Below are 109,986 nucleotides of genomic sequence, written 5' to 3'. Positions count from 1 at the left end.
CAAGAAATATGATTTTCAGCGACAAACCTAGTCGCTACAAAAAGTAGGGTTTTTGCGGCGACTTAAAACAGTTGCCACAAAAAAAAAGTATACTTCTAGTGGCAACCCTAATAAGCATCCTCCTTTTATTTAGGTTTGGGACAAAAAAAAAGCAATTTTTTTTTTTTACATTTTGATTAAATAATAATTCCATAGGCATTCCTATAATCTCGAGTTCATTTTCTTCGAATTTCATGAAAATTTTTGTAAGAAATACACGTGTTTCTAAAAGTTATGGATAAACCTTAACAAGCTTATAAGAAATATACCTTCATTCCAAAACAATCTTTTTCTACCTAGCTGTATTCATATATAAAAAAGAGTGGATCAAACTACACCAAAACAAGATTGGAATAAAAGGTTCATTCAAGTTGAGGATGAAAGTAACTCTAGTTTCTATTCCTATCCTATACACAATGTGGTCCTTATTCCAAAGAAAAAAATGGACATTTGATGAAGGTAATTGAAAATGTAATGAGACCAACAAACTATTAGATTCCATAAAATTGCCAATAAGAAGCTTTGCAAATGGTACAAAGATTGTCCTAGAAGGACAAGGCATAAAAAAATGATTTGCTATGATTAGTTTTGTTTTTTTTTTTTTTTTTTTTTGTAATTTCACATTTAATGTCTAGTACAGGTCAAGCGCTTTTGACAAAGAATGACTTTATTTTTAGAACTCAAACTCAAAATATATAATTAATAATAAAAGGGTACTTACCATCTCATTGTAACCATGGTGGTGACATAAAATGGACATGATATAAATTTTTATGATTAGAGTTTTTTTTGTTTTCCCATCGGTGGCACTCAATTTTGAACTCGACTAATTAGAATTCACGTTGAAAAATTTACTTTGGAGATGAAGCATGTTCATACAAAAGCAACTTCACTTTCCAAGAGCCTGTTTGGATGGGCTTTTAAGCTGGTTAAACTGGCTTAAAAGTCAATTTTTGACCTATTAGAGTGTTTGACAATTATCAAAATGACTTATTTTAAGCCAAAAGCTAAAAGCTAGGTGAGGGGAGCTTTTTTTTTTTTAAACTTAAAAGCCCTTTTATGTTGTATATTACCTTTTTGCCCTTAATTCTTTTATACAATTTCCAAATTGCCCATATTGAATTATTATTATTATTTTATTTTTTTAATTATTATTATATTATTATTTTATTTTAATTTTTTTTATTATTATTATTATATTTTTTTTTTATCATTATTATTTTATTATTATTATTATTATATTATTATTAATATTTTATTATTATTATATTATTATTATTATTGTGTTATTATCATTATTATTTTATTATTATTATATTATTATTATTATTTTATTATTATCATTATTATTATTATTATTATATTATATTATGTTATTAGTATTATTATTTTATTATTATTATTCCTCTTATAAATAATTTGTGGTGGTAAAGAAATATGTGAATGATAGGAAAATATTATTATTATTATTATTTTATCATTATCATTATTATTTTATTATTATTATTATTATTATTATGTTATTATTATTATTATATTATTATTATTTTATTATTATCATTTTTGTTATTATTATTATTATTATTTTATTATATTATTATTATTGTTATTATTATTATTATTATTATTATTATTATTCCTCTTATAAATAATTTGTGGTGGTAAAGAAATATCTGAATGATAGGAAAATATTATTACTTATGGATGTAAAATACAAATTAATTTTGTTTTAATTTTTTTTAAAGTATAAAAACCTTAAATTAATCAACTTTTCATCATGTTAACAACTTTAAGGGTATTTCAGACATTTTGATAAAAAAAAAGTGTTTACCAGCACTTATTTGCCAAACACATCAACAATTTTTTTTTTCAACTGCAACACTTTTATCCAAACACATAACTACTTATTTTAAAAATAAGTTCCAGCACTTTAAAAAATTATTTTTTTTAAGTCAATCCAAACGAGCTCTAAGTCTTGAATACAAGATCTCTTATTAAAAACAGAACGATATACTTACCATAACACCATAACCACTAATGGTATTATGATTACGTTTAAAAATGTGACATAATTCAAAGCAAGAGTGTATATATACATTGCCGCAAGCGGTGTCATGGGACACCACTTTATCATTTTTTTTTGTAATTAGTTATGTATATATATATAGTATGGATAATAAACAAAATGTAAATATCGAGTATCAATATAAAGAGAATGATACCACTAGTTATTATAATGTTTTATTAATTTGTTCACTTTTTTTTTTCTCTTGGATCTTAAGGTGATACGTATGTACTTGAAATTATTACAACGAATAAATTAGCCACTTTTTTTTATTATACATCTAAACTGGATAGTAGAATTCATATAGAAATATTCAACCAATTAATCAAACATTTTAAAATTCATATATAATATAATGAATGTGCCTTTTCTACATTAATTTAGGGATGTAGAATATAGGACCGGGTGAAATGGGGTAATTCTTGACATACTAAGATTTTGACCTTTTCCACCTTGTCCCGTTTAGTATTTTTTTTCCAAAATTTCCATGGGGTAATTTCATAGTTCATACGGATTACGGAGAATGAGATCGGTCCATGAATGTTCCTTCCTTTCTTTCTGTCTACTTGTCCCGCTCTACTTCGTTTATATTTTTTTTTAAACAAAAAATTATTCATGTGGGAGGGAGAAGGGGGGGGGGGGTCCTTTTACACAAAGATTCTAAAAGGTTTTTTTTTTTAGCTCCTATAAATACCCTTTGACACCCTCATTGTAATTGTCATCTAAGTATCAACCCAAACAAAAAAAAAACACATCAAATCTTCATAATTTCCTCCATATATTTCCCTTTCCTTAATTTTTCCTCTATTAGCTTGCAACTCTCTCCACTTTTGGATATTGTGGTTTTTGCTTAAGGTAACTTTTGATTTCATTTTCTTGAAATTTTAGTAAGGGATTGCTAAACATAGTTTATAATAAAAGGTTGAAATTTTATTTTTTGTAAGTTTGTTGTATTTGTGGCTGATTTTTCTTCTTCTTCTTCTTAATTTTCAGAGGGAAAATCAATATTTTGCATTTGATATTCTTCAAGATGTCAACATATTGTGTAAGCATGATCAAGAACTCCAACTTGTTTTTAAAGATAAAAGAAGAAGAGGCAATGGTTTCAATTCTTCATAATGTTGATTCCACTTTTTCAAAAGGAGAAGAAGATCATCATGAGCAAGTGATCAAAGATCAACCAATTAAAATATTTGATTGGAGTTCAATTTTATCTCCTTCAAAGAATGAAGATTCATCTAATAAGCTAATTCCAACTAATCCTTACGTCCATCCTCTTGACAAAAGATCAACAAATTCTTTGAGTGAAAAAAGTCTTGAAATTTGTACTGAGAGTCTTGGATCAGAGACTGGCTCTGGCTTTGATTGTATTCCCTCTTCACCTACTTCTGAGCACGAAGGCTCAGATGATGACAAAAACAATCATCATTACCACCATCACCATCAACAACAATATTTTGTTGTCTCAGAATCCTCCGAGGATTTTCATGTTTATAATCATAGCAAGAGATTGATATCTTCTTGTAGATCTTTTCCTCCTTCTCTTCCTTCTGTTCACATGCAATCACATAGACAAAATGGTAGATTGATTCTAGAAGCTGCTTCTGTTTCACCTAACAATAGTCTCCATTCCCAACGCCTTGACGGCCACCTTCTTCTCACCTTCATCAATCAAAATAATTCCGAACTAGAAATAGAGAAATGTGAGGATGAAGTTGAAGAGTTTGAGCAAGTATTTGGCGATATACAAGAAGTTGAAGGTAATGAAGAAGAAGAGGAAGAGGAAGAGGAAGAGGATGAGGGCTCTATGATGGAACAAAGTCCAAGATTGTCAAGTGAGGTGACAAATGTCAACAAAGCTTCCATGATGATCCTAGAGAAAAAGAATCAACTAACATGGTCTAAATATACTGTCAGTTTCAACATGACATCTGGTTATTTCGATTTCAAAAGTAGATTCAACAACTCAGTAAACTTGTTGACACAAGAGGAGAGGAATACTAATAACCTTAGAGAATGTTACACTTATCCTTCATCCATTTCACAGTCACTTCCTCAATCACCATCACCATCACCATCACCGGCGGCTACAACCTCATTAAATGCCTATGAATACTTTTGGAGGAAGAAACCAACAATGGCAAACATTGTCAATAATTCCACTATTACCAAGTACTACTACTACAACAATAAGCAAGTTGGTGTAGTAACAACAACTAATGGTATTGATACCACAACCACAAGTACCGCAAAGATATCAACATGTACACAAGACTTGATGCTAATTAAAGAGAATAAGGCATCAATTATGAACAACAAGTTGGGGCCTCTATTGAGAAGTTGCAAAGAGCCAAGGAGATCTCTACTAATTTGGGAGCCTTATTGCATTCCCACCTCCTAATGGTGATCATCATTAATCCAAATTATTAATCAAATTATATATATATATATATATATGAATATGTAGTTAGTCATTGCACATATGATTTTCCTCTCTTAGTTTTTACTCTTTTTGTCAAAAAAAAAGAGTTTGTATAGCCAAATAAAAAGAAGAGAGAGATCAAAAGAAAGATTTTAATGGAGGTCAATACAATCATTTCATCTTATTTATGAGCCTTTTAATTATTGTTCTGTATTTCAATTTATGTGATTTTTTTAAATACGTTTTTAAAAAATATATCACGTAGCTTTCTATATATATATATATATATATAATAATAATAATAACTCTTTAATTTCAATATCTACCTGACATGTTTTATAATCCCAACAAAATTCAAAAAACACTTTGATACTTTATGCTAGTAATTAAAAGGAGGATTTTCGACGTCAGAAATATTGAATTTCTGATGGAAAGTATATCTGAAATTGATGCTATAAATGAACTAATTTCTCTAACGGTTTCCCTTGGACATTTTTCCACCAAAAATTAGCAGGTTTTAGTAGTATACCATCTCTAATTTAAAATCACAAGATTCATTTTTTAAAACAATAAAAAATAAAATTTATGCTCAATTAAAATATAAACTAAAAAAATATAAAATAAAAATGGAGGAAGTATCTTTTCTTCTATTGAGTTGATGATGATGTGACTAAAGCTAAGTGTATAGTTAGGCAGACAAATCTTATTAGCCAACTTTGATCTATTGTGTCATGTCTGTCCCAGCATCATTTGGACAATTGACACAAGATCAAAGTTAGGCTAACAAGATTTATCTGCCTAAATCCACCCCCCCCCCCCACCCACCCCCCAAAATCCCTCCAATGAATTGAAGGTATCTCAAATCTGCAAATCAATACAGGTGAGTAGAGGGAACACGTTTGTTCCTGCCAAGGCTGAGTGGCATTGCTTTATCGGTAGAAAAGGGGATCTATGTTCCATTTTTGAGAAGTTTTTATGAACATATATGCATTAATATATGTAATCTTAAATAGGCGTTTGGATATTATTTTGGTTGAAGTTTTTTTTTATACATAAAAAAACACTATTATCAATTGTCTCATTAAAATTACATACAATAATATTGTACATGAGATTTAGATAATTTAAAGCAAAATTTGAGTTATCTTTCAAAGGAGATCAATAATATACATTTGCATTATATACGCACGAAAAAAACTTGTCTTTTATCCTAGTTAATTTTTCGACGAACTAAATTCAATTGAAACCTTCAGGACCATATATAAAATGACTACTAATTTCATGTTCAATTTTTTATTTAATCTTCAACAACTAATTGTTGTTTAAATAATTTTTATTTACTTTGATGTTTGTAGTTAGACATATTTCAAAATTTATATGCCAAAATTTGATAATGTCATAAGTATTTAATTATTTATACTTGTTCCAGCCAATAATTATTGGAATCACATGCCCAAAGAATGAGCTGAAAATTGATAGTGCTCAGAACCATATGCTCTTTATCCAAAAACCTCTATATATGGTGTCATTTGTTTCATTATGATTCTTTGTTAATGGAAAAAAATATAAATCATCACTTACAATATGTATTGTATTCACATATATTAAATGATGATTGAAGGTTCCTATTTAACGGACGGTGTTCACGAGAGCATCATATTTGTCAAAAGTCTCACCATCTAAACTCAGGTCAAATAATAATGTTTCCAAACATAATTATTCATTTTTTTTTTCAAAAATAAATATAGGTAATGGAACTTCCAAAAAGGAAAAATATATCTTGAAAACTTCAATTACAAGTCGGCCATATTTATGTTCTTTCCAAGAAAAGAATATTATATTTATATATTCAAAAGATAATTTAGTTTTAAAATTTTTATTTTATTCTTAATTAGACGATTTATAATCTTAACAATATCTAAGACTTTTTTTTATCACAAGTTTCAATGCTCATTATTTTTGGAAAAAAACTTTACATCAATATCTTATAAATTAGGACAAAAATAGATATATTTACAAAGTCATTTAATATTCACTATACTTCAAATTAATAAGACCTTTATTGTCAAACAAATCCACTAAGTAAGCATTTACACATGAATTATGAGATACAAACTATTATTATAAATTAAAGTTGAAAAATGACATTACAAAGTTAAAATTATGTTTAAATATGTATTTTATTATTTTTTAAATCAAAATTGTAAGTGGTAAAATAAATTCAGTTGAAAAAATATCTCAAAAACTAACCAAAAGATTATTCTAATATATAAATTTTAACCAAAATATGTTTTGAAAATATTTTTTTCGAAAAAGTCAAATCAAATCAGATTTCTCAAATTCTTTAATTCATAATAAAATAGCTCATTTTACTCTTTAAGAGTAGGTAACATATTTTTTTTGTCTTTGTCTCTACTGCATTCTATCTCATTATATATCACATTATATTAACATGATTAAAAATTAAATCACTATCAATACCTTGATCTAGCCAATTATATATTTGTAAAACATAGAAAAATGAAATGTCCATAATGTATACATATCAAATGATGTATACCTATCAAATGAATTAACTTTTTTGTTATGCTACTAATAATTGCTCTCGAAAAATAAAAATAAAAATAAAAATAAGAGGGGGAAATTAATTGTCTTGGTTAAAAGATGTACAATCACTACAACCAAAGGTACCATTGATATGCATTTATTGGTATCTTTCAAACCCTTTCCCCCCTACACTTTGGTGGCACCAGAATTATCGACAAAATTCTGAAAGAAGAAAAAAATGAGACGTCCCGGCGGCGGACATTCCGGCGGTGGACATTACGGTGGTGCTGATTCCGGCGCCGATGCTACGTACAACTCCGGCCACCAAACGATGCAACATCAGCATCAACAGCAACAACAGCAGCAGATAAAGTCGGAACATCATCAACAATGGAGATGGGAACGAGAGAGCCCGAAATTACCCACAAATTCTATGTCTCCCAACATGTATCCTGAAGGTAATTTTCTCTCTAAGTCTTTGACCTTTTCGCCTTTTTTTGTTGAATTTTCTAGTGTTTTTGTTTATTATTACTTGGTGTTTTGTAGATAAATTTATTAAAAGTTTCATTTTTCAGATACAATTTACAGATTTTCCCTGAAAATTAGGGTTTTTTTTTTGTTCTGTTTAGTTTCCTTTTGGTTGTGCTTGCTTACATTGCCGGTGCCAAGTCCGGATAGTAGTTAGTTACTAAGATCTGATTATGAGTTATTGAATGGTAAGATGAATAAAGTGTGTTTGCTCAGTTTAAAAAAAAAAGATGAATACAAATTTTCAATTGAAGGATGAAGGTCGTGATAGGCTGGTAGCTAGCGTAAACTTGCCAATTTATGATGAATCCAACATGTTTGGGATTGAGGATTAGCAATAGTAGTAGTAGTTGTTGGTGTGGTAGTAGTAGTTTCTGATTCTTTGCTAGGCAATATTTTGTTTTGGAAATAATAGTTGCAACAATTATGACCACAAAAGCTACTTTTTTTCCCATAATTGTGGTGTCTGGGCTAACTTGTGCACATCCTAATTAATTCCATGTGGTACCTGCTATTTCTTATCAATAGAAGTATCTTGTAACTGTGTCCACCAAGGCTCGTACAAATGGGAAGAAATGAGTGATGTTTTTGCCTCCTTTGGAATTTGAACTTGAAAGCTCATGGTTTTCAATCCACTTTATTGATCACTAGGCCACACCCGTAGGCCTGTTTTGTAGATAAATTTAATTAAAACTTCCATTTTTGTGGAAACCTTACTTCCTCTTGGCAAAAGATCCACAAAAGTGGGGCACCTATTCGAGATTAAGGTTTAGTTATTGTTTTAACACTTATATTAAGGTCGGTAATCTTCAGGAGTTTTTTTAAATTTGGTTAAAGATTTATGTGCTAGTTTGCAGATGATGTGAGATTTTGGAAACATTTTGTTTTAAAGGTCCAAATTTGCCTTAAAAAGACTAGTTTTTGATGTTGTAACTGAAGCAGTGTACTCGTGGATCAATATAAGAATTTGTATGGGACTGCACCCATTACTTCTGGCAGCTCAACTCTAATAAAGCTTATGCAATGACCACTCTAGGCAGACATTTGAGATGCTTCGACTACAAGCCAATAACATGAATATAAGAGTTTAACATTTGTCAGATGTACCTTTATTTTTCAGTTGCATCAAGCATTTTAATTCATACAGTTGCAACAAAATTCATAGGGTCTAATTTATAGAGGGACACTAAGACAATAAGAACCTTTGAAATAAAGGAATATGTAACTTCAACTAGAAAATGAAGATCACTTCAAACTATCTGATAATTTTTCAGTTGCATCAAGCATTTTAATTCATACAGTTGCAACAAAATACATAGGGTCTAATTTATAGAGGGACACTAAGACAATAAGAACCTTTGAAATAAAGGAATATGTAACTTCAACTAGAAAATGAAGATCAGTTCGAACTATCTGATAATTTTTTTCATTTAAAATAATGGTGGTGTCGGGGCCATCTTGCGTAATTCAACTATTCAGTTGGTTACCTGCTACCTCTCATCAACGATACTGGAGTAACTTTGTCCACCAAGGCTTAGGCAGATGGGAAGAAATCAACTAGTGCCTATTATCTCTACTGAGATTTAAATCTGTCTGTAAGGTTTGCACACACTTTGACCACTAGGCAGTACCCTTGGGTGCTAGTTGAATTTTTATCTCCTAAGGAATTAGATTAGACAAAATCTAATTTAAAGCATGAAGTCAAAGTACTCCTACTGCCTAAAAGTCAAAGTGTACAAATTGAATTTCAATGGAAGGGAACAATTGCATTCCTCTTATTAGACAATCTGTGGCATCCATAGCTACAGTTCCTACTTGATTATTGGTTAAGTTTTCAATGCAAAAAGGCTCCACAGATCTGTCATATGTGGGTACTATGAGGTCCAGAACCTTCTTGATCGCTCCCAGCAACTACCACTGAAGTCATGGAACGGATATATTCAAAAGCTTTATAATGCAGCCTTGTAGTTGTTTCGGACTATTGCTGCCTTTCATAAAACGGGTTTACTTCTTTCTTACCTTCCTATTTTGTTAATAATGCTGACTTATGAATGTTAGAATGTGTTTGGAAGTATTGAATTTGCTCATTCTGATTAAAGGCACTATACTGTCCTAGTGATACATAGGTAACTTTTATAAGGTGGTATCAGCATTTTTTTATTTTTGGAAAGTAGTGCTTGTCTTTCTATGTTTCAACTCATTCAACAGTGCCTTTCCTATAGGCCAGGGGAGTGAAGCATCTAGATCCTACTACCAGGGCCAGAGGTCTGATCCAAGGTTGGCATTAGAGAATCAAGGTGGCAAGGATCCCAGAGCACAGCCTCGTGAAGAAGACATGGATATTGGTTATGAAGATAAGCCTGTACAGCAGACTTTGGAAGGTCTTGAAAAGAAATTCCTTGATGATATAATGAAACTGACCAAGGAGCAAAATGATGCAGAGGATGCCGAAAATTCTAGGCATAGGGAGGTTAGTTCAGTTTACTTAAGTGCTCCAATAACATAGTGAATTCTTCATTAATGTCAAGTTCTAAAGAGGTGCATTTAAAAGGGTAATGCCACACTATGCATTATCTACATCTTTTTTAGGATATACTAATGCTTACATACATGGAGAGACTCCCTTCCCTTCCGAGTTCTTCTGCCCAGCTTTTGATTTCTACAAATATCCATAGCTGTCAACCCCGTGCAATTGCATGATTCCAACTGAGAGACGCAAATATTCCCTTAACATCTTAGTTCTTATCAATAAAGAGCATTCTTGCAATTCCTCACAACTTATCTTCTCTTCAAGTTTCTTGGAACAGAAAATCAATACCTTACCTTAATATTTTGTCCAACCATCTTTAGATTAATGAGCACTATCTGCTACAGGTAAACAGATCAAAGTATGACGTAAAAATATATCAGATCAAAGCCTAGTAAACCTGTTAAAGTGCCATATCCAAGGGCCTGTAGCCTAAAATACTTTGGAAACTGTGCTTGTCTGTGCCTGATAAAGCTTTACTCCTTACCTCATATTATATTTGATTCAGTTTGCTTGGTTGTGGAGTTTGGATGCTTAGTTCACTTGGATAATCTTATTCTTGGTCAATTAGTTGTACATCAAGTTTGGAGCTTGTATGAAGTTTGTGACAGTGTTGACAATATATCACAACTCCATCAAAATATATCGTAACTTTTAGTCGTGTTTGCTTAATGATCTCATCATCTCAGTCATTGTGATTCATATGATTTGTATAAATATTTTATCTATCACTGGGTAAACAGTTCAGAGCTAGGAAAGGCTGGTGTTAGCAGCTGCATACAAAACACAGCATTAGGGCTGTTTGATGTTGCTATTACTCATAAAGACAGATCGTTAATGGCAATGGTTAGAGCATCTTCAGATGAGTGAACAATAAATGTTGTACCTGTAGATGAGTGAACGTTTCCTATGGACATCGTTACTGGAGTTGTCTTCCCTCAATGAGTTTGAGCAATGTCTCTGTGCCCTCTTCCAATATTTTAATCAACTTTATTAAGCTGAGTGGACTTGATAGGAGACTTGTAGTAGCTACAAACTTTTGGAGGTGGCCAACATGCCCTTAATGCCGAAGAATACAATCTTACCAGTTATAAAAAAATAATATTTAATGTACCAAGTAGTCTGCAATATATGAATAGGATCAAAGGTTAAGCTTGTACTTCCAAGTTTCAAAAAAATGTTTATGTTGAACGTCTAATTTAGGTAGGTTAGACTGTTTCAATGTTCCTTCTATAATCTGTTCCCCTTCTTGCATATATAGTAGGTACTGAAACTTTTATCCATATTCCTTGGCTGCTTTCTAGTGCCCACCCTGCGTGGGTAGAACAGCAGTGAATAGTTATGACTAGAGGAAAAATTATCATACCTACTTTCTTCAGTAAGATACAAATGAATTTTCTTAGATATAATACTGGTTTCACAGAATCGAAATCTGCAACTTCCTTGTTACACAGTGTCTGTCTTATCAAGAGAACTTGTATACCCAAACTAAGTTTGTGGCTATAAGTTATTACATGGTGTGAAAGAAGGATATTAGCTGCTGAGTCTAGAACTTTTCTGAGGCTTTTATCTTCACATTTTCTACTTCCTAAATATATGTATGTAACTGATGAAGCTTGGGGGACTGGGGAGGTTGAATAAAAATGTTTGTGATAGATTTGCTGATGTTTTATGCATTTTCAGCTATTTTGCTAATTAGTGTGGAACCTTCTTTTCTCTTCATATGTTGCATTAAAATTTTTGAGCCTTTCTTCTCAGTGGAAATACATAATCCTTGTACTTCCTCCCTGTTTCTGGTGCAAAATTTTAATGTTTCATCCAGTATTTTGTACCAGTTAAGATCTAAGTTCAAATCAACTTAGGATTAGGACATACGTACTTACTGGTCAAGCTTTAGCATAATTGTGAACCAGATCTAAGTTCTGCTATTCAAAAGCATAAGTTCTGCTAAATACAAATTAAAGTATTTATGCCAAAAATTATCAACAAGCTTATATCCGTGCTCGTTTACAAGACTAGAATATCATTCTCTACTTATTTAAAGCAAAGGGAAAAAATTAACAAGTATGTGCTACTATGCATGTCTTGACAGGGATGGTGACTAAAAGCGTAGATAGATTTTTTCTTGAGTTCATTATGTCTCTTTAAACTTCCTCCATCAGAATTTCTATAGCAGCAACCTAGTATGTATACACATTGAAGAGCAAGCAGTCACCTTACTAGATGGTATGTGACCTCAATTGAGGTTGGCTTCATTCTCTTCAAGTTTGTCAAACAGGATTTAGCTGATGTAGAAACATTAACTTAGAAATACTTAGAAAAGAGGCAAAAAAAATATGGGTCGTTATCTTCTTTTCCTGTCAGTATAAGTTAAATGGTTATGATTTAGGTGAGTTATAGAGCACCTAAAGGTGTGGTCCAGTGGTCACTAAAGTGAGTTGAGAACCACAAGGTCTCAAGTTCAAATTCTAGTGGAGGCAACAACACTGATTTCATCCCATCTGTTCAAGCATTGGCGTATACCTCTACTAGTGGGAGGTAGCAGGTATTCCATGAAATTAATTCAGGTATGCAGAATCTGACTCGGACAGCATTGTATAAAGAAAATGAACTAGGTGAATTACGGGCTTCCTCATAAGTCATCACTCATCACCATGAATGGCATTCCTTCTAAACCCTGGCTAGACATTTGTCTCCTTCGGGGATTCTCAGTTTTGCGACGTTGTTCTACTTGGGATGTGGAGTTAAGTTACAGTTTTATGTTCAATTAAGTTCAAACTGTTAACAAACTTTGATGTGGGAATAATTGCATGCAAAAACATTTTTCTTCTGTAATAAATATTCTTTTCCCTAGAGCCACATTTAAAATGAGGGGATACTTTTTCTGGTGAAAAGTAAACTCAAATGGAGAACCTGATACTTTTTCTTGTGAAAAGTATACTCAAATAGAGAACCAAAACATCACGAGAAGTAGATAGATAAAAGTACAGAAAATCTTTCCAGACATGAAACTGAAAATCAGCATGGCACTCACAACATCTATGGCTTATATAAGGATGGTAAGATTCCAAGTTTATGATGTTACTCCTTCTTTACTTTGTATTCATGTCATGTAACTATGTTATGTTATTGTATAGAATTTTGATATTGAAATATTAAGTAATATAATTAAGGCAGTCGCACTTATATGGACAATACACTGCAAAATCTTGCAGGATTTTCATCCTAGTATTGCTTTTAGATCAGTTATGGTTTACAACTAAGCATTGAGGGTAGAGGTGCTCGATGTTTCTGTATGTGACATTGTATGTTAAGCTTTTATTGGTATAGAAATGTTGTTTTAATGAGAGTAACATTTTTGGCTTATATTTCAGCGGATAAATGCAATCAACACACAATATCAAGAACAGCTAGTTGCCCTTCGCGCCCGGCAAGCTAATCACAGAGATGAAGTCCTTCGAAGGGAGTCTCATGCCAGAAAACAACAGTATGAGCAAGTTGCTTTGGAAAAACTATCGACACAGCAACATGAGCGCTAACAATGCTCGTGGATATGTGGCAAACTCTCCAGCAGGGGAACGACAAGTTGCCTATAACTCTCCAGCAGGAGAACGGCAAGCAGCCTATAATGCTGATAGTTATGACTCTTACAGGGAGAATGCTCGATATCTTGGCAACAGTGGAAGGGATCACGGATATGAACCTAGAGTACAATACCCAGGAGGTCGCGTCTATGAAACTGGTTCACGCTATTATTGAATAACTGCTTAGAATAGTATTCAATCTTTCTTTTAGTTTGCTTGGACTAGGTGGTCGCGTCTACAACACTGGTTCACGCTACTCGTCTTTATAGCTTTTATCAGATTGGATAAAAGAGTCACATATGTATTTTACTTTTTCTGAATGATTCATGATTTTGGCATGGACTGGTGAAGAAGTTTGATCTGTTACTGTTCCTAAAATTCTTGAATGATTTTATATTCGTTCGTCACACTACTGAATACCAAATGGCACTTGTTAATTAGGCTAATAGTTCATTCATCAACGTGTATGAAACACTCTCTAAAAAGGTAAGGTTTGTGTATACTCTACCTTCTCTAGATACTATTTTGTGGGTCTATATTGAATATGTTGTTATACTCTCAAGTACATATTTCCTAAAGGTCTAATGAGAGTTTATCCCTTCTAAAGGTTGTACTGACTTTAGAATAACCAAAATAAATTTCATTTGACACTATTTTTGCAAGAATACCTTCTGGATATTTATTTATCTCGTCATAAAAATAGGTATGATTGCCATAATTACATAGATAAGCAGCAATTACCAAATGGCTTCAATGAAACATAGATTGACGGGAAGGGAATTTGTAGAATATTTTATAATGTTCTTCAAGTTTTTTGCAAGGATGGCCTCTATTTCGGGGTGGTCTTTAATTTTTGGCTTTGTTTCTCATTACATAATGAAATTTCATGAGTTAAAGTACCCTTAACTTTTGCCTTGTCCGGCATAAGTTGCAGAACATCTAATTCACAAGATATAAATGTTAGGCATAACTTTGTGAATTCTAAAACTGAACTTTTGCCTATTTATGTCGTGGGTTATGTACTGAACTTATGCCTCTAACAACATAACTTCTATTAGAATTACGTGACATAACTTGTGTTGCCTTGTAAGCATAACTTATGTTATATCATGACACAAAAATATAATCTTTATCCTTTAGGGTGGCCCAGTGGTTTGGGCTTGGGACTTCCATGTTGAAGGTCTCAAGTTTGAAACCCCTTGCCAGCCAAAGCAAGGGGTTTGCCTTCTGGGTCGAGCTCGTCACACCGGGCTTGCCTAGTGCGGGTTACCTCATTTGCGAGCTATTGCATAGGAGCGGAGGTTTTATCCTATGCGCCAAAGGGTAGCGGATGCGGGTTTTCCTTGTCATAAAAAAAATATATATAATCTTTTGCCTCGCGATTTTTTTCTTTCGGATGTCGGGTAATTTTCTGCCACTTTTTTGTTACTTAAAAGTGCTGAAAGCCAAAAATGAAAACATCAACACTACTTCAGTCTCTTCCAGGCTTTCAAAGGTTTATAACCGGCATTCAAGAATATAGATACAGATGCCACTTTGCATTGCAGAAAGAAATTTACATTTCTCTGGGAACAGAGGCTTCACCTTGGAAAGGGTTGCCACATCAAGTTTTCAACAATGAAGAGGTATTATAATACATACTGAATGATCTCAAAGTCAAAAATACGCATCTTGTTTCCTTGGATTGGAGGTTTGAATGATACAACAAAATCTGGGATCATCTTTTCTTGTATGTCATGTTCCTGATATAAGAGCTTCAATATGTGTGTCAAAACCAAAACTTATCAGTGCCTTGCAAATCACATGCGCGCTGCTCACAGTCAAGCTTGCCCCACCGAGCATCAACCCGGTCACATGGAAATTTAGGCTTGCTCAAACTGTATAAAATTGTTGAAATTTGCTTCAGACATACAGTAATAAGATTATGTATCGGTTTTTAAAAGAGACAGAAGAACTAATCTGATAAAGATAAGTTTTTAAAGACCCATTAAAGAAAAAATTGGGAAGCTGATGAGAATGTCCCATATTGGACAGGAATAAGATCCTGGGACTCCTTTTTGGATTGGGCAAACCTCCTCCCTTTGAGATAACTATTGGGGTTGAATTAGACCCAAGATTCATTTAACATGGTATCAGAGTCGGGCCATTGGGTCTGATGTGGGGACCCTGGACCATGCGGCGATCATGAATATACCCCCAGTTCATGATTGTGAACGCTCCAGTCCGGTCTGTGTCTGGCGTGGGGGGGGGGGGTGATGTGCATGTCCCACATCAGCCAGGACAAGATCCCACATGATTTTATATGGCGTGGAGCGTTTGGGGTTGAGTCATGCAAGGTCCATTTAACAGTAGCAATTAACTAAAGTAGTTCTGTCACCGGATGAATACTCAACTCCAGAGAATCTTTCTATAATGAACATAAAGGGGATTAGACAAGTTCATTTATCAGCAGAGAGAAGTAAAGGTTATGATTGGTCGGGTTAAAAAAGGGGAAGTCGCAGTACCTTCTATTGACAACATTGTGCACGTGACATAACCATTGTGAAAATTCAGCTTGAGATCCAGCTTGTACAGGATTTGCTCTGTAAAGAACATGAGCAACAAAGTTCATCAACATACAGGAAGAAACTCATTAAGCTTTTTGAGCATTTTTATGGCAGCAGACTAATTGGTTTTTGCCCTTTAATGTCCACCATTGACTCAGTCGCTTGCAACTCATCTCTTTTTTCACTTGACTCTTTCGATTTATGTACACAGCCACCACCACCACCAGCATACCCAGTGTAATCTCACAACGTGGGGTATGTGGAGGGTAGAATGTAAGCAGACCTGACAGGTACAGTTTCCGAAAGACTTCCAACACAGGTAACAGATACCACAGAACATACAAAAGAAAACAAACATAACAAGTACTAGAGGAAGCATCACATATCGTATAGAAAAAGGAGACAGTAAACATCAAAGTAAAACGATAACCAAAACACACGACACAATTGGTAGCCACATAAATCACAGGTGAAAACTGCTAATACTGCTGGTACTAAGGGAGAAACAGGTAGGGCGCCAAACTACCCCAAGCCTAACCCGTAGGACAGCGAAAGGTAAAGAAAATGATGGAAAAGGAATTTGTCACGTGTCAGCAAGAACTACGTTTTGGGAGTAAAAGGATAGTTTAATGGTATGATTTTTGTGGAGACAACAATAAAGAATACAATGGAAGTCAATCACCAAGTGGGCCATCACAAAAAATAATAATTTATAACTAAGTGGCAAATTGTCCATCACAGACTAGGACATATAAAGTTAGGCCGTCGTGCACCTCAGTGTTAGGCGCAAGACACCCACGTGTGTGCATCGGTGTTCGCAAGCAGTAAACTCTGTAGTGCACTCGAAGGTGCTTTGCTTTGCCTTGCCTCACCCCAAAGCACCCTTGAGACGCGCCCCAATCACATTTTAAAAAATGCACCTAGCAAAGTCTACCACATGGGAATGTTAAGCCAATCCCATACCAAATAAGTTGAACAGTTTTAGAATTGGAAAAAGAACTGGACAATTCTGTAAAAAGAAAATATACCCCATCGCTATTGCTCTCGAGAAAGCTCATAAACTAGGTACCTTAGAACTTCTTTGAAGTGATCTGCACATTCGTTGCAAGGGTACATGCGAGATAATATTGCCATCTGCAGGCAAACAACAAAAGCAATCCTTTAGTTTCTAAAAAACCTCCATATTTTCTCCAAACCTACGAGCAGAATCCTTATGTGATACGGACCTCAAGGTCATGAAGTATATAATGGAAGAACTTGCAATAAAATGGACGCATCGATGTGTAACACTTCCCATACTGACAGTCACCTTAATTTTGTCTCATTGCTTATGAAAAGCTCAAGAAGAGAACGGAATTTTGTTCCATATGAACTAGGGACAAGGGAAAACTATTCTACCCCTAGATAATCACTATTAGCAGATTTAGCCCTCAACTTTCTAAAGTAGCTCCGTTGACCTAATGTAATATCATCTTTCAAACACAATTTTGAGATCAAGAAAAACAGTCATTTAGGGTGACTGAGCACCATACCAGTTCTTTCACATCCTTCCTTTGTTGTCTGGTTGGCTTGTCTGGATACTGGAAAAAAGGAACAAGTGAGCTCATGATCATAAAGGTCAACAGGTAAGAAATTTCAATGAGAAAAAAGTATTACTTTTGAGCACAAAAAGAAAAGAGAACTATGCGGATAAGGATTACCCTGAGGACCATTATTGTATAATTACACTTCCAAAATACATTTTCTACAACCATGGTGTCCGTGCTTAATAGACATTTTTATTAACCATCAAGAGTATCAGGTAGACTAAATATATAACAACACTGTAGGATAAAATAAAAACCAGACCATTAATTGTCAAAATAGAAGAATTAATGATCATGATCAAACAATTAGAGGGGTAACAAGTGGTTTCACTTCTCTTAACTATGGTATTGATAAAATTAATGAACATGTTTTATATCTAAATACTGTTCAACTGAAATCCCTTAACAACTTGGGCTAAAATTTCTCATTGCAAGGTTTTTAAAGCTAAGTAGAAAGAGAACTGCTGCTATAGAAAAGATGGATACTTGACCTGAGCTCCAAGTGTGTGAAGAAAAGTCCAAGTAGCTCTTCCAAGCTCTTCTTTAGTCACTGGGCTAGAACTTTTCTCCTGAGAAAGAAAGTTGGTTGATTAACAATTATGTTCACTAACTATATGTTGAGATTTTCCGTTTTAATTAAAAGGAGTGACACAAATATTATATCTTACTACATTAAAAAAATATGTGGTGTGAAAAACAAATGATTAACAACTGAAAACCAAGATATGCTGGGTTACATTATCCTGGTGAACAATGAGCACCTAACGTCTCGATCTTCCAGAACAGTTGCATACCAAAGATCTAGATGGATAAGAGATCTAGAGCAAATACCTAAGACTAATATTATTTGATGCATCAACTCCCATTTATACAATCTAAGATCAATTGTTGAACAAGATATTCCCAGTTTAAAACAACACCTCTCAACAAAAAAATCAACCGCTGCTAAACATAAATACTCCCCCTGCAGCACCAATGAAGTTGTTACAAATGAAAGAAGTAATAGCTCAAAGTAACCCAATTGCGACAATATATTCACTCCCCCTCTTATACCAAGACTTCTTTAAGAAAGCAATTTAATCACTATGTAGTCTTTTCTTTGTTGGTGGTAATTGCAAAATCCTCCTGCATTGATATTATCAACTACGTCTCAATTCCCGAACATAGTTCAGACCAACTATATAAATTCTCTATATCCGTTCCGCTATATTCAAGCCAACTCCACTTCGACAATGTAGCACACATCCAAGTAGCATGTTGCAACAAATAGTATCCAGAGCAGAGGATAAATCACAGTTAGCTATTTTTATGCTTGCATCTACATACTGTGACACTGCTTTTTTATCCGGCCTTGGAACTGGCTATGCTCTTCATATAGGTAGAGTTCGAAACCCTTCATACATTTGATTCAAAACAACAACAACATACCCATTGTAATCCCACAAGTGGGGTATAGGGATGGTAGTATGTACGCAGAACTTACCTCTACCTTTGACACAAAAGAAACATTTTTTTTCTTTTTCCTTAGTACTATCTGGTAAACACTAAGCCTCATCTAGCATATACTACTAGAGAGAACACTGACCCATAAGCAGGGGAGGGTCCGAACTCCGAACCCCCTACAGTGCCAAGTTACACTGTTCATACATGGTTAAAATCCTATTTTTTATGTATATATTAGAAATTGAACCGCTTTTGGCTTCTTTGTATGTTTACTTCTTTCATATTTTGAACCATCTTTTTGAAAATACTAACTCCTCCACTTCAAGGCACCATTGTCAATTCAGTTAAAATAGATCAAAACCCATTTCAGCAATCAAACATTTTTGAACAGTACAATTAAAAAGACACTCATATTCTCTATGAGAACTTTCATCAAACACTTGTTGTGCATTATCTGCATACCTCCACAATAACACTAAAACCACAATACCAAACTACAAAAATTATAAAATAAAATTGAAGACCCTTAAAAATACCTTCTTGGGTGATTCAGAATGTTGAAGCAGCATAGTTGAAGCAAGTTGATTCTTGGAAGAAGATGAAGAAGAGAGCAAAGACAAGGAGTGGTGATCATTATCATTATTATGAGATGATGGAACATTTGGGATTACACCTATGAATTGAGCAAGTTGGGTTTGTATAGAGTTTGATACTTTTTCGTATGTCTTGAACAGAAGCTGTAATGGATTTTCAGACATGGAGGAATTCTTTAACAAGAAAGACAATGTTCTCCACAAGTGTTTCACCTCTGTTTTTTTTTTGTTTTATCCAATTCTTTCTAGAATTTGTGAAAATAAACCAAAAGTAAGAATTATCAAAATATTTGCTCTTTCGAAAACAACTTCTCTATCTTCACGAGATAATTGTAAGATTTTTATACTTCTATCTCTCAACCCCACGTGTGAGATTTTACGAAATATGTTATTATTGTTGACTTGTTGTAAATATAAAAAAATATCAGTGAACTTTGTGAGAATGATCAAATATATCTTGTAACTTTTATTTTAATAAGAACTCTAAAAAATAAATTTAAAATCGAATTTTCACTTCCCGTCGGCCATTTGTGTATGGCAATTAATAGATCATTCTTTTAAGGATGGATATATCAAATCTAAAAGCAAGTTGATGGATATATTTGGCTCTTTTCACCTAAAATAAAAAACATGTATTCATATGAACTTTTGCTAGATTAGAAAAGTTAGTTAGTCAAATGAGAATCGTATCTTTGGGGTCAAGTGCCCGGGGAAGGGCCGCACCTCTAGGAGGTTCAATGTAAGCCACTTATCCTAACGTAATCATTATTGTCTGATTACACGACTCGATCTCATAACCTATATAGGTCAGATAATTTTACAGTTGTTCTGGGAACCTCTTTAGTAGAGCAAATTGTGAATAGCTCGACATTCTGCTAAGTTGTACTGTTGGAATAGGGAACCACTTTAGTAGGGCATTTTTGGAGGATCCAACACATATGCAACAGTATTTTAAAAAAATTCGAGCTACATTGCCTTGAAACATAGTACCCAATTCTTCATGAAGCAAAAGTTTCTTCAAGGTAAGTTGGCATGGAAAATGTGTAATTTTGCCAACCATATATTCCTATTTCTTATCAAATCAAGAACATTATCAATCAGATCCTGAGCAGAAGAAGGAAATCAATCTCTAAAACAGAATCAACAACTCGTTTAGCATCGTGAAACTATTGATCAACACAGTCATCTATTTATCGTTCTCAATTATGAACGATACATATATGTAATACATTAGAACTAATTGACTCCAAAGTTTATGCATTGGAAAAACAGCAGAGTACAACATATCAAAATCGCGATAACAGTAAGCAAAAGGTAATGTAAGGAGGCATTGTTACATTTTGCGGAATAAAAAATCGTTCAAATCTGTGTGCTCTCTATTTACAGTTACTGGAAAGAAAAAATTGCTAAAATACTAAAGGGCAAAAGGATAGTCAAAGAACCTATTTAACTGTTTCCTTTGGAGAACTCAATTGGAAGTTGAAGAGTAGAGAAACACTAGTGAAATGGATCATGAATTTCTTGCAGAATCATCGAGCATCATTCCTTTCAGACTCTTAGCCAGCCAGATAGCTGTCTCCCTTGGCGACACCTTGTCCTTACCGAATGGTTTAAGAACAACAGAGAGCTCTTCTAATCTGTTATTCTCCAGCAAGTCAGCCGATAATTCCAACAGCCCTTCAAGTGCCTCTGCTCTCTGTCTAAAAGATTTGACATCTAATATTTCCTTTACTGGTCGTTCGTCCTCCACAAGTGTTGCATTGGTCTTTGTTGTTTCCGAAGAATCTAATCTTGGACGTGAAGAGGTGGGACTGCCCTGGTTTCTTACATCCATTTCCTTATTATGGACACAATCGGATATATTGGATATAACACCCACCGATCCAGAAGTAGACGATTTGGGAGCAATAGGAGAAGCTAGATTTCTATCAAGCTCATCTCTTACCACATTCATACGTTTTCCAACATCAACATTTCTCTCCACAGTGTCAATCACTGGTTGCTCAATACCCACTCGGAAACTACTGTGCCTTATGACATGTATGATATCGTCAAAAGCTGGTTTGAGCTGAGAAGAAGCCGCTTTTTCAAGAATCACATTCTGTGGAACACTTACCTTGTCTGCCAAAAAATTATTTTGGCTGGCTGAAATAGGAGGGGTGGAAGGGGAGGCACTTTCAGTTGTCGAGGGAAAGAGTTCCTTGGTCAAGAACTTGTCATCACCATTGGCTTTTGAAGTAAGGTTAGAGTGGAGCAGATTGCTTTGGCTTGAGGAAACGAGTGGATTAGTGGGAGAGACACTTGTTGTGGAGGATGACAACTTTGCCAAAGACTTGTCAATACCGCAGGATGCTAAACTGGGGTTAGTCAGATGCAAAATATCAGTGGTAGAATCAGGCTTGCTTGTTGTGGAATCACCCTCACAAATAGCAATCTCTATCAAGTGTGGAGACGCAGTATCCGTAGCTACGTACGAATTTGATCTCTCATTGCAAGTACCAACGTCCAAACTTTGATGATTCTCCTCAAGCTTTTCAATGGAGCCTGCTTCAGATATCTGGTTATCTTCATGGTTTCCCCTAGAACAATAAGCATTATCTGAGTGTGATGATGAAGTAACTGAACACAAAGGTCTTGACCCTATGGTTTCAGTTTCACTAGCTTGTTCATGACTTCCAACCATTTGTTCGGCCAAGTTAGAAAAATGATTTGTTGAATCATCACAAAGTTCAAATCCTTGGATCGACACTGAAGAAGAAGCAGAATTGCTGCTCTCTGTTTGCATTCCTTTAGAAGCTCCTGATGAAACCTTTCGAGAATGCAGCATGCTGTTCTTTGTGGCATGTATTTGACAACCACCAGGAGAAGAACCAGGGATCCTTTCGGGGCCTTTCTTTGTGGCATGTATATGATAGCCATCAGGAAAAGTATTAAGAATCCTTTCGGGGTCATGCGACTTGTCATTTGGACCACACTCTACATCATCGTTCGCAGAATTCAAGGCATCATGACACACTGGCTGTAGCCTTCCAGTAAACGACGGTTGCTTTGTAAATTTAGGTGGTGTTCTCTGTCTGGGCCTTGTAGGTGATCTATCAGGCACGACTTGTCTTATAGTGCCAGAGGGAGAGATTCCCCCGTTTCTTGGTTTATTCTTCGGGGTGGACTCAGTGGTAGGAAACTGCAAGGAAAAGGTAATTAAAATATAGATATTATCAAACTAATAGTCAAGCGCTAGTCAAGATAAGAGGACTAGGGACTTGATACCTGATTCTTCAAAGTAGGTGGTGTATGTGCATTAGATTTCGAGGTAGGAGTAGGTGAACCTGGTTTTAGGACTTTCGGTGATGCTTCAATGTTAGCTTTGCTTGCACCAGTACCACTGACCTTTGTCTTGCCACCTCTCATGGGAGAACTATGTTCCCTCGTTTTTCCCTCTTTCAAAGCCAACATAATATTTTTTATAGTTGTGGGTTGCTTTGCTTCTGCATCACATTTTTTCTCGTCATGCAAAATGTTCCTAGAGTCATAGTCCTCTGCGTCGGCCCCATGATGTTCCTCACTAGAATAATGTTGCTCAAAGTCTTCGTGATCATCAAAGGCAACATTTGTGTTAGTGCCTTTATGGTCATCATTGCAAGTCATTTCCTGCAAGTTCTCGCTCGACTTTAAACTATCTTTATCACTGCATGAACTGGTACTACTTTGGCTGTCTGCCATATTCTTTCCGGAGTCACGACCAGCAGTGAGAGGTTTTTCAGGAGAACTTAATGGAGGAGGACTAAAGGATGGTCGATACTGATCCACATAAGGCTGCAAATATGGGTGCTTCAGGAGTTCCGATGCCTGAAAATATTGAGGTCAGACAATGGACATGACATTCCGACACAAAAATTTAATTGCAAGAATGGTAAGCTTACAGTAGGTCGATGCTCGGGGCTCTTCCTCAGCATTCCTCTAATAACTGTTTTTCTGTGAAAACAATATCCAAATGAAATATAATGACAAACAAATGCACCATCTCAAATAAGCATGTAACAGAAGAATAGAGCATTCACAATGTCAAGATTGAGGCTCGAATTTGTTGTCTGTTGAAAGTTGATAACTTGAACATGTAACATCTTCCAGAAGGATTATGAGTGCACATGATTTCAAATTCTGGTATTTCGAAGTGTTTACATTTGCTTCAAAATAAAGAAATTGTCATGTGCCACGAGGAAGGAGAAGATAGACCATTAAGAACAACTTCTTTTTGATAACCAAGAAATCCTCGAGGCTAGTGGTGTACGGTTCAGAATTCGGTGGATAATGGGGCCATTGCAGAACATTAACAGTTACAAGAAAGGAAAGAAGAAAAATTATCTTCTAAAACATGACTAAATATTCACACACAAATTATCAATTAAACACCTATGAGTAGAAGCTTTAGCACAAAGACAAATTATGCTCGCAAAACAAAGGCCTGACTTACAAGGACGGAGAATAACAAGGTGGCAATGGGCCAATGCATGATCTGTTTATTTTGCTTATCAGTCCTGCCATGTCCTGGATCATTATAAAGTGTATTATGAAGTGTCAAATTTAGTATAAGTAGCAAAAGGTTCTCATTTTGAGGAAACAAACATACAATAAGTTGCATATATATAATGAAATTACACTTATTTGCTCCCACAACCAAGATTCACAGCATCATTCAGCAACAACTATTTTCAAGATTATGCCACACTAAATTATTGATCAATCACACTGATAGCTTCAATAGTTCACTGAATTTTGTCTAGTTCGGTGTTTCACCGGTTACTAATTCAATTTATTTGTAGTAGGCCTCCTTCACCACAACATTAGTGTTCTCAATTTTTGGGCGCACTCCCGCTTTAAGTAGCTAAAACCTCTAATATTTTATCCTTTATCATCATGAATTATTCTTTTATTGCTATCACTTCAGTTTGATTTTATCTTAATGTTTTTGTTAGAGATAAGGGCTTAACTTATTAGGAGTCTAAACTGAGTTCTCTATACAAGTAAGACATTTTGTACTTTGATTTGACATCTACTCCCTCTATCCCTATTTATGTTGCACCGTTTGACTTGGCACAAAGTTCAAGAAAGAAAGCAAGACTTTTTGAAATTTGTTGTCTAAAATAAACCTTAGACATTTGTGCGGCGATAAATCATTTCATTAAGGGTAAAAGGAGAATTTTGAAGTTAAAATTGATTTTAATTATAGAAAGACGACATTCTTTTCGGGACAGACTTGAAAGGAAGAACATCTCTTCAACAATATAATTGGAATTTGGATTTACTTGTCACTTGAATTCACTAACTTACAAAGGAAACCCCCCATCCCAAGGTCTCTATATATGCAGAGCAAGTCATTTAAGCTTCTATTCATAAATTAATCAATAGAGATAAAATATAAGGTCAGTTTCCCATTTCACTATGTATCCGAGGAATTGAAATGGAGATAATAGAAACGAATTCAAGAAGCCTTACAAATGCTTTAAATGCAGGGCGGTGAGCAGCCATTTCATACATACAGCAGCCTGGTCAAGAAATGAATGGATTTAAGACACAGAAGAAGCCCACAATGACATGTATATATCAAATAAACACGAGATTATTGCTACAACAAACCAGTGTCCTCAGAGTTGGGAAAGAAGATAACCTTATGAAATGAAAGGTGTGGTAACAGATGACATACATAGGTGAGAGGTTCATATCTTCCAAAAATTATTGGAAATGAATGTCTACAGAGAACTCCAATACAATTTGGCACCACATTCTAAGTAAGATATAAATGCACTTGAACCAGAATGGAGTAAAGGAGTTACATACCTAAGGACCAAATATCTGATTTAAAACCGTATGGAATATCCGTAAGAAGTTCCGGGCACATGTAATTGGGAGTTCCAACTACCTGGAATATAAAATAACACTATTAGCTTACTGAAACATCTCTTCCACTAAAGTTTTAGCTTATTTAGTTCCATTAAGTGATATCTTCCATTATTTCTAGTTATTTTTTCTTTAGCCTAGCGGGTGGGGACGGGGGAGGGGATGTAGGCTAGGTCATCCCGAATGTAACACTCCTGAGTGTTCGCATCCTTGGTTCCTGTTTTCTCTATGGCTTTGCTAAGTAGGAAAATATTTAGAAACTAAATGTCAGGGTTTATTTAGGCAAAATATAGTTCAGATTGTGCTTAATCATCATGCAAGTTCGTACTGTTGCCCATATCTGATCCAAAATGACACATGTTGGACACAGAGCACATCATCAATAAAATGGATCAGGGTGGAGTAATTCAAAAGAGGTAGAAATAAGATACTGAAGTATGATTTCTGAAATGTATCTACGCCAGTAATAAACAATATAAGACATATGAACCGATGCATGTCTCTAGGTCTGCCTTCTGTTAGACTAACTTTTACAATGTAAATAATTAACCAAATGAATTAAACACCAACTTGATTTACCCGTGCCATGCTGTATCCTACATTTCATTTTAAGAATGTCGAAACTAATTTGAGCTACATAGGTTAGGTGAAAATAACAAATAAAAGCATCGGGTATCAGATACATACTGAAGAAGCCAAGTCATCAGCCGTCAGCGTTTTAGCAAGGCCAAAATCCCCTGGAGAAAAAAGTAAAAGGGAAAAAAAAATGTAGGCCTACATCAGAAAAATCGACCGTATCCATCTTCACTTCAATAAAAGAACAAAAGCATTGGTAGTTACTAGTTACCAAGGCGAACGTTGTGTTCCTTGGTCAGAAAGATGTTTGAGCACTGCCACAGAAAGGTGCAGAAATCACCTCAGAAAATAGATTGGAGAGAAAAAAAAAAATTTAAAACGATATTAACAGATAATAAGATACGCACTTTAAGGTCCCGGTGTAGTACAAAGTTTGAATGCAGATATTCCACTGCCAACAAAATTTGAGTGAACCACTTCAGAAGTTTCTGCATTATGAACATCTCTTGAAGGATTAGACACCCGAAAATGGCAACTAACTGAAGTTTATACTAGAGCAATAATACATTACCCCAACCGATTGAACAAATTAACTCGTAAATTAGCTATAAACTTGTTTTCCTGTGTCCGTAGTCTACAATCTAGATGTACAATTAACATGTCCCAGCAAAATGATAAACTAAAATACATTGTCAACATACCTCTTCTGGAAAATATTGCCCATTTGCTTTTTTCATCAGTTCAGCCCTATCAAAATATGCATTGTTAAACTTAAGTTTAACAGTTAAATTAATGAAAAATGAAAAGTTATATAGAGACTTACATATCACCACCTTCGCAATAGCCGTAACAATGCAAACATAGCAGCCCTACAGTACGATTGACATGAGAGTAAAATAATCACCAATTTCAAGGATATTATACTCAACTCAGCACTTGAAAACAAAATCAGGCTTCTCACCTTCTCTACCCATGCTTCCTTGAACTCGACAATATATGGATGTTGAAGACGAGCAATCAGTGCCATCTGCACATCCAAGTTGCAAGAAAATACATGTCAAGAATTTTGAATAGCTATGCATTTACATAAATTTACATAGAGAAGAGAGTCTCATGCACCAAATAAACAATGAGAACCAAGATGAGAGCATATTGAGATGAAAATTGTACATGATAGAGACAAAATGGAGCACAACTAGAAAACATAAGAATTTAGCCACATTTATTTCTTGAAGTTTCACTTATATAAGTTCCCAGTATAGAGTGAATCAAAGATGTATAATCTTTATCAAGTGATATGAAAACACTCTCAAGGGACAACAAGAGCTAGTCAAGAAATCGGGTAAAATCAGAATCGGCAAAAAGATAAAATTCAATTTTGAAATCAAAAGAAACTAGATAAAGGGATTCCAAGAGCATCCCTGGTCCCAAATAGAAGTGAACTTCAAACTCAATAGTTGATGAACATAAGCTATTCACGACAAAAAAGCCATCATATTCAAACTTTTAAGCTAAAGAAAATATTTTTATTTCCAGTACACTCTGCCTGAAATATACTATTCAGGAGAAAAAGCCATCACACTCAATGATTTAAGCTAAAGACAATCTTCTCTTCTTCCGGCACCAAAATTTCTGTATCCTTATTTAATGGCCTGTTTGGTTCCAAAATCTGCTTATTTTGAAATGTGTCTTTTGTCAGAGGTGCTTTCCAAAAAATAACATCGGAGAGTAGTAATTTGTATTTGGCTAATCCATTTGTAAAACACTTTGCTAATATTAGAGCAACAATTTGTGCTTGGCCAAGGTCAAAGAAGTGCTTCTGGAGCAAAACTACTTTCTTCAGTTCTGAAATGCAGCTCTTGCTACTACTCAAAAATACTTACTTTTTTCCTAAAAGCTCAGCCAAACAGCTCAACTCTATAAAATAAACACTTTTGACTTCCTCAAAAACTTGGCGAAACAGGCTATTAGTAACTCTTGATGCACAAAATGCAAAAACCATAACCAAATAAAATTGAGAAACAACACAATGTACTACCTCTTGATGAGCAGATCTCCTGCAACGTTCAGTTTGTCGAGCTAATCGAATCTTCTTGAGCACATACCTATAAATTCAAGATACCCCACAAAGAAACAAAATCAATAATACATCAAATTCAAATCTTATAAGCATTTTCAAGAAAAAACCAATCTTTTTAATTACTTCTTTCTTTCTTGCTTGTGATTAACTAAAATAGCAGCACCAAATGCTCCACGCCCAATCTGTTCCATTACCTCATAATGTTCCATTCTTGACTCCATTACTAAAAATCCTAAACTAAACACTTCAAAGAAATCCAAAAAAACAAAAAAATATGCCAAGAACTCTCAAAAATCAGTCACACCATTTTCTTCATCAGTCAAAAAAACTGAAAATTCAATCTTTACAGATCAATCCCAAAGAAAAGAAGAAAACTTTGATACCCTTTAACACAAAACACATAAAGATTGCATTTTTATTCAAGACTTTGATACCCATAAACACAAAACACATAAAAATTGCATTTTTGTTCAAGAATGATAAGTTTGGACTCAAAATAGGCTTTTGGGTATTTGAGAAATCAAATGTAGAACACTTTTCTAGGTGAAAAAAGAAAAAGGGGTGGATCTTCTTAGAGTGAGTGATGTATTGCTCCTCTTTTCTTAAAAAAATAATAATTAAAAATCTATATTATTATTATTAGTATAAGTACTATAGTATTTTGCTTCTTTATTTTGTTGAAGAAAAGGGGTTGATCTGAAGAAACAGCTGTCACAGTTCTCAGCTCTGATGAATGCATATGTGGAGTGGAAGAGCATCTATGAATTATTTTTTAATTGATAATTGATAGTCAAGCAATTCCAAATTTTCAATAATATGTGATTCACTATGTTCTATTTTAATTTATATCAGAAAGAATAATAATTTTTTATTTAGAAATAATTTAATTTTAAACTTATTATTTTATAAGATAGTTATTACAATTCTTGCCATTTCATAATATTGTGCTATATTATGTTATAGTATTTTATTTAGTATAATATTTAGTTAGATTGTATCGGATCTCATTATTTCATAATATCCTACATTAATAATCTCAAAAATAATTTTTGTAGTATTTTTTTTTTATAAAATAAAAAAAAAATGTAGATAAATAAATTAAGGATGTTCAAAGAATTAAATATTATAATTAATAAAATTAAATAACAATCAAAGCAAATACTATATAAAAATAATAATAATAATAATAATAATAATAATAACAACAACAACAACAACTATCCAAAATGCAAACAAGTTGTTAATGATCTAATTTATAATGACATAAATAATCATAAATTATTTTAAACTAGGTAAATTTTCCGCGCTTCGCGCGGTGGTGAACTACGTCAATAAATTACTTCTGAATATTTGATAATATGAGTATTTTTGAGTGGGTACAACTAGGGGTGTTCACGGGTTGGTTTGGATCGGTTATTGGTCAAAACCAAAACCAAACCAACTTAATCGGTTTTAGAATTATCAAAACGAAACCAAACCAAATATAATATACATTTACCGGTTTGGTGGTTATCGGTTTTGGTTTGGTTTGGTTCAGTTATTCGGTTATTAACCATACACATAAATAAAAGAAACAATTCATTCAATATGTGAAAAAAAGTGACAACAATCCATTCAAAACAAAAAATAGTTAGAATGACTTAAATTATCAAACTTTCGATCACTGAATTTACTATCAATAAAACTTTAAAATTCACTATATTGGCCAAGAAGGAAGAGACAATAACATTTTCAGTCCCACAAAGAATTGTCATAGACACTCATATTACATGAAATCAATAAGATAAATGTTTTCGCCTTGAGAATTCTGGCTTTCAATAAGTAAAGTATAAAGAAATTTTAATGAAAACATATATAAGATCTTTAAAATTGTTTATAAAAAAATATATTAAGTATATTCATAAAATATATGTATATAATTCATCAGTTTGGTTCGGTTATTTCTTCAGTTTTTTCAAATAAAACCATAACCAAACCAAATACTACCGGTTTTCAAATATCTAAAACCAAACCAAACCAAATCCAAATAAAATCGGTTTTATTTTATTGGTTTGGTTTGATTTTTCGGTTTGGATCGATTTTTATCCAAACCGTGAACACCCCAAGGTACAACCCTACGATAAATTGTTAAGAATATTTTTTATTCCAAGTGTTAATGCATTTTGTAATTAATTCATCACCAAAGTCTTTAGAAAAGATGTGTAATTGTTTAATTGTTTATATTTGTATTTTCAAAAGGTGGTACAAACATTTTATTCATCAATTGCGAGAGTTTTCTACTATTCAAGACCTCTACATACACAATCTAAATATTATACATCTTATATATTTAGTTGTTCACTTGATAAGTTAATTAAAATTTAAAAACACATCTCTTGGAGTTCAATGGAATAACGTATGTCGCTCAAATAATTTGGATTAAATGATGTCTTGGCAAGTCCCTTATTCAAAATCATTCGCAGTCGATGACACTACATTGATAGCCAAAAGACTATTTTGTTGTTTATGTTTCAATAAATATGGTTAAAACTTTATTTTTTTTTTGCGACTTTTAATCTAATGTTTATAAGGAGATAATTATTTCTTTAATATTTGATTAATATAGATTCATCCTTCTTTGAGGGGTAATTAATTGACTCTAATCCAACATTTGAACCCCAAACTTTTGATTAAGGTTGAGTACAATACTTACAAGCCCACTAAATTCCATTATATTTTTTATGTCACTAATCGATTGAATGCCTCGATAAGATAGAAAGTTGAATAGCTAAAACTCCAAGGTAGTGTGGAACCAACATAACTTTTGAACACTCAAAAGTCCCTTCTTGGACATCCCAAAAATCTTTTAGCCACTAAAAACTCTATAAAGATCAAAGTCATTTATTTTACAAGTTTAAGAATTATAATCTACATGATACCAATAGTCTAATGATTACATCAAACTCTTGATTAACATATCTACATAATGATCAAAAGCATAACTAAGGCTGGCAAACGGACCGGTTTTTGTCCGGTCCGATTCCCGTACCGGTAAGACCGGTACCGGTTGAACCGGTAAGGAACCGGTCTTATAGGTACCGGAACCGGTACCGAAACGGAACCCGGATTTTTATCCGGTTGATCCGGTCCGGTAAGAACCGGTTCCGGTCCGGTTCAACGGTCAATTTAATTTTATTTTTTAAAAAAAAATAAAATGTGAAAGTTAAGGAGCCGTTGGACCCTTTTAGCCGTTGGGCTGGGGCCCAAAACGGCTCCAAACAGCCCCCCCACCCCTCTCTACCCCTTAACACTATAAATATACTCATATTTTTTCATTTAAATCACAAATTCACAAACTATTTCATTAATATCTTATAAAATCTCTTAATTTTCAATCTCTCATAGATTCATAATTATTATTTTATGATATTGACTTGGAGTTTGAATTTCGGAGATTTATTTGAAGTAAATCGGAAGCTTCAATTGGCATCTCTCAATTCCAGCTTTGGTTATACGTCTACTTTTACGTAGACGTTCGGTACATTCGTTCCAACTTTAATTATTTATTTATTTATTAATTAAGTTATTTTATTTTTTTGTTATATTATCTTTGCTTGTTTTTCATAATATTAATTATTTTAAACTTGAACATGAATTTTGAAAAATATAGTGGTAAAAGACCAATGTCGGAAAGAAAAAATAATAGGGGAGGAGGAAGTAGTTCTAATTCTAAAAATTTGCCACCTCCTAGATTTAGAATTAATACTAATGATTATACTCATGTTGATGAAACTTCTTTTACACGAGACTCACGACCTATTGAATTTAATTCCGAAAATGAAGTAGATCATGAAACTTTAAATAGATGTTTTACTAATTTTGAGGAAGAATTAGATGAGGAAGTAGAAATAAATGAGGAAGATGATGAGACCCCTACCCCTACTAGTCCGGCTACCGAATTACCGGAACAAGATGAAGTCCCCTCTTTACCTACTTTTTCAAAGACCGTTGTACGTGTTAAAAGATCTTTAGTATGGAAATTTTTGGTACAAAATGAGGAAAAAACTACTGTTACTTGCACGAAATGTAAATTGATCATGAAACATGTAACTACGGGTACACAAGGGGGAACGGGACGACTAAGAACACATTTAAGAAAGTGTAATAAAGAATTTGCTCGCCTAGATGATATAGAAAGGGCTAATAGAAATGGGATACCTCAACCTGAAAATTCTATGGGAGCTGGAGGTTCTAATATGGTTCAAAGTGTATTAAATATGACTAACCCGGTTAGCCGAAGTACACACCGCACATATAGTAAAGAAAAAGATCGTAGAGAATTAGCTAAAATGGTTGCTGTTTGTGGTTTGCCTTTTTCATTTCCTTCACATCCTGGTTTTATTCAGTATATTCGGGAATTGTATAACTCAGATTATGAAGGTATTCCAAGAAGTACAATTAAAAGTGATCTTTTTAAATATCAAAAGAATATTGTCATTTTCTTCGTTGTTTATTTGTTTATTATGATGGTAGATTATCTATTACTTCTGATATGGGACGCAGTCCTACTGGTAATGATTATTTTACAATTACTGTCCATTGGATTGACCATGAATGGAACATGCAAAAACGAATATTAGGATATAAATATGTTGAAGAAACTAAAACCGGTGCTTATATAGCAACAAAAATAGGCCTTGTTTTACAATTTTATGGAATATGTGATAAAATAATGAGTGTCACTTTAGATAATGCTTCTAATAATTTGAAAGCAATTGATTATTTAAAATGTAGACTTTGTCCAATTGATAATGATTCTTTTCATATTAAGTGTGCCGCACATGTGTATAATTTGATAGTAAAAGATGGTGTTTCTCAATTTGGAATTTTTTGTGAAAAAATTAGACTTGCTTGTAATTGGATTTTTAAAGCTAAAATAAAAGCTAGAATTACAGAATTTAAAAATCGTTGTAAAGAATGTGGACTTGAATATAGAAAAGTTCCAAAAGAAGTATGCACTAGATGGAATTCTTTATTTGAAATGCTTCAAGTTGCTTATATTTATCAAGAGCCGGTACAATTAGTTTTTAATGCTCATAATGCGGACCCGAATTAGAGAATTGGCTATGAAGATTGGGAAAATACAAAAGAACTTATTGAATTTTTAAGTGTTTTTTATAAAGCAACAAATGCTGCTTCTGGTCAATATTATCCAACTATTTCTTCTGTTTTAGTAAATATTTGTGCTATTTCATCTGAATTTGCAAAATATAAAGGAAAAGATCGATTTGAAAATTCCCTTGCTTTTATGATTGAAAAATTCAAAAAATATTTTTCCCCTCTTCCTCAAATCTATTTGACTGCTACTACTTTCAACCCAAATTACAAATTAAAAGGTGTTGAAAGAATGGTTGAAAAGATTTGAGCAAATTTAGAAATTAGAGATGATGAAACTCCTAGTGTTGAAGATTGTAAAAGTAGCATATATATAAAAGCTAGAGAGTTATATAATACATATAAATCTATGGAAAAAAATATTCCAATAGTTGAACCTTCATCTTGTAAACCTAGAAGCGATGATACGGATGATTGGATGGATGATTATCTTGAGCTTGAATCATCTACTAATAATGATTTTGATTTATCTTTCAATCAGGCACGGGAAAAGATTAGGCATGAAGAAGGACAACTTCAAGCTCCAATATTAGTATGGTGGAAGAATCGTGAAAATCAATTTCCGACCCTTGCTAGGATTGTTCGAGATGTGCTAGCGATTCAAGCATCATCGGTCGCTTCGGAGCAAGCCTTTAGTGCGGCGAGATTTATGATTGGAGATCATCGATATTCATTAGCAAAGGATAGTTTGGAAATATCGGTGTTGTTTCGAGATTGGGTCAATGCCGAAAGAAGAAATACCGGACTACCACAATTTAATAGCCAAATAGAAGACGAAATAGATGAAATATTTGGTGATAATAGTGATGATGGTATGGAAGCAATGGAAGAAGAACGACAAATACAAGTTCCAAAAAATGTTTCTTTTGAAATGATACAAAAGTTACGAAAAGATTTTAAAAAGAGTTTCAATTGTTAGTAGTTAGTACAATAATTAATATTCAATACCTAGATTATGTACTCTTTGTCTCTTTCTAATATTTGTATTGTACAATTTCTTTATTTGAATAAATATACGGCTTTTCGCCTTGATTTTCTTTTAAAATAGTCTTTTATATTTAATCCAAGTCATTTTAGAAATTTAATTTTCAACTATTTTAATATTAGTTTAAACTTTAAAGTTTAAACTTTAATATAAAATTGAATTTTAAGATTTAAACTTTAAATTCAATATAAACTTTAAACTTTAAACTTTAAAGTCAATTTTAAACTTTAAATTCAATATAAAGTTATAAACTTTAAAATTTAAAGTCAATTTTAAACTTTAAACTTTAAAGTTTAAACTTAAATTCAATTGAAACTTTAAAGTTTAAAGTTTAAAGTAACTTTAAAGTTTAAAGTTTTAAATTGAAGTTTTTTAATAATATAATTTTATTAATTAATAATATAATATTATATAATAATTAAAGTTAATAAAAAAAAAAAAAATTACCGATACAAAATGATCCGGTGAGAACCGGTTCTGGTCCGGTCCAAACCGGTTCCAATCCGGTAACTAAGGGACCGGACGGAACCTTTGGATATTTCCGGTAAGACCCGGTTCCGGTAACGAAATCCGGTAACGAGGACTGGTTCCGATAAAACCGGTCCTGTTGATCCGGTCCTGTCCGTTTGCCAGCCTTAAGCATAACCATAAACAACAAAGTTTAAAACATGTACTAAAAATAATAATTAATAACATAAGCATAAATTAATTACCGTAAAAAACATACCAGGATCTATAACAATAGAATGAAACAGAAAGGAAAAAATCGAGTCCACTGAATACACATTGTCCCCTTAAGGAAATTATTCCCCTCTAGTACCTAAGGTTTAAAAGAATAGATTCGGTCAGGATAGAATGATTCTATTCACCAGTATATTGATACAAAAATAATGGTTTCATTGAACAACTCAACAACAACAAAGTACACAAATGTTTAATTGTGCAGAAGAAGAAAAAGTAGTTCAAAATTTTCGTTGTTTTAAAATGAGAGGAAATCTCTTTATTTATAGATAACGAAGGGTAGTGTTAATAAATGCTTATTGTACATTATCGGAAAGGTCACAACTCTTTGGAAAAGTCACAACCTTTCATAAAAGTTACAACTTTTCATAAAAATCGAAACTTTTCATAAATGTCTCAACTCTTCATAAAAGTCGCAACTCTTCGTAAAAGTAGCAACTTTTCATTAAAGTCACAACTTTTCATAAAAGTCATAACTTTTCATGGAAGGGAAGACTAATTTTGGAAATAAATAAATTAAAATGGAAACTTGGTTTGTGGTGGCCTCACGTAGGCGGGCCTAGGATTCTCTTTTATATATATATATGATTACATTTCTTTTTAAAAAATCTTTTTTTTAAAACTCAACTCGGAATTCAATTAAATACATTGCATAAATTGAGACAAAGAAAATAATAGTAGTAAAGTAAATTTTTAAGTAATAATTAAAGTTTTTGAAAGATATCATTTATTAGTTTAATCATTGATTAGGGTGGTAGGTTTAGTTGCAAATAAACCAGTACAACTTCCAACTAATTTTTTTCTCTCTACTTTCTCTCTCACACATACACATAGTTAAACTATTTGTGTCAAAATAAAAAAAAATTGTTATTTTTGCAACTTATAAATTTGTATCCGGTGATTAATAATGAAAAAACTGTTATACAGTGATTAATAATTAGTAATTTGAGTTTTGAATTTTAAGAGCATTTTGTCCTTTCTAACTTGAGATTGTTTAGTTCGAATTTAGATCAATTATTCGAGCTAAAAACTGATTAATGAACACTAAATAAAATATATTTTAAAAAATATTTTTCTCTTTTTTTATATATATATATATATATATATATCACTAATATACATATTATTATTCTACGTTATATCTCATATGTAAAATGAAAAATAAATTTTGCTAACTTAATGTGAATATTATATAAGGTACATAAAAAAAAAACCTTTAAGTTTAAAACGTAAACTATTTTAAATTGATATTCTAATAATTTTTTTAACGTATTTTTTTTATTTGAAAACAGTTTTTCTATTTCTAGAAGGTAGGAATATGATCTGAATCAGTGGCAAAGTCCAAAGTTTGATGAAATGTACACAATTTTTATTGTCAATAGTATTAGGACTTAAAAGTGTGCAAAATTAAATATACACTCTTAAAAGCTAACATTCTACTCCATACACTATATAATTTTTTGATAAAAAATATATGCATCAGACCATCCTACGTTTAAGACGACTCCCTTCGTGATCTATATATAATTTATCTTTCTCAAATTTTATTTATAAAATTATACTAAATTTATTATTGTTATAATACATCTTTTGAAATTGAAGCATTCATTAACTTATTGAGTACAACTATAGTTGACTAATAAACTGAATTACTCAAATTATTATTATTATTAAACAAAAAATAAAAAAGTATAGAGTTATGCTTTTATGAAATTTGTGTATAACGAGGTGAGTTGGTCAGAACCATGTGGTTTATGCTCTCTTAAATGCATCACCATGTGCTCATTCACAAACTCTTGTTTTTTTTTTGTTTTAATTTGATATCTAAAATACCTTCAAAATTTGATTAATTTGAATTTGTATTTAAAAAATTGTACTTTAAAATAACATGTGTTTATCAAATGTTATTTCAATTTCATGAGTAAAAAAATGAATAAGTACTTATTTAAAGGTGGAGCCAAAATTTAAAACGGGTAAGTTCTAAATTTTCCATAGCTCCTTTTAATTAGTACAATATTTAGTGAATTCATTAATATAAATATGTAATCAAAGTAGTAGTTATTAAGTTCATTCAAATCTATACATAGTATTGTAGCTCTACTCCTATATTTACATTATAAAAAAAAATAACAACAATAAATATGCATATTTATAAAAAGTATTAAAACATTTATCGATATTGTTACAAATCCACTTAATTGTGTGGATGTTTCTCTTAATTCATCTCTTACGTAATATATGTATTTATTGTATTTATTATAGTTGTACTAACGTATTTGGTTAAAGGATGAAAACATGTGTTTTCTAAATCCTATAAAAGGGTAGTCTTTTCACCCTTGTGAGAACACACTTGAAGAGTTTTAAATAATATTCTCCACTCTATACTTCTCATCACACTTTGCCTTACTTTCTTGTTTAAGTATTCTTGCATTTTCCTCTTGTTTTACAACACGTTATCAACACGAGTTTCTAACCAATTAAGACCTACTTAATTCGGAATTATCTTTTTCCCTAAAAGTTAATCAATTTTCTTTCCGAGTCAGGTATACATTTATATGTTTATAACATATATAATAGGACTTACATAAGTCTTTGATCAACGATTTAATTACTGCATATATAACTTGCTTTAGGTATTTGTATGATACTTTACTAGGCATAATAATCAATACGTTTCAGGTTTATATTTTTATGTTGTTTAAATGCTAGTAACTTATAACTCTAAATTAAATACTAGGATATATGGTAACATGCTAGTTAGAATAATCGTAAGTATTTTAATTTCTTGTCATAAATTTTTGATAAATACTGGTGTGTCATAAAGAATAATAGTATTATATTAAATATGACTTAAAAATCTTACGAAACTTTGGCGTTAATAACTATTGAACTAGTAATAAATATTGTAAAATAATTAGAATATATATTAAATTTACCGTTTCAGACTTTATGAGTTTACATGCTTTTGTAACATCCCATGTTCATGCATATGATATATTTTATACTAATTCTTAATCATTTTAAATATTAATTTATCTTTCATTATAAAGAAATCAAAATCATGTTATTAACTCAACTATTTTATGATAGTTTTCATCATGTCGAATTTATCAAAGTTTGAATTTGTGGCACTTGACATTTCTGGAAAGAACTATTTGTCATGGGTACTTGATGCTGAAATTCACCTTACCGCTAAAGGACTTGGTGATTGTATAATCGAAGGAAATAAGGCATCAAGTCAGGATAAAGCGAAAGCTATGATTTTCCTTTGTCATTATCTTGATGAAAGCCTGAAGGTTGAATACTTAACAGTGAAAGATCCACTTGAATTGTGGATAGGTTTGAAAGGGAGGTATGACAACCTCAAGGCAACGGTATTGCCAAGGGCTCGTTATGAGTGGATGCACTTACGGTTTCAAGATTATAAAACCGTAATTGAGTATAACTCTGCTGTATTTAGAATAACTTCCCAACTGAAATTATGTGGGGAAATTATAAAAGATGAGGACATGTTGAAAAAAACACTAACTACTTTTCATGCCTCCAATATGATATTACAGCAGCAATATTGTGAAAAAGGTTTTAAAAAATACTCTGAATTAATCTCATGCCTTTTGGTGGCTGAGCAACATAATGACCTTTTAATGAAAAACCATGTAGCCCGTCCCACTGGAAGTGCTCCATTACAGGAGGCACACGGGGTAGAAATACATGGCCAGTCTGAAATAAGACAAAATAATCGGGGCCATGATAATGTGTGCGGGCGTGGCAAAGGCAAAAAACGATATAATAATCGTCGAGGTGGTGGTCATAACAAAAGGGAGAACAATATGGGTTCTCAAAATAATCCTTCAAAAGGCAAGGGCGATCACTGTCATCGTTGTGGCCTTAAAGGTCACTAGAAAAATGAATGTCGGGCACCTGAGCATTTTGTCAGGCTGTATCAACATTCCTTCAAAAGGAAAGGGAATAAAGGCGGTACCTCCTCTTCTAATGCTCGAGTAGAGTCACATTTGACTCTCAAAGATGATGTTAAGGCAGGATCTTCTCAAAAATATGATGAGAATGTTTAGGCAAATTTAGCATTGAAAGATGATGCTTTTGATGGGCTCGATGATATTACTCATCTAGAAGCTGAGGACTTCTTTGGAGATCGCAACTAAAGATTGATAATTGAACTGGGAAGTGAATAATGTTTTTATGTATTTTTAATGTCTTAATTAAAATTTATGTATTAAGATTTCTTTTGTTAAGTTTTGTACTTCTTATTATGTATTTTTATTTTTATGAAGATAAGTAAAATTTTCCAGTCTTCAGTTGGATCCAAGATGAGTAATGGAGATATGTGCCTTCTGGACAGTGCCACAACTCATACAATACTAAGAAAAAAGAAGTATTTCTCTCATTTGGTAATGAAAAAGGCATATGTTAATACAATATCCGGTAGTACAAAATTGATTGAGGGCTCTGGAAGAGCGGCCTTATTACTACCTGGAGGAACATTATTGGTAATTGATAATGCATTGTATTATAGTAAGTCTCAAAGAAACTTGTTAAGTTTCAAGGTTATTCTCCAAAATAGCTATCATGTTGAGACTGCGAATGAAGGAAATGTTGATTACCTTTATATTACTACAATAAATGCAGAGAAGAAAATTGTGCATGAAAAATTGTCTGCACTTTCTTCTGGGTTGTACCATACAAATATTGGTACAGTTGAATAACATGCCGTGGTAAACAAAAGGTTTACTGGTTCTAATGATTTTATCATTTGGCATGACCGGTTAGGCCATCCCGGTTATAATATGATGCGCAGAATAATTGAGAATTCACATGGGCATACTTTGAAGAACCAAAATGTTCTTCAATCAAAGAAATTCTCTTGTGCTGCTTGTTCACAAGGAAAGTTGGTTATCAAACCATCAGTGGATAAGGTTGGGGTGGAATCCCTTCCATTTCTGGGACGGATACAGGGTGATATATGTGGACCTATTCACCCTGCATGTGGACCATTTAAATATTATATAGTCTTGACAGATGCATCTACAAGATGGTCTCATGTGTGCTTATTATCAACTCACAATATGGCTTTTGCGAGGTTGTTGGCTCAAATAATAAGGTTAAAAGCACAATTTTCAGATTATGCAATAAAAACAATTCGTCTTGATAATGCTGATGAGTTTACATCTCAGGCATTTAATGATTATTGTTTGTCCACTGGAATAACAGTTGAATATCCTGTTGCATATGTTCATACTCAAAATGGTTTAGCAGAGTCATTGATTAAATGTCTTCAATTGATAGCTAGACCATTGTTGATGAGAACAAAGTTGCCTGTTTCGGTTTAGTGGCATGCTATTTTGCATGCAGCGGCACTTGTGCGCATAAGGCCAACCAGTTATCATGACATCTCCCCATTACAATTGGTTTTGGTCAGGAGCCAAACCTTTCCCACCTTAGAATCTTTGATTGTGCGGTATATGTTCCAATTGCTCCACCACAACGCACAAAGATGGGTCCCTAAAGAAGGTTGGGGATATATGTTGGGTATGAATCTCGTTCTATTATAAAATATTTGGAACCTAGAACTGGAGATTTACTTACAACAAGGTTTGCTGATTGTCATTTTGATGAATCAATATACCCAACATTAGGGGGAGAACAAAAGTAGTTGGAAAATGAGATATATTGGAATTCACTTTCACTGTCTCATTTAGACCCTCGAACAAATCAATGTGGGCAAGAAGTTCAAAAAATAATTTATTTGCAGAATATTGCAAATCAACTGCCGGATACATTTACTAACCTTTCACGGGTTACTAAATCATATATCCCAGCTGCTAATGCTCAAGTTCGAGTTAATGTCCCGATAGGACAAAATGTTAAGGCAAAAGAGTCTGGACAACGCTTAAAACATGGTAGACCAATTGGTTCCAAGGATAAAAATCTTCGGAAAAGGAAAGGAATAAATGATCAAGATGATCATAATATGGAGGCAATTGCTCATGAAGAGCTCCGAGACATAATAAATGATGACACTAAAGAAGAGGTCCATGTACCTGAAAATAATAAGAACGAGAAAATCTCTATAAATTATGTCTCGATGAGAAAAAGGTGAAGTCGAAATAATATTGTGGTGGATAATATTTTTGCCTATAATGTTGCAGTTGAAATAATGCAACAAGATGAGGATTTAGAACCACGATCTGTCAATGAATGTAGATAGAGAAATGATTGGTCAAAATGGAAGGAAGCAATTCAAACAGAATTGGCTTCATTTGAAAAACGTGAAGTTTTTGGACCAAGAGTCCGAACCCCTGAAGGTCTCAAGCCAGTTGGGTACAAGTGGGTTTTTATGCAAAAACACAATGAAAATGGTAAAGTCGTAAGATATAAAACACGACTTGTGGCACAAGGATTTTCGCAAAGACCTGACATTGATTATGAGGAGACATATTCTCTTGTGGTAGATGCAATTACCTTCAGGTATCTAATAAATATGACATTTCATGAAAAGTTTGAAGTGCATCTAATGGACGTTGTCACAACCTATTTATATGGCTCACTAGACCACAATATTTTTATGAAAATCCCTGAAGCACTCAAAGTGCCTGAAGCATATGAAAATTCAAAAGAAAGTTGTTCAATAAAGCTTCAGAAATCCTTATATGGATTGAAATAATCAGGGCGAATGTGGTATAATCATCTTAGCGAATATTTGCTAAAAGAAAGGTATAAGAATGACCCTATTTGTCCTTGTATTTTTATACGAAGGTCAAAATCTGAATTTGTAATAATATCTGTTTATGTTGATGAGTTGAATATTATTGGAACTCCTACAGAGCTTTCAAAAACCGTTGAGTGCTTGAAGAAATAATTTGAAATGAAAGATCTTGGTAAGACAAAATTTTGTCTTGGCCTTCAGATTGAACATTTGGCAAATGGAATATTTATCCGTCAATCAATATATACTGAAAAGGTTTTAAAGCAATTTTACATGGATAAATCACACCCATTGAGTACCCTGATGATTGTGAGATCTCTCGATATAAATAAAGATCCATTCCGACCCCAAGAAAAGGATGAAGAGATTCTTGGTGATGAAACACCATATCTCAGTGCTATTGGGGCACTAATGTACCTTGCCAACAATACCCAACCAGATATTTGCTTCACAGTAAGTTTATTGGCGAGATTCAACTCATGTCCAACAAGAAGACATTGGAAAGGTGTTAAGCATATATTCAGATATCTTCAAGGAACAATTGATATGGGGTTGTTGTATTCTAATTCATCCAAGTCAGAATTGATCAGTTATGCAGATGCGGGATATTTGTCTGACCCACATAAAGCTAGATCTCAGACAAACTATTTATTCACATATGGAGGTACAACTGTATCATGGCGTTCGATGAAGCAAACAATAGTTGCTACTTCTTCAAATCATGCAGAGATAATAGCCATTCATGAAGCCAGTCGAGAGTGTGTATGGCTGAGATCAATGACTAAACACATTTTGCAATTATGTGGTCTTTTTGTGCAAACGAAGATTCCAACAATATTGTATGAAGATAATGCTGCTTGCATAGCTCAATTAAAGGGAGGATATATCAAAGGAGACCGAACAAAGCATATTTCACCTAAGTTCTTTTTCACACATGATCTTCAACAAAATGGTGAGATAAATGTTCAACAGATTCGTTCGAGTGATAATCTTGCAGATTTATTCACTAAGGCATTGCCAACATCAACATTTGAGAAGCTAAGATACAAGATTGGAATGCGTCGTCTCCAAGATCTCAAATAAATTTTTTATCAGGGGGAGTAAAATACACGTTGTACTCTTTTTCCCTTAGCCAAGGTTTTGTCCCACTAGGTTTTCCTGGTAAGGTTTTTAATTAGGCAACACTCAAGGCGTATTACAAGATGTGTGTACCCTTTTTCCTTCAATAGGGTTTTTCCCACTGGGTTTTCTCTAGTAAGGTTTTAACGAGGCACATTATTTATAAACATCCAAGGGGGAGTGTTACAAATCCACTTAATTGTGTGGATGTTTCTCTTAATTCGTCTGTTACGCAATGTATGTATTTATCGTATTTATTATAGTTGTACTAACGTATTTGGTTAAAGGATGAAAACATGTGTTTTCTAAATCCTATAAAAGGGTAGTCTTTTCACCCTTGTGAGAACACACTTGAAGAGTTTTAAATAATATTCTCCACTCTATACTTCTCATCACACTTTGTCTTACTTTCGTGTTTAAGTATTCTTGCATTTTCCTCTTGTTTTACAACAACTATGAGTTAATTATTATTGGATCAAATGTTGCTATATGTTTTAGAAATATTTACAAAGAATGTCAATTGCCTCTAAAATTATATATTTAGCGGCAATTAAGTTACTATAGTTAATTAATTATCGTTAAGATCATTTTTGATATATTGTTACTGTAGAAAGCATGAGATGTCATTACTTGCTGATGTAATAATGAAATTACTTAAAGTGGACATGCATAATTTTATTGATTTATGAAGCAATGATATTCATATTAAACATTCCTAATTTAAAAAAAGAAGAAGAAAATCAACCTTTTATTACACTAATTACTTCTTGGAAATCAACTAATTCATTTTTTTTAAAAAATGATGTGACTTCCATATCTACTTACAACAAATAATAAAAGAAAGTTAATTTTGGTTGCTTCCATGTCAACATAATTAAGGCATATTAAGAGGGACCAGAAAATTTTATTAGAGAAACATGAATTTATATGGTGCCCTTTTTTTATTTAAAAATATAAAAAATATTATTATCGCGTGTCTCATAATTTAATTACTAAATTTGAAAAATTCCATGTAATTATAAGATTTATGTATTTTGTACCATTTTTGATAAATATTTGACATAGGCAAAGTAATTAGTCATTATTTATGAAATTATTAAATCTTTTAACTAAAATCATTCTTACTTTAGCAAAGCCTTTAATTTCTCCAAAGCACTAGGATATAATTGCCTAATGTAACCGCATATGACATATGGTCCTAAAACCCCCGATTAAAATTAAATTGAATTTAAGTGGATCAAGTTAATTTAGTTAATAAATAGGTATATTATTGATATTGCCTAAAAGTTTGGTTCAAATGGGCAAACAAGTGGATCAAAACTCAATCAGCTCAAATTTTAATTACTTTATTTATTAATTTTTATAATTTTATCATCTGATAAATTATTACTTTTTATTTGTTATTATTGTATATAACATATCAAACAATAATATGTTTTTAAAAAAAAATAAAAAAATTGACAAGATTTACCATCAATCAATTTGTTAAATATCAAATTCTAAAAAATAACCAATCTTAATTATTTAGTGTTCAGATCTAGAAGTAGTATTTGAATCATATTCAAACGTATTAATCTTAATGAAAACAAACCTGGCTTAAAAGTAGAAGTAGAGAAAAAGCTTCCTACTAAGAAGTTTTCCTTTTAATGCTCGAACTCGAAACCTTTAATTTAAAAAAATGAAAGGATTTTTTAAATCAATTTCTTTTTATTCCCTCGAATTAAGAATAGAAATCCAAATCATTCCATTGGCAACTTAGTGGTCTATATAAGTGCTAATTAAGCACCCCACATGCTCTGATCTCTAATTACAAGCATATATATGATAATCACTAATTGTTTATTAGTTTTATCATTTGTTTTGTATTAATCTTCAAAACAATATATGTCATGTAGATAAGTTTGTCTCCTTTTTTCAGTTTAATATGGACTAAACTACAAATATAAATTAAACTTATACTAACAACATGGCAAAAAATAAGGTCTTTATTGTACTTAATTACATGTCCTATATATGCAGTTATTTACATTAAAAAAAAATGTTTAATGCAAGATACCACATGATTATGGTTCTTGATCTATTTCAAATCAAACAAGATACGATACTAAAATATTAACTAATGTGATTATTTAAAAAAAAGTTTGAACCATCTTATTATATAGGCATTTGTTAAGCTTTTCGATCTACTTGCTATACTTTAGATTTTGTTTAATTAGTTAACCATAATTACGTGAAAGAAGTATATACACAAACACATATTATGTATATATTGATTTAATATAAGCATCTGATACAAATAAAAAACACTTGAATGAAAATGACGACTAAGATTTTTATGTATCACTCTAGTAAGTCAAGCCTTTTTCATGTTTCCGATCCAGTATTCACATTGGAGTCCAGCTAAATCCGGATTCGCACTGGGAAGTCCCACATTGAGGGGTAAAATGCTCTCTAACAAAGGCAACTTCGTACTTAAGAGGACTCAAAACCGAGACCTTTGATTAAGTATCCACTACAAAAGGAACCCCAATTACCAATAAAAAAATTCGTTGGTAAATTGATCAAATTGGTTGGCAAATTGAGTTACCAACCAAATGCCAACTTATATTAATCTGTTGCTAAAAGGCTTGTCGGTAAATATTACCAACCGATTTTAATTTGTTGGTAAACTTACCAACCGATTTACCAATCAAAAATCGGTTGGTAAACACCCAAAGATGTTGTTACAAAATTTTGAAACATGGCCTTGAAATTTCAGTTGGTAAATTCACCAACTAATTGTTGGTTAGTATATCGTTAGTACCTTTACTAACGAATTGAAAAGGAATTAGTAAATTTTTTTCTTCATTATTCGATTCCGTTGGTAATACATTGGTAATTATAGTAAATTTTTGTTGGTAATTTACCAATAAATTTTAAATACTTTATTTTTTTTGGTTTTCCATCCGGTGTGCTCCCTAACAAAGGCGACTCTGTACCCGAGGGGAATCGAACCTAAGACCTCTAGGTTAAGGATGATGCAGTACTTACCACTCCACCACAACCCTTGTTGGTAATAAATTTCAAATACGTTAGTATGATTATTTGTTTTTCTAGTAAATCTACTAATTGATTGTTAGTTTGTTGGTAATATATCATTCAAGGCGACTCCATATCCAGGGGAATCGAACCTGAGACCTCTTGGTTAAGGATGTAGGAGTACTTACCACTGCACCACAACCCTTGTTGGTAATAAATTTTAAATATGTTAGTATGATTATTTGTTTTTCTAATAAATTTACTCACTAATTGTTAGTTTGTTGGTAATATATCATTCAAGTTCAATGTTAGGTTATCAATTGATTGACAATATGTTCAAAATATTATTAATTGAATGATTATCCAATAGTAAAATATTTATTAATTTATTGCATTTAAAAATCTAAGAGCACGTATATAAATCCAAAAATATTAATATCAATTTTATAAATCATATTTGAATGAAACAATGCAAAATATATGACAACAAGTTAAATTAATCTCAATATGACACATCATTATATCAAAAATTTTAATTAGAGCACGTTTACCAAAAATATTGGCCAAATCTAAATTTTGGCCAAAATTTAAAAGTTAAAACGCCTAACAGCACAAACTGAAAATGAAAGCCTCAAAACCTGAACCAACGTAACCATCCTATTAGATATAAAAATGACCTTCCAAAGCTAATCGCGCTGACAGAATTCTCATCAGAGCACGTTTAAAAAAAATGTTAAGCAAAGTCAAATTTTGGCCAAAAGTTAAAAGTTAAAACGCCTAACGGTACAAACTGAATATGAAAACCTCAAAATCCAAATCAACCATCCTATAAGATGAAAAATGACCTTCTAGAGCTAACCGCGCTGACGAAATTCAAATTTGAGCATGTTTCCCAAAAAAAATTGACCTAGTTCAATTTTTTGCCAAAAGTTAAAAGTTAAAACGCTTAATGACACAAACTGAAAATAAAAGTCTCAAAACCCGAACCAACCATCCTATGAGACCAAAACTGAACTTATATGGCTAACCGTGGTGACAAAATTTCAATTCGAGCACGATTACCAAAAATATTGACTAAAGTGAAATTTTGGCCAAAACTTAAAAGTTAAAATACCTAATGACACAAACTAAAAATGGAAGCCTCAAAACCCGAACCCTCTATCTTATTACATAAAAAATGACCTTCCGCATCTATCTGCATTGACGAAATTCTCATCTGAGCACGTTTATCTAATAAATTGACCGAAGTTAAATTTTGGCTAAAATTTATAAGTTAAAACACCTAACGGCACACACTAAAATGAAAGCCTCAAAACCCGAACCAACCATCCTATTAGATAAAAAATGACCTTTGGAGTTAATTACTCTAACGGAATTCTCATTTGAGCACGTTCACAAAAATATTGACCAAAGTCAAATTTTGGCCAAAACATAAGATTTAAAACACCTAACGGCACAAACAAAAAACGGAAGCCTCAAAACTTGAACCAACCTTCCTGTTAGATAAAAAATGACCTTTCGAAGCTAATGACATTGATAGAGTTCTAATCTGAGCACGTTTACCAAAAATATCGACCAAAGTCAAGTTTTGGCTAAAATTTAAAAGTTAAAACGCCTAACAACACAAACTGAATAAGAAAGCCTCAACACTAGACGCTGATTTACCAAAAAGTTTAACTTCAATTGATAAATTTACCAACTATTCAAATATAAGTTAGTAATTAATAATTTACCAATAAATAATTAATATGTTGGTAAATTTTACCAAAATGATCGGTTGGTATATTACCAACTATTTTAATGATGTTAGTAATTTACTAACTACAATCTTTATTCGTCGGCAAAATTTTCAACTAATTGGATATTGGTTGGCAAGTTTACCAACAAATTACATTTCGTTACTAATTTACCAACACATTTATATTTGGTTGGTAAATTTAGTAACACAATCTTGCCGTTGGTAAATGTTTGGTTAGTAATTCATTGGTAATATGTTAATAAATTATATAAACATTTTTTTGTCATATTTACCAACCGATATATACTTCGTTGGTAATATTACCAACAAAAGGTGTGCGTTAGTAATATTTCAGTTGGAAATCCATTGATAAAATGTTGCTAAATTTGGCTCCATTTTTTCCCGCCGTATTTACCAACTAAAATACTTAGTTAGTAAGATTTTGGTTGGTAATCTGTTAGAATTTCGTTGTTAAGTTTTAAAATATAATTCAGTTAGAAATATGTTGGTAATTTGTTAGTAGAATACTAACCAACTTAAGTTGTTAGTAAAATTTGTTGGCAATTTAGGTTTTTTTTGTAGTGATCGATGATCAATGAGTATTTACCACTACACCACAGTCCTTGTTGGTAAGTCAAGCCTTATAGGGACGGGAAGCCCATGGGAGAAGTGGCCAAAGTGCGGAGATACCCAATTTTAGTATCACCATTTGTGTTATACTTGCAGCGTGTAAAATTTATAAGTAACATCTGAATAAATTCAGACGAAGAATATCTGAAGTTAGACTTGTCAAAATTATACGTGTCTGAACTTTAAGTCATAAGTGGTTGAAGTTCAACCCTTTTTACCCGATCCTAGTTTAGACAAATTTTCTTGAAGTTCATACACATATAATTGAAATTTAATAATTTTTACGTAACTCCAAACATTTTTATCTAAAATTATGCTGAAATAAATAGATACATTAAAAAAATAATTAAAATTTGAGTACAACTTAAATAATATGGCCTAGTATGAAATGGTGTGATATTTACCCCAACTCATATGAGTAATGCTGATATGAAACAAGAAGATGGGAACAAGAATATTCAATAGTTAGCCTGGCCCATAAAGGAATGATGTAATGTTCAATAGTTAGGATATTTATGAAAAATGAAAGTGAACTAATAATTAAATATTATATTCAGAGAAAATTCAGAATTGCAAAAACAAATAACAAAAAATGGTTAGTTTAGTAAAATACATTAGTAAAGACGTGTGAGATATTGGCCAATGATAATTGTGGTTGGCGGAGGCAATTGATGATCGATGGTTAATTGGTTATGATACTTGACGATAGAGGTGATTGATTGGAAAAGATGAAGGCTATAAAGGTAATTAGTGGTTGTGACTAATAATGGAGATTGGTGATGAAGAAATTGAAGGTGGTCGGTGCATAACAGTGATGAAGTCAGTATTTTTCACTAAGATGATTAAAAAATGAAGAAAAAGCAAACATGTGAAAAAGTTGATGAGAGTTCAATATCTACTATATATACATAAAAAAATAATTTCTAATTGTATATAAATTAACAATAATTTAATTTTCCGTCGAAAAAATTTCAAATAAACTCTATCGACTGTACCTAGCTCCGCTCCTTAGTGGCGGTGGAGTCTAAAATGAGTAACAACAAGTGGCCTCTTGATATTTATTCAACTGTATACATGATGAGACATGATATAAAATGACATATCCTAGGTACACCAATTCAAGAAAATTAAATTATATTAATATCTTTTTTATCGTATCAAATTATGGGATTATATTAATATCTTTTTTTTTTCTTATCAATTTATGGGATGTATTTTAATTAAATACTGACATTTTCTTATGGTATGACTTAGAAGTTTTATCATAAAAATGACAAATACTTACACGTCTATAAAAAAAATTTATTAAGAAAAGATGAACATGTTGAAATTTATTTTTAAATATAAAAATTAATATTTTTTGAATATATTAATAAAAATAATAATATCATATAAAATGAAATACACGTACTAGAAAGTTTGAAGGTTTCTTCGATAATACTATATTGAATTTCCTTTCCTTTAATTGGAATCATTCTATGCTGGCACTTCTCTAATTTGGATGGTACAACTACAGCCTATTATTTTACCATAATATATCGTATTATATTATTTTGTATTAAAATATAAATATAATATTTAAATTGATTGTATATTTTTTATTGTTATATAATTTTTGATACTAACAATTTAAAGAATCAACCTAAAGTACGATGTAGATCTGTCGTAAAAGGATATATTAAGTGATAAAATATGATTATTATCATCTCAATTTATGTGATACTTTCTATAATCGAGTTTAAAATGAATCTTTCTTTTTTATCGTAATTTTTTCATATATTTTGAATTGTCAATTATTGTAACTTATGGGAGTAATACTTTATACGTAGTTTCCAAATAAGTAAATTTTATTTCAAAAGAATTTCTACCCAGATTCAAGATCTTTGACTCTCGAATTTCAAATAATTATTACGTTTCAAACAATTTGCTGCAATTTATGTATAAATATATATAAATATTATATTTAAACTAACGATACAACGTAATAATAATAATACAATACCAATCATTCAAACAAGATGTTATTTTCTTTGTCCTTTTCATCATGACTTGGTCATTAAAAATATTAATTTAAACAGCTGTTACTCCCGCGTAGTTGACAATTTCCATATTTTTTCTTCTTCTTTATTTATTTTGTCAATTCTTGAATTGCCTTTCTTTTCTCTATTAATTTCTGCACAATTTTATTTTTTTTTGTGAAGAAAATAATTGTGAGTATAATGGAGAATCCACCGGAGTGGGGCGATGGCGGAAGAGGGAGGAGAGTGGTGGTGATCGGTGGCGGAGTTGCTGGTTCCCTTATTGCTAAGTCTCTTCAATTTGATGCAGATTTAACTCTTATTGATCCGTAAGTTCAATAAGTTTTGCTAATTATTATTATTATTATTTTGATAATCGTGATGTCTGAGTTAGCTTGTCTACACCTCAACTGATTTCACAAGGTACTTCCACTAGTACAAGTATGGTAAACTTTGTCCATCAAGCTTGGATTCTTCAAAATAGAACAAATTGAAAAAAAGGCCTCCATTGTTACTATCTTAGAATGTCAATGTGTCTTAATTATTAGTTGAGTGATCATCTGAGAAATCAATCATTGTGGTGTACTTCAATGTGTCTTAATTAGTAAAAAACTGTTAACAGGAAGGACTATTTCGAGATACCATGGGCGAGCTTAAGAGCAACGGTAGAGCCTTCATTCGCGGAGAGATCATTGATCCACCACAAAGATTACCTCGCCAATGGGCGTCTTATAGTGTCTGAAGTCACTAATATCACCAATAAAGAAGTCTTGACTGCAGATGGACATCAAGTTACCTATGACTATCTTGTGGTAGCCACCGGTCACTACGATCCCCTGCCTGTAACGAGAACAGAAAGATTGGAAGAATATCAAACAGGTATATATACATATTACATAGCATCAAAGACTTCTTTAAGATATCATTCATGTGCTTTATTCGTTTGATTTTCCATCTTGTCTGCATTCCAACGAGCAAATTACTTGTACGTATAATCATATGAAATGTTTATGCTCGCTAAGTTTATCAACTTTTTTGGAAAATGATAAAAAGAAGCTAAAGCATTTGTGTTTTGTATCAGTTGAGCAAAGATTCTTTATTTCTAAATCGGCTCCTCTGGCAAGTTTAATTTCACGAGGTTCAGCCAATTGTCTTGATCGTGACTGCTTTACTCTCTTACGAGATGTACTAGTGATTAAATCTTTTCTTTTGTGAGCGTCCTGTTAACGTTGTAGATTACTAGTTGATATTACTAGTCAAAATGGCGCAAGGGTCGGCTGTTTTTGGTGTCCTTTTTGGAAAATGATAAAACAAAGCTAAAGCATGGGTGTTTTGTATACGTTGAGCGGTTCCTCTAGCAAGTTTTCACGGGATTCAGTCAATTGTCTTGTCGTGAATGTTGAGATGTACTAGTGAGGATATTACTAGTCAATATGTTGTGACGTTTGACTAATTTTTGCATCGTTAATCTTCTTGTTGCAGAGAATGAAAAGATAAAAGCAGCTGATTCTATATTGATTGTTGGTGGTGGTCCTACTGGTGTTGAACTTGCTGCAGAAATTGCTGTCGATTTTCCTCAGAAGAAGGTAACTTTGGTTCACGACGGATCTAGACTACTAGAGTTCATCGGACCTAAAGCGTCTGACAAGACTTTAGAATGGTTAAAGAACAAGAATGTGGAAGTGAAATTGATGCAATCCGTTGATATGAGTAATAACACGAACAACTCGGGTGGAAACATAACATATTTCACTTCTTCTGGGGAAGCTATCAGAGCAGATTGCCAGTTCCTTTGCACGGGAAAGCCACCGGGTTCAGAGTGGTTAAGGGAGACGTATTTGAAGGATCGAATCGATAATTTTGGAAGATTGAAGGTTGATGAAAATCTTAGAATCAAGGGTCACAGAAACATATTTGCTGTTGGTGATATAACTGATATTAAGGTAAGCACTAAACTGCATATCTCTTATTTCTTGAAAATGTTTCAATTGAATTCTGATGCTTCTTTGCTATCAGGAACTTAAACAAGGATATTCGGCTCAAAAACATGCTCTAGTGGCCGCGAAGAACTTGAAACTTTTGATGAGCGGAGGAAAAGAAAGCAAACTTGCAATATACGAGCCTCGACCATCGCCTAAGATCATCATTTCATTAGGAAGGCAAGATGCAGTGGCTCAATTTTCGTTCACATCGATCATTGGATTAGTCCCTGGGATGATCAAGTCTAAGGATTTATACGTTGGGAAAACGAGGAAGAAAATGGGGCTTCAACCTAAATAATATATATTGTTTCATTCATGAAATTTAAGAACATTTTGAGTGTGAGAAAATGGTGTCATTTCATGGCCAAAATTTGAAGTTCTTCTACTTATGTTTTGCAGTAGAATGTGCATAGGAGTTCAATGGCTATAAATATTTTTTTAGCTGTCGTAGTTAAATGTTAATGAATGTAGGATTTAGTATTCTTTCTTTATTTTGGCTTGTTATTTGGGTTTTTTCAAAAATATTTGCACCTACATAGTTATATTTCTTAGTTTACCCTTGTATACCCAATATAACTGATCTAAGTTGTGGTGAGATAGTTGAAATTTTTCAATCCTTAATTAGAATTTAGGAGCACGAGCCGTAGAATGGAAAAAATCATGTCAAGAACGCCGCCCTTGAAATGCGCAAATTCAAATTTAGTCGGACTCCAATGTGGATATGAAGCACCGAATGAGAAAACAATATATCCACTATAAAAATATATCAGTACTTCTTCGAGCTTATTCAACCATCCCGAGTTATCTTTCTAATTTGATTTTCTGTACACAAATCTTATAAAAACAGTACTCTAACCACTAGTTGAGTCCCAAACATATTTACAAATCGAGTTTGTCAACTTACAAAAGAGGCTTGCACTGGAAACATGAAATAGTATCAGTGGTACAATGTTTTTGATCGCCCTTCTTTGATAGCCCCATCTCAAAGACTTGCCTATAACAACAGATCTGAGTTCACTGTGGACGACATTATAGCTTTAGCAGGAAGAACAAAAAAATAAAAAAGAACTTGCGAACAGATGTAAAAATAGCAGCAGAACCTTAGAAGCACTTCCTGTGGACAATGGATGGACCAGACTAGTCGTACTCATCCTTCAAAATCCACATCTGACTAAGCACAGAACATGTTTAAGTTAGCAACAACACAGTTCAAAATGTAGCTTAAAATTGCAAAAGTATATGCAAGAGAAGATTTAAAAAAATAAAGGCTTGCCTGCTGGAAGGTGCTAAGTGATGCGAGGATGGATCCTCCAATCACTGTCTGCTGGGAGCGAAGACAGTGATTTTCTTACTCATACGATAAACACCCTGCAAATGTATATCTGAAGCCCTTATATCAAGCATTACCCTGTGTAGTTGCTTGGGAGCTATACGGAAGAAAAAAGATGTTTAGCTTTTTTGTCTGCCTCCTTTACCTATCAAAGATTCTGTTAACATTGCAGATGGAACTTGGCCATATCTGGTGTCTAAAAAATATGCAATTATATAACGCACAACAGGTAGCTGCAAGTCTGTGAAATCAAATTGACTCGGACACACTTTATCCCTGTTATAAGATAAAATTTTAAAAATATGTAAATGAAGCATCACAATTAGGAGCTACATGAAACATATCTAAAGAGGGAAAATAGAATTTAATACCTCAGGCAAAGTTCTCAACGGTGATCCATATCAAAATTAATACCATCTAAATTTTCTACCTTTATCGCGACTTTGTATTCTTAAAAAAGAAAATATCTATATCATTCAACGTTTTTCCTTTTCGACGTTAGATCAAACATATGCATAAACTTGGGTCAGAAAATTAATTCAGTGGAATCTGAATTAGGCGACAGCAACTTAGCAAACACTTCGTCAAGGCATTTTATGATTTCTCATCTTCTATAGAGGCGAGTATAGAGGCGAGACATGCATTATAACTCAATCAGAAGACTTGTAAAACTAAAGATAGAAGAAGATAAGCAGAGAAATAGAATTTTTGAATCAAAAGATGCCCAATCGTAGAACAACTTTCGAACAATGAAAACGATATTTTCAAAAGCAATTTCCCACTTTAATTAACTGAAACACGAGTAAATCATTATTTTGTTATCTAACCTTGACTTCATCCCAAGCAGGATATACTTTCTTGACTTTCCGCTAGCTCTGAGGTGTTACTCAAGGTTGAGTAATAGACATAATTTGAAGGAAACTTCATAATCTCCAACGTTCTCTGAATATCAAAACCAAAAACCTGATGTAACATTAATTGCTATTGAGATCTAAAATTAAAATCATTCTAATCTGAAGATGATTTATCAGTTTCAGAGTGGCAATAGACGCTCCATACTGTGCAACAAGAATGTAATAAAGAAAAAGAATTAACATAAAAGCAAAGGGAAGTTAAAAAAATAATAGAAGGCTTATGAGGAAAAAGAAAAGCTTACATTTGTGAGAGCACCATTCGTTTTAATCATCACATGAATTCCCCATCGATCTTTATGGTGGGAAATTGAGCAATATTTGGCCAGTATTCCCCCTTGTCAAATTCTAGTAGTGGTTTGAGCAATGGGCATATGTAAATTGCTAGTTTAGAGAGGGAAGAGGGCATCCCTTGTACTGGAAGAGATTGGAGATTAGGGCAAAGGGAGATCTCCAGCTCAGAGAGGGAGGAGGGCAGTGCTGATTCAGGAAGTGAATGGAGATTATGGAAACTCCCGATGAGTAGACTTTGAAGCGAAGTGAGGTGCGAAAACTGAATTTGAGGTAAATTACCCATAATAGATAGAGATTGAAGAGAGGTGAGGCTTTTGAGATGTTGGCTGCTTAATGTTTTCAGATTCTCTATGGTAAGTCTTTGAATAGAGGAAGGCAACTCCCAATCCTCACCACCAACAATCTCTTCGTCACTCCCATCATGACAGATCGCTAAAAAGTTGAGACAGGGGAGTCTCTGTAAACACCACTCCTTTTGGCCGTTCACCAGTTTCTTGCAATAAATGATCACAAGGAGTTGTAAATTGAAGGGCAATCCTCCTTCAGGAAAGGACTCTATTTCTGGACAATCAATCAGTTGCAGTACCTTAAGAGATGGAAGGAGTTCCTGCATACGTTCTGGCAGCCACTTCAGCTTCTTACAATCCAAAATAGTCAGTGACGTCATCTGGGTCCCCCCACATGCCACCGAAAGTATTTCAACATTATCACAATTCCAAATAGAGAGACTTTCAGTGGCAGTAGGAATCAAAAACCTAGTAAGGTTGTGGCAATTAGATACAGTCAATTTGCGTGCTGTTGGGAGCAACTCAGGTGATATATCATCTATACAATCACATTCTTGCAGACTCAAAACCTCCAGAAACATCTCACCAACTGGCACCTCCAATTTCAATTTCTGGCAACCAAATATCGTTATTGTCTTCAAGGTAGTGGGCAGTATGCTAAAAGGAAAGGAGGTAACAGAGTTACAATCACAAATATTTAATTCCTCAATCTGCTTCATTCCCTCAAGTTGGGATTTAAACAGCTCAGCATCATCAAAAACAACTCCAACCTTTGGAGAACCTATAACTTCAAACCTTTTTAAACTTGAAAGTTGGATGGGTGTCTCCAAACTGAGTTCAGGGCAATTTTTAATTGAAAGCTTCTCAAGTGTAGGGAACTCTCCACTTCCTAGTACATGCCATTGCTTCCACTCCGCCATATCTTCAAATTCAAGCTTCTCAAGAGCGTTAAAAGGATTTTTGGAGGACAAACTGCCATAGAATTCTTCTGTCACCTTTGTTATTCCATGCATCCCTTTAACGGAAAGGATTTTCAAAGAAGGGAGTTGTCCTAGTGCTGGCAAGGAAAAACAATTCTTGCAGTTATCAATAGACAACTGTTCTAGCTTAAGAAACAAAGGATCAGCTAGCCAATTCGGAAATGTTGTCCCTCTGTATCCGATGATTTTGACTTCTTTTATGTTTTTATGTGGGCGTAGCTCATCAAGTATGTCTCTTTCAGTTTGTGAATTGTCGGCACTACTACTTTCACTCCACTCCAATGATAACTTGTCAACATGATTCTTCTCCCTCATCTTTGCCTTCACAGCTTCTCTTCTATCAACCACATTTTGCAACTCTACAACTGATAGAGATCCATACAAGTTTTGTGCTTCACCCAAATCTTCCATACTCAAACCACCAAGAAGAAATTTGGCTCCCAATAGCACTTGGAGGCTTTTCAACTTGCTCAGATGTAGCGGCATCTTCAAGAGACGAGTGTTGCTTATGTCAAGATGACGCAAGTTAATCAACTTCTCCATCTGCAGCGGTAGCTCCTCAAGACAATAACAAGATGACAGGAGAAGTGTCTCTAAGTTATACAACACACAAATGGAATCTGGCAACCTTTTAATCTTTGTCTGAGAAATATCCAAATATCTGAGGAGCTTTAATTTGATAAACAAGTCATTTGGCAACTCCTTAATCTTGTAATGAGACAATGATAGAACCCTCAAGGATCTTAGACTTGGCAGTATGTTATGCTGCACCCTCTTGCTTAGACGGTAATTACATTTCACATCAATAAATGTCGGAAGCAATGTCCTCAGCTGCTCCAATTTGTAGAGGGGTGTCAATTTCTCAAACTCACCACTATATCCCATTGAATAAGATAAGTGCCGACTTTTTTCCAACATATGAGATCCTTGGCTCTCTTCCAACCTGATACAAAGTTTTGAAGATGCAATTTGGGCTAAATCATTGACAAGGTCATGCATTAAGAATAAATTCTCTATGTTCCCTTCAGAAGGATTTGAGACCCTTTCGAATAATGATCTTGACCTCAACTCGAGAAAGTATTGGTTGCCTGAATCTTCAATTATTTCATCTTCCTGAGGTACGAGACCATTGGCAATCCACAGATGAATGACTTGTTCTTTCCTAAATGGATAATCTTTAGGAAATATTGCACAATAGGAAAAACATCGCTTTAAATGTGCAGGAAGATCTTTGTAGCTCAACATCAACGCTGGTAATATGTCATTGTGTGGCAGCTCCCATATTTCACTTCTCAAAATACGTTTCCACTCTTCAACCTCTGATTTAGAGCGTAACATGCCAGCGACCGTCTTCAGAGCTAAGGGCAGTCCTTTGCACTTAGCTGCAATTTGTTTTCCGACCTCTTCAAGTTCCGGATGTCCCATAGGATCCATGTTTTCAAATGCATGTCTTTTAAATAAAGACCAAGAGTCTTCAGTAGACAAATTGTCCATGATAATTTTCTCATTTGCCATCATCAAGGCAACACTCTCTTTACGTGTTGTCACAATGATCTTACTTCCCATACGTCCTTCTACAAAAAGATTTCTTAAGTCATCCCACTCATTGTAGTTGTCATTCCAGACATCATCCAGAACAATAAGAAACTTCTTTCCCTTTAAGCTTTCCTTCAATTTGACTTGAAGCTGATTAAGATTGTTGTCATCCTTCGAGTCAAATGAGCCAATTTCTTGAAGTAACCCTTTTGTTATTCTCAAAGCATCATATGCCTCAGAAACACAATACCAAGCTTTCAAACCAAAATGGTCCGCTTTATATGCCTCAGAAACCTTTGCATCATTGTAAACCGCTTTAGCAAGTGTCGTCTTACCCAGACCGCCCATTCCAACAATAGGAACTACAGTCAGCTTTTTTCCACTTGCATCTTCAGACAACAATAGGTCAATCAAATTCTCTATTTCATTCTGCCTTCCAAAGATATCAGAATCATCAACCACAGAAGTTGAAGGTGTTCTAGTTTCTTGTTTAGTTGAACCAAAATGATCCTTTAAGCCAAGCCGACCAATTTGCTTTTCCAACACCTCCAATGTTTCAATGGTTTCTTCCAACTTTTCCTTTATGTTAAGGAAAAAATCATCAGTCAAGCACAGGTTGAGGTCACTTACTTGTTTGTTGCTTGTTTCTGCAAGATTTTGATGCTGGCCTTCCACCTTAAGCCTCAAAGCTTCATAATTGACTTCTTCTATCAAATTTTCAGCGCCATCCACAGCACTCTGGAGCTTATTAAGCCATTGGCTCACATGTCGATTTGATTCTTGCTTATTCTCTGCATCACTTAGCACAATCTGAAGCCCAAGCAAAATGTCCTCCAGCTTCTTTAAGAGCTTAACATGATCCTTACGCTTCCGAAACATGTTGAGCAGATCACCGTGAGGAGCAAGCCTATCAAAGAGAACATTCAAAGCTGAAGAGAGAAATGCACCACCAACTGTTAAGCCAATCTCCATTTCTGAAATCTGCAAGCAAAACAAGGAAACACAAAATGATTTTAAGAAGATAAATGTTCAAACTTCAATTACTAACAACTTTATTTTACCTGTTGAATGCTAAGAGCTAAGAGTGATATGTAATCAAGAATGATTTCTCTCCGTCTCTTTTGCTTGTAATTGGTATAACTATGTTTTATCTACAGTCTGCAGCTCACAGCCACAGAAAAAAAAGAGTAGCAAAAAATTATGGAGTCTGCCAGTCTGGAATTCAATAATTGAAGCAAGAGAGGAAAGGTACTTAGGGTGGGGCACTCCAAAGAATATTGTGGTGTTCTATCACAAGGTTTTCTAAAGAAATATCATATAAAATGGAACAATTTTTGTTTTGAAATTTTAATCTATGTTTGTTGATAATTTACAGTTTACTTATAGAGTGTAAATGAATTATGGATATAATACCAAAGCTAAATCGATTCTTCAAAAAATAGAAAACATTAGGAAAAACGCCTTCATAGTAAAAGTTACCTATGTTGCTTGAATTCTTTAAAAACATCTTTGGGTATGTATCTTATACTCCAAAAGCTTTGCATTTTTTAAAGATCCAACACGAATCCGGTCCTTTGAAGGGTCTTAGCAACATAGGTGACAACTTTGGAAAAATTTACTATAATACACTATATATGTAATGTTAGAAGGATTATAACTATACCTTGCATTGTCAAAAGAAAATATATTTCCTATGTGCACTCAACTAATAGTTGTTACCTCAGAAAGTCACTTTCTTTGTCTAAAGAAAAAAGTATTTCGATTATTTTTTATAAATATCAAATACCATACCGAATACCAAACTTGAAAAGCGTAATAACTACGAGATAAGTCTCTAAAATTGTGATGACATAAAAAGTTGAGGTAACGAAATGGTCATTACAAAGCAAACTGATTATAAGCTGAAGTGAAATCCTACAAACTAGTCCAGCACTGAGGCAAATGATTCTGTTTGCTCTGTTCCATTTGAGTCGTTATGCACGAGAGACATTGCATAAAAATCTACTGTAAACTGAAGAAGCACTCTTGTGTATCGAGAAAATTCTCAAAAAATGAATATGTTTTCTGAGCCTGATTTCAATCTCCAATCTGAAAGCAGATGGACAAGAAGAGTCGATTTTTCGTCCTTTGAGGATCAGATGTTTGTATCTCAGTGTATAATACTCAGTTAAGGGAATAAATCTTGAATGTCAAGGATATCAGCTAGGACACCAGCTGCTGTGGTATCATTTCCTGCTCCAGCACCTTGGATAACCAAAGGTTGTTTCTCATAACAACGGCTGTATATCTCCACCTGCAGACAAACAAATTGCAGGCGTTCAATCATCATAGTCATTCTTCGACAAAAGCAAATCATTCATGTTACTTTTTTATAACCTCATAAGTACAAGGGAAACATTTTACGATTAAGGTAGAATCGAAGACCTTAACTACATAAAGTTTTGCAGGGCGACGCCAGATGATGCGTAAAGAGTAAAGACAAAGTAAGGTGTTCGCCTAGGCATAGGTAAGGGTGTACAACAGATGTATTCATATTCTAAGAGATGAAAATTAAGTGATATCTGCATCTTCTAAGTGAGAAAAATAAGCAATTCTTTGAAATCACAGCATGATGATTTACATCACTACACTAAATGACATCACAAAAAGGCATTAAACAATTAAAAATGTTTTACCTTGATAATCTAATAACGATGCGTATGATATGGTTGAACCTCCATAGCAGTTAAAAGAAAATTCCCAACGGAAAACAAAGTAAAGGAACAAGAAGAAGAGGGACCAAAGAAACAGTAAAATGGGAGGTGAAAGTGAAGAATGCATACCACATTATCACTTCCTCTTAATCTTCCCAATGCAGAATCGTTTGGAACTTGTTGGATGCCAACTTCACATCTGAAAATGTGAGATGTTAATGTCATGTACACAAAAGTGTTTTCAATAATAAATTTTTCCCCATCTATGCAATTACAAATTTATACTTCTATCTCATTCTTTAATTGGTTACGGATACAAGAGGTGAACAGCTGATCAGATGACTAACATAAAACAGATGAACTTACAACTGGTTTGCAGATAGCTCTCAAACTTATATGTCTAAGTGGGTGAATGCTGTCATAATTTTCTAAAGCATTTGTTAAGAGGAATTGAGACTATCTTCTAAGATAAACTTGTCTTAATTAGTAGTAATTGTTATGCTCATCACTCATCAGTACCTTAACTTGCCATAACACTCCCATCAGTGAGCAAGCTTTGCTTTAAGCGTCTAGAGGTACAGTGACTTGCAGAACATGATAAGAATAAAAGATCCAGTTGCCATTATCCATTGAGCAAACTAAAAATGAAATGAAAGAATTACCTCGCATCATCAATCAAGCAAACATAACGCAGAACATTCCCATTTGCAGAAGCTTGTTTAATCCTATCTTCAATTTTCTGATCAAGTAAGGGAAGGCCATTCACTAGAAAGTCTTCCAGAGGCATCACATCGGGTCCCATTTCTTCAGGATACAAGCTTTCAATCTGAAAAGGGAATTGCAAATGCATCAAGGTTTCTGAAGCTAATTGAATTGGTAACAAAACAAAGAGACATTGTGACATGTATCCTAACCTTCATATTATCTAGGTTTAAACGCCGTCCAAGGAGCCGAGCAAGAATGAGAGCCTGTTATGAAGACATCTGTTAGAATAGGAATAGGTTTATACAATCCTATTAGAATAGGAATAGGTTTACACAATCCTTTTAGAATAGGAATAGGTTTACACAATCCTATTAGAATAGGAATAGGTTTATACAATCCTATTTAGAATAGGGATAGGAATACAAATAGAAATAGGAATAGTAAATAGTATCCTACTTGGTAAAGGATTGTATTCTAGTGTCTACAAATATCTACAACAACAATTCAATAAAAAAAAATTCCTATATTCTCACAACATCAAAACAAAATGTTGTCATGAGGGATGTTCAACTTCTCAAAATTTTACAGAACCAATTAGAACTATGAACATTTCGTGAAAGGTACCGAAAAACCAAGTATTAACTATATCAAGTTGGATAAGATATGCTTCCCATCACAATCTGCGAAAATGATTCTGCCTAAATCACTGCTTTTCTGCTCCCCAAAGGCACCATCATCCCAAGCACCAAATAAGGAAAAATTATAACAAAGACATCCATTCAGCTAAAATTCCCATACTCATAAATGGACAACATTCAGCATAAGAATATCACAGAAAAAATATACTTCCTGGAAACACTTTCTACAGTGAGTGTGAGTATATAGCAGATGAAACATTATGTCTTAATTATGCATACTGTAAGACTGCAGGTAAGTTCAGATAAAAAAGAAAGATAATGCTTTAATCAGCATAATAGTTTGGCAATATAAATGGATTGAAATCTTGGACACTGTAAGTTTAATCAGAAGAAAGATGTTTCCTAACCTTTCTTGCTACATCCATGCCGCCTAGATCATCCCGAGGATCTGCAGATAAGTATAAATACATAAGAATAACTTCATACTTCAACTATCCTAATGAGAATTGAAATGAAGTGTAGTGTCAGCGATTTTTTTCTTCCATAATGATATTTGGGATGGATGTACGATTCGTGTTAATTGCTGCTAGAAAGTAGACTGCTTCTTGACAATGCATTGAAGACATTGTTATTTCTTTATTAGAAAAGGAACTAGAATTTCCTTAGAAGTTTTGGATGGCTCCAAATTTCTTATATAATCCTGCTGGAAACAGAATTATGATCTCCTTGGATAAAGCACTCTCCTTAAAAGTTTACTTGCCACAAACAACATCTTATGTACTTAGAAGACATGTATGATGGAATGTGAACTTATTGATACTTCAATGAATTTATATGGTAAACCTCCACTAGGTTAGTAGGACCCTCTTAGTGCTTCTTAGTAATCTCAAGAGAGAGATATATAAGGTTAGTTTTACACTATCTTATAGGTGACTAGACCTGATGGTGCCATTCCAACTGTTATTATGAATCAATTTTTGTATTCGCCATGTCGTATTCACTAGAATGCAATGATTTGCATCTTTTACGGTAGGAAGCCTGCTCTTGGAAAGGATTATCAACAAAAGTCAAAGACAATCACGATGCAAAATGGACAGTGATACCTTCTTTATATACGTTCTACTTCTAAATACTATAATACTTTCAGGCAATTGGCCAATATAGAAGAAAGAGAATATTGGGTCATGACTATGGTAACGATGAGCACATAGATAAACAACCACCAAAAGGATCGAAAACGGTTGCTGTTAGTTTACCACATTGGTTAAATGTACCCTTATATGATCTTGGATTAGCTTCTTGGACTGGGTTAGGCACAAAGTCCATTTACTTAATGATATCTCACTCAAGCTCATCCCTAATGTTTAGTTACCCAATGTTTAGCCCCTATGTTATTTTATACATACTCCATATGGTCCGCCCTGTGCAAGCAATAAGATGTTAGTCTCACTTCATTTGAGGATGTATTGTTGTAATCTCTTTATGTGGTCTTCGGCAATCCTCATGTCATGAGGTAACTTTTAGGCGTAGTTAAACCCGAAATAGATTTTTCTATAACAATTGAAATTGATCATAACAAAACTTGAGTGCGATAATCAAGTTATACTTGTATCCCATTGTATGCAGCATCTGACAAGAGGACCAAGCATATAGAAACTGACTGTCCCTTCCCAAAAAACTGTTTTCACGACACTGTTTTAAAGTTTGGAAAGTCAACTGATACATATTCACCAAATCCTATACAGGTTTACATGTATGCACCAGCTAGAGGGGAGAATCAGATAGATAAATGTAAATAACAAGAGATAAGTGTAAAATAGAGTTGTATGTGCATGTTCACCACATTGGGTAAATGTAACAATATGCCCTGTAAAGTAAGCATATAAAAAAAGAATTCACGTGTAAGACATTTGTATCACACATTCTCTTAATCGCTTCTCAAATTTCTCTGATTTCTCTCACATTCGAATTGGTGCTAGACAAACTTCCTAAGCAGAAGGCCAAAAAATATTGTTGTACAAGAGGAACACTTGCCTGACAGGAAAACGAGTAGAATTACTCAGACAGAGGAACATATAAACAATAAAGTAAGACTACACTTACTTAAGAATAGATAATTATCATATTTTCGACAACCACTTTTCTGTTTTTGTAAGTCATATCTTCAATACTCATATGGGATTTTACAACATTAATAGGGCAGTTGTAACTTATCACCTGGTTCAGTGTAGCCAAGGCTTTTAGCAGCATTAACGACTTGGCTGAATAGTTTTCCATCCTCAACCTCACTCATTACATACCCCAAGGTACCTGTTAGATACCAAGATATATGGCATCTTACCATCAAATGCTCTTAATATTTATAACAAGCAAGATAACCACTAAGGATAATCATTTACTATTGCATATATAGCCAAAATGATAAATGGTCATAAAATATTACCACTCAAACTCCCAATAATACGGTAGACAGGGTCTCCTGATGAAATTATGCGATTTAAGGATGCTATGACAGGAAGGCCAGCACCAACCTACCACACATATAGCAATTTCAGACAACTTTGCTAAGCCAAGTATAAACTGAACTAGGACAACACTATCCTTCGTATACCACAGAAGCTAAATTAATCACTTAAACAAACACAATGCGCTACAAATCCCATATCATTGTTTGGGAAGTCAAACAAGAAAAGCTTTTAAAGCAGGAGAGGAAGGTTTAACTTGTATGAGACATTTAAGAATCTCAAATACAAGTGAAGCTAATTTTTAATCAACTAGTGCTAATATCAGATAAACCAAATGATACCCATCACTATCCATATGATCAGTTAATCTTTCTATCTTCAAATGTATATTTCCAGATAGATGCCTAATTACATCCTTCTTTCAGCGAACAGTGGCAGGAAATCTGACACAGGAAAATTGGAACTTTCACAGTTGGAGAGAGTAGGATGGAGGGACTCCAACCATCCTACCACACCCCTTGGTGATAAAGGGATTGGATATACTTGTGTTTAAATTGACAAGAGAAGAAGCTACAAAACGGAACTGGTCACCACTGCAAAATGTTGATATCAAAAAGACAGGACAACCAAGGTTTCAGCCAGCTTTCTGGTCTTACTCAATCAAACACAATTCAACTTTTTCTACCTAGAGACCCATACACCAGTATAACCCCATAACATGACACTCTAAAATCTCCTTTGTCTCCAACATTTCAGTGCACAAAAGATTTTTACACGCAATAGAAACAAGAGAACATACAGTTGACTCGTGTCTAAGGCGACGGGGCTGTGACACCAACTTATCATAATCCTCCTGCAAACAAGGCAAAAATAATCAATACACTAAACATAATAGTTGCCATTTGAGAGGAAACCCTTTTACATATTAAGAGAGGATGAAAGGTGACAAGGGCTGAAAGGTGATTGACCTGTAATTCTGAATGTTCACAAGTTATGCAGTGACCGTAGCAAACGTAATAAGTAAACAAGAGACAATCAAAGGAAAGAATTGAAACTGACGTTGACTTTAGCTATGTTGAATAGTGTGATCATCTCATCCAAAAAATTAAGTTGAGTGCACCTTTATTTATTTAACTCGCTCGCGTGTGGAACTGATTCTTTTCTATGGGCCAACTGGCCAAGCACGTGGAACTTTTTTATCATTCTAATGAAGGGTGATGGTGAACCTAAACCCAAACCTCTGTCTTCTCAGCTACCATAAATTATTAGTCACCTCATTCAAAAGTTTAAACTATTAGATATATCACATGTGTTCAGTTAAATATATCTTCAGCGAACTTTATATTCATGTTATAGCATTTGACTCGCTTTTTGTTCTTGTCTCGTTTAGCATCTTTTGTTAGTTTTCAAGATTAAACACGGTTGAATGGATCATTAACTGCATTTCTGCACGTAAGCATGCATATGGTTGCTAAAAGAAAAAAAGAAAATGAAAATCATGGACATTATCTGCTACATTTTATTCTTCTACTGCTAGTGGCATATTCAATGGTTGAACCATGTCTAGAACACTGTTCCTATGCTACAACAACTACCTGCTTTTAAGCTACACATTCAAAGAAATTAACGACAATAAAAAGGATCGGTTACCATTGGCACAGTAAGAGGCTTCTTGTTAGCCAGCACCACACAACAACCAAAATCTACAACCTGGTTTAGCACTCCAATAGTCTCAGCACTAGCTGAACAATCAACAAATGCTAAACCTGCCACAGTTTGAATTTCAATCAAAAGGAATCTGATTGTGAAACAACTCCCCAAAAGCTAACACCTTGATACCAGCATTATCTTATGCCTTCACGTACAAAGAATTTAAGCAAGTGTAAGAAATGTATAAGCAAGAATAAGATGTTTTTCGAACTCATTCCCTCCCGATAAACAAAAGAATTCCTTCCATACAGCAAAATAGACTAACAACTCCGACGGACTGCAAAAACAAAGCTAATTTACTCACTGCACCTCATACATTTGAGCCTAGATTGGACTGAACAGTCAAAGTAAATAAGCAAGGTCCAGAATCATGGAGCAGCTGAAGTCAACTACTATACTCGTCAAAGCATTTAAAAGTCATGGGGAAGATTTAACAGTAGGAGCTAATGTACATAGCATTTAACCCATACAGCTTAAAGTTAACAGCTACTCGTTGTTACTAATCAAACTTCTCAAGTAGATTAGTCCTCCACCAGTAAAGAATAGACGACACTATAAGCAGGTATACGACCAACCACAACAATCCCAAAATACATATCTTGGACATGACACAAACCTGTTGATTTTCCAAGAAGTCCAATATCAATTACTTTTCGTATAACTTCTGGACCAGAAAACACTTGACATACACCTACTGGAACAAAAAAAAAGAATTCACCTTTTTGTCATTCTACAAATAAGCACACTAAATGACTTAAACAACAAAACCATAAAAAGGGTGAACTGCTACCAGAATTTGCAAGAGTCTGCAATGAAGAGCCATTGGATTTGACACGACAAACTTCAAGAAGAAATGAATCATCGAATTCTGAAGTAAGAACATCAGCTACAACCACCAAAGATTTGCTATCACACACACCCACAACTCGCAAATGCAACCCCTGTAAGTTTTTAGTATTACCCACAAAAACCCAACAAAAATAAACACTAATAACAATCAAAATTGACGATGAGTTTCTCAAATTGATAAAAAGACAACACTTTTCATTACCTGTTTAGCGTGAAGAGATCGACAAGAAACAATGTGTTGAAGCAATTGACGGCCAACTCCTCCACAACCCATCAAAAACACCGGTAAATTCTTCATCTTTTTGCTTTAACTTTTGGATTCTTCAACTTCCTTATGCCACTCTTCTTCGATTTCTCTCTCAAAGAATCTTGAAATGTCTCCATTAATGGAGGATTTTGGGTTTAAGAGGAAAGTCTTCTGTGTGTACACTTGGGTTCTTAATGTTTCGAATGTGACACATCAGTCCAATTATTTTTCCGCACGTTCGATTAGTTGGCGATGAACAAGTAAGAATTGCCTCAACCAAAATTGATGGAATTGGCCCTAAAAAATCCATTCAGGCTCATTATTGATTAGGTATCAGTGGAAACATAAAGATAAAAGAATTAACTAAGTATCAAATCGATCAAATTGAACAAATGATAGTTTCTTTCTTAAGAGATGGAGTAATCGTCACTCAATTGAATCTGATCGGTACAATCCGCGTGCTGACCTACTTATCTTTCATTGATAGTGGAATTAGTTACACTTTGTCTCGATATTTATTACTTATGATTTGAAATAATGTATTGCATCGTACAATATTTATTTGATGAATATAATTTTAGAACTGATTGTATCGTTTTAAATTGTTATATCATATCACACATAATTGATATGAAGAATAAACTTATAAGAAAAGTAGAGTACGGATAGAGTAACCATAAAAAAGTAGAGTAAAAGATAAAATAGAATTATTAAATAATAAGTAATGATAAAATGAGATAAAAAATAATATGTTATCAAACTAAATCGATTGTTACTTAAAATAAGACACATTACGTAATTTAGGTAACAAGCATGATATTTAATAACTAGTAAAACAATACAATACAATAAAATAGATAAAAATCTTCCAAATAAGCTGTTCGTATTTACTTTTCTTGGCTTGTATATGTGGATTATTGATGGTAAAATACTCATTATAATATGAATTATACAAAATATTATATATTTATTAAATGGTTGGTGAGAGATTATTTAGGTTGATTACTTTTTTCTTAACAAAAGTTTTGAGTTTTGACACAAATAAGTGTTTCCAAAATGAATTATTAGTTAAATTATGGAATTTTTACACAATTTTCATAGTGTTAAGAGCTAATTATATTTTATCCTTGCTCTTTTCTATATTACAAAAATCTCTTAAATTTGTTGGAATCCGGATGCATTCCAAAACGTTCCGATATATCGCGTCTTGGTTTCGAGTACAACATTCATCGTCCCGATACATATCCGACTAATGCATCACGTAAAGTGATGTATAGAGAATAAGAGAGAGTAGGATTTTGTAATTTTTTTCGAATGGTAGGAAATTTTAGAAAATATGGTAAAATAAGTTGTATATTTAGATGATTTTCTCTTAAATTATTATTTTTTCAAATCAGTATGTTCCTTTAACTATTATAATGGGCTGGTTTTTGTCAACCATTGAATTCAAAGCCCAGCCCAATTTGATGGGCCTTCAACATGCTAATCCATTCCATCTGAATTTCCATTTGCACGTATTAGAGTAACTACATTACATACTTAGGCCCAAATGAAGTTTTAATTAACTTTTTTTTTTGTCAATATTATTATCACTGTCATATATGTATGAGAAAATAATATACAAATTAGATCATATGCTAATAGGCATTATGTGCATATTCTCATCTAATTAAATTTAGATTCGAAGACCAAACAATTAACGAAATATGAAATAATTAAAAGAAATCATCTTGTTGATCGATTACGTAGAAGAAATATAGAAAAAAGTACTAATTGTAATTTGATGAAATTATAATACTCTATACTAAACATCTAGGTCAACAAAATGCTCATCATCAGCAAATATTCATCCATGGCGGATTGTGATTTTTATTAATATTATACTAGAAAGCAATTGTCCGTGCCAGCACGGGCCCAATATTATTAAGTATTATTTCTTTTTGGGAAAATTGTATATAATAGCAAACTATTAATTCAAATTAAATGTTATAAATATAGTTTGATTTAATTGTACCCCATAACAAACTATTGTTATTTAACCTCTCTCCTGGTGAATCTCGCTCGCCACTCTCGTTCTCTCCCTCGCCTCTCTCGTTTTTTATACAAACGCAAGTGTATAAAGTGCGTTTGTGTTTATATAAAGCGAGAGAAAATTGTATAAATACATATATTTTCGTTCCCCTCTCTCCCCTCTCCTAGATCTCGCTCTCTCACTCGCCTTTCTCACTTTATACAAAAACCGCAAATTGTATAAAATGCGTTTGTGTTTGTATAAAGCGAGAGAAAATTGTATATATACATATATTTTCGTTCCCCTCTCTCCCCTCTCCTAGATCTCACTCGCCACTCTCCCAGATCTCGCTCTCTCACTTCCCTCTCTCACTTTATACAAAAATGCAAATGTATAAAATGCGTGAAAATTGTATATATACATATATTTTCGTTCTCCTCTCTCCCCTCTCCCAGATCTTACTCGCCACTCTCCCAGATCTCACTCGCCACTCTCCCATATCTCGCTCGCTCACTCGCCTCTCTCACTTTATACAATTGATCTTTTTGTATATGTATACCAAAACAGATTATACAACTGCTTTCTTTTGTATATGTATAGCGAAATATATATATTTATGTTTGCTATGGAGCGCAATTATGCAAAGTTTGCTATAGCATACAAATATGAATTTTGTGTTTGCTATATGTGAAAGATGCTCATTCTTTTTTGTTAAGTTTGTTTTTACGTGAAATTGAAGAAAAGATATTTGATGGATGTAAGGTGGTGTTCGTTATGTAAAATATTAATTTTTCTATATTTGATCAGTTAAAATCTTTGCAATATATTTTCTCTAGGAAATATTTTTTTTCCTTTTAAAATGAGGAAATGATTTCTATAGTAGAAGTATGAAAAAGAAGAAGTTACACATGATATTCTACATTGTAATGTCTTCCTCCGTTTTCAACCACACCTCATCTTTACCCCATAATATGGAGCTCCCCCCATCTTCATCCCCACCACCACACACATCCCTACCCTCTACCTTCACCTCTTATAGTATTTGTCTAAATTATATAAAAATGCTTTTAGGATAATAATTTTTGCCAACCTATCAAAAACAAGAAAATAATATTTTAAATCTTAACAAACACATCGTAAGTAATTATTAATGATATACTCATAGTATTGCATACTAAAAATTGAATACGCTCTCGATCCATGAATAAATGTTGATTGCCAAATGATAAATTACTATACTCATGGAAACATTATACCATTAGATACTTAAAGCGACACTTTATACACATATAGAGTATTACTATTTATATATTAGTGAAAGATGATACATTTTTTCAATAGTCATCAAAGTTCTTATTTTTAGATTTTCTTTACCAAAAACATATTACGGAATAATTTTATTAATTATATTTTAAAATTTATTATTAATGTATCATTGTTAAAATAACAATTAGGATAAAAATAAAGAAAATGTGCATATTGTACTAATTAATTTAATTTTAGACTCTCAATTATCTAGGAGTTTAACTTGACTATTAGTATTTTATAGAATTACTTAATGATAATGATAAAGTCAGGAAAAAATAATTAATTTTCTTAATTTATTAAAATAAACAAGTAGAATATTATTTTATTATTATAAGAGTCAAATTAATAAATTTTTGTTATTAGGATAAAAATAAAGAAAATGTGCATACTGTACTAATTAATTTAATTTTAGTCTCTCAATTATCTAGGAGTTTAACTTGACTATCAGTATTTTATAGAATTACTTAACGATAATGATAAAGTCAGGAAAAAATAATTAATTTTCTTAATTTAATTTTATTATTATAAGAGTCAAATTAAAGATAACATTTACTATTTACTTTATTAATTATAATTAGTGGATATGCATTGATTTTCAAGAAAACTCTCAGCCAATAAGAGGATAACATTTTCCTTGATTCCTATAATTGATTCTTCTTATTATTTATCCTTTCTACCATCTCTTCTTATTATATGTTATGTCATCTCATTTTTACTTGTCATATTTGGACTTATATATTCATTAAAAAAATAATTTATAGGTTAAATAATTAATACTAAAAATATAATATAATTTTTTATTATAATATATGAAAATTGACAATAAAAATAAAAAAATTATTTTTAAATAATGGACAAGTAAAAGATGGATGAAGTATGTACTCCCTCCGACCCTTTTGACTTGTGAAATTTTGACTCGACACACCTCTTAAGAAAATAATGATTGGTATAATGAGTTTATCATTTTACTCTTATTAATTGGTAAAGTTTTAAACATATTTACTCACTACATTTTTTTAAAATATTAATTTAATATTAATAAATTAAAGGTATAATAGGAGAAAAATATTTTTTTTTCTTGATTTGTTAAATATATTTGACAAATAAATAAAAACGGAGAAAGTATCTATGAAATTTATGCCAATTGGAAGAGGGAAAAAAACGGAAGTGGACCAAAGCCCACGTCTTATAATACCTACATCAAATAGAAAAGTGAGGTTCATCATATTCTTCAATGACATGGCAGGATTTGTAATTAAATAAAAACGATTGGACTTTTTTTTAAAGTTCTTGCTGAGGTACAAAAAACAAAGAAAGAAATACAACCTTTTGAAGCAAGTTTATCTTGCAAAATCTTTTGTAAGATTTTAATAACATTTATGGCAAATAGAAGAAAGTGGGACCCATCATATTCAGCATGGGCAGGGCATACTTTGTAATTAATAATTAAATAGAAAAAGGAGGATCTTTTTAAGAGTTCTTACTTAGGTTCAAATAACAATGCAAAAGTTACAATATTTTAAGCAAGCTTATCTTGCAATTTTTTTAAAGGACTTTAATACCTCCAAACTTTAATTTAATGTTAGAAAACTGACATGTTGAAACTGCCTCAAACTCTCTCTTCTAATAAATAGAAAAGTAAAAGTAAAATATAATAAAAAGAAATAATTTAAATTAATTTGACGTTTTTCTTAATAAATTATTTATTAGGAGTTTATTTTTTTTAAAAATTATTAATTATACTTTAAAAATATAAATATGACTATTAATAATCTTATATAGTTATTTAATGATATATATAATATTAAAAAATAATTTGTTTTGAATATAAAAGCTAAATAATAAAATTTTATTAAATTATTTAACTATATTAAATTTAAACAATTTAATATGTAGAGAATAAAAATGGAAATATATAAAAACTCAATAAAGTTATCATTGTAAAATTAAATGGACCCCACTATACTCAATGATAGAAGGCATAATATGTAATTTAGTAGAAAAGTGTAGGGTTTTTTCAAAAAATGTTAAGAAGGTCCAAATAATAAGGCTAATAGTACAATTTTTTCTATGCAATACTTATCACTTTGAGAAGCTGGAATGACAAAAATATTCCCACTTGCCAATTGAATGACCAATAAGCAGCCTTTGAAACTCTCTCTTCTAATATATATATAAAAATAAAAGTACAACTGGTTTCATATAAATTAAATTAAAAATGTATTTAATTTAATGTCTAATTATTTTGATACGAGGAGAATTCTAGCTTATGTAATCCTATAGTTTCTACATAAAAATGATTCAATTTAGCTTTGAAGGTTAGTTAAATCTCAGTAGACAAAAATTGCCAAAAACAAATTGGAACAATTGAAAATTAAAAATAACTACAAGTATGAAATAAGAAAAACTCATCTTGTTGGACTAATTAAAAAGATGAATAGAAAGAAGTACTAACACTAAATATAATTCAAGCTTAATATAATATTAAGAACACTATAATACTAATTATCAAGGTCAACAAGACGCTTATCATTAGCCAATATTTGTCCACGATAGGTTGATCTCAGTGTATGAAATTGAATTTCAGTCTTTTCTTAAAAGATAGCTTTAAGATCTCCAGTTGTGTCATTACGCTGAACCTTAATATTAAATATACAACTCGTAAACTTGTTGCTCGATATTGGTTCATATCGAAGGATTAAGGTAGATCCTTTCTTCATTCCTAGAGAAACAAGAGTTTGAGGATTTCTTAAAACTGCACCCTCGTACAAAAGCTTCTGATTCTTAAAAGAAAATCCAGTTTACTCTTGAATATAGGCTTTAACTGCAATAATACTATCATCCAGTGCAACCATTAAGGTATAAGAAATTCGACAATCTTTAGCAGTATAATCTATAATGTCCTTAGATACAATCGCGTCTTTGTAAGTATCATCATGAATGATAATTTGCATTGTTCGACTCATTGACCAAGGATCTTTGACCATAGAGAACAACATAAGCATTTTCATAGATATTTGTGTTATCGGTGCGTATCGCAAAATTTTCGTAGAACCCTCTTTGATTCCTAATGCAAATAAAGTGTTCGCATCACTCAAATCTTTACCATCCTTGCTCAAAAGCCTTTGTTTTTTTAAAAGGAATATGCTTTTCCTCTTGAATGTATGCTTTAACTACAACTATTGTATTTCTGGATCAACCATTAAGGCAAAATGGTTTCGATATTCTTTAGTACCATCCATGTTGTCTTGAGCTCCAAACTTGGGTAAGAAACATTTTGATAATGAATACCGTTGAATAATATTTTGAGTGTCATCTTGAATGATAATTTGCATAAATCGACTTGCTGACCTTAGACGTACGAGATCTATAAAGATAAAACTCAACATAAGCATGTATCAAAGGAAACTATAATATTTAGGACATTATAATTAAATAATTTTTTTAAAAAAAGTAACATACTAGCAATGCAAAATCAGAGAATTTTAATATAAAAATCAAAAGTGAAGAAAGTGAGAGGATACATTGTTTGCGTTTTGCATCCATAATGAAAATTAATTAACTTTGTTCTCTCTAATTAACCCCAATTAGAATTTTGGTTCAAGTACTACTATTTATTCATTTAATTAAGGAAAACACACAATAAAAGGAAATAAATCTCCTAAGAGTGGAAAATTGAATCCTGTAGACAAACAAAAAACGTGATACTTTCAATAATATATCATTATGCAATAATTATTGAAGATCTTAGGCAAGATTTTGTCATTATAACAAAGTACATTTTGAGATACCACATACTAACAAATTGTTATACATTTAGTATACCAAATATATAAATTGTATTTACACAATCTAATTGATACAAGTGATAACAATCAATTATACAAATAAGAATTTTTGTTATTATTCTTTGTTTATGATTTAAGGGCTATAATAACAATCATGGAGCTATCACAATCAATTGCTAAGGAAAAATATAAGTACTTATTAATTTTGAATTCATACTTGAACTATAAATTTGTATTTTCGCTGTTCATACTACTATGATCAATTGGACATGTTGCTAGAGCCTACAGAGTATAGTAATGATGCCCCGTTGATCTTTAAATCTAGAATTCTCCTCTTGTTATCCGGTATTTGTGTAAGAAATCCATTAAGAAAAGAATTGCCCAAAGGTACGATCCACAATTTTAGTTAACATAATTTGGCCAAGACTTTCATTATTTACTCGAAATGACCTCATTCTTTACCTTATACCAAAATAAATTACTTCTTTTTCCCCCACTCTTTCTCACCTCATATGTGTCTCTTCTACTATGATTAGCTTTGAATTAAATTTTAAGTTTGTTAGTTATTTAGATTGAATGTTGTTTCGATTGATTCTAAATATCAAGAGGAGTTCAAAATTAATATTATAAAAATATTACATAAAAAATAATTAAATATACAAAAGTTTTAATTAAAACATACAATTTATATAATGTTTAATTAAAAGTTTGTATAATGAAATAATATTAAAATATTCAAAAAATGAATTGGTGTGATGAATAGTGTTACACCAAATTTGGTGTAACACTATTCACACACCAAATTTGAAGTAAAAATTGGTGTGGGTTGGAGCTCAAAACACCAAATTTTACACCAAATATAGGATTTGATGTAAAATTTGGTGTTGGATTGGAGATGGTCTTAGCAACTAGAAATAACACAAGTAATAAGGTTGGGTTAGCTGTCAATTCTTTAAGCTTAAAGCTGACACAACTGTAATAATTGGTGAGTGCGGAAAAAAAGGTGAAGAGTTATCAATCAATGGCATTGCACTAAGTTGCTTTTGTCCATCTTATATTGATCTCTTTGATGATAAACAAACCTAATTTTTGCAATAAAGATTTTCACAAAAAAGGCGAAAGCAAATTTCTCTCAAGAAAGCATTATTCTCATATGCAGCAAGGGACCTGATCAAGGGATCAAGTGTAGTTTTTAGTTGTAACGTGAGGTTAATGTCTTGTGTTCTAACTGCGTAAGATCTATTCCTATGCTATAATAAAATATTGATCATTTGAGTTGTAATCATCATTAAGTTGAGTTTATAGCTAGAGTTAGCTTTGTCGAGTTATGTTAATTAGAGTTTAGTTATATAGTGGACACTGGACAATAAAGTCATTGTTTTGTTTTGTCTTATAATAAAGTTGTTACGAAGAGAAGGGATTAAGGATTTAATTACTAAATTGCAAGAGCTTGTAATCTAAATCTAATTAGCGTGTTAATTAATAAAGTCATTATTATTAAAATCTTGTGAGCTATATCGTGAATTTTCCTCCGAAGTTTCCTCGTAAACATCTTTTATTCTTTACTTTCAAGTGTTACTTTCTGCATAATTCATGATGGACTCATTCAAGTCATCAGACCCAAATCCATAACAAGAAAATATGAAGAATTGGAGAGTACAAGGACCAAAATTGTAATTGAGGAAAAACAAGCAATTCAAGAATACATGACACGTCATTCAGATAACTAAACCTTAATTACTAATCCTGGCTTTCTTAATTTATTTTTCTTAGTTTTCTTTTTACTTCATTTAAAAAAAAATGTTCCATTCTTTTTTGAGATATTTAATATTACAAAATTATAAATCATTGTAATATATTTTATGTATATATAATTTAAGATCACAAAATTTTACTAATTTTCTCAAACTTCGTATCAAGTTAAAATCAGACAAAAAATTTAAAACAAAGGGAATACCACATATTTTTACCTTATTTATGTCTTAGTGATAAAGTTAGTACTCAATTCGTTTTAAAAAGAATGATTTAGTTTGACTAGGAACGGAGTTTAAGAAAAGAAAAAAACTTTTCAATCTTGTTGCTCTAAATTAAAGTTATGTTAAATATATCAAAATGTCCTTTAATCTTGTTACTTTAAACATGTCACGTGAGAGATTAAAGTTGAAGTGTTACCATAAAAGGAAATTAGTCATTTTTTTTTTTGAAATAGAGGGGTATAATTTAACACAAGTTTTATGAAAGAATAATTACTTATATGCAACCTTTGTTCCATCACTGTAACAAAAGCTAAAGATATATAGGAATAACATGGTTCATTTAAGATGTGTTTAAGGTAATAATAAAACATAATGAAAAAAAATCATCGTAAACTCATGTTGCCCGCCAATTTCTTACACCCCACCTCCACCCCACCAGTTTACTTAGCAACTGTATAAATAAACTCATACATTGAAAATTCATTATACGCTCAAAAAATTCAAAATTCAATCAGTTTGTAGAAATGGAACTACATGCTATCGTCTCTGACTTATTCAAAAATAAAAAGTCTGAAATGATGGGTGAAATTCCGGCCGAACTTCCGACAGAGGCGGTGGAGGACTCAACAGATTCATCAGGATCATTGCCAGAATCGTTGTCAAGTTGGATTTCAAATCCAAACAGCATAACAGATGCTCTTGAGTTGGAGAAATCAACCGCAAGTACTGGCGATGCATTTGATTTCTACTCAGCCACACAGACTGATGAAACTGTGGTGTTTGGATCAAAGGACATTATCGATCCCGGTCCTCCTGTTAATGATTCGGAGCTGGAGGAGATTGAGGCGGAGGAGCAGCAGCAGGGAGAACCGGTTTGGGACTATGAGCCGGAAGAAGGGGAAAGACAAATTATCAGTCTGGATAGGATTGAGGAACCGGCCAATCAACTGCTTAGCGCAGAGATTACTGAAGAACAACAGCTTAACGCAGAGAGTACTGAAGAACAACAGCTTAACGCAGAGAGTACTGAAGAACAACAGCTTAACACAGAGATTACTGAAGAACAGTTGAACGATCAACCGCATAGGGAAGACATGGTAGAATTCACGTAATATAAGCGACTATTTTATCAAATTTTGTTGGTTTGTTATGATGTTTTTGTTTGTTTGTTATGATGTTTGTTGTTTGTTGTTTTCAGTGGATGTATGTATTGAAGACCTAAATTGAAATGAAAATATTTAGCAAAATGTATTACTGGGAAAACAATTGAAGAGAACTAAGGTATGATCTCTACTAATTAACTAAGTATCATCTCTGTCAATAGATGACGCATTTGAGAATTGAGATTGTTGTTGTCAAGACTTATCGCATCAACGAGATGTAAAGTTAGGGTTAGTAACAAAATCGAAAAAGTTATTCACAGGGGAAAGAAAAAGTGCCAACTGAAGAGAGTAGATAAACATTTAGCCTTCTGGTGGGAATTGAGATTCCATCAAAGTCTTATTAGCTTATCCAGCTAGCAAAGGCATCTTTAATGGAGAATGGCATAACACATTGAAAACCAAACAGAGAGCGGAAAAAATGCCACGAGTCAGTTGTTGTAGGGCAGTATTAAAAGAGATGGTTAACAGTTTTATTATCCTTCCTGCACAAGTAGCATTTGTTGTTGAGGATGATCCCAAGGTTATCTTGAGTTAGACAGGCCCGTGTAACATAGCTGCTGCCTCAGCGTAGCTACAACCTTGTATGCAATTTCCATCAGTTATCCATTTCACCAATGTGAATGATTTGTATTGTAGAGTAGCCTCGCGTGCATGGCATATGCTTCTCCAACTCTTTCCCAGTTAGCTTTTCCAAATTTTCTTCCAGTAGCCTGCAAGAGAGTGTATAAAATATTGGTAATTATGAGTAATTATTCTTTTCTTCTAACTGGCTGCATGTGGGAGAGCTGAACAGTCAACCAGATGGACAAAGGCATAGTGAAATTCATAGTCGTTTTGCTACTAACATGAAAGAGATTAACCAATACAACTGTTTGGAGATACTTCTCAAACTAATATGTCAAAGTGGGTAAATGTTGCCTTTAACTTTCTAAAGCATTTGTAGAGGAGTACAGATATCTTCTAGGATAAACTTGTCTGTTACAATAATATTCATTGCTCGTCAGTCATCAGTACCTTAACTTGCCATCAGTGAGCAAGCTTGATCATGTTGAAACTTGTGTGTGATAATCAAGTTGTACTTATATCCCATTGTATGCAGTATATCACTAGAAGGCCAAGCATATAAATACAGACTGTCCCCAAAATATGCTATAAAGTTTATAAAGTCAACTAATCAGCTTATACACATATTCACCAATTCCCATACAGGTTACATGTATGAGCGAACTAAAGGGGAGAGTTGGATAGCTAAATGAAACTTACTAGAGATAATTGTGTAATATAGAGTTGTATGTGCATGTTCACCATATTGGATAGATGTAAATAGATGCACCATAAAGTGAGCATATAAAAGAAGTAAGACATTTGTCTCTTAATTGTTTCTCTGATTTCTCTCACATTCAAATTAGTGCTAGACAAGCTTCCTAAAGCAGAAGGGCAGAAAATATTTTTGTATCAGAGGAACAGTTGCCTAAGAGGAAAATGACTCACAGAAAGGGCAATATCTAGACGGAAAAATGAGACTCAACACTTATTTATACATGGATGATATATCATATTTTCAACAGCCACTTTTCTGTTTTTGTGAGTCATATCTTCAATACTCATATGGTGTTTGTAACTTATCACCTGGTTCAGCTTTTTAGCAGCATTAACAACTTGGCTGAATGGCTTTCCATCCTCACCTCACTCATTACACACCCCAGGGTAGCTGTTAGATACCAAGACATATGGCATGTTCCCATCAAATGCTCCTGATGTTTATAACAAGCAAGATAATAATCACTAAGGATAAGTAATTGCTATTGCATAAATAGCCTAAATGGTAAGCGGTCATAAAATATTACCACTCAAACTCCCAATAATATGATAGACGGGATGAAATTATGTGATTTAAGGATGCTATGACAGGAAGACCAGCACCAACCTACCACACATATAGAAATTTTAGACACCTTTGCTTGGTCAAGTATAAACTGAACTTGGAAAATACTGTCATTGGATCAATTGGACAAACACAATGTGCTACAAATCCCATATCATTGTTTGGAAAGTCAAACAAGAAAAGCTTTTAAGCAGAAGAGAAAGGTTTAATATGTATGAGGCTTTTAAGAATCTCAAATACAAGTGAAGTTGGTTTTTTACTTAATTAGTGCTCTACATATCAGATCCCTAGGATTACTTAGCATTGCTTATTCAAGGGATCTGGATATACTTTTTTCAATTTTTATCTAACCATCTGCCATCCGAAATCCACTGGTCCAACTAATACGATTGACACAAGGGTAGGCCTACTAAGGGGGGTAAAGTGTTCACTATCAAGAGATTCTCCATTCTCAAGGATGAACCCGAGACCCCTACCTAGTTTAGAATGCGCCACGGTATGAATTTCAATCAAAAGGAATCTGACTGTGAAGCAACTCCCCAAAAGCTAACACCTTGATACAATGAAGTTTAATCAAGTCTAATAAATGTGACATTCCAAACTCATTCCCTACCGATAAACAAAAAAAATTCCTTTCATACAACAAAATAGACTAACAACTCACAAAGACTAAGCATTATATACCACCACAAAAGATTTGCAATCACACACACCCACAACTCGCAAATGCAACCTCTGTATTATTAGTATATTACCCAACAAAAATAAACACTAGTCTATAGTTGATGATTTTCTCAAATTCTTTAAAAAAAACAACATTTTTTATTACCAATTTGGCGTGAAGAGATCGTCAAGAAACAATGTGTGTTTGAAAAAGTGTTTTCTTAATTTTAGCTCTGATTAATTTTAATTAGGCTAGAAAATTTTACTCTAGAAAATAGTTGATAAGAAAATAAGTGTACAGAGTGGGGGTGATTTTTTTTTCTTAATTATACAAGTCAAACTATACTAGTATATATTAATTTAAGTTGGCTTCATCTGATTAAAGTAAATAAAAGATAAGACAATCTACAAGGATGTTAAGTATGAAATAAGAAAAAATCACCTTTGTTGATGTAATTAAAAAGATGAATAGAAAGAAGTACTAACATTAAATATAATTCAAGCTTAAGATAATATTAAGAACACTATAATACTAATTATCAAGATCAACAAGACGCTTATCATTAGCCAGTATTTGTCCACGATAGATAGGTTGATCTCAGTGTATGAAATCGAATTCCAGTCTTTTCTTGAAAGATGGCTTTAACATCTCCAACGGTGTCATTACGCTGAACCTTAATATTAAATATACAACTCGTAAACTTGTTGCTCAATATTGGTTCATATGGAAGGATTAAGGTAGATCCTTTCTTTATTCCTAGAGAAACAAGAGTTTGAGGGTTATTTAAAACTGCACCCTCATACAAAAGCTTCTGATTCTTAAAGAAAATCCAATTTGCTCCTGAATATAAGCTTTTTAACTGCAATAATGCTATCATTCGGTGCTGTAGTACCATCGATATTGTCCTTTGATCCAATCGGTCCCAGAAACAGTTATAGAGTTTGAAACCAGGCGTTTGCCTGTCAGGCCTACAATTACTCCGGTGGATCCTCCACCATCGGAATCGAAGGAGATAACAGTGACAGATGCTCTTCCGTTGGAAATTACTCCTGAGATGGCGATTGTTCTGAGGAATCCTCAAAGAAGGAATAATAACTGGTGCCATCCTTGTTTAGGGATAAACTCCAATTCCAACCGTAGATTTTTGGATTTTGATATCAGAAGAGCTGCTGTTCCTACTCTTCCACAAATAACTGCTCCTGTTCCATCTCATCCGCCGGCGATCAACATCGGCTACTTGAAAAACAATTGATGAGTAAACTAAAGGTCTCTCTTAAATTCTCTTCATTAGCGCTAAATTTTTTATCCTCCTAAATTCTGTTTCGGTTGGAGAATGTGTTTTTGTATCCTAAATTTTGGTGATTAATTAGAGTTCCTAAATTATGTTTCTGTTGGAGAATGTGTATTTATATGCTAAAGTTTGTTGATTAATTAGTTCCTAAGTTATGTTTCGGTTGGAGAATGTGTATTTATATGCTAAAGTTTGTTGATTAATTAGATCCTAAATTTTGTTTGGGTTGGAGAATGTGTATTTGTATCTTAATTTTGTTGATTAATTAGTTCCTAAATTATGTTTGGATTGGAGAATGTGTATTTGTATCCTAAATTTAGTTGATTAATCTTTTTGGTTTAGAGAATAATGTGCATTTGTATCCTAAATTTAGTTGATTAATTAGAGTTCCTAAATTATGTTCATTAGTGCCTAAAATTTTGGTGATTAATTATCTCCTAAATTATGTTCATTAGTGCTTTAAACAGGAGCAGTTTGCTTCTCTACAATATCCTACCTCTTCATCCTATACAAAAAATCTAGGGATGAAAACTAAGCTCCATTAGTCTACATTTATATTCTAGTTCCTATATTACTTGTCTTGCAATGGTCTGAGGATTGACCTCTTTTTTCTGATTAATCCGCTGGTTCCTTTCCTTCCATATGAAATACTGCAAGAGTGGCCCTGTATACTTGGTCTGGTGCTTTCCTTGAGCACAAATTTCCTTGATCCCTGACAGCTTAGAGATGATCTATTGTACCATTTAGGAGCTCATTGATTATTGCATGTTAGCGCAACTTTTGGGAAATCACTTGTAAATACAGAATATAGTTTCCTGATGGACAAATGTTCTGTTTGTATAAGTTGTTGTTCAGTAATTCCTACATCTTTGAGTTTTAGTGATCATCCATGATGCTTGGTTGATCGACATATTCCAAATGGATCCTTGCTTATTGTTGTAGCAGCGTATCCTCCTTTCTACACAGGTTTTAGCTCGATTCCAGGTTGTAATATTAGTGACATTAAACCCACCTGCCATCTTTGGATAACAAAACTTTTCCCCATACTAACAGTCCTTTTCCTTGACATTTCTGCTTTCCCAGTCCAAAGGTATCTCCTTAAGACAGCTTCGAGCAATTGGATAAACACAAATATCTGAGACCACGATGTTTGTATAGAGACCAATACGCTCTTAATCAGTTGCTATCTTCCAGCGTATGATAGAAATTTAGCCCGTCCAGGAAGTGACCATTTTGTCTATCAGGAATTCTATATTCTATCTTCATAACTCTGTGTCTGGTCACATAGAATGTAGTTGTATTGTTTTTGAGTTGAATGTAGCTATGCTGACTTGGAATTAAATTGATGGGTATGTATGTACTGGTTTCACAGGCACACTCCACAGAGGAAACCTCATTGCTTTAGAAGAGAACTATGAAGTTAATAAATGTCGAGGTATTATGCTATCCTATTTTCAGCTTCATGGGTTTTTATGTTTCAATCGTTGTTCTTTTTCTGATCTTCTGCTATTTTTTCTGACTGAAACCTTATGGGCTGGGTTCTTCGCCGCTACATGAACAGGTTAGTTCAGCCTTTCCTCTTTTTACTCTCATCTACTCAAAAGCTTTGGTTATTAATTCCAATTAAGGATCTAAATTTGTATTCTAAATTGCTACATGCCTTCTCTAGTAATAGCTTAGTTAAATTTGCTTGTTACATCTTTATTCTTGTCTCTGTGATTACTACTACAATGTCTTTAAGTTTTCTTTGTTTGAAAGTTGCCAAACTAATAGACAGTTTTACTATTGTGGAATATTGATAGCTCAACCTAGATTATGTCTCTAAGATTGATATTTGTCTCTTTGATTCTTGACTTCCATTCATTACCATTAACTAACAATATACTAACCAAATTTTCCATTTTTTATATAGACTGACAATGGCGAATCATGGGGATTGCTTAACATCCTAAACCTAGGAGTTATCAAGGGCTATCAGTATTAGGAGTTTATCAAGGTTATCAGTATGAGAAGAGTGTGTACATTGCCCTTTTTTGTTCAATTCTTGATCAGTACGGGTGTTTGCTTAACAAAATGTTGGGCCCGAGACCATACATACCTATCTAGTTTACCTTCCATTGAATGGGAAAAAAATTGAACCAGAATTCCCGTGGGAAGTCCTTTTGTTGCCTAAAACAATCTTATGGTCCATCATTATGTAATCCCTACTCGAGTTCTACACATACAAAAATAGATGTATTCAACTAAAAAGAGCCTTCAGCAGGCAGTGAGGGTACTTGTCAATCACTAAGTAATGTACTTAACTCCGCTTCTGCTTGTGATTACTATTTGTACATGAGTCAAGGAACTCAAAATCACAACACATTCACCCTTTATTTACTAGTACTGATGAATTACTTAATAGTAAAATGTATCCCTTGTACTTAAGAGGTTATACAATCTGTAATATTAATGACTGGCTTTTGTTGAAGAATGACTATGATGTCTGTAATTCGTTTGTCTGCAGGCGTGTGGCGTTATTATGAGAAACAACCTTTGGTTATCCATCCCAAATATCATTATGAAGAGAGAAAAACTGCTGACACTTGCTACACTTCATCTCAATTTTCATTAGGATAGTTGAAGTCTAAAGTTATTCTTATGTATTTATACTTATCTGCAGGTCCTCAGGATGATCTAGGCGGTATGGGTGTAGCAATAAAGGTTAGGAAACATCTTTCTTCTGATTAAACTTACAGTGTCCAAGATTTTAATCCATTTATATGCCAAATTATTGTGTATTCACACTCCCTTTAAAAGCATCTATTCAACTTACAGTATGCATAATTAAGACATAATATTTCATCTACTATGTACTCACACTCCCTTTGATAAAATAGATACTACGAGATCTCTTTGATAAAATAGGAGTTTGAAATTTAAATAATGCGCAAATTTATCGAAGGATTATTTCACTCATGTAAATGACATTCTTAACTGATTGTCATGTGTACATAAAATAATATAAAAAACATTAATATAGAAAGAAGTACTAACAGTAAATGTAATTCAAGTTTAAGATAATATTAAGAGCATTATAATACTAATTTATCATGGTCAACGAGACGCTCTTCATTGGCTAATATTTGTCCACCATTCATTAGTATCTGTTTATGAAATCGAAAACCAGTCTTTTCTTGAAGGATGGCTTTAACATCTCCAATCGTGTCACCATGTTGAACCTTAACATTAATAACACAACTCGTAAACTTGTCGTTGGATATTGGTGCATATCGAAGAATTAAGGAAGAACCTTTCTTTATTCCTAGAGAAACAAGAGTTTGCCAGTCTCTTAAATCTGCAACCTCATTCATAAGCTTTTGATTCTTAAAAGACAATCCTGTTTGCTCCTGAATGTAGGCTTTAACTGCAACAATAGTATCATCCGGGGCAATCATTAAAGTATAAGAAATACGACACTTTTTAGTAGTACCATCTATAAAGTCTTTGTAAGTATCATCATGAATGATGATTTGCATTGTTCGACTTAATGAACAAGGATCTTTGACAATAGAGCATAACATAAGCATTTTCATAGATATTTGTGTTATCGGTGCATATCGGAGAATTAAGGTAGAACCTTTCTTGATTCCTAATGAGCGTAGAGTTTCCTCATCACTCAAAACTTCACCATCCACGCTCATGGAAAGCTTTTGTTTCTTGAAAGCAATCTGCTTTTCCTCTTGAATGTATGCTTTAACTACACCTATTGTATTTCTTCGATGAACCATTAAGGTAAAACAATTTGGAGAGTCTTTAGTACCATCTAAGTTGTTAGGAGGTAAAGAAACATTTTGATAATGAACGCCATTGAATAACACTTTTACTGAATGTGTCATCTTGAATGATATTTTGCATAGTTCAAATTTTTGTCGATACACGTACGAGATCTATGAAAATAAAACTCAACATAAGCATGTATTAAAGCAAACTATATTTTCTAGGACATTATAATTAAGAAACACAATAAATAAGTAAAAGAAAGAAAAAAGGTAACACTAGTAGTAGTCAATTTTTAAAATAAACACATTATAACATGCTGAAACCTAATGAAACAAAATTTAACAATACAAAATCATCCAAAGTGAAGAAAGTGAGACCATACACTCTTGGCGTTTTGCATCCATAATGAAAATTAATTAACTTTGTTCTCTCTAATTTCTAAACCCCAAATCCCTATTTATAGTATTATTAATTATAAGAAAAGAGACCAAAGTAATTATTGAGATGATTCTAGAGATCCCATAGATTTAGGATAATTAATTCATTATTTAAATGTAATTTGACTTTTCCTTTTTTCATTGTTGGTTTTTAATGGTTCAAGTACTACTATTTGTTTATTTATTTAATTAAGGGAAAACACAAGTCTTCCATAATTTCAATAATTTCTCATTATGACAAAGAAGAATTAGCTCTACAAGTCTTCCATCTTTATTACTCCATTAATTAAAATAATTAATAAAAAGAAAATCTCCCTCTTAAATAAGGTTGTCACCGAAGGAATTCTGATATTGTTTCTTCTAATTTTATTCTTATGCTGACAGATAAAAAAAAGTAAATTTTAGGTTTAACAAACATAAAAATCATATTTGTATGCTATAGCTATAGTTTATATAATTGCCCTCTATAACAAACTTTATGTTTGCTATGGAACATCAGATTTGTATAAATCGTTGCCAACATCTCATTTGTATAAATCGATGGCAGCCTATCATTTGTATAAATCGTTGGCAGCCTCTCGTTTGTATAAATCGCTGGCAGCCTCTCAATTCAATTTTATGTGTTTGTATATCTGCATAAAATTTGAATTTGTATACAATTGAATCGAAATAAAACATGTGTGTATCAAAATCTCTCTCTTTCTCTCGCTTTATACAACACAAATTATACATTGTAATTTGTATAATATGTGTTTGTATAAAGCAAGAAAGAGAGAAAGACAAGAAAACTGGGCAGGGGAAGATCTGTATTTGTATAATTATAAGTTTATAGAACGAAAATATATGTATTTGTATATACAGTTTTCTCTCGCTTTATATAAACACAAACACATTTTATACATTTGTGTGTGTATAAAGTGAGAGAGGCGAGGGAGAGACTGACAGCGAGAAATGAAGAGTGGCGAGCGAGAAATTCAGGGAGAGGCGAATGACAACTGTTTGTTATGAGTAACAATTAAATCAAATTGTGGTTATAACATTTAATTTGAATTAATAATTTGCTATTTTATACGATTTTCCCTAAATAAAAAATTTCGAGATTATTTTACGTTGATGGTTGATCCAAGAAATATAATATGTGCTCTTAAAGCATACATTCAAGAGGAAAAAGGAATTTCTTTTAAGAAACAAAGGATTTTGAGTGAGGATGGCGAAGATTTGAATGATGCACAAACTCTCTTTTCTTTAGGAATCAAGAAAGGTTCTACCTTAATTCTCCGATATGCACTGTTAACACAAATATCGGTGAGATTGCTTATGTTGTGCTCCATTGTTAAAGATCCATGGTCATTGGTGTCACGCCCCGAGCCTACAACCTGGACGTGGCCGGCACTCGAAGACCATTGCTGGCCCCCAAGCAAACCCTTGGCCTGACTTTTCTAACTCAGCGGAAACTTAATTAAAAGTTTTAATTAAAACATACAATTTATATAATGTTTAATTAAAAGTTTGTATAATGAAATAATATTAAAATATTCAAAAAATGAATTGGTGTGATGAATAGTGTTACACCAAATTTGGTGTAACACTATTCACACACCAAATTTGAAGTAAAAATTGGTGTGGGTTGGAGCTCAAAACACCAAATTTTACACCAAATATAGGATTTGATGTAAAATTTGGTGTTGGGTTGGAGATGGTCTTAGCAACTAGAAATAACACAAGTAATAAGGTTGGGTTAGCTGTCAATTCTTTAAGCTTAAAGCTGACACAACTGTAATAATTGGTGAGTGCGGAAAAAAAGGTGAAGAGTTATCAATCAATGGCATTGCACTAAGTTGCTTTTGTCCATCTTATATTGATCTCTTTGATGATAAACAAACCTAATTTTTGCAATAAAGATTTTCACAAAAAAGGCGAAAGCAAATTTCTCTCAAGAAAGCATTATTCTCATATGCAGCAAGGGACCTGATCAAGGGATCAAGTGTAGTTTTTAGTTGTAACGTGAGGTTAATGTCTTGTGTTCTAACTGCGTAAGATCTATTCCTATGCTATAATAAAATATTGATCATTTGAGTTGTAATCATCATTAAGTTGAGTTTATAGCTAGAGTTAGCTTTGTCGAGTTATGTTAATTAGAGTTTAGTTATATAGTGGACACTGGACAATAAAGTCATTGTTTTGTTTTGTCTTATAATAAAGTTGTTACGAAGAGAAGGGATTAAGGATTTAATTACTAAATTGCAAGAGCTTGTAATCTAAATCTAATTAGCGTGTTAATTAATAAAGTCATTATTATTAAAATCTTGTGAGCTATATCGTGAATTTTCCTCCGAAGTTTCCTCGTAAACATCTTTTATTCTTTACTTTCAAGTGTTACTTTCTGCATAATTCATGATGGACTCATTCAAGTCATCAGACCCAAATCCATAACAAGAAAATATGAAGAATTGGAGAGTACAAGGACGAAAACTGTAATTGAGGAAAAACAAACAATTCAGGAATACATGACACGTCATACGTCATTCAGATAACTAAACCTTAATTACTAATCCTGCCTTTCTTAATTTATTTTTGTTAGTTTTCTTTTTACTTCATTTAAAAAAAAATGTTCCATTCTTTTTTGAGATATTTAATATTACAAAATTATAAATCATTGTAATATATTTTATGTATATATAATTTAAGGCCATAAAATTTTACTAATTTTCTCAAACTTCGTATCAAATTAAAATCAGACAAAAAATTTAATACAAAGGGAATACCACATATTTTTACCTTATTTATGTCTTCGTGATAAAGTTAGTATTCAATTCGTTTTAAAAAGAATGATTTAGTTTGACTAGGAACGGAATTTAAGAAAAGAAAAAAACTTTTTAATCTTGTGGCTCTAAATTAAAGTTATGTCAAATATATCAAAATGTCATTTAATCTTGTTGCCTTAAACATGTCATGTGGAAGATTAAAGTTGAAGTGCTGCCATAAAAGGAAATGAGTCATTTTATTTTTTTTAAACAGAGGGGTATAATTTAACAGAAGTTTTATGAAAGAATAATTACTTATATCCAACCTTTGTTCCATCACAATGTAACAAAAGCAAGTACGCTAAAGATATATAGGAATAATAAAACATATATAAGTGAAAAAGAATCATCGTAAAACTCATGAAAAAAAATCATCGTAAAACATATATAAGTGAAAAAAAATGCTAAAGATTACTGAAGAACGGGAGAACGATCAATAGTGTAGGAAAGACATGGTAGAATTCACGTAAGTGACTATTTTATCAAATTTTGTTGGTTTGTTATGATGTTTGTTGTTTTCAGTAGATGCATGTATCCAAGACCTAAATTGAAATGGAAAAATTTAGCAAAATGTATTATTGGGAAAACAATTGCAGAGAACTAAGGTATGATCTCTACTAACTAAGTATCATCTCTGTCAACACCTGATGAATTTGATTTCTATCCAAACAGCTAAGTAAATAAGTTGGAGAAATCAACACCTGCTGATGAATTTGATTTCTATCCGGCAACAGAAACAGAAAACAACAACTACTGATGAAATTGTGGTTTATCCCACACCAGCCTTGTGGGATGATCCTTCAGTTCCAGAAATACAATTTGAAACCAGACATTTGCCTGTCATATCACGTCCTACAATTAATCTGGTGGATCCTCCACTCGGAGGAGATAATAGTGAGTGATGCTCTTCCATCAGCGCCGTTGTTGGAAATTACTCCTGAGATTGTTCTGAGGAACTGTGAAAGAGGGAATAATAACTGGTGCCATCCTTGTTTAGGGATAAACTCCAATTCCGAATTAGGGACAGATGGGGTATTTAAAAAAAAACTTATTGATAGATGATGAACTAGTGTTTTATTTGTTGCAATATAATACATTGATTCTTATTATCAAATATCTTATTGATAGAAGGTAAACTTTAAGTAGTTTAATTCAAAATTTTAAAATATCACATGAAATGAGATTAGGGGTAAAGAATTATATATAAAGTTTAAGTGCTAAAGTAAGTTTTATTTTTCAAATTCGAGGGTGATTTTTTATGTATTTTCTCTATAACAAACAACTTATAATTCTTAGAAATAATGCAATGTATATAAATTTTAATAAACTTATCCCTTTCTTCTTCTTTTTCTTTCTAATTTTTCACTCGATGAATAATACCTTATTGGGACCCGATTAATTTGGGTCCACCCATGGTTATGCTCTACAAATAGTTTGGTGTATCGATCTAGATTTCTTTTGACTATATATTTGAATTATAATATAAATTTTTAAATTTCAAAAATAAAATAAATTATTTACTATAGTAAATAAAAATAATTTGATGGTGTAAGAATTCCGTACACTCAAAAAATGTAAATAACTTACTGCAATTCTACATAACTCGAAGCAAACAAGAGGCAAATCTCAAGTTCTCAACAAATAATAGTAACAATTACATGTAGAGAAAAATCATAATAAAACATTACATTACAGAATTAAAATATTCAAATTAAACATCCATGCCACTAGAAAAATTCAATATCTATCGAATTTCTCAAATCAACAATGATTTGAAAGAGGAAAATCAAAGATAATGAGAATTACAAAACATAAATTAATTTAATTTTAATACGATAATTTAATTTATTGGTGTTTCTACCAAGAATTAATTCCAAGAATTTATGGTTAAATTAGAAGGGAAGCCTCAAAAGGCGTATCATACGAGTGTATCTCTCATAGACGAATATCGACTCAGTAGATAGTTGTGAAAAATATAATTCCCAAGCTTAGAACCATTTGCATCTTGAAAAATATCATAATTGAAGCTGCATTATTTTTGTCCTCTGATGTAGTAGGACTTGAAGCAAAACCTCCTAAAAAACATAAAATAGGAAGAAAAATAAATTAACAAATATATAATACTTCATGTATGCTATTTTATGTGATAAAAGACTGTCCTCTGCACAAAATATCTTATATTCACGCACAGTCTAGTGAAAGGACTGTATTCGAAGGGTCTGATGTAGATAATCTATTCTAATACAAATATTATTAACTGTTTTCATGACGTGAACACGTAACCTATAAATCATATAGAACTAACTTTATTGTTGCTCCAAATATCTCCTTTTTCTATTTTATTTATATTATTACTCTTTGAATAATTGAACAATACGTGATAAATATATCAAGAGATTAAAAAAAAGATTTACCTATATATCACCAATGTCAGAAATGTAAAGACACGATTTAAATTTTTTTAGTTATATATATCACCAGCATAAGAATTTTTTTTTTCTTTTAATTATTGCAATTAATACTTTATAGACGATCAATACAAATATAAAATTAATTAAGTACAAATATATTTACCAGGTGATAGAGCTGAAACTTCACCATTTGCTATACCTAAAACAAAGAAATAAAGGTTAATTAGAAAAATATAATTAATTGTAACAAATATAAAATATTTTTTGTGTATTTCTTTAACTGACACTATTTTTATTTAAAGAATCGAACAATACTTTGAAAAAAAAATTAGATAAAAAGAGAGATCGCGCATATAAGAAAAACAAAAAAAGTTCATATTAATATCCGTAGTGCCCACAACATGAATTTAATTGAGATCTTAATATTTTTAACCAGACGGCTAAAATTAAAGTTTATATAAATTATAACCATTGTTGGTGTACTTTTACTATATAATAAATGTTTTATAAGTGTATAAAATTATTTTTCTTTAGATGTTGCAATAATTTTTGTGAATAAAAAATATAAATAAAATAAAAATAATTAAGTAGAAATAAATAATTTTACCAGGTGAACCAGCAGGAACTTCAGCACTTGTTGGAGCTGCAATTGGGATACCCATTGCTGTAAAACAAAACAAAAAAAAATTAAATTATATCTACGAGAGAGATTATATTTTAAGACATAAATACAAGTAAAATAATAAAATACTTCTTCTAATTAATATTTTTTTTAAAGAGTGTGTAAATAAAAAAATACGATAAACATTTTGAGACGTAGGAAAGTATTATACTATTATACTAACTAAGTTAATTAAATTTAATAATGATATTTTTCAACATCAGAAATAAGATAAGAGTATAAATTGAATATTCAATGAGACTGCACATGTTTAGTGATAGACTGTCTTTAATGAGGAACAATAATTTCTTAGTTTTGTATTTAGCGTTCGATATTCGTATTTAGGGTTCGATTATATTTTGTTTGTGCATTACAGATTTCATTTATGAGGATGGTGTTCCTAACAGTTTTTTCTCATTTCTACATATTAAACCTGAAATCTCTTATTATTGATAAAGAAATTTCGAACCATTCCATCACAACTCATATTAATATTAATTATTGTCCGTCTCACCTCTCAAAATTTAATGTCTTTGTTAAGAATTCGACAAGTTTTTAGCATTAATTGTAGAGGGGGTAGGTGGTGAAAATTTATTTGAGTCCAATATTTATATCATGTCATACTAATTTTGTTATGATTATAAATTAATTAAAGCAAAAATATTTACTAATAAATTAACTTGTGATTTAGTGTTAAAAGTGTGTGTGAGAATATTCATCCCTAGGAAGTACCTAAAAAAAATTAAAAAAAGTATTTTCTCTTCCCTACGTTTCAGATTATGAAGATGTAAAAATATTTTAATTTCAATAAGAAGGGCGTACTCCGAGCGTAAAGTGAGAACGAAGTAATGTCACAATTAGGGTTTTGTTCGTATATTCATCGAACTATAAATATTAGATGCATATTTTTTTTTATCTAGCAATATAAACCTCGTATAAAAATATGTAATAGTGTATGAAAGATGTTTATACACAAATATGAGCTAACTCGAATAACAAACTCAAAACATGGTCTATACGCATTGTAAATATTTTCTTCCAGTAGACATTGAGTGTGATAGATAGACTCTTTAGTGAGACTATTGAGTTCGAACAAACATAATCAGGTCTAAAGCGTGTATCGAATAAATAGCATGAGAGATAAAAGCAAAAGAGGTACAATACCTGCACAAGCACTAACTGGTGGAGTTTCCAATTTGCAAATATTAGGAAGTTTTAATGCCTTATTGACATCAATTTGGATACCAATTTTATCAGGATTACCAAGTAATTGACACAAACAAATTGGGTTACTTTCCAATAATCCAGCAAATGAAGGACAACATTCTTTATCTGGCTTAGTCAATTTACTATCTTGTTCAACATATGTCAAACAACTTGACATGTTCAACAACACTGTCATACAATCCATTCCACCCGATGTCGCCGGCCCTGATGCAGCTGGCGACATTGACATCGATGGCGACTCTGCAGTCGCCATCGGTGGCATTGTTTGTGCCTCCGTGAACGGAGGCACTATCGTCGAAAATAGAGAGAGGAGGAGGAGGAGAGATGTGGTGGTTGAGGCCATATTGATTTTTGTGTGATAAAAATTTAGTGTGTAGAAATGACATAAATATAAAGATGTAATAAGTATATAGGAGTAGTAATAACTATACTATTATTATTATTCAGTGGGAAATGTGATATAGCTAACTTTTTAGGTAGCCCAAAAAAATTAAATTTTCCAATACCTACTACCAAACTATGTATTAAATTCTTATCGTGTTTTTTTTTTCTTTTTAGGTCCTTTATTTAAGGTAATTGCACTTTTGATCCCTCAATTATTGATGAATTTTGATTTTAGTCTTAAATTCTATTGGATATTGCTTTTAGAAAAAGGAAAAGTATATTCTCAAGTCAAACATATAACAAGCACAAAAATTTGTCTCTATCTGAAAAATCAAAGTTTCACAAATTATGTGCTTTTTTGGTCCACTTAAAATGATCAATCAATGAAGTGTTCTTTTATGGTATAAAGAGTGACTTCTATTCCCTCTAATGTTGTAGTTATATCACCGTGATATGTGATGGGATGAATGAAATAAGTGACGTAACGATTAAAATTTTAAAAAAAAATATTCAAATGATATCTAACTTATATACATTGAACTATATTTTTCGGTGAAGTATGTTTACCTGATTACCTTCAAACATATATATTTGATTCAACTATCATATGAGATCCCGCCACTCTAATTATTCAGAGGCATCGAATTTGATAAATAAAAAAAAGAAAATGTGCCATTCATATGGGAAATTACGTAAGTGGCATGACATGCACGTTAGAGAAATAAAGTTTCATAAGAAAAGCTGGATTTCTTGGTCAATAAATTGTGCCCACCCCTCTACCAGAATTATGGCGATTTTTAAAAACGCTACAATTACACTTGCCATGAGCAATACTATCATTTTGTTCAATTGTGAATTTTCGTCAAACGCATAAAAATGAGTTGTTGCGTTTTTTTAAAAAAACGTCATAGTTACCGTTTTCACGAGCAATATCATGTGTATATGTATAACATACGCGTTTCAATTTATGCCATAAGAATGATCTTCTTTATATAGCCTAGAAAAACCATATTGAACCAGAATAGAAGAGCTTGCTTTTCAGTCTGGGCCTCATATTTCTCCTATAGATCATGTTCGTATGGTAACGTGATATTCTATGTGAATTCATGTTTGAAGGACGCTAAGTTTTAAAGAGGCTATTCTACTTTTTTGTCGATCGAGTCGCTTTCACTTTTATTATCACTTCTTCTGGTACTAACAGTATCACAAGGGTGAACCGGGTTTCTATTTTCATTTGATTTGATATATAATATACAATAATAACTCTATCTCATCCTAAATAAATTTATAAAACATCTTCACTAATCATATCGTTTCATTTAAATTAATCTCATGTCGGTGTAAAACTACAATTGGATGAAAGAAAACCAATTAATTCACCAGCATGTTCATTAGCTGTACAATTTGCCTATGCACCACAATATTTATAGTCCATATAATTAAGTGTATTTTAAGAAAGCTCGTGATTTAAAAACTCTAGTACTAGTAGTTAATTATTAGTATTAGCAACTCAACATCGATCATTAATTGACAATACAAATTATTGAGGAAAAAAACATACTCCTTCCGTCTTTATTTAGTTGTTCATATTTCCTTTTTTAGTTGTCCCTATTTAGTTGTCCATTTTGACAAATCAAGAAAGGACAACAATTTTTTTCCTATTATACCCTTATTAAGTTATCATAAATAAAGTAAATAAACTTATGAACTTCCTAGCATTGATTAATTATCTTGAGTGAATTTATTTTGGAATTGTAAATTGTACTAAAAGGGTAAAATTGTAACTTCACTATGCTAATCATTGTTGCCTTAATCTGTGTGTCATTTCTAAAGTGGACAACTAAATAGGGACGGAGGGAGTAGCTAATTTACAAATTATTTTTCACCCGATGTTCAATACTCGTATTAAATTTTGACTAAATTCAATTTTACACAAAAAAATTTATAACGCTCTCTGATAATGATGACTCCATATTTTGAAACTTAAACCTGAAATATTTGATTAAGGATGAAGAAATACTTAATTATCACTTTATCAAAAACTATTATTGTCAATTGTATATAGGCATTTGGTTGAAGAAGAAACACTCCTTTAATTTATTGGCACCATGTGAAATAATATGTGGAATGGTCCACAAGGTTTTAATCCCACAAGTTATTGCAAGCTGGAAGTGAGTGTATAATATAAAATATGCTTTTGTAATAAAGAATTATAAGCAATCCCTTTGAAATCTTTAATTAAAGAAAAAAGTATATAAAAAGAAAGACTAGAGAATGTGGAAGCATTTAATTTTGTTGGATGAAAATGTTGGGAAGTTGAGAAAACAATGAGTTATTCATTTTTATCACGAACGGATATGGTACAATGAATTTGACTGTTCTTTTTTTTAACCAAAGGTTTTAATTTCAAGTTCTAGCTATGAAAATTCCTTGATATGGATCGATAACCTCGAATGAGCCCTACGTGATAGAATTAGTCAGATTTCAATACGAATACCAAATCAAATGAAAAAAAATGAGTTAATTCTGTTTTTCTTCTTTTATGCAGAGAAAATATGGTCACATGAATGTTTTTTCTTGTTTATATGAAAAGGAGTTATTTTTGAACTAAGAATGTGGAAGCATTTAATTGTGTTGGTTGAAAAAATAGGAAATTATGAAAAAATAGTCAAATATGTCCAAATTAGTATTGTTTTTCTTTTTCTTTTTCTTTTTGGAGATATATCTTTTTTAATCCACCAATTATTAGTAAGTTCTGATTTTTGATTATTATAATATCTGATCGAGTATATTGAACCTTCAGTTAGTTAATAAGTAGGAGTTAATGAGTTTGTTGTGGGAAGGACATTTTGGGGATTATAAAAATACTAGGGATAAAATAGTAAAAATTTTGATTAAGTAAAAGATGGTACTTCGTATAAGCTAACTAATATATAACTCTATTTTTATTTTGGCGTGTAAGCGTGCTAACTAATATATAACTCTAGGTTTTTTTGGCGTATAAGCGCGTTTTGGTATTTTATCAAACGCTTAGATAAGTCAAAAAGTACTTGTAAGTTATAATTTGATCAAACCCGCTTACAAGTTTACCTAAACACCCTTTATATACATGATGGGTAAATTTCACAAATAGCCACTTTCCAAAACATAGTCACAAATAGAGTTTCAAATTTTACAAGTAAAATTTCAAGATACCGTCATTGTGGAACTCTTGTTGAATCTGAAACTCCAAAACATACTATTTTTTGTTTTGGTTTTCCACCTAGGGGTATGCAAAAATCGATTTAACCAATAAACCGAACCGAAAAAAATACTATTGGTTTATTGATATTGGGTTATTGAGCTAACGGTTTTGTAAAAAGTTTTATTAGGTTATCGGTTCGGTTTCCGATTTTATGATTTTTGTTAATGGTTAAATCGATAACCCAATAAGACTATACTAAATTTACTATTTTATCCCTAGACCAGTAAACCCTAATTATATAACATTTTACAAACCCTATTACTTTAATCTCGGTATTACTTAAAACCCTATTACCTCTTTGCCTCTACTAAATTTACTATTTTATTCCTAGACCAGTAAACTCTAATTATATAACATTTTATAAACCCTATTACTTTAATCTCGGTATTACTTAAAACCCTATTACCTCTTTGCCTCTACTAAATTTACTATTTTATTCCTAGACCAGTAAACCCTAATTATATAACATTTTACAAACCCAATTACTTTAATCTCAATTTATCTTGTTTCATTCTGTAATTGCAAGCACACTTCTAACTTGAATGTGCCAATTGCCTAGACTTGCTGAAAAACGATTGTTACTTTCACACTTTTTCTTTTAAATCTGTCTAGACTCTAGTGTCTAAACTTGCAAGAAAAATAATTGTTACTTTTATGATTATTACTTTCATGCCAAAGGCTGGAAAAATCATATGGTTTATATGAAAATTTTCTTATCGTGTATATTAATATATATGAGTATTTTCTTATTGGTTAAACCGAAAACCGAATCGTTAAGTACCATAAACCGATTAAGCAAAAACCGATAAGAAATATGTTATTGGTTTGGTTATCGGTTTGATGTATTTACAAACCAAAAACCGATAAACCGAACCAATAACACATAAAACCAAACCGAACCGACTGATGCGCACCCCTATTCCCACCCGGTGTCCGGTACGCACATAGGAGCCCGACTAAATTCAAATTCACGCCGGAAAGTCCCACATTGGGGGGTAAAACGCTCCCTAACAAAGACGACTTTGTACCCAGGGGACTTGAACCCAAGTCTCTGGTTAAGGATGGAGTACTTACCACTCCACCACAACCCTTGTTGGTAAAAAGTGACTATTTTTCAAAGGCATGACCAAAGAGTGATTAGTAAACGTTATTTCTAATACATGGAGAGTCAAAGTTAGATCAAACTGAACATTTTATTATATACATTTTCCCAACCTAAGTTTGTTTCTCATCGTTCAACATATTGCTGAGTACAAAAGCTACACAATACACACTGGAAACTACTCTCAAGAATGAGAAAAACAGTGCTAACTAGGCACTGAACTTGTGATTTTAGTTAGTATGAAGAGGATTCCAATGCCTTAAAAGTGATCGGACGACAAATGGAAGGCAACGGATCGCCTGACCATGCTGAATTAGCTAGCAAGATATTCACAGCTTCAGTAGGATTGTATAAATCCCACCATACATGACTTGAAGCTCGGGGGCACGCCATATCAGGTGAAAGACAGCCTTTTGTCCCGCCATATTCGCCTGTTCCACAGCAAGCATTCTTTGCATCCTCAAACCCTGCAAAGATTTTCACAGAAGGGTGAGATTTCTATTTTGACAAATCAGAACAAGAAAACTGAAAATGCGATAAAAAAATCCAAATTTTGAACAAGCAAAATCAGAACTAAGATGTGTTCTTTCTTTATCCGTTTTAGGATCAGACACCTTGATGCAAGGATTATATCAAGAGAAAAAACAAAAACATAAGGAAAAAGGATTACAAAAATGCACAAAGATTAGAGATGTGAAATTATTAATGAAGTTAACAAGGCATAGTGGAACAAACAAATCGTATGTGGAATATCGATGTGTGATGAAATTCCAAATCGTATGTGGAATAACATAATGTGAAATCCTTAAAACAAAATTTGCTTCTTTTAAGTGAAGGCGGCAAATAAATGAACTATCTAAAGATGTCGGCACCCCAAACCCCACCTGTAGGATCACAATGCGTATGTTGTTGGCAAAGTTAAAGATATAAACCAATATGCAATGAGAGAATAGTCTTAACACTTCAAATAACATATCCATCGTTATAGAAACGACGTGCTGTCAAATTTGAGGCCTTTTCAAATAATCCTGACTGCAAGGGGCTTTAGATTGGTACGATCAAGTAAATGAAGATTATCAACAATGTGATGCAAATAGAGATGTAGCAACCATCAAAAGATTATGCAGAAAGCAGTGTATGTTGTACTACTTCAATGGCTAAGCAAATTATGAGAAAGGCTTAATTTGGGCAAAGTGTATGAAGCATTGATCATACCATAGGCTTGAGGATGGAAAATGAATTCCATCATTGCTCGATAGGTATCACAGAATATGACTTGAGCACCTCGCATTTTGATGTTAAGGTCAACAATCCTCTGCTCTAGCCTTGTATTGTATTCCAAAACTAGAAAGTTGACATCGTTCTCACAGCCCAATTTATAGCCAATGCTTGAATTGTACCTTATGCTCATTACACTCGGTGAACATCCCAAAGGCAGTATGCCCATGCATACAATCTTCCTAACATTTGCATCATAAAGATTCTGAATGACATTTATCATCTGGTCAACCAAAATATGGGTGAAATGTAGGCCATTGTATCCGGGACTTGTTGCAGATTCATCATCAACTAGGTAATTGATCAAATCATCTTTCCCAAATGACAGGTAGAAAAGGGAGGATTCAATTAGACTTTTTGCAGTATCTTGGCCTAGCTGAAGTTGCAATAACTGTATGGTCTCAAATGCTTGGCGTAGTTGTTGGTTGAGGGACTGGTAGCTTCCACTTTTGGGGTACATGATGGTCGCTTGTGCAGCACCAAAATTCACTCCGTTTAGCAGATCCTCCATCGATCCATTCTGGCTGTAGAATGGTTTGACATATTGCAAGCCCATCTTCTTAGCTACAGCAACCAAGTTCATTTTCATCAAACATCCACGGTTTTAAGCCGGACTAAGTATGATACTAAGATAACTCAACATATCAAGTTCATTTTAATCAAACATCCACGGTTTCTATGTGACTTTATTATAACACATCACAAAAGTTCCAAGTCATAGAGAAGCACAAATCTTGGAAATGATATTCTTCTCAAACCAGGAGAGAAGTCACCAATTTCAACCTAAGCCTCATATAGAAAAAGACATATAACCCTTTGTTTATCAAATTGACCTATGGCAAAACTCATTTGGCAACAGATTTTAGTTCCAAAATTTGAAGTAAATATTTGGAGATTGTTTCAAATAACTGTTTGTTTATCAAATTGACTCATTATTTCAACTTCAAACTTGAAATACATAATTTGAAGTTGGAAACACATGTTTTTAGGAGTTTTCAAGTTCTTTTTAAGTTTTTACTCACGAAACATCAAAACACACAACTTCAACTTCCAAATACCCTTTTCAAATATCAACCAAATCATGTCCAAACACCTAAAAACAACAACATACCCAGTGTAATCCCATAGGTGGGGGTTCTAGCCGTCTAGGGAGGACATTATGTATGCAGACCTTCCAAAAGAACCTCGACTCGAGTAATGCACATCAAAGCAGTATAAAAAGGATAATACAGAAGTAACAAGGACATAGCAAATAACAGAGAGAGCATTACATAGCATTCACAAACCAAAGGAAAATGCCTTCATACAGAATAAAGATTTTCCAGCATTTCTGCTGCTTCCATAGGCATAACAAAAACACAAAATTTACACATACCCATTTCAAGAAATAACAGTTAAGCTAACCTCCCCCATCCCCGCGACAGTAATGGAGCCAGAATTTTCATAAACACCCGAAGAAGCCAATGGGATTCAACATAAAAGAAAGTGATTTTAACCTTGAATATACATGTAATTTTTCGTCAAATGAACCCCCTTGCTCCCCCTTGCCACCCCACACACACAGACACAGACACACAATGAAGAACCAGAAAAGAAAACACTGGAAGTTCAATCATTTCTTGAGGCCATAGCTGCACAAATCCCAAAAAGAATCACAGAGAAATAACAATACATACACCAAATAGATAAAGAAAGGCAACAACAGAGAGAAAGAGTAAGTACCAAGAAGCTGAGGAAGAAGAGTTTGATCAGAGCCATTACAAGGGTTCAAAGATAGATTTTGGTGCAAAATAGGGTAAAAAGGAGTATTATCCCCACAATCAACAGAAGAATCACCCAAAATGTACATAGAAGTCACTGATGATGGCCACCCAGAAGTACCATTTGTAGACACAAACAATTCATCATTTCCCATACACAAATTCATCTTTAACAACAAACCCACATAGAAAATTGATCCAAGAACCCAACTTTTGCTTCCTAAAAACCACATTCTGAACCCCAAATAAGAAAAAAGAATTTCTTGGTTCGTTTCTTCCTCCCTGTTTCTTGGGAAAATCCCACCTTTAAGTATTTGTAGTAAAAGAAAATCGACACTCGTTTATGGCTACTAAACTGTTCTTTATGTGTGTTACTTCACTCGAGAATCTTTTTATTTTTCTACGTTAAAGATAGGAATAAAATCTGGTACTCTCTTCGTATGATATTATATGGAGTATATTCATGCAATATCGAATCGGGTGAGTTTTTCCTTTTTTTAAATTTCAACTTATATATCTTTTTAAAATTGTGAATGTTTTGTTTGTCTCAACTTTTTATTTATTTGTTAGGTACAATTTTCAAGTATTACTTCTAAAATTGATTGGCGTTCATATATGAAACAACGAGGGAATCATTGCAGTAACGATAAAATTATTTTGATATGAGCTATAACTCGGGGAGAGCTAGGAGACTAAAGAGATCCATACTTGGAAACTATATCGTATATATAAGGTCACAGTTTTTTTGTATTTTTTTATATATGTAGTAGATGTTGAATTTTTTTAGCTTATTCATGTATATTTATTGTTGAATTCCTACTGAAAATTCTGACTCCATCGTTATCTTTAGGTCGTATATGCTTGTGTCAAGATAAGTTGCATATTATCATACCCCTTCTTAAGGTGCAATCCTTCTCCATACCCTACTTGAACGTGAGATATTTTTGCATTGTAACCGGAGCAATCACATTGTTTGCATCTTATTGTAATTGTTGTCATCTTATTATTTTTGGAAGGTATTTTAATGTGGTTTTGGAAGCAAAATTTATGTGAACCACCTGTCTAACCCATAGTAAAGAACATACATTTTGTATTTCTATTTCCCTTTTCAGGTACCAAATTCTTGACACATACTAAACGTACCTTAAAACTTACGATCTTAAACAAATCACAACACTTGCATAGTTATGGGAGACAGTGACAAAAACAAACTATTTCAAGACTCCCTCTCGTTTCTCCTTCCGCCACTGCATTGAGCTTAAACGAAGAAACATGGCATGTGAGGATTCATATTGTACCAAAAGAACCCTACCTTGTTTGTTTGGGAATGACGCGTAGTTATAAATCTGTCAATAATAATACACCAAAAGCAGCTAATATCTTTCACAGACATGATGAAATACACAATGACCATTCTACACATATAAAAGGTGTTCTAAACAACTTGGTTTTCAAAGTGAAGTTAGTCTTTGTGCCATTAAGCCTGCCATGGAAACAAAAGAACAGACAAAACCGAACACAAGAAATTGGTCGATACAAAAGATCAAGTTCTGCAGAATCTGCAAGATCACAAGCTCGCCATTCACCAGCTACCAATTTTGAAGTTTCCATGTTGTGGTGACCAGATCTGTAAGAATGATCATTATAGCACGAAACTTATCCAGTTTCTTACCAGCAGTCGGGCATAGGACACAGTTAAGATGTGACCTACAACCCTTTTAATCGAATACTCCAAGGCAGCATCAGTCACTGAGCTTTTGCCAATGGAAAAGAAGTCAGAGATAATAACATTTCAATGGATGAAGACTTTGATTATACCAATGTCAAAGTAAGGTGTTAAAAAGTTGTCAGTAAACCAAAAGCAATGAAGACAGAACTGGTCTAAGACGCTCAAGGCTATTTTACAGAGTGAATGGATTTGTTATAAACATGGTGCAAGAACTAGATGTGCCACTCTGTAACCAGTACTGGGGCAGGTATCCCAACAGTAAGCCGTCTGTTATGGTTCTCCATCACATAAAAACTACTCCCTCTGTCCCAATTTATGTGACACATTTCGAATATCGAGATTCAAACATGTCTATCTTTGACCGTAATTTTTTCCTATATCTTTTAAATATTTTGTATTATCAATTATTGAGACTTTTAGTACTTTTTGTGAAGTTTACAAATATATAAATTTCATTTTAAAAAATTTGAAAATTTCATGAGCAAATTCTCGGTCAAACTTAAACTGTTTGACTCTCGAAAAGCGAAATGTGTCACATAAATTGGGACAGAGGGAGTAGTTTTTAAGGGAATCACTGTATGTTAAAGCAATAACAAGCATAGCAAGGGGACCAGGTCATATCAAGTTGAACAGCAAAGCAGATAATATCCCTGTATGTTACAAGCACCGTCTTAGTGCTTGGCTGTTCACATTTATAATATCACTACTTACCAGTTTCATTATAAAAAAAAAACAGAAAATAATCTGACCTTTTGATTGCCAGCATCAACGAAAAACAGGAATAGAGGTTGATCATATCAGAAAAGAAACATTTTTGCATTCTGAAAGTATCAAGAATTAAAATCGGTAAGCCCTTGTCAGTGACATAAGACACCAGGAAATCAACCAAATTAGGAAAAGGTTGTCAAAGGGAACAGGTTGTTCCTTCAATTTGAATACCAATGTAAATGAGAAACAGGTAAAACTACAGAAGACTTAAACATTAAGATATGCCTTTTGCATATGATTAGCTATGAGCAAAGAATATTTAGGAGATATTGACAAACTGCAATAATTTCTAGGCCTTCAGCTTCCCAGTCACCCTACGCTTGTTGCGCCAGCTGTTCCTATCACCATTCAATTGATTCTTCTTAGCAGCAACTGAGCACTGATCAGCACGACTGCCTTTACCAGTCATTTCAGACTGAAGTTTACGCCTCCTCATTCTGTTCTCTAACCTTAATCCTCTCAATGCTCGAACTCTCTGCTCAACCTCCAAAGCTTCTGAGAAGTTCCAGATCCTAACAATGCCTTCTTCTCCAGCGCATACAATACGATCAAGACCAACATCCACAGCAAACAGATTGCTCCCAAATCCATGTAACATTCTTTGAGGTGGCTCTACATTTTTAGCCCTATTGTCAACCTTCGAAGGCTTCTCCATCACATAACTCCGATTCGTCCTCAACAGCTTTCTCACATCAATAAGTGAGAGTTTTCCATCACTGGAAGCTGAAACAAGCCAAGGGAACTCAAATGCAAGAGAATAAACAGCACCCGAGTGAGGAATCCATGTCGCCACACGCCTGAGATGAAACTTATCATTTCTACTGATCTCGAACATGCGTATAGCTCCATCTTCCCCTCCAGTGAATAGGAGCTTCCCTGTGTGACTTCGCGCCAAGGAAAAAGCATTTCCAGCATGAACATTGGTGACGGTAGCAAGTTCTGACCCAATATTAGTGTCCCAGACATAAAGATCTGAGCCTGCAGCACTCGCTACTGTTGTATCATGAGGTGCAAGGCTCCAAACCCAGTCATTATGCATTAGAACTTTCAGACATTTCAAAGAAGATCGATCCCAAACACGAATACTCATGTCCCAAGAACCACTGTACATCTTATTCAAATCCAATGCAAGGCATGTTATTGGTCCTTCATGTTCCCAAACTCTGAATTCCATGTTCTGGTTCTGAGGTGATCTAAGATCAAAGAGATGTGGATTTCCATCCTCTGCTCTCCAACCATGTATGAATCCATCTGTACCCCCGGCTATTAAGAGCCTCGAATCAGCCGCAACTGCACGAATAGTGCAGCCAAGAGGGCGAGATGATGCAATAGATAAACCTTCTTCCAAGTCCCACATTCGCACTATCTGATCATACCCTGAAGTAAACAGAAGTTTCTTTGAAGACAAAACGGAAACAGTTCTAACAGCCTCAGTATGACCATACAATGTATCAATACTATAGCGTCCCATGAATGTTTTACTACGGAACTCCCTCTCCACGAAAAGCTCCTTCCACGACTTCTCATCTGCATGCTCTGCGCCCAAAGGTGACAACAATATTGGTTGCCCCCACCTTTCACAATAGAACTCCTTCCACACATGGTGCTCCGAAGCAAGACGATACAATGACACATTCACACACGAAACAACACCAAGCTCCTTCGGTTCTAAGCAATTAAGTATTTCTGAGATCAACGCCGGAGGGAGGTCAGTAATAGACCGACAATCAGGAAGGACCTCATTAACAGCGAGCAACTCCTCGCATTTCAAACTCAAACTACCACCTTTCCCATCCAATCTCCACAATGATTTTTGCTTCTCGAAGCCAAATATGAAACTCTTTGGGTTCTTTGAAGGTTCAATAAAACTAGTATCAACTTTTTCTCTGCAGGGGTAGTCTACACAATCTATAGAACAATCTTCCAAACCAATCTTAGTACCTCTTTGGCATTCAAATTCCATAAAATTGGTTCCCCTAACCCTAAATATGCAACAGCAGAGCCCTATAAGAAATTTCAAGAATCAGCAGAAGTTGTACAAACCAATATTCCTTGAAAAAAAATAAAAAGAAGAAAAAGGCAAACTAACCACACCCCAGAAAAAAAGACCACAAAGCAACACAACATACCCAATGTAATTCCACAAGTGGATTTGGGGAGGGGAAAGTGTACACAAACCTTACCCCTACCTCATAGAGGTAGAGAGGCCGTTTCCGAAAGACCCTTGTCTCAAGTGCAACAAATCAAAGTACTAACAGGAAAGGGCATACAACAGTAAAAGAAAACATGTCAATTAATAAAAGAAGTACAGAGCATTCAAAGAAAAGAAACAATAACAGCGAAATAATGCAGTAACGGAAAAGAAAATACATGTATAAGGCTAATACTATGACAAACATGGAGCTCCCAAGCTCCTACAAAGCCTAAATTTGTCGATAAAGTGAGTCAAAGCTCTACCTACTAACCTACCAACCTTCTAACCTAATCTGCGATCTCCATACCCTCATATCTATGGTCTTGTCCTTAATAAGCTGAACTTGCATCATATTTTGTCTAATCACTTTACCCAAAATAGTTATTCAACCTACCTCTACCTCTACCTCTCCTCGTACCCACTAAACAAGACAATAAAGGTAACCCAAAACTCAAGAAAAGTAAGTACATGTATAAGGGTAAAACTATGACAAACGTGGAGCTTCCAAGCTCCTACAAAGCCTCAATTTGTCGAAAAGTGAGTCAAAGCTCAACTACCTACTAACCTTCTAACCTAACCTCCATACCCTCATATCTATGGTCTTGTCCTAGATAAGTCGTAGTTGCATCATATTCTGTCTAATCACTTTTCCCAAATAGTTCTTCAACATATCTCTACCTCTCCTCGTACCCAACAAAAAAGGTAACCTAAAATTCAAGAATACAATAGAACACCCTAAATAATGCAGAAACAAGAACCCCCAACAGAGAAAATTACCTCCTAAAAACCCAAAAAGCAAAAAGTTCTCTTCTTTTTTTTTTCTTTTGTGGAAAAAGGGTATAAACAGATCTAAATAACAAAAATACAACAATATTATAAACAAACAACAACAAAAATAAGGATCAAAGCTAATATAAATTGGCGAACAAAAGAAACAAGAAGTGAATACCTATAATAAAGAGGAAGAAGAACAATGGCTTCCGAATTTCCTTTGAAAATTTTAGGGATTCGAATTTTGGGGAAAAATAAATTTTGGTGAATTTGAGAGATTAGGTGAGAGTACTAGCTGAGATTTATTTTGTGCCACTATTTAACTTTTGTCCCTATTTAAAATATTTTTACAATGACAATAGATATATCCTGCTCGTATTAGTTGTCAACCTTATTAAAAATATTTTACTTATTTACTTTTACTAAAAAAGAATATTTCTTCACTTTATTTCTTATTTTTAGTATATATAGGAAAAGTTATGTTTACCCTCATACTCCCAACCTCATTGTGTGCGATTACTTTAGTGATATTATTGTTGTTGTATGTTTATAGTTAATATTGATCTTTTTTCAAATTATTTTTCAAGCCTAAAATTGAGAATTAATTAATATGAATATTATGATAAAGTAGTTATATCAATATTATTTCTAAAGAAGCATGTAAAGTCCAAAGTGAATGGAGGAGGTATTGGTTAATTTCTTTTTTTATAATCACGGTGTCCGAGTTAGCTTATGCTCAACTCGATTTATTCCACAGGATACATGTCACCTGCCACTAGCAATATGCATGAGGTAACCTTATCTACCAAGGCTAAAACAAATGGAAAGAAATCACCAAATATTTTTTTTCCTTTTCTCTGCTGGAAATTGAACCTGATATCTTCTAGTGCTCAATTGACTTCATTAGCCACTTGGTGAATGAAATCGACTTCTTTTTTTCAAAACTGCGTCAAAGATACTACTCATGCCCTAAATTCCTTTCCTTCAAAACAAAAAACTATGAAGCTCTAAATACCAGCAGAAACCCTAAATCTTTTTTTTTCTAAAAGAAAAACTTTGAAATCATAATCCCCTCTTTCCCAAAATTGTGTGAATGAGTATCAACTAAAATCTTAAATTTCTTTTCACCAAAAGAAAAACTCATGCAACCATATTTTCTCTTCTAATTTTTTTGTTACGTTCAAGCTGAATGGTATAAAATATAAAAGAACTGAGTAATAGATACCGATCTTTCACTTCTAGCTATTAAGTGAGGAATGATATTTTGACTCTTCGTTATAACAAATTTTAGAATGTAGATTCCTGATTTACATATCTCTACACAGGCTTGGAAGGCTCGATCTCTAAGTCGCCAATCAAATATAATATCAAAAAGTGTTCAGAATGAGGGTTAATATGCCCCAACTCTAAAATTGTCACTATTTTTAATATCCTTACCTTTGTACACTTCGTCAACACGACATTATTTTATAAATAGTTGAAATGAATTTCTTTTTCATCGCTGCAAGCTGGCCAATATCCACAACAATTGGTGGTTTGTCATCAAACACCACAACCATTTTATATAAGAGAGCCTTCAAGTTATGAATATCTACCTAAATTGGTCTACCACTTAGTTGAGTTCAGTTCTTTCTTCTAGGGCTGGGCATTCGGTAATTCGATTTGGTTTCGGATTTTTTTTCGTTTTTTTTAATTTTCGATTTGTGTAACAAGTGTACCGAACACCAAACCGAAATAATTTTATTTTGGTTTGGTTTTTATTATTTCGATTCGATTTATGTTATTTTGATTCAATTTTTGTTAGTTCGATTTATTAATTTCACAATTCACACACTACTTAATAACAAACGCAAAAATCAGAAAGAAAGAAAAAGAAAACGAAAGAAGAAATCTTGAAAACAAAAAAAAAAATCCCATTAGTCGCGCCTCGCAGGTCAGTTGCTGCTGGTCGGCTGCTTCTAGATTTTGGTCGCGGCGGTCGGAGCCTCGACGTCGCTGGTAGGCACCGGGAAGTGGGAAGGGGGAAAGTGGGATTGGGACGTGCACCACTGTGCGGCGATGGAAAAAGAAAAACTGAAGTCAAAAATTTGAAAAGTCTTTGACCTAATTTTCCATTTTGCATATAATATTTAATATTAATAATTAATATAATAATAATAATAATATGTATTATAATATAATATATTTTGGTTAAACCGAAATATACAAAAATCACATACTGAAAATACGAAAATCGAATTGAAAACCAAAATACCAAAATCGAAATACTGAAAAAGTTTGGTTCGGTTCAATATTTCGATTTTTCAGTATTTATGCCCAGCCCTACTTTCTTCTATTAGTTGTATCGTCATGTTCATAAGACTATCACTAAGCAACTCATAAAATTGTATTAGTTGCGTTTGTTTCTTGAGTCAAAATTGACTTGCTATCTCAACTTCATCAAAATTATCTTCTTGCAGATATTCACTTTCATCTTTTATTTGAAATTCGTTCTAAATATTAGCTAACTATGTAACTCACAGATCATTATAGATTTCAACCTGAGCCTGCATTTTTGTGAGTTTGCCTTATTTTGTGGCTTTATTGCATTGTGCATTTTTCTTCCACAACTGCTTCATCTTATAAATAAGTTGAACATCATGTTTCATATCCTCCACTTCATTACTTCTATCAACATCACAAACAATAGGAGAATCATAATATATGCTCGAAAATAGGGAATAAGAGTTAGGGTAATTATTTCAGTGGTCATCCTAACCACCACATATACTACATGCATTCCCATAAAATATTGGGGAGATGAACACAATCCGCTCCCAAAAAATCAGGACCAAATATATTCAAGTGGATCCCCTCCAATATATTAATATCTATTATTCAATTAATTTCTATTTTGAGATGTCTTAACAGTTAATTTTTAAGTTCCCGATAATGACGTCAAAAACTTATTTCTCCCAGACGCACATGCAAGTATAGGTGTTCTAAGAAGGGCTTGGAAGAAGAAAATGAAATAGGAACAATTGTGTTGGTCGTAATAGATAGACTTTCGTGCTAGTTCTTGCTCGAGCATGAAAGTTCCATTTCAGGAAATTAAGGACGACGTACTATGATACTTTTCGTTTTGTCGAGCCCTGCTTTGGTCTCTGGTTTGATAGTTGTAAGTGCTAAATATCTGGTACATTCCGTCGTACAAGTAATATAGTGAATCTAGAGTCAGTTATTGTATTCACGATGACTTGTGATTAACTAGTTACTAAATTCAACTAATGCTAATTATTTATTCAAGTGATAAAATCTAAATATATAATTATGATGTACTAAAATTTAAAGAAAATAAGTGATGAACTTCAACCAAGAAAGAGCGATTTTTTATTTTATCAGTGATATGAAAAAGATCTAGGGTTATGACTACTAACAATCCAACTAATTCTTTCAATAGCCACACCAATAGATTTCCATGAGTTACTAGTTGCAGGTTGATATTACTTATTGAGCATCTTGTTGATAACACTAGCCCTAAATGACTATCTCTAACACATATTTCTATGATCATCAGATAATAATGAACTACATTTATATAACTTTTGTATTCAACCGGGCAACACTAAAGGGTATATCTCTATCCATATTAGTAAATTTAGAGGTACATGAACAAGTCTTTTTCTTATTACGCTTGTAATTTCCTTTCTCTAGTATAATTAATGAGCAAATGGTATTATTTGAAAGGTGATTAAGCAATTAAATAATTTGAAACGATATTGAAAGTGGTGAACAATATTAGAAACAGTAAATCTCATTTCACGTTCATCCACAACAAAGACATTAATGATATTAAGCTGATCAGAAATCAACTGCAACAAAGTTTTAATATTTATCAGAAGAACCACACACTATTAACTATTGAACTCCAATATACTTTGACAAGTTATATCTATCAAATACAGAAGGTCAGAATCCTATTCTTTTCAGATGTGCAACATTTTTTGAAATATACAATTTCTGACTTAAGTAATCTATATACAACCAATAGTGAAATAACTAGTTTACATTAACCATTCCTATAATATACAAAATAAATAATAAAATATTATGAAGCGTTAATAACATTATGTGTATTAGAACATGTCCATCACAGTTCGAGTTCGGATAGGTTTCAATTATTATTACTTGTATTCTAGTGCTA

At 32.8% G+C, this 109,986-nt stretch overlaps 11 protein-coding genes across 13 annotated transcripts; 4 read left to right on the top strand and 7 right to left on the bottom strand.

Annotated features, from left to right (window-relative positions):
• Positions 1 to 3,134: 3,134 nt before the first annotated feature.
• LOC125832945 (protein FAF-like, chloroplastic) lies at positions 3,135 to 4,505 on the top strand. Its single transcript, XM_049512118.1, has one exon. The coding sequence runs from the start codon at positions 3,135 to 3,137 to the stop codon at positions 4,503 to 4,505; it is 1,371 nt and encodes a 456-aa protein (XP_049368075.1).
• Positions 4,506 to 7,231: 2,726 nt separating this feature from the next.
• On the top strand, positions 7,232 to 14,090 carry LOC125832988 (uncharacterized). The gene is given in 4 exon segments (XM_049512156.1): positions 7,232 to 7,531; positions 9,824 to 10,071; positions 13,503 to 13,637; positions 13,639 to 14,090. Coding segments are annotated over 4 exon segments (852 nt in total). The 5' UTR covers positions 7,232 to 7,311; the 3' UTR covers positions 13,888 to 14,090.
• A 1,131-nt stretch (positions 14,091 to 15,221) lies between these two features.
• Positions 15,222 to 20,153, bottom strand: LOC125832924 (FAD-linked sulfhydryl oxidase ERV1). The gene is made up of 6 exons (XM_049512104.1): positions 19,824 to 20,153; positions 18,336 to 18,413; positions 17,791 to 17,838; positions 17,328 to 17,392; positions 16,217 to 16,294; positions 15,222 to 15,589 (listed from the first exon to the last, which is right to left on the bottom strand). The coding sequence occupies exons 1-6, from the start codon at positions 20,043 to 20,045 to the stop codon at positions 15,481 to 15,483; spliced, it is 600 nt and encodes a 199-aa protein (XP_049368061.1). The 5' UTR covers positions 20,046 to 20,153; the 3' UTR covers positions 15,222 to 15,480.
• A 971-nt stretch (positions 20,154 to 21,124) lies between these two features.
• LOC125832926 (serine/threonine-protein kinase Nek5-like) lies at positions 21,125 to 29,026 on the bottom strand. The gene is given in 15 exon segments (XM_049512106.1): positions 21,125 to 23,061; positions 23,148 to 23,726; positions 23,801 to 23,852; positions 24,352 to 24,425; positions 25,374 to 25,423; positions 25,716 to 25,797; positions 26,463 to 26,512; positions 26,623 to 26,665; positions 26,759 to 26,839; positions 27,053 to 27,098; positions 27,175 to 27,199; positions 27,202 to 27,220; positions 27,313 to 27,378; positions 28,390 to 28,456; positions 28,555 to 29,026. Coding segments are annotated over 15 exon segments (3,003 nt in total). The 5' UTR covers positions 28,653 to 29,026; the 3' UTR covers positions 21,125 to 21,390.
• Positions 29,027 to 42,308: 13,282 nt separating this feature from the next.
• Positions 42,309 to 43,118, top strand: LOC125832944 (secreted RxLR effector protein 161-like). Its single transcript, XM_049512117.1, has 2 exons — positions 42,309 to 42,797; positions 43,008 to 43,118. The coding sequence occupies exons 1-2, from the start codon at positions 42,309 to 42,311 to the stop codon at positions 43,116 to 43,118; spliced, it is 600 nt and encodes a 199-aa protein (XP_049368074.1).
• A 7,615-nt stretch (positions 43,119 to 50,733) lies between these two features.
• On the top strand, positions 50,734 to 52,973 carry LOC125832916 (uncharacterized). Its single transcript, XM_049512096.1, has 4 exons — positions 50,734 to 50,887; positions 51,181 to 51,437; positions 52,041 to 52,501; positions 52,575 to 52,973. The coding sequence occupies exons 1-4, from the start codon at positions 50,760 to 50,762 to the stop codon at positions 52,836 to 52,838; spliced, it is 1,110 nt and encodes a 369-aa protein (XP_049368053.1). The 5' UTR covers positions 50,734 to 50,759; the 3' UTR covers positions 52,839 to 52,973.
• A 2,082-nt stretch (positions 52,974 to 55,055) lies between these two features.
• On the bottom strand, positions 55,056 to 58,995 carry LOC125833011 (putative disease resistance protein At3g14460). The gene is made up of 2 exons (XM_049512177.1): positions 58,940 to 58,995; positions 55,056 to 58,859 (listed from the first exon to the last, which is right to left on the bottom strand). Exon 2 carries the CDS (start codon positions 58,848 to 58,850, stop codon positions 55,056 to 55,058), a length of 3,795 nt encoding a protein of 1,264 aa, XP_049368134.1. The 5' UTR covers positions 58,851 to 58,859; positions 58,940 to 58,995.
• Positions 58,996 to 59,687: 692 nt separating this feature from the next.
• Positions 59,688 to 67,367, bottom strand: LOC125832903 (uncharacterized). Of its 3 annotated transcripts, XR_007443277.1 has the most exons (13): positions 67,141 to 67,367; positions 66,880 to 67,030; positions 66,706 to 66,780; positions 66,030 to 66,145; positions 65,179 to 65,232; positions 64,358 to 64,445; positions 64,132 to 64,224; positions 62,322 to 62,362; positions 61,486 to 61,539; positions 61,234 to 61,397; positions 60,938 to 61,155; positions 60,701 to 60,770; positions 60,027 to 60,171 (listed from the first exon to the last, which is right to left on the bottom strand). XR_007443277.1 is itself a non-coding variant. In XM_049512085.1 (12 exons), exons 1-12 carry the CDS (start codon positions 67,234 to 67,236, stop codon positions 60,046 to 60,048), a joined length of 1,128 nt encoding a protein of 375 aa, XP_049368042.1. In that variant the 5' UTR covers positions 67,237 to 67,367; the 3' UTR covers positions 59,688 to 60,045. The 3 variants fall into 3 exon arrangements, 2 of the variants coding, with proteins under 2 accessions (XP_049368042.1, XP_049368043.1); XM_049512085.1 differs by lacking the exon at positions 60,938 to 61,155 and having other exon boundaries at positions 59,688 to 60,171; XM_049512086.1 differs by lacking the exons at positions 60,938 to 61,155; positions 62,322 to 62,362; positions 64,132 to 64,224; positions 64,358 to 64,445 and having other exon boundaries at positions 59,688 to 60,171.
• Positions 67,368 to 89,888: 22,521 nt separating this feature from the next.
• On the bottom strand, positions 89,889 to 92,927 carry LOC125832915 (non-specific lipid transfer protein GPI-anchored 2-like). The gene is made up of 4 exons (XM_049512095.1): positions 92,511 to 92,927; positions 91,293 to 91,349; positions 90,849 to 90,884; positions 89,889 to 90,349 (listed from the first exon to the last, which is right to left on the bottom strand). The coding sequence occupies exons 1-4, from the start codon at positions 92,914 to 92,916 to the stop codon at positions 90,228 to 90,230; spliced, it is 621 nt and encodes a 206-aa protein (XP_049368052.1). The 5' UTR covers positions 92,917 to 92,927; the 3' UTR covers positions 89,889 to 90,227.
• A 4,448-nt stretch (positions 92,928 to 97,375) lies between these two features.
• On the bottom strand, positions 97,376 to 100,747 carry LOC125832910 (GDSL esterase/lipase At4g26790-like). Its single transcript, XM_049512092.1, has 3 exons — positions 100,304 to 100,747; positions 98,519 to 99,145; positions 97,376 to 97,770 (listed from the first exon to the last, which is right to left on the bottom strand). Exons 1-3 carry the CDS (start codon positions 100,572 to 100,574, stop codon positions 97,538 to 97,540), a joined length of 1,131 nt encoding a protein of 376 aa, XP_049368049.1. The 5' UTR covers positions 100,575 to 100,747; the 3' UTR covers positions 97,376 to 97,537.
• Positions 100,748 to 102,866: 2,119 nt separating this feature from the next.
• LOC125832909 (F-box/WD-40 repeat-containing protein At5g21040) lies at positions 102,867 to 106,127 on the bottom strand. The gene is made up of 2 exons (XM_049512091.1): positions 105,982 to 106,127; positions 102,867 to 104,842 (listed from the first exon to the last, which is right to left on the bottom strand). Exon 2 carries the CDS (start codon positions 104,799 to 104,801, stop codon positions 103,128 to 103,130), a length of 1,674 nt encoding a protein of 557 aa, XP_049368048.1. The 5' UTR covers positions 104,802 to 104,842; positions 105,982 to 106,127; the 3' UTR covers positions 102,867 to 103,127.
• Positions 106,128 to 109,986: the final 3,859 nt, after the last annotated feature.

Source organism: Solanum verrucosum, unplaced genomic scaffold (assembly GCF_900185275.1).
Source record: "Solanum verrucosum unplaced genomic scaffold, falcon-dt-bn FXZP01000016.1, whole genome shotgun sequence".
In the NCBI taxonomy this organism is placed as follows: domain Eukaryota; kingdom Viridiplantae; phylum Streptophyta; class Magnoliopsida; order Solanales; family Solanaceae; genus Solanum; species Solanum verrucosum.
The sequence above is the reverse complement of the archived record's forward strand: the minus strand, read 5'-3'. Positions and strand labels throughout refer to the sequence as shown.

Coding starts and splice junctions, on each gene's coding strand:
- LOC125833011 (XM_049512177.1), bottom strand. CDS start 58,850: ATGGAGATTGGCTTAACAGTTGGTGGTGCATTTCTCTCTTCAGCTTTG.
- LOC125832916 (XM_049512096.1), top strand. CDS start 50,760: ATGGAGAATCCACCGGAGTGGGGCGATGGCGGAAGAGGGAGGAGAGTG. Junction 50,888..51,180: donor GATTTAACTCTTATTGATCC/GTAAGTTCAATA, acceptor AACTGTTAACAG/GAAGGACTATTTCGAGATAC. Junction 51,438..52,040: donor ATTGGAAGAATATCAAACAG/GTATATATACAT, acceptor TTCTTGTTGCAG/AGAATGAAAAGATAAAAGCA.
- LOC125832903 (XM_049512085.1), bottom strand. CDS start 67,236: ATGAAGAATTTACCGGTGTTTTTGATGGGTTGTGGAGGAGTTGGCCGT. Junction 65,233..66,029: donor AGCCTCTTACTGTGCCAATG/GTAACCGATCCT, acceptor CCTTGTTTGCAG/GAGGATTATGATAAGTTGGT. Junction 60,172..60,700: donor TAAGAGGAAGTGATAATGTG/GTATGCATTCTT, acceptor GTTTGTCTGCAG/GTGGAGATATACAGCCGTTG.
- LOC125832910 (XM_049512092.1), bottom strand. CDS start 100,574: ATGTGGTTTTTAGGAAGCAAAAGTTGGGTTCTTGGATCAATTTTCTAT. Junction 99,146..100,303: donor TCTTCTTCCTCAGCTTCTTG/GTACTTACTCTT, acceptor TGGTTGCTGTAG/CTAAGAAGATGGGCTTGCAA. Junction 97,771..98,518: donor TTTCCATCCTCAAGCCTATG/GTATGATCAATG, acceptor AAATCTTTGCAG/GGTTTGAGGATGCAAAGAAT.
- LOC125832909 (XM_049512091.1), bottom strand. CDS start 104,801: ATGGAATTTGAATGCCAAAGAGGTACTAAGATTGGTTTGGAAGATTGT.
- LOC125832945 (XM_049512118.1), top strand. CDS start 3,135: ATGTCAACATATTGTGTAAGCATGATCAAGAACTCCAACTTGTTTTTA.
- LOC125832924 (XM_049512104.1), bottom strand. CDS start 20,045: ATGTCTGAAAATCCATTACAGCTTCTGTTCAAGACATACGAAAAAGTA. Junction 17,393..17,790: donor GGAAGGATGTGAAAGAACTG/GTATGGTGCTCA, acceptor GTTTGCCTGCAG/ATGGCAATATTATCTCGCAT. Junction 15,590..16,216: donor CACAATGTTGTCAATAGAAG/GTACTGCGACTT, acceptor AATTTTATACAG/TTTGAGCAAGCCTAAATTTC.
- LOC125832944 (XM_049512117.1), top strand. CDS start 42,309: ATGGATAAATCACACCCATTGAGTACCCTGATGATTGTGAGATCTCTC. Junction 42,798..43,007: donor ATGAAGCCAGTCGAGAGTGT/GTATGGCTGAGA, acceptor AATGTTCAACAG/ATTCGTTCGAGTGATAATCT.
- LOC125832915 (XM_049512095.1), bottom strand. CDS start 92,916: ATGGCCTCAACCACCACATCTCTCCTCCTCCTCCTCTCTCTATTTTCG. Junction 91,350..92,510: donor ACCAGTTAGTGCTTGTGCAG/GTATTGTACCTC, acceptor TTTGTTTTACAG/CAATGGGTATCCCAATTGCA. Junction 90,350..90,848: donor AGTTTCAGCTCTATCACCTG/GTAAATATATTT, acceptor TATGTTTTTTAG/GAGGTTTTGCTTCAAGTCCT.